Source organism: Watersipora subatra, chromosome 4 (assembly GCF_963576615.1).
Source record: "Watersipora subatra chromosome 4, tzWatSuba1.1, whole genome shotgun sequence".
NCBI classification, from domain to species: domain Eukaryota; kingdom Metazoa; phylum Bryozoa; class Gymnolaemata; order Cheilostomatida; family Watersiporidae; genus Watersipora; species Watersipora subatra.
Window position 1 is genome coordinate 995,124 of NC_088711.1, and position 114,916 is coordinate 1,110,039.

General features: G+C 38.2%; 6 protein-coding genes across 7 annotated transcripts in view; 3 read left to right on the forward strand and 3 right to left on the reverse strand.

The window, feature by feature from the left end:
- The window catches only part of LOC137392855 (uncharacterized), a 22,647-nt gene extending 13,450 nt beyond the window's left edge, over positions 1-9,197 (reverse strand). The window contains exons 1-4 of the mRNA XM_068079191.1: positions 8,984-9,197; positions 6,124-6,267; positions 1,054-1,191; positions 614-784 (exon numbers count right to left, since the gene is read on the reverse strand). Of these exons, the coding sequence (XP_067935292.1) occupies positions 614-784; positions 1,054-1,191; positions 6,124-6,267; positions 8,984-9,179 (649 nt within the window). The 5' untranslated portion in view covers positions 9,180-9,197. The remainder of the gene's footprint in view (positions 1-613; positions 785-1,053; positions 1,192-6,123; positions 6,268-8,983) is intronic.
- A 26,328-nt stretch (positions 9,198-35,525) lies between these two features.
- LOC137393144 (serine/threonine-protein phosphatase 6 regulatory ankyrin repeat subunit B-like) lies at positions 35,526-48,148 on the reverse strand. Its single transcript, XM_068079570.1, has 9 exons — positions 45,475-48,148; positions 42,436-42,741; positions 41,760-41,867; positions 41,429-41,575; positions 40,801-40,923; positions 40,128-40,241; positions 38,787-38,888; positions 37,797-37,916; positions 35,526-37,668 (listed from the first exon to the last, which is right to left on the reverse strand). Exons 1-9 carry the CDS (start codon positions 48,146-48,148, stop codon positions 37,643-37,645), a joined length of 3,720 nt encoding a protein of 1,239 aa, XP_067935671.1. The 3' UTR covers positions 35,526-37,642.
- Positions 48,149-48,718: 570 nt separating this feature from the next.
- LOC137392863 (uncharacterized) lies at positions 48,719-49,729 on the forward strand. The gene is made up of 3 exons (XM_068079205.1): positions 48,719-48,803; positions 48,987-49,178; positions 49,395-49,729. The coding sequence occupies exons 1-3, from the start codon at positions 48,752-48,754 to the stop codon at positions 49,673-49,675; spliced, it is 525 nt and encodes a 174-aa protein (XP_067935306.1). The 5' UTR covers positions 48,719-48,751; the 3' UTR covers positions 49,676-49,729.
- Positions 49,730-50,614: 885 nt separating this feature from the next.
- On the reverse strand, positions 50,615-67,717 carry LOC137393145 (uncharacterized). The gene is made up of 14 exons (XM_068079572.1): positions 67,704-67,717; positions 62,380-62,469; positions 62,056-62,241; positions 61,362-61,545; positions 60,736-61,229; positions 60,482-60,575; positions 58,457-58,579; positions 57,874-58,018; positions 56,195-56,636; positions 54,793-54,966; positions 54,133-54,369; positions 53,503-53,658; positions 52,751-52,846; positions 50,615-51,333 (listed from the first exon to the last, which is right to left on the reverse strand). Exons 2-14 carry the CDS (start codon positions 62,458-62,460, stop codon positions 51,205-51,207), a joined length of 2,541 nt encoding a protein of 846 aa, XP_067935673.1. The 5' UTR covers positions 62,461-62,469; positions 67,704-67,717; the 3' UTR covers positions 50,615-51,204.
- Positions 67,718-68,143: 426 nt separating this feature from the next.
- On the forward strand, positions 68,144-86,657 carry LOC137392852 (tetratricopeptide repeat protein 12-like). 2 transcript variants are annotated; one of them, XM_068079185.1, is made up of 14 exons: positions 68,144-68,277; positions 72,429-72,614; positions 74,286-74,434; positions 77,613-77,856; positions 79,499-79,687; positions 79,826-79,895; positions 80,248-80,345; positions 80,503-80,677; positions 82,122-82,275; positions 82,368-82,496; positions 82,738-82,991; positions 83,865-83,986; positions 84,670-84,889; positions 86,096-86,657. In XM_068079185.1, the coding sequence occupies exons 1-14, from the start codon at positions 68,220-68,222 to the stop codon at positions 86,166-86,168; spliced, it is 2,121 nt and encodes a 706-aa protein (XP_067935286.1). In that variant the 5' UTR covers positions 68,144-68,219; the 3' UTR covers positions 86,169-86,657. The 2 variants fall into 2 exon arrangements, with proteins under 2 accessions (XP_067935286.1, XP_067935287.1); XM_068079186.1 differs by having other exon boundaries at positions 82,368-82,472.
- Positions 86,658-88,285: 1,628 nt separating this feature from the next.
- Positions 88,286-112,984, forward strand: LOC137392850 (collagen alpha-2(IV) chain-like). The gene is made up of 32 exons (XM_068079183.1): positions 88,286-88,460; positions 90,788-90,972; positions 91,624-91,743; positions 92,328-92,462; positions 93,081-93,125; positions 93,432-93,557; positions 94,990-95,034; positions 95,398-95,460; positions 95,694-95,729; positions 95,951-95,996; positions 96,994-97,034; positions 99,657-99,788; positions 102,655-102,805; positions 105,384-105,506; positions 105,604-105,746; positions 106,366-106,495; positions 106,643-106,777; positions 106,886-106,990; positions 108,050-108,253; positions 108,356-108,505; positions 108,980-109,069; positions 109,493-109,641; positions 109,802-110,009; positions 110,128-110,274; positions 110,373-110,477; positions 110,575-110,679; positions 110,797-110,955; positions 111,044-111,262; positions 111,390-111,599; positions 111,706-111,857; positions 111,984-112,118; positions 112,205-112,984. The coding sequence occupies exons 1-32, from the start codon at positions 88,406-88,408 to the stop codon at positions 112,463-112,465; spliced, it is 4,110 nt and encodes a 1,369-aa protein (XP_067935284.1). The 5' UTR covers positions 88,286-88,405; the 3' UTR covers positions 112,466-112,984.
- Positions 112,985-114,916: the final 1,932 nt, after the last annotated feature.

Genomic DNA, 114,916 nt, shown 5'->3' on the forward strand with positions numbered 1-114,916 from the left:
CCTTAATTTCGCTATTACTTACTAATTATTTCACATTTACATTTAAACACTTTTATAGTTGTTTCATTTTGTTTCTCAATTTATTTGGCCTGCACGAAACATTTTCCTCATGATATGAAATTTGAAAGTTAGAATGGTAACAGTTACTGTTGTTACATATTAAACAAAAATAAATTTTCTGTGCAAAGACTTTTATTATCCAGGCAACGCCGGGCATTTACTTAGTATAATAGTAATATAGTGATATAATAAATAACTCTAATACAATAGTGTAATTATTACTTTAACAACTTTAATATAATAATATACTAAATACAAATCTCAATTGTTAATTTACGCTAAATATATTCTAGAGCAGCACAAATAAAGAACGCCTCTATTAACATAGACATAGATGTTAAGCAAAGAGCAATTAAAGTCTAATGCTGTTACTATTAAAGTTGTTTTTCTTGTTGACAGGGTCACTCAACTCAGAGTGCAGAATAACTATGTTTACAGCTCATTGCGAGCTTTTCATAATGCTATTTCATTCATCAATCCATCCACATGGTGGAGAATATAGTACAAGTATCAAATGAGACAATGTAGGAGAGGAGTGGCTGATGGAGGTTACCTCGGATTTTAAGAGAAAAGCGAGGTGAAGACGCTGGTTTATCAGTGATCTCCTCAGAGTTCTCATCAAGAGAAATTGGTCGGTAAATGGCTCCAGCTGGCACAGCAAGGAATACAAGCGCTGATGATATTATGAAACTGTTAGAGAATCCAACTTTTTTCATTATGAGACCTTCAAAGTAAATCAAAATTTACAGCAGGTTTCATCCTTGTGGTCTCTTCAAAGCATGGAAAGGATTCTTACAGGTCAGAGATGTGACATACACTAAATCTCACTACTTCCTCTCTCACTGACACAAGATATTAGGTAACGCATCAGTCTTGATGACATCATAGCTGCCTCTGTTGCTAACAATGTAATTCTCACTACAATGTTCAACAACAACATTTAGTTGGATGGTGAGACAGCCAATCACAATCAGTAAAAACATCTGCACTCACCGATAGCTAGTTTTGGAGCGAGCATGGTGCCTACAAGTACTATCCCTATCAGCCATGTTGTAGCAGACAGCTGTTTAGAGCCAGGAAAATAAAGAGAGATTGCAGAGAATGGGGCAGCGATCAGACCAGCAGTTCCACCTACAAAAGAGGCAGACAATTGCAAGCTCAGGAGGCAGCGAAAAACAGTCTTGGCATCTACTCCATGGTATTTTATTGGAGTCTAACTGATCTTTGAATTGGTTACCCTAAATATGTTTATTAGTTACCCATTGGAAATCTGTAAAACGTTTATGACTTGACACGTGTCAGAACAAATTCGCAGTGTCCCTGTGTCCTATATTGTACAACCTATGTCATACATTGTACAACCTATGTCATACATTGTACAACCTATGTCTCATATCATAAAACTTATGTCTCATGTTGTAAAACCTATGTCTCACATTGTAAAACCTATGTTTCATATTGTAAAACCTATGTCTCACATTGTAAAACCTATGTTTCATATTGTAAAACCTATGTCTCATATCATAAAACTTATGTCTCATATTGTAAAACCTATGTCTCATATTGTAAAACCTATGTTTCATATTGTAAGACCTATGTCTCATATTGTAAAACCTATGTTTCATATTGTAAGACCTATGTCTCATATTGTAAAACCTATGTTTCATATTGTAAAACCCATAGATATAGTAAACCCTAGATTGGCGAATAGCTATCACTATAATGGAGCAAAAGTGAGGCCTATAATTGGCTGTTGTTTTCACGACGTTACGTCGTAGTGATGTGCATCACAGCATCAAAGCCTTCAATTGAGCAATGAGTTTAGTAGTGGGAGCACGCTTGTCACGCTAGTTTTTAAGTCATAAACATTACAATAAGACCGAATTCTTAGTGAAATGTCATCAGAAGAGACCACAACACCCCAGGTATATCCTGAATTGCCCATAACAAAACAAAACTTCAACTCAAAACAAGAAGTTCTCAACAATATCATAAGCTATCTATGCCGATTAAGGACACCAAGCTGAAAGCTGCTAGTGGACAATAATAGGAAAATCATCATCATTTAGTCATTGGTTTTGAGTCAGCAGCCAAATCTGTACATGGCATTGCTCAATATCTTTTCAGCAACTACCCTTACATCAACTACTTCCTAACCTTTAAGATCAACCAGGATCACATTGAGATTCTGTTTTCCACAATACGATCTAAGGGTGGCTATAACAATAACCCGGATGTGCAGTGCTTTAGATCTGCAATTCGAGCACTGTTCATAAAAGCAGATATCACACCACATCCCAATGTTAACTGTATTGATCTGGATGGCTAGAAAGAAAAAGAAAGAAGCGACAAAAGCTGAGAAAGGTGAAGATGAGGAGTTCGGTGATGAGGATTGTTTTTTAACTCAAATGTGATGAGTGTATCAAGTTCTTGACCGATGTCGAAGTAGTGGGAAGTAGAAATAGTGATGACATAATCCTAATCTCAGTTAAAAACAGAGGAGGATTGGTGACCAGATTGATAGGCCGAATATGTATTGCTGCAGAAAAGTGCCTACGTTCACACATGGAGAGCTATTGTATCACACAGAGAGCTTTTAAACAAGTAACATCACAGACAATAACATATATGTCTTATTACATAACCTCAATCAAGGTTTTACATGTACAGTGCATGCCAACAGTCTACTCAAAACTATAGTAAATCGCTATACTAAAATCAGAATACACTATGCCGCTTCAAAGCAGGAATCTAGTTCAACCAACCTTAGACAAAAACTATCTTGTCTAGTTATTTTCAGTCATGTCTAATGGGTGTTTAATACAGTGGTCCAGCGTAACTGCTTCTAAATCTCATTTGACTCATTAGTTTGTTATTAGTTTAATTTCTATTTGGTCACTCTTTGTATTATCAATGATATAGAAGCTTCTAAATCATTGGTATTATTCATTACCACGTGTGTAAGATTCTTGCCTTTCTCATCCAAAGTCATTACAGTCATAATTCGACTTACGAGCTTAATGCGTTCAGAGAATGAGCTTGCATGTCAACTTACTCGCATGTTGGTGCAATTTATTTATATATAGAACAATTAAATATATATTGATTGGTTTCCATACTCTAAAAATGCAAATAAAACACTCAAAACAATATATTGTAACAGAAAGAACATGTTGGTTATTGTCCTAACTTACCACATGCTTTCAAAAAGCAACAAATAAAAAATAATGCAAGGAAATGTGATTAATTAAAATGTAAAATTAAATACATACAATAGCAGCTAACGCTAGCATTTGCCAGAGAGGGAGAGATAAATTATCTTTCATTACAACAGCTGACATTGACCAATTTGGATTTTATCCAAGTCTTAAAAGACAAACTTAAAAGCAAACCTAAAAGCAAACTTTAATCTTTAACTTAACGTAATTAAAATTTCTTCGGCGTTCATAGTTTTAAATTTCTCGCTGGTTAGCTAATTTTGTTTCGCTCTCACGACCAGCCGGCTGTTTTAAGAGAAACCTATCTAAGGACGTTTGCCTTTGTTGCCCTTTCAACGTGTTGCGATCAGGACGAACACAGGTGTCGTCACCAAGGATTAATGCACGACCACTAGCCAACTTGTCCGAATGTCTATTTTTTATAGTCTTGATAGATAGCACCGGCCTTTTTACGTAGCATCGTTTCAGTTACGCCGTCACCGGCCAATTGTTTGTCTTTTATCTAAAGCCTGAGCAGTCTCTCTATCAGCGGTCATGAAGATCGCTGCGTCGTTTAGAAACTATGGTTAGTCCTTTTGCAAACTAAATGCAATGAATATAATCCTTGTGTTTGATAATTGTGGATGTATTTCTGTCATATTGCTGAGCTAGCTCAATCACGCATACATATTTTGCATATTTTTCAATAATTTTTCGTTTAATATCAATTGTTATCATTCACTTTTTCTTTGCATTATCTATCCTTTTACTGGCAAACTTTCGGTCTACGCACGGTACTTTTAATTAACACAATTCAGCACTGAAAATCGCACACAAAAAACATGGTACAAAAGTATAATATGAGCAGTTGAAAAATACAGAGTGATGCTGTTCTCATAAAACACCTCCGACATACTTGGCAACTGACTCATGTGCTTGTATCTCAAACATGGCTCGTATGTTAGTGCTAAAACTTGCTTGAAAGCTGGCTCATATCTCAAGTTTCCCATACGTTAGGGCACACGTAAGTTGAAGTATTACTGTATAAAAGTTTTACATATTTTCAATAAAATATGCAGTCTCAGATGCACAAACTATGGAAAAATTGAGCAGTCTTTAGTGCTAAGTCAATAGGAGTTAATAGATCAGCTGATTCGCTTTGCACATCACCATGACGTTGCGTCATGCTAATTATAGGCCTCACTTGTTTTGATTATTCGCATATCTAGGGTTTACTATATCTATGGTAAAACCTATGTCTCGTATTGCAAAACCTATGTTTCATATTGTAAAACCTATGTCTCATATCATAAAACTTATGTCTCATGTTGTAAAACCTATGTTTCATATTGTAAAACCTATGTCTCATATTGTAGAACCTGTTTCATATTGTAAAACCTATGTCTCATATTGCAAAACCTATGTTTCATATTGTAAAACCTATGTCTCATATCATAAAACTTATGTCTCATGTTGTAAAACCTATGTCTCATATTGTAAAACCTATGTCTCATATTGTAAAACCTATGTTTCATATTGTAAAACCTATGTCTCATATTGTAAAACCTATGTTTCATATTGTAAAACCTATGTTTCATATTGTAAAACCTATATCTCATATTGCAAAACCTATGTCTCATATTGTAAAACCTATGTCTCATATTGTGAAACCTATGTCTCATATTGCAAAACCTATGTTTCATATTGTAAAACCTATGTCCCATATTGTAAAACTTATGTTTCATATTGTAAAACCTATGTCTCATATTGTAAAACCTATGTCTCGTATTGTAAAACCTATGTCTCATATTGTAAAACCTATGTCTCATATTGTAAAACCTATGTCTCATATTGTAAAACCTATACCTCATATTGTAAAACCTATGTTTCATATTGCAAAACCTATGTCTCATATTGTAAAACCTATGTCTCATATTGTAAAACCTATGTCTCGTATTGCAAAACCTATGTTTCATATTGCAAAACCTATGTCTCATATTGCAAAACCTATGTCTCATATTGCAAAACCTATGTCTCATATTGTAAAACCTATGATCTTTAATGTAAAACCTGTGACTTATATTACAAACCTATAACATATATTGCAAAACTTATGCCCAATGTTGAAACTTATGAGCTGTTTGGCAAACCTATGACCCAAATTACAAACTTATGACCTACATTACCAACTTACATTCTACACTATTTAAGTTTTGCTTTGTTATTTCACTATAGCAATATTTTCAGAAATATTTAATTTTATTTTGCAAGCGCAAAAATATCTGTTGGTTTTTTATGTGTAAAAGCCGAGTAAACTCAAATGAATAAAATAAACTTACTAAATTAATACGATTAACTTATATATACGGGTATATCTATATATATGTTAGTGGAGAAAGCTTCTTAAAAATAAAACAGAACTAAATAAGCTCTACGGGTGGCTAGAAATATTTTTCAGATGCTTAATATAAAATTAACTTATCTTTATCAAGTCAACTATTTACGCATAGACCAGTTGTCTTTAACCCGAGAGTTTGCCTGTGTTATTAATTACCATGTCATCTATACCTCACCATTCTGTCAGTTTCTCTGAGCACTCGCATATTAAATACCTTTACTAACAATGTGGCTATAAATCAATGAACAGATCAATTTCTTATGATGAAAAGAAACCAACAAACAAACAAACACGGCTACGGCTCATTAATAGCAATGGATGAAATAGCTAGCTTCCTCTCTCTCTGTACTTGTATGTCTGCTGTAGGAATTTATAATACTCAGGAGAGCAGGGAGCTAAAGATGAAGCAACGCATTAATGACCAACAAAAGTTAAAAAGCTTTGGTAGTTTTTATAGAATAAACATACTTCCTAAAATAAAGTTGGTTATTACGCCTTGCCAAGCTTCTTTGGTGAAGGCTGTTCCAAGAAGTCCGAGACAAGCCAGAGTTGCCCCCGTCATCTGCACAATTCTTGGGCCAAACTTGTGACACAGCAGCATAGCGGGAAACACTGTAAATTTTATAAAAATATAAAGAAGAACTAGTGGAGTCTTTAACAAGGATCTGATTGAACAAGAAGGGTTTAAGACAAAAGGTCAAGAAAGACTCAGCTGATAGGATATGATTCAGTTGTAAGCAGTTGGATAGGCAGGATGAAACGGAGGGTTTCAATTACGGTTTAGACTAGTACCATCAGCGGACTATTCCAAGCCTTTCGTGTTGTGCCTTTTTCTTATTATCAGCACCTTTGAGGATACATAAAAAATGATTACAATTTATACTTGATAATTACCTGGCATTCAGCCAACAACTTTTAATTGAATAGAATTGTTCAAAGAGTTTATTGTCCAATTTTAGAACTGCTCACACTGTTGAGAGCACAAATCCTACTGAATACATTTAAAATTGAAACATTCGTTCCTTTGGCAAGAAATATTTTGAGATTTTATTCTGCCTGACTATTAGAATAAGAAACTAATTTTCAAGTCTCTGTTGAAAAATCTAACTGTTGAACTGAAAAACTTCAGAACTTCAGTCATTGGAATTGGCCGAGCGTCTGTTAGCATACGAATTCAAGACTGAAGCTGACCCGCCTATTCAATTCTAAAAATTTTAAAACTACTTTTAACTTGAGGATATGTTTGCACTAAGATGTACTTGTTCTACTTAAGTTATGAATTGTAAGTCATGTCTGACTCAATGCACTTGACCTCAAATATTAATTTCACTTGGTTTAATAATTATACATATAAAGCTGTTGATATATTGAGACTATAGTATGCTGCTGCGGAGAGATCATTGTAACTGTGAATGTGACTATATTTTTTTGGGTGATAAAACGTTATCTACTAGTATGATAAGTTGTTGCTCCAAATTGTTGATGATCTAACTCGCAATCACCTTATGCAATTGTGTCTGTATGATAGACTAAATATACTGGTACTAGCCAAATTACCGGCATTGCCCGAGTATTAAAAACAGCGTATAAACAGTGACCAGTAACGTAGTTGCCTGCCACTTGCCATTAGCCTGACACATTGGCAATGACTAATTTGAATACGCTACTATCTGTATTATTAAACTTATTAATAAGAGCCGTGAGAGCAAGCTTTATTGATGCTGCATAGCTCAGAGTGCTATGCGTATTTTAACCACATAATGACTCATATCCCTTAATAAATTCATTGCATCCTGTGTAGCCCAATTGGTAAGATTATCGCCTGGTGAACGGGATACCCGAGATAAAATCGAGTATGAAGCGGATATTTCATTCCTAAATTTTAATAACTATAGCGGGACAGATTGAACAACGGACTTTGAAATTTATATATATATATATATACAGATGTATTAATAGTAAACTACACGCTGTATGTATAGTAGACTACGTACTGTATGTATAGTAGACTACATGCTGTATGTATAGTAGACTACATACTGTATGTATAGTAGACTACGTACTGTATGTATAGTAGACTACATACTGTATGTATAGTAGACTACATACTGTATGTATAGTAGACTACGTACTGTATGTATAGTAGACTACATACTGTATGTATAGTAGACTACGTACTGTATGTATAGTAGACTACATACTGTATGTATAGCAGACTACGTACTGTATGTATAGTAGACTACGTACTGTATGTATAGTAGACTACGTACTGTATGTATAGTAGACTACGTACTGTATGTATAGTATTAATATTACGCTATATTATATTGCTGTACATTAGACTACTCTATGTTATACCATATCATTTAATTAACATTTATTGCTTTCGTTTATAGGCTTAAAAATAAGGCTATATAATAGAGCTATAATATTAAGTAGGCTTTATATTATAGGCTCAAAAATAGGACAGTAGTAACTCCGCCTGTCGGATTGCATACGCTATAATTATGCGAGTTAATGCTATAACCATATTCAAACATCCTTGACCCATAAAGTTAACATTCAACTCACATTTCTCCCTCCAATTCATTTCCCTTTCTGCCGCGTCAGGAGTGAAATTAACTTAAACCACTGTAACTACTACATACACAAAGCGCAGGTAAACACTGTAACTACTACTATATACACACAAGCGCAGGTAAACACTGTAGCTACTATATACACACAAGCGCAAGCAAACACTGTAGTTACTATATACACAAAGCGCAGGTAAACACTGTTACTACTATATACACACAAGCGCAGGTAAACACTGTGCTACTATATACACACAAGCGCAGGTAAACACTGTAGCTACTATATACACACAGGTGCAGGTAAACACTGTAGGTACTATATACACACAAGTGTAGGTAAACACTGTAGCTACTATATAAACACAAGTGCAGGTAAACACTGTAGCTACTATATACACAAAGCGCAGGTAAACACTGTAGCTACTATATAGACACAAGTGCAGGTAAACACTGTAGCTACTATATACACACAAGTGCAGGTAAACACTGTAGGTACTATATACACACAAGCGTAGGTAAACACTGTAGCTACTATATAAACACAAGTGCAGGTAAACACTGTAGCTACTATACACACACAAGGGCAAGTAAAAAATGCTGATATCACTTCATATTAGCTAGACTGCTGTAACCAAACAACTATCTTAGCCTTCCTACTCTAGATAAGACCCAGATAACCTTTGCCACTATTATTTGCCTTATCTATACATAATCTGAACGATTATGCGCTTTAATCAAATTTTGGAACTTACCTAGTATATATGACACCGCCATTTGCACAGGGCTTATAGTAGCGGAGACAACATTTTCCTCATATCTCTCACTGAAATAGAGAGGGTAGACTTGAACCGTCCCTGATATAAGAGCTCCTCGTAGAAACTGAGTTAGACACGCGGCAATAAGAACGAGAAACTTATAGTGGAAGTATTGTGATATGCTGTTAGACATGCTGGAAGGAGAAGGGGCAGTAAGATGTGTGCGATGTGAGAAGCCAAGTGGCCGCAGGTTATTCCATATGACTGGAGAAGTCATGAGGTGGAACACTGGCCCTTACTTCAGCAACATTAACCACAAATGTCTTCAATTTAAATTTAAAGCATTTAGATGTTACAGTCAGTTACTCAACAACGTTAGTGCCTGACCGACTGATCTATGCTGACCTATGTTGATCTGCTGACGTACATTGACCTACTGACCTATGCTGACCAATCAGCTTATGTAGATGCACTGGCCTAGGTTGCAAATCTACTATTGGAAATATCCATAGATATATAAACCTAGATTGGCCAATAATAGCTATTCCCAACAGTTGCCTTGTCAGACTTAAATAGCATGACGTAACGTCGTTGTATTGTACCTCACGCTTGACTGCACTGTTGTTAACAATGGAGCTAATGAGGAGAGGGTGACAAAATCACATTTATTTTCACATAGAAACCTTTTTGAATACATAATCCAGTAAACTAAAGCAATTCTGTGATAATATCTGATAACCATCATAGATTAAAACTATAAAAGCTATGAATTGTTGCACACAAATCATGAGCCATCAGGGCTTTATTTGCCACCATCTCCTATCCCCATTCTCTCTTTTCCCCTCCTCCAAAAAAGAATTGAGAAGGAGAAAAGAGAGAAGGGGGAAAGGAGAGGAGGGGGGCAAATAGCCCACCCACTCAATGAGCCGGACCCTGGCTAGGTAAATAGACTAATATCATGCTGAACTAAACATGACTAAATATGATGAGTATGCAAGTATGTCTTAAGTCAAAAATGAGACAGAATGATTATTTTACAGCTGGCTATGTAGCTGGCTAGGTCACTAAAGCTGAAGTGTAATGATTGTATCACTAGCATCGTGGATGTTACCAGCTATGATGTCAACCAAGCAACGAATTCCCTAATCACAGTTAAGAATGGTGGTGGCTTGACTTTGTCTTCGCCTGTGGTGATTGAGGTTTGCAACCACAGTGAGAAAGCTATGAGAGTGTTGCTTAGTAGTGCTGGATTGGTGAAAAACTTTCCCAGGCTAGCACTAATTGCCACCATGGAGAAGTTGCTGAGGTTCAACATCATGCTATTGTTTAAGTGTAATAATCAAGCTAGTAGCCTAGCTCGTGAGATAGCAAAGCGATATATTTCGATTAGGGCACATTATGAAGCTAAGAATAGAGCTAGCACGAGTAGCTCGACTGGTCTTGACCCACTGGGTCAGAGGTGCCCGGGCCAGGCCACCCAACCCTCGGGTCTTCCTATACAAAGACACGGGTAGGTTTATGGCTAAACAACAGCGGTTGTATATCGCTTTTCAAGTGCGATTGAAATATAGTCCTAGCGCGGAAGGACCAAGCAAAATAAAACAAGGTGAGTCAAGACTATATTTTTACATCTGTGACAATAGTCTTTGGACTATAGGTTTCACAATGTTTTTCGGCAAGAAATAATCAACATGCCTGTGGTCTGAGAGTTCATGAAGAAGCCAGTCAAGAAAGGAAAATACCAAGTTATTTGTACAATATGCAAAAGCAAGTTAAAGGTTGACTTGCAACAAAATTCACATTACAGTTATTTGGTATCATAAGATTCACCATGTCTTACTCTGTTGTGCTGTAGGTGTGAAATATATGGGAATGTGATTGGAAGCTCTTAAAAGCTAAAAAACGAACAGTTAATCGCAGCCACACGAGACCACCGTAGTTTGGATTTGCTTTCCAAAACAGCTCAAATGGGACGTAGTTGTTACAGGATGGTTTCTGTTTACACTTTCATGCAACCTCATTCGCCGAAATATTTTTACAAGTATACTTCACGCATTCAATAAAACCATGTCTATCGTTTTTACGGGTCTGTTTTATCGTCGTTGTAATGCTGTCACTTTTAGCACTGATATCTTATAACTTACCGTAAAAAATCGTTAAGCATTTTAACCTTAGCTCGAAGGAGTACATATCATTGTCTGATAATCATGACGAGCTTGTTGGTCACCTGTGATAGTCGAAAAATGCTGCAAAATTTTTTTTCGAAGTATTGGGTCACGTGATCAGATTACGACTTGACGATTGAATAATGCCAAAACAAAACTGTAAAGTAGCGAGCATCTATATTTGATACGGGGTCTTTGGTAAAACCCGAAGTGTTTGTCATAAACTAGTGCTACGAGAAGTTTTATATTGAGCTTTTTATCGGCTTTTCAATTCACGTGAGAACATCACGTGACAAGACGATAACCAAACTGTGATGACTACGTCAGAGAAATAAACAGATTCCAATCTACGGCGGCTCTTCGTTTTTGAGCTTTTAAGAGCTTGTAACCACATTTCCACGTATTTGGCACCTACAACACAACAGAGTAAGACGTGCTGAATTTTTTGATACCAAATAACTGTAATGTGAATTTTGTTGCAAGTCAACCTTTAAGCTACAAAGAAGGGTCCACCTCAATACTATTGAGGCATTTACAACGAGGGCATCCTGGGGAACTTAAAAGCGCGTGTAAGAACCTTTAATCCAGCAAATTTATTTTATTTTTAGGTTCTTTCACTAATACCAGAAGTTTTAGGGAAGTGATAGATTTTTGCTTTCCACTATGCTGTGTTATCTATTTCTATATTTGTAAAGTGTTTCTTAACTAATCTCTTGTTGATTATAATAGCAGTTAAAAATAAAATCTGTAATAAAAACACTAGCCAAATCATGCCATTAATCTATCACCCATTGAATAGCATTGATCCACCAATGTCTAGCCATAAATTGTAGATTGCATCTATAAACCAAGCCAAAAATTATAATGATTGGTGTGATAATGGTTTCTTTTATTTTAGTTTATTGATGTCACAACATTAGGCTGTAATAGAACTATCTCTTAACCTTAAATGAATAAAAAATCGCGCGTGCTGACCCGGTCCGACCAGATCTTGGCCCTCATTGCTGACCCTGAGTCTGGTCCAACCCTGCATTCCTTGGTCTCGTTCCAGCTCTAGCTAAGAAAGCCATTGATTCCATTTCTCTGATCAGATCAAAACTTCACAGGCTCATCATATTTAGCCATGTTTAGTTCAACTTGATATTAGTTTTTTACCTAGCCAGGGTCTGGCTCTTCGGGTGGGTGGGCTATTTGCCCCCTCTCCTTTCCCCCTTTTCTCTTTTCCCCTTCTCACTTCTTCTTTGGAGAAGGGGAAAAGAGAGAATGGGGATAGGAGAGGGTGGCAAATAAAGCCCTGATGGCTCATGACTTGTGTGCAACAATTCATAGCTTTTATAGTTTTAATCTATGGTGGTTATCAGATGTTATCACAGAATTGCTTTAGTTTACTGGATTATGTATACAAGAAGGTTTTTATGTGAAAATAAATGTGATTTTGTCACCTTCTCCTCATTAGCTCCATTGTTAACAACAGTGCAGTCAAGCATGAGGTACAATACAACGACGTTACGTCATGCTATTTAAGTCCGACAGGCTTTTTCCCTATTGGCCAATCTAGGTTTATATATCTATGGAGATATCGTACACGAGATTTGTTTCGATAGAGAAGGGTCAGGGAGGAAGTAGAGGTGAGAGTTGGAAAAGAGCGAGGGGGAAGGGTTATTTAAGGCAATTTTTTACACACAGCTTGTCAATAGCAAATTACTCTTTATTGTGGTGTTGAAGCATTTTTCAATAATAATACAGGACTAAGTTCTATCAAATATTTCATCAACCATCTACTTCTAAAGTATACTAATATGGTGAACATAAAGTCTTTGTTGACATAATCCATTTTGAAATAAATGAAAACCGATAGATAAATGTCACATTAGAACTCGCTAGATTAATTAAAAACATTTATTTTGTGGGGTTTTCTGATTGCAAAAATCATTTCTCTAAATTGTCTAGGTGAAAGTACCTCTACTAAAGCAAGCCAATTAATGCCGTTGTACGCAAGCTAAACTCTCATTGTAATAAGGCTTAAACTGCCCTGCTTGGTTACACGCAATAGCACGATTTGTCAACGTTTTTATATTGTGTTTTGAAAAAACTTTCTATTTCTATCAATATTAATAAGAATCACTCATCAACTGTACAGTTATCTTTAAAAGACGTATTTAAAAGACATCTTTAAAAGACATCTTTAAAAGACAACTTTAAAAGACATCTTTAAAAGACAACTTTAAAAGACATCTTTAAAAGACATCTTTAAAAAACATCTTTAAAAGAACTGTAAAATCATCATGAACTTGTAGTGAGGTCATTAGCAGTGGTTCTTTCATGCTTTATTAGGGTTGAACTGACTAGAATAATCACATAATTAACATTTATGGTTTCTTTCTGAAAGATGAACATTTTGCTCATAAAAATGGAATTAATCAATGAGATGCAAGTGATTAACCAATGAGATGCAATTGATTAACCAATGAGATGCAATTGATTAACTTATGAGATGTAAGGGATTAACCAATGCGATGCGAATGATTAACCAATGAGATACAGTTGATTAATCAATAAGACGTGAATGATTAATCAATGAGACACAATGGATTAACCAATGAGACACAAGGGATTAACCAATGAGACACAAGGGATTAACCAATGAGACACAAGAGATTAACCAATGAGACACAAGAGATTAACCAATGAGATGCAAGTGATTAACTAAAGAGACGAAAGTGATTAATAAATGAGATGCAAGCGATTAACCAATGAGACACAAGGGATTAACCAATGAGACACAAGTGAATAACCAATGAGACGCAATTGATTAACCAATAAGATGCAAGTAATTAATAAATGAGATGCAAGTGATTAACCAAGTGATTAACCAATGCGATGCAAGTTATTAACCAATGAGACGCAAGTGATTACCAAATGAGACGAAAGTGATTAACCAATGAGACAAAAGTGATTAACCAATAAGATGCAAGTGATTAATAAATGGGATGCAAGTGATTAACCAATGAAACAATTGATTAACCAATGAGATGCAAGTGATTTGATAGCGTTGAATCATATATAACTCAACGCTATCGATATCAGTGCCAACCACTAGCCTCTGTATCCAGACCTACAGCAGGCGTATCTTGGTTTTTCATATCAGCCTGTATAGTATGGTAAAATTATCTCACTCTTCATAGAATTGAATCAAAGGAAAAGTACGTACTATGAATATCAACTGAGTACTATAACTAGCTGAGTACAATGACTAGCTAAGTACTATGACTAATATAAGGGACAGTCTAGACAACATGCGGTGAACAGCTGAAACAACACGATGTATTGTAGAACAGCTGGTGGCACATCCATCTCATTACCTTCTGCCTAGCCAGAACGAATAGAGTAACCAATCACTTACAGACAAGTTGCTGTCACGCTCACTTAGCCAAATTTATAAAATAATTTCTTGCCAAGGACTTTAGCTGCTCAGCAATCACCTTACGATTGGGGATGGAAGCACCATGTTTGTCAACAAAGTTTGTAGCAACTCGCATCCTTATGGTCTTTTCAAAGCATGGCAAGGATTCTTACAGGTCAGAGATGTGACATACCCTAAATCTCACTACTTCCTCTCTCACTGCCACAAGATATTAGATAACACATCAGACTTGATGACATCATAGCTGCCTCTGTTGCTAACAATGCTATTCTCAGTACAATGTTCAACAACATTTAGTTGAATGGTGAGACAGTCAATCACAATCAGTAGAAAGGTCTGCATTCACCGATAGCTAATTTTGAAGCAAACATGGTGCCTACGAGTACTGCCCCTATCAGCCATGTGGTGGCTGATAGGCCACCACATGGCTGATAGCTGTTTACTGAGCTTTTTAGAGTCAGAAAAATAGAAGGAGGGATTGCAAAACAAGATTTGTGAAAACTCTAGCCCAGGGCAATTACTCCGAGTAGAGTGTGACTAACCATGAAGGAAAACGTTTGAAGAGATAAATAAGACATAATTAGAAATACTCATAGGAGCTGTATGAGAAAGGATCAAAGGGGAAGAAAAATATAGAAAAAGATAGACATGGGTCAGCTACAAAAGACTCTAATCTATAACCAAGTCCTTGTTTATGAAAACAACTCTTGATCCCTTAGTTGTAGCGGACTGCCTGTCATAACAGTTTTTATCTAACATATCTTTGTAAAGAACCATGCAGCAAGCAGGTGACATGGTTCCAAGGCTATCAAGATAGTTTGTATCGTATCCCAATGAATCCTCAGTATTAGGGGGCCGGCAGTAAGTGACTGTGAGGCTGAGACAGTGGCACAATATATGCCGACTTTAATATGAGAACATCGAGTTTACAGAAGCAAGCGAAAAATGGATTGCCTCTCAAATGACCAGGTTTAACCTGATCTAGGGTAATTCTATGAAATAATATACACAATGGTCACTTTAGTAGGTACTATAAATAATGGACGCTCTATGAAGTAATATAAACAATGGTCATTCTATGAAAAGTACGATAAATAGTATTAACCTGTTGTTACAATGATTGCTAAAGTAAGTTAGCGGCCATGACAAGGAACTGATATGATACGGATATGGTCGTATAGAGTGTCCCACACGCCATACTGATGCATTAGACAATATAGTAATAGTAAACCGGGTTTAAATGGGATTGCTCCAGCTCGCCCATTTGAAGCTTGTGCTTTAAAGTCTCTGTTTTATAGCCTGTGTTCTATAGACTGTACTCAAAGTCCTGTCTCACATAACTGAGCATCCTGATTGTGAAGCTGCTGGTGAACTGTCTGAATCAGAGGTGAATTTGATGACATAATCAGCGTAAGCTGCAGCATCATGAAAAACGGCATACATGGTGGGAGAGTCAATATTATCAACTACTGAATCGTACTGCTCAAGAGGCGCGTGTGGCTTGTAAGGCGCACACTTCATGTGGCGTCGACCTTCACAATACTCTCCTGTTATAACCTTTGCAACTATCATATACTTCTCTCCAGTGGCTGACGGTGGTGAAAACATGTTGTTTGCGGAGTATGCAGACGTCGTCGAGAAGTAGGAAGCTGCACCAAGAATATTGCAACCTACAAAAAATTTATCTTTCCAAATGCAACAGCGTAAGATGAGACAACTCACGCGTGTTCAATAAAATGCAGATAATAGAGGAAGCATTTAACCAAAATATCAACAGCGGTCAAATATTGTTGGTAAGGCAGGGATATTGCCATTGATGGTTTGATGCCTTTGATAGCTTATTAATGGAGCATTAGTCAAGCTGTATTGTATACAGTGTACTCAAATAGTTCAAATGATTAATGCCATTTTGTCTTTTATAGAACCTCTTGTATGAAGAGAAGGCTCAGCTCCAGTAATACTAACAGTGGGGTCAAGCGGACTGGATATATGTTAAAACAGTAATTCGGTTCTCAAGTTGTTGGTTTAAATTGTTCCGAAGGCTGAAGAAGGCAAAGTTTGATCAAATCTGCCTGAAACAGATGAAGGGTTTAGCCGGTGATCACATGATTGGACTCCTAAGTAGAAAGTGATTGGGCTGCTGAAGTAGAGAGTGATCACATGACTGGACTGCTGAACTAGTGAGTGATCACATGACTAAACTGATGAAGTAAAGAGTGATCACATGACTAGAATGATGAAGTAGAGAGTGATCACATGACTGGACTGATGAAGTAGAGAACGATCACATGACTAGACTGATGAAGTAGAGAGTGATCACATGACTAGACTGTTGAAGTAGAGAGTGATCACATGACTAGGCTGATGAAGTAGAGAGTGATCACATGAATAGACTGTTGAAGTAGAGAGTGATCACATGACTAGACTGTTGAAGTAGAGAGTGATCACATGAATAGACTGTTGAAGTAGAGAGTGATCACATGACTAGACTGATGAAGTAGAGAGTTATCACATGACTAGATTGATGAAGTAGAGAGTGATCACATGACTAGACTGATGAAGTAGAGAGTGATCACATGACTAGACTGTTGAAGTAGAGAGTGATCACATGACTGGACTGTTGAAGTAGAGAGTGATCACATGACTGGACTGTTGAAGTGGAGAGTGATCACATGACTAGACTGTTGAAGTAGAGAGTGATATACATGTATTTGCTATATAAATATTGCTATAAATATTCGCTCTGACAGCAGTGCAGTGAGCAGACTTACCTACGGCGCCCGACAAGCCTCGATCAAAGATTCCTTTAGTTATCTTTGCTACATTTTCATATTTTGTTCCATGAAAAAGTACTTTTTCCACTTTAGGTTCAGGCTTTCCCAACTTGATAGCCACCTCAGAGCGAAAGGAGGAGTAACGTTTGTAACTGAATGGGTTCTGAATCCGAGTAACCTGTAGTTAATCAGGTAGACCCTGATAACCTATTGTAGTTAATCAGGTAGACCCTGATAACCTATTGTAGTTAATCAGGTAGACCCTGATAACCTATTGTAGTTAATCAGGTAGACCCTGATAACCTATTGTAGTTAATCAGGTAGACCCTGGTAACCTATTGTAGTTAATCAGGTAGACCCTGATAACCTATTGTAGTTAATCAGGTAGACCCTGATAACTTATTGTAGTTAATCAGGTAGACCCTGATAACCTATTGTAGTTAATCAGGTAGACCCTGATAACCTATTGTAGTTAATCAGGTAGACCCTGATAACCTATTGTAGTTAATCAGGTAGACCCTGATAACCTATTGTAGTTAATCAGGTAGACCCTGATAACCTATTGTAGTTAATCAGGTAGACCCTGATAACCTATTGTAGTTAATCAGGTAGACCCTGATAACTTATTGTAGTTAATCAGGTAGACCCTGATAACCTATTGTAGTTAATCAGGTAGACCCTGATAACCTATTGTTAAAGATTGACTTGCAACAAAATTCACATTACACTTATTTAGTATCAAAATATTCACCATGTCTTACCCTGTTGTGTTGTAGGTGCAAAATATGTGGAAGTGTGATTACAAGCTCTTAAAAGCTCAAAAACGAACAGTTAATCACTGCCATCTCAAAGCCGCCGTAGATTGGAATCAATTTATTTCTCTGATATAATCGAACGATTTGGTTATTGTTTTGACTCGTGATGTTCTTACATAAATTGAAAGGCCAATAAAAAGCTCAATATAAAACTTCTCGTAGCACTAGTTTATGACAAACACTTAGAGTTTTACCGAAGAGCCCTAACGAAATGTAGATGCTCGCTAGTTTAGTTTTATTTCGGCTTGGTCTAATCCTCTAGTCGTAATCTGATCATGTGACCCATACTTCCTGCCAAACAGCGCAAAGAGTTTCTGCAGCATTTTTGGACTATCACAGGAGACCAATGGGCTCGTCATAATTATTAGAGGATGATATGCACTCCTTTGAGCTAAAGTTAACAAATTAAACGATATTTTACAGCGGGTTTTGAGATATCAAAGTTCAAAATGACAGCATTACAATGATGATGAAACAGACGCGTAAAGACAATAGACATGGTTTTATTGAATACGTGAAGTATATTTGTGACAATATTCCGATGAATGAGGTTGCATGAAAGTGTAAACAGAAACAATTTTGTTCAGCTACGCCCCATTTGAGCCGTTTTGGAAAGGGATTCTAATTTACAGCAGTTTTGTGATGGCGTCGATTAACTGTTCGTTTTTGAGCTTTTAAGAGCTTGTAATCACCTTTCCACATATTTTGCACCTACAACACAACAGAGTAATACCAAATAACCAATTGATAATACCAATAACCTTTTGATACCAAATAACTGTTATGTGAATTTTGTTGCAAGCCAACCTTTTAAATGTCGCACTTCGTAATCATATCGCACAGTCCATCTCCGAAACCTGACTAAAAGGTCGATTTTGATAAAATATGAATTTGCTTATACAAATGTATGTATGCTTATTTATGAATTTCCTTATATGATGCATGTAAATAAAATATGAACATTTCACAAGTTGATCCTCTCTTAATCTAATCCATGATGTTTTATTTGGAAATTGATAAACATTGAAGCAATGCCTGTAGAAGTCAGGAAGAGTTATGCGTCAAGGTTGGTATCACAACGCATCATTCATCCTTACGTGTCTGAAAATTATATACTTGTATATGTTATATGTGTCACATTTATTGCTTTTAATGTTATGGCTACATTATGAAACAATCAAGGCATTTTCTTAGGGTTGATTTTCCTCAATGAGCAATTGTTTTGTCGCAAATGATGTTTTAAATTATATCAATCTAAATTTGTCAATCTAACTTTGGTCGATTTTTCTAGGCATGATATCAGATTCTGGCGATATTTATAACATAAGCAGTGGCTTATTGTCATCGGCTGCTCTACTGTGGCACCCACTTTGTATCATTTTAATATGGCTACGCTATTCCACTGTAACACACCCGCAGTGCAACATACCACACTATAACACACTCACACTGCGAACAAATACTATAACACATCCACATTGTAACACACCCAAACTGTAACACACCCACACTACTCCACTGTAACACAACCACACTGTAACGTACTAAGACTAGTCCACTGTAACACACCAATACTGTAATGCACCTAGACTGCTCCATTGTTACATACCTACACCACACTACAGTATCATACCTGCAATATTGTACAGTTTCCGTTTTTATTCTTTGTCCTATTAAAACATTTTGTGACTGTTGTCCACTCCACAGTGGATGAAAATACAGGATGCTCCGAGTAGACATCAACCTGGCCTTCCCAGTGAGGAGGAAGGTCTATAACAACGGCGCACATAAAACAAAACTGTACTCTGACTCAGATCTCTAGACTCTCTTAAACATTGAGTCATCTGATAAACTGAATGGTGTGAGAGATCTTATGACACATGTACTCAATACAGAGAAGATAACTTCTGTATCTCATGACACATTTTTCTCAAACTAATAGTTGTGTTCTTGCCATTTTGATGGTCGAACCGGTCTAACCTCTGGGAACTATTCATTGACCTTTTTTGGATTGTTTGAGTTTCCTGATCTTTTGGGTTGAGCATCACTTGAAGAGACGTCTCAAACCTCTGATGGACAGATGAAAAGATAAACTGACATAAGAATCCAGTTTCTACCGGAATCAGAAATCATCAAATATTGGCATCGTTGTTGACATGAAGCCAACAAATAATATGACTAACATTCTATTTTTAGCCAATAAAAAATAGCATAGCCAATCTCAAAACATACAATATAATCAACCAGACAAAATTAGTTCTATCCATTAGCTCTATCCCTACTAGTTCTATCCCTACTAGTTCTATCTCTACTAGTTCTATCCCTACTAGTTCTATCCTACTAGTTCTATCTCTACTAGTTCTATCTATGCTAGTTCTATCTCTACTAGTTCTATCCCTACTAGTTCTATCCCTACTAGTTCTATCCCTACTAGTTCTATTCCTACTAGTTCTACCTCTACTAGTTATATCTCTACTAGTTCTATTCCTACTAGTTCTATCCTACTAGTTCTATCCCTACTAGTTCTATCCTACTAGTTCTATCTCTACTAATTCTATCTCTACTAGTTCTATCCCTACTAACTCTATCCCTACTAGTTTTATCCCTACTAGTTTGTTTGTACCTGTCTTTTTATATGTATGTACCTGCTTGTTATACATTTACCAATCTTCAATATATCTCTCAGTGCTTTATACTTCAAACTGTCATTTATATATGTACCTGTTTTTAAAATGTGTATTAGTTTTTTATAATCACATAGTATCATTTCTGGGCAACCGCAATGGATGCGATGAAATAGAAAAGAAGACGCTCACTAATTTCAGAAATGGTCAGTTAACAACTTAAGTCCAACATACCAACAAATTTTGAACATCGCTGGAGAAGATGTCTAGTTGATGATTCCTTTGATAATTTGCTTTCTTTTCGTTGAGCAGCCACATGAACACTCCAAAGGCCTGCACGCAGATGTAAACTATTAGCAGATATGTCCTGCACAAACAGAAATTAATTAACTCTAGTCAAAGTTTGTATATTATATAAACTTTTTCACTATATATGCCTGTTTTCCACATTTAGCTCATCATCCTTTGTAATCTACTTACACTTCTCTGAAGAAATGTAAGTTCTCCTTTATACAGAAATACACGGATGTTTCGTGATCCTGAACTGTTTGCTCTGGCATGACTGTCATTGGAGCTAGGTTGCGCTTCTATGGATAAACCTGATTTCATGGAAGCTTTTACTATAGATTTCAGTGTAACCATCATGCCATAGTCCAAAGATTCTATCGTATTGTCTAGCTGCAACATGTTTGTAATAATGGCTTAACTCTTAGCTTGACTTGCAAATACCACTATATTTATTTGAATCTAACTATCTCTCTCATCCTTAGTCTTTGCAGTGATCTCACCCCTCTTTTTAGCTATTCCTCTCTTGCACGCATGGACCTAACTTGTCACTTGTCCTCTATAACCCGCAATCACCTCACCGCTCTTTTCCTCTTCCTCTCTTTTAATCAACAATCTTCACCTCTCTATTCATCACAGATAGCTTTAATACCAATGTAACCATCAAATACAAAGTTTTCACCTTAAAAAAGTCAGCTTCCGTCCGATATTCACAAAAAAGAGTTGGTGAAGTGAACCTGCAGCTGATGAGTCTAAAGAGTGCTGTCAAAAAGGGAACTCCAATGAATATGACAACCAGCAGCTCAGCCACCACAAGAGGGTTGAAAAGACCCAGTAGTAAGATCTGTTGGATTCCTTGTCCAGCTGCGTCCATCCACCCATCCACTAAATCTATCGCTAATTTTATTAGACCGATGACTTTTCCTCCAACAACGGTAAACAAAGTCAAAATAGAAGATCCCATCAGTGCTAAAATACCATCTCTTAGATAGGCAGCGATTATTATACATACAACTATCATGAGACAACATAGTGGCTCAAATAGACTCATCATAGCAGAAAGGAATGGTGCCAATATCCTTAGCAATATAACTAATCCTATTGCTGCCCTAGCCTTGCGCATGATTGGGTGAGAGAGTATACTGTCTTTTTGTATTCTTCCAGTAGCCTTGCATATTACTATACCTAAGTGAATCTCTTTTTCTCTCACACCTTTCTCTGCATTCTACAACAAACATAAAATATTACATATAATTTTGGTGCCGAGTCCTATAAACTAGTCATTTGCTGACGTAAAAAAATATACATATCACAACAATAAAATCCACTGATAAGGCAGTTTACAGACCAGACTTGACTTCTCCGTAAACAATATATTTTTCAAGTGAGGCCCAGGCACCATGGTTGATAGAGATTTTCTACAAATATGCATGGTAAGAATAGATACAAGACAAAGAGCAAGCTATAATCAGTTGAACTGTTAATCCTACAGCATGTTAGCTTAAAGTTGTGGTTGCATCAAAAAATTTGCTTTAATGAAATTAAGACCCATAAAAGGCTAAAACATCAGCTACAATTTGATGCCATTTTTGTCTTTGTAGACCAACCCTGTCCAGAGATATATGCGTTTGAATGAGGCCCTCTTTTAACAAGCTCACGTTCCAGCGGATGCTTCTTTCGTGAAGTCACTAGCAATACATCTGAAAAGAAACCACGAGCGATAAATATGAGGTCACTTCGTTAGCCAATCATCAGCGCAAAATTTTTATATAGGTCGTAATAAATGTGATCGCTCGTAAAATACGTTGTCTGTGATCTTAAATTTAGGGATTTTACTCTATTATTAAATCGCATGGACATCGATGTTTACTAAATGAATTAACATCGTTACTCTAATGAATTACTCGATCGACACGTTTTATTGGTGAACAACATAATTGTATAAATTGCTGAGAAATTACTGCGAAGGTGACTCCGAGTTTTCTTGGCATCAAAGTTCTACGGAGAAAGATCGTAGAATGGAGGTAAATTTATCTTTTACTTTGAGTCTCCTATAGAGTTCCCTGTTGAGTTTACATTCAGATTGTATTTCCCTGTTTGAGGTAGAGATGCCCCGATTCTAAATTCACCAGCCGATTCAGATACCGATCCGATATACCGATCCTAATTGAAAAATAATCCGATTCAGACGCCGATTCAGATCTTTTGTGTTGCATAGATAGTAGCTCATTTTATTATGCAAATTCAAACATAATGCAAAGAAAACATGAATATTATTGTATTCATTTGTTTGCATTTATGGAAAAAAATATATACATATTCACATACTGACATACTGTGCATGTAGTAACAAAACAGTCCATGTTTCTTGTAATTTGTAAACAAAGGTAATTACTGTTAGTGGTACAGTTCTATCTGTGATAACGAAGTCCCTCTTCTATTGTTAGATGAACTGCTGTGCCTGTACAAGTTTATAGCAAATCAATGTTTCCTTTAAAAACCGTTAGTGATTCAATTATCTCAGCAAGACGTCTCTTTTCTTCCATCATTATCAATGTAGCCAAGCGTCCTGAAGTGGGATTCCCTTGCAACAGATGTTAGAGGACAGGCTACATACCGATACGCCACTGGGGTTACCGTTTTTTGTACAATACAAACGATCCATTGTATCGTCAGGATCAAGAGAGTGATAGATAACTTTATGCGTCGACTGTTTAAATTACTTTCGTAATGCTAGTAAATAGAAATATTACACTGTGTTCTTGTTTCCCATTTTTGTTATCTTGTTCGTGATTGCTTGCAATAAACCTATCGCTGTAATTGGGAAATACCACACTTTTTGTTTACGTTCTAGCTAAAAAGTTTCCTTCGCTGTGTTGATCAGGCTATAGACATGAAATAAATTGTGTGGCAGGCCTGAAATTCATTAAGTAAAAGTAAGAAGCTTACAGCTGATGAATTTTTATTAGTATAGCAGGCTAAAATACAGTTTTCTGCTAAATGGTTGATCTGTAAAAAGTATCGGCAGGTTCAGATTTTTTAAGAAAAGATCGGCCGATACCGATTCAGATACTTGACACTCATATCGGCACCGATACCGATACCAAAATCGGGGCAACTCTAGTTTGAGGCTAAAATGTAATTTCCTGCGCGTGCGAGATACATATGTACAGTGAGTTCTTGACGGCTTCTTTTCAATCTTTAGCATCTAGCAATACAATGGCTTAGATTGATGAATATACTAAAGGTAGTATTTTAGTACTCATTAATACATGTACTAATTAATAAAATTATAACTTAATGCTATCACTAATCATCGTTTTATATTTTTTGATCGGTTCACCTAGCTACATTTGCTTCAAATTTTCTGTGGCAGTTTTATCTAGTAAATTAGATTTATGATTTGACTTTAGATGTTCACTTTTCACTTGTAGAAAGTGAAGAAAATCGATTGATCAATGCAAATCTTTAACTTTCAGAACCAAAGCTTTGAACCGTTGGCTTGGCGTACTTGTGCCTTTGTTAAATATTTATTCGTTTTTAAAATTACACTCGCAATCTATCAAACTCCCAATTTGAAAGCTTTCAGTAGATACGCTTTAGAATGACATATCTATGAATGACATATATTTATTGCATTTGTTTTACTGATTACAGGATGTTTATGTCGTCCTACCAGCTGAAGCAGCTTTGTCAGTGTGGAAACTGCCATACAGGGAAAAGAGAGACTTGAATGTGTGCTGCATAAACCATGATGTTTTGTTTGAGTTTGCTGCAGTAGATGAATTTGTCTTATTGTATCAGCTAAAACTATGTGAGTGGCCACGACTTGATGAATATTTTTAATAAAAGCTTTATGCCAAGATGAAAATTTTCGCTTGTAAAAATTATATAATAAAATAATATTGTTGAAGATAATGCAAAACATGATTTGCAGAATATTGTAATGAATTGGATACGGTAGATGAATGTCCGCAGAACTGGAGAATGTAAGTTCAAATCCAGTTTGCAGCAAACTTCTCATCCTTAAAACTCCATCCCTATGTATATTCTTTTCAAAGACGCAGCTTGCTTATTTTACTTACGGTAGTAAGAAACTAGTTATCGGTGTGGGCAATGATATAAAGCTCCACCCCCCGGATAGGCGACGGACATAATGTGGGCGGGGCTTTGGGAGGCTGTATATCGTTAGTGTGGGTAGCGGCGGAACTGTGCTGATACAAAGACCTTATTCTACAGTTTGCTTGACAGAATTACCGTAGACCGGTAAAATTGGTAGTCGGTACTCAAATGTTTACACATTATTTGGAGAAAGTGAGTAAGACAAATTTTCATTTTTCGTTATTTGAGGCCTTTGAAACATTCATAATAATGTATCTGTAGCGGGGTTTAAAATTTTATTCTAACCAACATGAGCAAATACAAAATAAAATATATGCCAATAGAGCCGTGTAGGACTAGACTTTTATCGCAAATAGCCGCTGTGAATACGAGATATATTAACAGATAAAGCACACGTGACATCATTTTGGACAAGTCTGGGCATGTTTTTTTGGCCTGAGTGTTTTCCCGCGATCAGATTTTTTCGATTTTAACCTTCAAATATCTTGGCAATGAGATCACCTAACACAACAAACAACATATCAACTGATAGAGAAAACAAAGCTTTCTTTTAAGATCAACTCAAATTTGACGCAACCACATCTTTAATGGGAGACTAACAGCGCAATATATAAAGCGGCTCAGCATGTGTGTAGTTGCATGATCAATCAAAAGCAATGACAGCAGCATTAAGCCTTATTCCCAAATCAATTGCGAGAACCCGGTGGTAATCTTGCGCAGCAAAGCGCTTGCGACGCTAGGCGGCTTCTGTTCAGATAAGCTGCATCACTAATAACCTCATAGAAAATGTTCGCTCGCTGTGGTTTTTGCTAATGCTGACCTTGCCTGTACAGTGCATTTCGGGAAGGTTTTGCCTGCAGCTCTTCGCAAAATTTGAACAGCGCTAAACTCTTGCGTTGACCGCCGGCATCTACCGGTGGTACCCGGCGTGTAGTTTCACATTTCACCGCTGATAGCCTACGGTGCTGTCGCCGGTGCTTTGCGGTGTATATCGGAACCAGGCTTTAAGTGATCGCTATCATGACAGTGATATCACGGCAGCGATATCACGGCAGCGCTTTCACGGCAGCGATACCACGGCAGCAATATCACGGACAGCAATATCACGGCAGCAATATCACGACAGTGATATCACGACAGCAATACCGAATCTTATGAAATGCAGTCACAGAACTCAATACAATCAATATAAAAACTATTAACTCAAAACATGGGAGGTTCAGGTTTATTGTTTATACATGTCAGGGCTGTATTGTTCATTTTTAGGATGCCTCGGACAATATCTAGAGTAGCCCCTTAAGCAACTTGTGACGGCTGTAGGGCCGAGCGGCCGGCGGGGTGGGTTCGGGAGGAGTGCAACGCCCTCCCGAATATCGAAATTTTTTTATAGAACACACACAAGCTACAATTGTATTATTGCAACTTATACAAGCAAGTATAATACTAGAAAAATTTCTCAAAAACTCATGAAGATTGCGGTGTATCACCTTCCGTATGAATTATTGAATACATGTCATGTGGTATGTAAACTTGTGCCAGGGGTAAGAAACAAAAATATTATGATTACTGATTAAGGTTTGATAATAAACTCTAAACAGCAAATCTATAAACAAAAGACTAAAGATTATTTAAAATTGAATATTAGAAGGTTTTTGATTCTGCTGAGAATAATGGTAAAACAATGAAACTAATTTAAGCTATCTAGATCTATAAGAGCACCAGTCACTGAATGACTCAAAGTTCAATAATATGATATCAGAGTTTTTTCTTGAAGATTATTTAAATTTGAAGCTTGTAGATTTTGAATTTAACAAAGTTAGAGATTCTTCTCACGCCCTTGGGTGATTCGGTTAGGTGCTAATGGTACTACCCTTACCCATGGATAAACAGGTTCAACGAGTGAGCATAGTATAAAATAAAAGCTATACAAAAAATATTTCCCTGCAAATATAGATAATAACATAGCTCACTAAACAAACAAATTATAGACATATAATACATGACTAGAGCTTGTCAAGCAGATATTAAAAAGAGAACAACACAGAATTACGAAAAGTTTAAATCTGTAAGGTAATACGAACAGGAATTACGATCTGTATTTACGACATCACGGGCGGAGGAGATCAAGGACAAAAGAAGGAAGGGGATGGAACAAAAGGGAGGACCGGAGGCTACGACGAGAGCGGGATTATTCTGGGCGCGGCTCACGAAGGAGGAGCAACTGACGTACGGATAATCAAGTAAGATCATACAGCTTCATATGGTGTCAGAATATATCGAACCTACAGGCGTAATCGTGTAAAACGTTGCTGTTTGTGTAACGGTATTTTACAACGACAAGCTCGACAAGGCACAGATTCTCTGGAAGCTGTTGCGTTGAGGCAAAGGATCGGATATTTGCTGAGATATCGTAGGAGTAGGCGTACTTTGTGTGGAGCAAAATTTTGCTACCCTGACTCTTAACGACAATATAGTGAATTATACTGTCACTCTCATATATTTTGGTGTTATCTAACTTGTTTCCTGTTAATCACGATCCATAGTATTTTCTTGATTGTGGTGTGCTGCCAGTAAAACAATATAGAGTATGTCTGCTAGTGGTGAAACCAAGCCTGAAAAGTTCGTAAAGCCCTTGGATTTTTCCTCGGGCAACCTGGCTACCACTTGGAAAGTTTATAAAGACCAGTTTAATATATAAATGATTGTGAAAAAACTAAGAGAACTCACTGTAGACGAACAGATCGGTCACATGCTTATGGCCATGGGTAGTGACTCGGTACCAGTTTACAATCAGTTCACCTTCGTGCCATCTGGCGAAGACAAAAAGAAAACACTGGCCAACTGCATCAAATTTTTTGATGCGTATTTTGAGCCTGTTAAAAATGTTATTTTTGATCGCTGTGTTTAATAGCATGACTCAGCAACCTGGCCAATCTCTTCACCAGTTTATAGTTAAACTCCAAGTCCAGAGTGAGAATTGTGACTACAGCGATATGCGAGATGACTTGGTAAGGGATAGAATAGTGGTGGGAGTGCGTGACATCGAGCTTCACAAGTACCTGATTGATGTGCCTGATCTCACACTCAGGTTATGCATTCAAAAGGCGAAGCAATATGTATCAAATCAGGAGCATGTAGCTGCAATGGCGTCTATGTCTGGTGCTCTGGGTCCCGGTAAAGAAGAGTATGCTGGGAATGTAGACTCGGTACAGCGATATAAACCAAAATCGTCTAAACAAATGACTGACACTGAGGAAAACAAGAGCAGTAGCGCAAAGGACCAGCAATGCTCAAAATGTGGAAGGTGAAAGCATTTTGGTGGTCATTGCCCGGCAGAAAGGTCAAGCTGCAACAAATGCAAGAGAAAAGGTCACTGGGCAAAAATGTGCAAAGGAGCCCAGCAAGTATCTGCACTGGAAGAGAATGACGATGGAGTAGATAGTTTGTTTTTAGGAAGTTACCAATGACTAAGCCGCATAAACTACATTGACACCATCTCGGAAACAGAAAATGCCTGGTATGTAGAGTTACAGATGAACTCAAAAATTGTGAGATTTAAAGTAGACTCGGGTGCTGCAGTTTCGGCTATACCAATTAGTGTCTGCGATGCTCTTGGGTTGAAACTGACACCTACTACTCGAGAATTGTTCGGCTCGGGAAACACTAAGCTTACAGTACCTGGAGTGGCTATCGTTGAACTATTTCATGAAGGAAGACGCCACAAAGAGAGGGTTTACGTTGTTGAAGGGCTTGCTAGTCCTCTGTTAGGCAAACCGGCCATCAAACAGCTGGGCATTCTCAAAGTGTCTGAAATCGCAGAAGGTTCTTCAACAGGTTGGAAAGAGATGTTTCCGTCATTGTTCTCAGGCTTAGGTACCATGAGATCCAGAGTTCATATTCAGCTGAAAGATGAAATAACTCCTTTTGCTCAATCTACTCCCAGAAGAATAGCTGCAGCTCGGCGCCGGCCTTTACAAGAAGAGCTCCACCGGATGGAGAGGATCGGAGTTATCCAGAGGATAGAGGAGCCCACAGACTGGTGCACTCCTTGTATAGTTGTGCCCAAGAAAGATGGGAAGATCAGAGTATGCATAGATTTTACCCGCCTGAATAAAGCAGTAAAAAGGGCTTACCACCCATTTCCAGCCACTGATGAGACAATAGCCAGTCTGGGTAAATCACGAGTGTTCTCGAAATTAGATGCAAACAGCGGGTATTGGCAGCTTCGGTTGGATGAAAGTTCGCAAAAACTGACTACTTTTATCACACCGTTTGGTAGGTTTTTCTGCAAGCGTTTACCATTTGGCATTTCATCAGCTCCCGAAATATTTCAAAGGGAGATGCAGAAGGCTCTGGAGGGCATTGAAGGTGTGTTATGTCAAATGGATGACATCTTAATTCATACGGAAACTGAAGATGAACACGTCAGTAAAGTGAAAAAAGTCTTATCACGTCTGGCTTCCAGTACAACGTCTGGCTTCTGCAGGCATTACTCTAAATGAAGAAAAGTGTGAGTTCTCTCAGACTCGTATCACCTTTTTGGGTCATGTAATAGACGAATCAGGGATACATGCCGATCCAGGAAAAGTATCAGCCATACAAGATTTCCTTATCCCAAAAAACAGGAAAGGCTTAAAGAGATTCCTTGGTATGGTCAATTATCTTGGTAAGTTTATGACTACCCTAGCAGATGACACCATCAAGATGAGATCTCTCCTTAAGCTGAAAGATAACGATTGGTATTGGACAGCTGAAATGACCGAAGAGTTTGAGGTGCTGAAGCAAAAGATCTCCTCATTCCCGGTGCTAGTCCCATTTGATATGGAAGCCGAGACTTGGCTTTCCACCGATGCTTCCTCCTATGGTTTAGGAGCGGCGATTTTCCAGAAAACTGTTGATGGCTTCAAGCCTATAGCATTGGCGTCGCGGGCCCTTACGGACACAGAAAAGCGGTATGCCCAAATAGAAAAGGAGGCTCTGGCCATGTGTTGGGCAGCAGAAAAGTTCTACTACTATCTAGCTGGCCGCGACTTCAAAATCGAAACTGACCACAAACCTCTGGTATCGATTATGGCGGAGAAAGAACTGTTCAAACTCCCCATTCATGTTCAGAGATTTCGTTTGCGCATGATGCGGTTTTCGTATGTCACATACATCCCTGGAGAGAAGTTGATAGTTGCCGATGCTTTGAGCAGAGCCCCAGCAGGAACAGAAAAAGTGTCTGAACCGGAGCCTTCACTCATTCAGGAAATGATGGAAGAGCTCCCGATATCTCGAGTCAGAAGAGAGCTACTCGAAATTGCCCTCTCAACAGACCCCACAGCTAATCAATTAATGAGGTATATTCAAGAGGGTTGGCCAAACTACCGTGATCTGCCTCAATATCTGAAAAAGTACAATTCGTTCAAAGAGGAGTTGACTGTTGTGGGAGGATTGCTGTTTAATCACAACAGATTGTATATTCCCTTGAGTGAACGATAGAGGGTCTTGCAAGACATTCATAGGGGGCATCTGGGGGAGAACCGCTGCCTCAGAAGAGCCCAGAGTGCGATTTGGTGGCCAGGGATGTCTCAGGACATCAGAGAAATGGTTAAGTGTTGCAACACATGCATTCGCTTTAGGAAAGTACCCACTGAGCCATTGATTCCTACTCCTCTCCCAGAGAGACCCTGGTGGCAGCTTGCAATGGATTTCTGCACCGTTGATGAGAGAGGTGATGAGTATTTGGTTATTAGTGACTATTATAGCCGGTTCATGATTGCTGAAAAGTTTCCCCGAGCCACTGCTGCAGAGATGTGCAGAACTGTCAACAAGGTCATATGTACATTAAGGGTACCTCACATCATTGTAACAGACAACGGTCCACAGTTCATTTCTGAAAACTTCGCTCAACTAATGAAGAAATGGGACATTATTCATCAAACCAGTTCCCCTAGAAACCCCCAAGCAAATGATCATGCAGAGAGAGTGGTGCAAACATTCAAGAAGCTTGTGGCAAAAAACGTTGAGATTGAATCTGCTATTATGTGCTATAATGACAGTCCTTTGCAGAATGGCTATACCCCTGCCCAGCTGCTCATGGGAAGAGCGTTGAATTCAATGGGCTATCTCGTCAACAGTCCAGTAGATGTAAAGAAATTTCGCGCTTATGAAGCTGACTACAGAGGTAGGCAAGCTCATACTTTCAATCAACAGCACAGGGCGGTTGAATGGGACCAAGTGCCTGTCGGAACTCGGGTGGTTCTCAATGACCCCTCAGCCAAACCGGTGAGAGCTGTTGTGATGGCGTCCTCTGGCAGAGAAGTTGCGTTGAAGACTGACGATGGAGCCATGCTGCGCAGGAACAGAAAACTAGTGCAAGTTGATAAACCCATTGAGTCGTCCCCATCTGATGAAAGATGTATATCAAGAGAAGACAGCGCTCATCCTACACTGAACACTAGAAGTGAAGCGAGCACCAGTCAGGTGACCATGTTACCTAGGAGAGAGAACTCGGCAGATACCGGACCTCGGCAGTCGCCGGTACCAAATGCACCTGCTTCCGCACCTCTGCAGTTACAGACTCCTCAAGTGAATAGGACCGTTGAGCGGTCACCTCCCTAGAAAAGTGGTTGTTCTCCGCAGGCACCGACTGCGGCTCCCACTAGAAAGCGCAAAGAGAGTAAGGGATCAACCAGTTTCAGTCTTCAGTCTCAGCCAGCACTCATCCCCTCTAATACTCATCGTCAGAGTGTACAGACCCATCAGACGCGAGCCGGGAGAGTTGTAAAACCTCCAGATAAACTCAACCTGTAATGGGTTATTCTTTGTTTTGTAAATATTGTCTGTCTCTATACTCACTGACTTTCATGTGGCTAACATTGTTATTCTACTAATTTCGAGTTTTGTTTTCCCCCATGATGCGGCGACGTCTTAAAAGATTTGCATAAATCTTGAGGGGAAGGTGTAAGGTAATACGAACAGGAATTACGATCTGTATTTACGACATCATGAGCGGAGGAGATCAAGGACAAAAGAAGGAAGGAGATGTTTCCGGTGGAGGGAGATAGGCTGGAAAAAAGGGAGGACCGGAGGCTACGACGAGAGCGGGATTATTCTGGGCGCGGTTCACGGAGGAGGAGCAACTGATCATATAGCTAGTAAGATAATATAGCTTCATAAAATCGGCTGTTACAAGTATGCAGCCTCAGAAAATCCTGAATTGATTTTCATGCAATGAATTAGATGTTTTCACGTAAAGATAGTGTGGAAAAATTAGCACGCATACTCGATATATGAGCAATAAGAAAGCTCGCGGCAAATTTCTTTTTTTTTTCTTGAATGTTTCAAGATAGTTCAAAACACGTCTGCTTCGCGCAGCGTCGATATAACAAAGAAAACATTTCAACTATCATTTGCAAATTGTAATCAGTCAAATGACTATCATCAAAATATATCGTAAAACTGCAATAAGGCTAGTAAAGCCAACCAAGAATTATTCTACACGATCCCGTAAGTAATTGGCTTCCCATAATTATCAAAATATTCATCTCAAGTAGAAGTAAATGTTTTGAAAGTCCAGAATTTATGGTATTCGTCAAAATAAAAACTCTTCGTCAGTTCAACAGCGTCTAGCACATTTAAACTTAATCGTTATCATTAAATATGTGAATCCAGAACAGACAAAACCGAAATGACTGTTTTGCATTCTTCTAACCTCCTTGCTCAGCAGTAAAAGATTGCGTCGAAATGGATTCGCTAGATTTGCAACCACTAGAAATATTCTCAGAACGGGCTCTGCACGATACTTTCGCACCTCTCGTCCGAACATCGGAGCCATCGAGTGTTACACTCGATGGCTCGTCCGAACATCGGAGCCATCGGGTGTTACACTCGATGGCTCGTCCGAACATCGGAGCCATCGAGTGTTACACTCGATGGCTCTGCTGAACATCGGAGCCATCGAGTGTTACACTTAAGTGTAACATCGGAGCCGAACATCGGAGCCTTAAGTGTTACACTCGATGGCTCTGCCGAACATCGGAGCCATCGAGTGTTACACTCGATGGCTCTGCCGACACTAAACAACAAGGGAATCACCGTTTAGCCGTTGTAAGTGCTGAAATTTTTGCATCATAGAACAATACGGCCCTGATACGTGTACGTATGTTATATCTTTATTATTATTGTTACATCATATAATTGATTGTAAGAAGGCTTGGAAGCTCACATGTTATACCAAAGCTAGGAAGCGGTCAATAGGAATAAATTTAGTGCAAATATTGTTAATACTCTAGTATTAGTGCTCTATGCTAATACATGTATGACTGTACATCGTGTTTTTGACTAGCCAATCCTTACTTGGTATCTCAGTAAATATAGCTGATCCCTTCTCTGTAACCGTCAACTAATGCACTGTATCAGGTCAGATGTTGTTGGTAGACAGCAGGTTCCTGTTATTCAGTTCAGTCTCACACATGTCTAAAAATCAGCTTACCAAAGATTTCAAGTTGCTAACACCCTTATATATTAACCTTTACAGTAGCATTAACACCCTTATATATTAACCCTTACAGTAGCATCAACACCCTTATATATTAACCCTTATAGGAGCATTAACACCCTTATATAGTAACCCTTACAGTAGCATCAACACCCTTATATATTAACCCTTACAGTAGCATCAACACCCTTATATATTAACCCTTATAGGAGCATTAACACCCTTATATATTAACCCTTACAGTAGCATCAACACCCTTATATATTAACCCTTACAGTAGCATTAACACCCTTATATATTAACCCTTATAGGAGCATCAACACCCTTATATATTAACCCTTATAGGAGCATTAACACCCTTATATATTAACCCTTACAGTAGCATTAACACCCTTATATATTTACCCTTACAGTAGCATCAACACCCTTATATATTAACCCTTACAGTAGCATCAACACCCTTATATATTAACCCTTACAGTAGCATCAACACCCTTATATATTAACCCTTACAGTAGCATCAACACCCTTATATATTAACCCTTACAGTAGCATCAACACCCTTATATATTAACCCTTACAGTAGCATCAACACCCTTATATATTAACCCTTACAGTAGCATCAACACCCTTATATATTAACACACTCGTAGATATCTGATTGTGCAGAGTCCTCATTGATTGTTAAGTATATGTGGCAGCAAACTAGCTGATTGAATATAGAGAGACTGACCAATGAGCACGCTAAAGAATTCAGAACTATCGGAGACAAGGATTGAACTACCTACCTTAGATGTGCTTCAGTAGTGTGGAAAAGCTGACACACACAAATGTGTTTGCCTGCTTATGATTAAACTAGTGTTGCCAGGCTGTCTAGCTATTCCTTTGACCTCCAAATAAGTTAATCTACACACTATAATACAAACAAATTATACACAAAGCTCTGCTTCAACTATAGTTCTACTGTAGACAACCATGAACCGCTCTTAGCAGGCGAGTTCTACGCACTGCACTGTATTGCGCTACACTTCAGTACAATATACTGAAACACTACAGAGAACCATCTTATCTATACTGTTATATTTTAGTGTAGACTTTCAATTATCTATTTAGAATGACAACCTACGATATATAAATCTCAACGTTTGTCTATCTGTTTGTCTATCTGTTTGTCTTCTGTTTGTCTATCTGTTTGTTTATCTGTTTGTCTATCTGTTTGTCTGTAAAATCTACAGCACTGGGTTTGAACTCATAATCTCCAGTTTGCAGACAGGCATTTAACCAATACACTACGCTATTAAACTGGCTGTTCTATAGATTAAATTGGGCACATACTTATTACACATGCCAACCTTTTATGGCTTCAAGCATAACGCTAGTTGCAGTGTTGCGTAAAGCCATAGAGAAATGCTTTAAGAGAAAGGCTTAAACTCACACGACCAACAAGACTTTACAATCGGTATAGATCTTTAGTAGGCGCAGCAGAAGGTGCAATATGAATTACACAGAATTAAACACAGTACGTAAAAATAAACAAACCACCTTCATTTAAAAGTTAGAATGATAAATGGTGGATATGTTGGTTAACAACAAATGTTTTGTGCAGAAACCTTTATATTACCCGTGCAACGCTGGGCATTCACTAGTATGCATATATAACACAGTACTACACTAACTCTTGATATTGCTTGAACTTTCACACAAATTTCTCATTTAATTAATCAATAGTAATTGTGTAAATAATATTAGCTTTGTATTATAATTTGTTTATTGTCTAGCAGACAACCAATTTCTGTTATTATATTGTTATATAAATGAATGCAAGTAGGAGCTATGTTTAGTTTTATTATTATAATAACAATAATGAAGACATAACATGAGTCTTTGCCAAGCTATGCATAGCTACAGTGATTAATATAATCGATTATAATAATACAATTACCATTGAGCGATCAATAAATAATATTGACATCCTATCCTGTACAAGCTGAAGAATGTAGATAAAAGTAGCATAAGAGAGAGAAAATGATCGAGTTGCAGATCTGTATACTTTATATCAGAATGAATACCTATTTATATTATGCGTATATACATGTGAATCTCAGAGCAATGTAGACATTTTACTATGGAAATGTTGATTATATATAACTCAAGATACTCCTGTATATATAAAATACATCGTTGTACGGAGATATCAGCGAAACCAGATACCAAAAGTGATGACTGCCTGAGCCACAAGAAGTGTACAAAGTTTGTTTGATTAGCAAGACATCTGCTATATCAAAGGATTTCAGGAAAAGCAATCATAGAAGGTACATTAGCCGGCAGATCAGAAAACTGCCAAAAGTCATAAGAGGCGAGTACAAGACACAACTAAAATAACAAGAACTATTCATTGCCTCTAACAAATACTTTTCCATGATGTACTCAGAATGATTTTACTCATATGTATATCAATATGATGAGTAGAACCTGAGCACCTAAATCGCTTCTCACAGGCTAACAGAGTCATCTAGAAAAGAGAACAGCTCCAATCACTCAGCCTTTTTTTCACTATTATGTCTCTCTTTGGATTGTCAGGTACGTATGGGAGTGAGCAAATAACCTGGACTGCTGTTTTATATAGTATATATATATATATATGTATATATATTTACATGTATATATATATCTATATATATATATATATATACATGTAAATATATACATGTATATATACATATATACATGTATATATACATGTATTTATACATGAAAAATAACAATTTAGAATGTCTACAAGTAGATACCGGTATTAGTTCACTTCGTCTGTTTAAAGTTGTCTTCTCGTGTCTGTAAATGATGAAATATTTTTCCAGAGTACATAACTTGCAATTTCCACTGTTCTTGTAGTAAAGCTTGGCATGTGATAAAATGTTCCAGGTGATATGGTAGTCAGTGCTGCTTTCTTTGAGGTCTCATATGTATCTCCATAGTTCGGTGGAGTGACGTTTAGATATGTACTTGAATGTAGATTTGTGATGATTATATCTAGTTTTGAAGCTGTTTTTGGTGAGTCCTATCCCATTTGTTCAAAGAAACATCTTTTACAAAATAGCGCTACATAATTATAGACTCCATCCACCTAGCTTTTAATACTCGAGCTTATATTTCAGTTTACCATCTAAGGTAGAATTTCATGTATAGTCCTCACTAAGCATTTTATTTGATGAGTGTTACACACCTTTTGTGTAATATGAAACTTTTAGTAACTTTTATGCTTAGTCAAATTTTAATAAATTTCTTACCAAATTTACATATATATATATATATATAGAGAGAGAGATTTTAAAGCAAGTCACCTGACGAGTGCAGATATATATTATTATATCTGCACTATTATATAAATTTTAGTTTGCGTACTTTTGCTTTGGTTACGTGACCTAGTTTGAATATTACTGGAGACACTAGTGAAGGTGCTAAACTATAAGTAATACTGATACAATGTATTTACTACTAAAGGATCCATGGTTATTTTTACAAGTCCAACACTTTTAATAGACAACTAAAAAAATTATAAAACAATAAAAATAGTGACCAAAGATTAAAAATAGCTACTAAAAATTCTCTTCTTAATCAAACAGTAGTCCAGGTGATTTGTTTAGTTTCGTACATACCTGCAAATCTATATATATTATACTATATATATATATATAGTATAATATATTCCCATATATACATGTTACATATACATGCTGCAATACAAATTGCTTGAAATCATGGCCAAGGTTTGTGCCCCTTACCACTTTATACTGAATCATAGCTTTTCTCCTTCAAGTAAAAAAGTTGATACTCTAAAGGAAGTTTTGCAAAAATTACAAATTATAACTACGTAATTGCAACAAAATTCAACATGTTAAAATATCTTGAGTGATTAGGACTTTTTAGGAATCCTGCATCTTCCAGTCTCTATGTAATCTTGCCTATTACGCATCAGGGGCAGTTTTAGTTCCTGTGAAATCAACAAAAAGAATGTTCTAGATCTTTTGCAGCATCTGCAATAGAAGCAATAGACAATATAAATCAGAAAACACGATAAAAACAACAAAAGCTTATCATTATGTTTTGGAGTTGTCTGACCTTCTCCTGTAGTTATGTTTGCTAGCTTTTTTTCCTGTTCTTTGGTGAGCTCATTGCATATTAGCTGCTTTTCGGCACCATTGACATCTTCTGCCAGGTTGAGACAGCAGATATCTTCTTCTATGAAGTCAGGTTCATCAAAATAAATAAATTTTATAAGTAAAAATATGATCGTAAGATTTTGCTGACCAAAGAAATCGGTGGTCTGATAGCAGCTGACTGACATGAATGGCAATAGTTTATTTTGTCAGAGAATAAGATTCTAAGGTAAGAGTTTGGAATTGTAGAGATCTACATTCAAGGACTGTAAAGTTTCTGATACCTCAAGGCACGCCTTTTCCAGCAGACGATGTAAAGTTTTAGCAAGTAGTTAGTTTAACACCTGATGTCATTTCCAACATACGATGCTGATTGTTCTGAGGTTCATAATTTTGCAAAACATTGGAATGTTATAAGCAAAAATGAAAAAGCTGGTAAACATTAAAAATCATACATAAAAATATAAAAAGAGCAATAACTATATAGGTTAACTTGATCTTGTTTAAACTTGCTATAAACTTGACCTAGTTTATGGTTGAAGTTAGAGTTGGATCAAATGCATTTCTCTTCCACCAACTCTACATCCCGACCTTCACGTCTTCAAGCCTACCCATATACTCACATGCCTCCAATATGATTTAATAATAAACACTGTTTTTATTGATTATTGCTTTGTTAATTTAGTTTGTCTACAAATATACATCATAAGCAATCTATTGACTTTATTACAGAAAAAAACTTGAGTGCTTGAGATTCAGTGATAAGCTACTCTCCCTACAATAGCCTGTGCTCTATCCATATTTCTCTGCATTACTCAAAAAGGGTTTATGCAATAGCTTCTCTATTATTGTTATAGTAATACTCAAACAACCAACATGTTATCGTAGATCAGCCTTTCATATGTCAGGTGCATTAGAAATGGCAAGTAACCAGACACCCTGTAAAACTCACCTGTTTCCAAAGAAAATTCAAGTTGAGTTTTCTCATGTAATAGGGCAGCAAACTCAGCTTTAAGGCAGCGGTTTCTATCAAGCAGCTTGGCCAAAACACCATCTGTAATAGTTGTATTACATCAATCCGCAGATGCAGAGGCATTCTGGGACTGGGATACGTTAAGTCTATTACGTGTATCATTGCTAGCGGTAAAATCAGATGTGGAGATATAAACAAGATACTTTGTAAAGAATGTCTACCCACAATAATAATCAATTGAAAATCACAGCAAAGCTATTAGAAAGAGAGAGAGTGTGTGAGAGAGAGAGAGAGTGTGTGAGAGAGAGAGTGTGTGAGAGAGAGTGTGTGAGAGAGAGAGAGAGTGTGTGAGAGAGAGTGTGTGTGAGAGAGAGAGAGAGTGTGTGAGAGAGAAAGAGAGTGTGTGAGAGAGAGAGTGTGTGAGAGAGAGAGAGTGTGTGAGAGAGAGAGTGTGTGAGAGAGAGTGTGTGTGTGAGAGAGAGAGAGAGTGTGTGAGAGAGAGAGTGTGTGTGTGAGAGAGAGAGTGTGTGAGAGAAAGAGAGTGTGTGAGAGAGAGAGAGTGTGTGAGTGAGAGAGAGAGTGAGTGAAAGAGAGTGAGAGAGCGAGAGAGTGTGAGAGAGAGAGAGTGAGAGAGAGTGTGTGAGAGAGAGAGAGAGTGTGTGAGAGAGAGAGTGTGTGAGAGAGAGAGAGAGTGTGTGAGAGAGAGAGAGTGTGTGAGAGAGAGAGTGTGTGAGAGAGAGTGTGTGAGAGAGAGAGAGTGTGTGAGAGAGAGAGTGTGTGAGAGAGAGAGTGTGTGAGAGAGAGAGAGTGTGTGAGAGAGAGAGTGTGTGAGAGAGAGAGTGTGTGTGAGAGAGAGAGAGTGTGTGAGAGAGAGAGAGTGTGTGAGTGAGAGAGAGAGTGAGAGAGTATGAGAGAGTGAGAGAGAGAGTGAGAGAGAGAGTGTGAGAGTGAGAGAGTGAGAGAGAGAGAGAGTGAGAGAGTGTGTGAGAGAGAGAGTGTGTGAGAGAGAGAGTGTGTGAGAGAGAGAGTGTGTGAGAGAGAGAGAGTGTGTGAGAGAGAGAGTGAGAGAGAGAGAGTGAAAGAGTGAGAGAGTGAGAGAATGAAAGAGTGAAAGAGTGAGAGAGTGAGAGAGTGAGAGAGTGAGAGAGTGAGAGAGAGAGAGCGAGATGCCTCATAGATGAACTGTTTATTACACTGGGTGGAGCTCAGTCTTTGTTTGTGCATGAAAGATGAATAGCGCTCCACGCCTCTTTACTCTTGCGCTGTAGTCAGGAATTCTCACTAAATGGCACAAGATAAGAGTGAATAATTTGCACATACCTTTGAGATTGAGCCTAGCTTTCAAACTGTAAGTTGTCGCTCTGAGATCAGCCAATCGATGCTCAAGTTCTTGATTTTCACCAATTAGTTCTTCCAGATTCTCACCCCCTACAACTGTCATAGTCAGTTCTATAGCCAATACTCCTTTGACTACTCTATTCAGTTCTATACCGTGTACCCTGGCAATGCTGTATCCTGACTTTCAAAACCTTTTTTAATTAAAAATGTTTGGGTTTCCTTTTGGTACAATGATTAGTTTTTTTTATTTAAGTTTATCTCTCTTCAGTAATAAAGTAAGTGCTATTGGCAGGAGATTGATTGATGTTAGTGGACAGGGTGATGCTCTATAAATTTCACTTGGCTGTACAGTTTGAAAAAGTTAAAAAGTAGTAGCGATTGTGGCTCCACTCTTGACAGCTGTCATTTCTATGATGCCATTGCTGTAAATACAGCAAAATTACCAGCGAGTAGTTTTGGAGGATATACCACAAGTGTTATTTTATTAATTTGGATTTATCTGCTCAATACTTTAATAGACTAGTAGTCTCTCCAGGTATGCCAACACAACTTCAAAACAAAATATGGAATTCTAAAAATATAAATTTTAAGTTTAATACAGAGTTCAACAGAAAAGTAATAGGTTAGTAACAAAAATAGATAGCTACTGACTCACCTCGACAAGGTTCATTCCAAAATGTCAGGTCACTTTGATTTATTGATTTAAGTTCCTCCATTCGGTGCAAACTTTGGACAGCTTCTGAACTGCGTTTGTCTTTATTAGGAACAGAAAGTAGCTCTAAAATTCATATCACTTGTAATCTAGATACCTAAATAAAAGTTGTGAGATTGCCATAACTAGAGAGAATTGGCTACACAGGAAGTCTTTCAGGGAAGCAATCATAACTACCAGTAAGAAAGTTTATCATAGAACTGCAGTCTTGCAGAGCTGAGTAAATGGTCTGTTAGTGAGGTTTAATTAATCTTACAGGTCTGAATGGGCTTACCTTCTAAGGTCTGAGGTGTTGTCTTACCTTCTAAGGTCTGAGGTGTTGTCTTACCTTCTAAGGTCTGAGGTGTTGTCTTGCCTTCTAAGGTCTGAGGTGTTGACTTACTTTCTAAGGTCTGATGTGTTGTCTTACCTTCCAAGGTCTGAAGTGTTGACTTACCTTCTAAGGTCTGATGTGTTGTCTTACCTTCTAAGGTCTGATGTGTTGTCTTACCTTCTAAGGTCCGAGGTGTTGACTTACCTTCCAAGGTCTATGGTGTTGTCTTACCTTCCAAGGTCTGAGATGTTGACTTACCTTCCAAGATCTGAGGTGTTGACTTACTTTCCAAAGTCTGATGTGATAACTTGCCATCCAATATCTGAGGTGTGACTTTTCCCCTGAAAGTTTGAAGTGTGGTTACTGTTGGATCATCTTTCAAAGTCTGTCTCTCAGGTTTTTTTTCTAAAAAGATTAATCATTGTCCTTCAGTACAATCAGCTTGCACCACCTTCATTATCTTTGTATTTGAAGCGCATGTTTGTGAAATCTTTTGGATATTTTAATAATCTGTTTCGTCAGTCAAATATACAGAAGTTTATGAGCCTTTCTACAGTTTAGAATGTTGCCATAATGACATTATTCTTACCTGTCTTTCTTTCATCTAAAGGTATTTTAAACTCTTCCAATCCTTTCACCACGCCACTAGGTAAACTCTTTCTATCTTCATTTTCCAAGCCTTTCTTTTTGCTGTCAACTGTTGAAACAAAAAACTTGTACTAACTAGTTTAGCGGCAGCTTTATAAGACCTTGACCTGTAAAACCTCACACTGTGTAACCCGTTTTACTATAACAGTTGCTGTAATAATCTGCCCTATAACAGTTGCTGTAATAATCTGCCCTATAACAGTTGCTGTAATAACCTGCCCTATAACAGTCGCTGTAATAACCTGCACTATAACAGTCGCTGTAATAACCTGCACTATAACAGTCGCTGTAATAACCTGCACTATAACAGTCGCTGGAATAACCTGCCCTATAACAGTCGCTGTAATAACCTGCACTATAACAGTCGCTGTAATAACCTGCCCTATAACAGTCGCTGTAATAACCTGTCCTATAACAGTTGCTGTAATAACCTGCCCTATAACCAATGATCATATGAAAGTTTAAGCAAGTACAGAAAGCATGAGTAACACCCATCATGATTAATACCTGTACATTACTAATACTTTTAGATGCGTAATACTTGTACATGATTAATACCTGTACATTACTAACACTTTTAGATGCGTAATACCTGTACATGACCAATACCAGCTCACCGTAAGAGTGGCCAAGTTGGTTTCTGTCCATCTGTGGGCTACTAAACCGAGCCATTGAGTCAAGTTGATCTTCAGGTGTAGAAGGTGGAACTAGATTATGACTGTCAGGTGGTGGCAGACTAAGCAAGGGGCGCTCATTGTTAAAGGCAGGTGTTATTTGAAGGTCTGAGGAGATATTTGTTGAGAGACTCTCAGAACCCTCATTTTCATTTTCCAAGGACAAGTTGTTCTTTTGTTGACTGATGAGGTGTGTGGAACATTTCATGTCAGCCATTATCTCAGGTACTTCTTCATGCAGACAGCTATCTGACAATATATAATATATATAATAATATACACAATGAAAATATATAAGCAAAATGTATATAATTATAGTATGTTACATTGAGATATACTCCAGTTATATGTGTATGTATGTAGATGTATTGTATGTGAGTATTTACATGCATTGCACGCAGTTGGAAAGGCTTTATAAAAGTAAAGTGAAAATTGGGAGTTGTTCTTCCACAGCCTACTGAGTTTGGCTTGGTAAAAAAATTGTATCTTTTGATGATGCATAAAAATATTCTTGTGCTTAAACAACAGCTACGCGTACCTTTTTAACTTCCATCTAAAAAATGAAAGCATTTTTTATTAGATGATGTATTTAATTAGCCACTTGTATGTACTTACTGGTGAGTCTATGTACTTACTGGTGAGTATATGTACTTACTGGTGAGTCTATGTACTTTCTGGTGAGTCTATGTACTTACTGGTGAGTCTATGTACTTACTGGTGAGTATATGTACTTACTGGTGAGTATATGTACTTACTGGTGAGTCTATGTACTTACTGGTGAGTCTATGTACTTACTAGTGAGTCTATGTACTTACTGGTGAGTCTATGTAGTTACTAGTGAGTATATGTACTTACTGTTGAGTCTATGTACTTACTAGTGAGTCTATGTACTTACTAGTGAGTCTATGTACTTACTGGTGAGTCTATGTACTTACTAGTGAGTCTATGTACTTACTGATGAGTCTATGTACTTATTAGTGAGTCTATGCACTTACTGATGAGTTTATGTACTTACTAGTGAGTCTATGTACTTACTGGTGAGTCTATGTACTTACTAATGAGTCTATGTACTTACTAGTGAGTCTATGTACTTACTGGTGAGTCTATGCACTTTCTGGTGAGTCTATGTACTTACTGGTGAGTCTATGTACTTACTGATGAGTCTATGTACTTACTAGTGAGTCTATGCACTTACTGATGAGTCTATGTACTTACTGGTGAGTCTATGCACTTACTAGTGAGTCTATGTACTTACTGATGAGTCTATGTACTTACTAGTGAGTCTATGCACTTACTGATGAGTTTATGTACTTACTGGTGAGTCCATGTACTTACTAGTGAGTCTATGTACTTACTAGTGAGTCTATGTACTTACCGGTGAGTCTATGTACTTACTGATGAGTCTATGTACTTACTAGTGAGTATATGTAATTACTGGTGAGTCTATGTACTTACTAGTGAGTCTATGTACTTACTGGTGAGTCTATGTACTTACTTGTGAGTCTATGTACTTACTAATGAGTCTATGTACTTACTAGTGAGTATATGTAATCACTGGTGAGTCTATGTACTTACTAGTGAGTCTATGTACTTACTAGTGAGTATATGTACTTACTAGTGAGTCTATGTACTTACTGGTGAGTCTATGTACTTACTAGTGAGTCTATGTACTTACTAGTGAGTCTATGTACTTACTGGTGAGTCTATGTACTTACTGATGAGTCTATGTACTTACTGGTGAGTCTATGTACTTACTAGTGAGTCTATGTACTTACTAGTAAGTCTATGTACTTACTAGTGAGTCTATGTACTTACTAATGAGTCTATGTACTTACTAGTGAGTATATGTAATTACTGGTGAGTCTATGTACTTACTAGTGAGTCTATGTACTTACTGGTGAGTCGAAGTACTTACTAGTGAGTCTATATACTTACTGGTGAGTCTATGTACTTACTAGTGAGTCGATGTACTTACTGATGAGTCTATGTACTTACTGGTGAGTCTATGTACTTACTAGTGAGTATATGTACTTACTAGTGAGTCTATGTACTTACTGGTGAGTCTATGTACTTACTAGTGAGTCTATGTACTTACTAGTGAGTCTATGTACTTACTGGTGAGTCTATGTACTTACTGATGAGTCTATGTACTTACTGGTGAGTCTATGTACTTACTAGTGAGTCTATGTACTTACTAGTGAGTCTATGTACTTACTGGTGAGTCTATGTACTTACTAATGAGTCTATGTACTTACTGATGAGTCTATGTACTTACTGGTGAGTCTATGTACTTACTGATGAGTCTATGTACTTACTGGTGAGTCTATGTATTTACTGATGAGTATACATGTATGTACTTACTGGTGAGTATATGTATTTACTGGTGAGTATGTACTTACTAGTGAGTCTATGTACTTACTAATGAGTCTATGTACTTACTAGTGAGTATATGTAACCACTGGTGAGTCTATGTACTTACTAGTGAGTCTATGTACTTACTAGTGAGTATATGTACTTACTAGTGAGTCTATGTACTTACTGGTGAGTCTATGTACTTACTAGTGAGTCTATGTACTTACTGGTGAGTCTATGTACTTACTAGTGAGTCTATGTACTTACTAGTGAGTCTATGTACTTACTAGTGAGTCTATGTACTTACTAGTAAGTCTATGTACTTACTAGTGAGTCTATGTACTTACTAATGAGTCTATGTACTTACTAGTGAGTATATGTAATTACTGGTGAGTCTATGTACTTACTGGTGAGTCTATGTACTTACTAGTGAGTCTATGTACTTACTGGTGAGTATACATGTATGTACTTACTGGTGAGTATATGTACTTACTGGTGAGTCTATGTACTTACTGGTGAGTTTTTATAAGTATGTTTGAAGCTACTAGTTATAAATTACCATAATTACACACAGAGACACGCTACTAGAATGGTGAGTAGGGAAACTATGAGTATGCAGTCATAACTAACCTTCCTTTTTCCCATTCTTTATCAGCTGACTAGCAGTGCTTCTGTGAGCACTCTGCAGTTTCTCTGCTGTTATGCTATTTTTGCCAGAGACATGCGAGATGGCTGAGTCAGCAATTGGTTCCTTCAGAAAATCCATGTCAGCATTGTGGGCCTCACACATAGAAACATGAAGTGGTGTTTGGCCTTGCATGTTTTGGATAGAGAAAATTACTTGTCTCTGTTCAGCTGTTTGGTTAGAGAGTAAACATCTGACAGTTGTCATATGCCCACACTGAGCTGCCACTGCTACCGGCGTGTCTCCATTTTGATCCTGAATGCAAAGTAACGTGAAAGCTTGTGCAGTTTCTAATAAAGCCTTAAGAGCTGTTAAGGTCGAGTCATGAGCTAAGGCTGCAGCAACATGTATAGAAAGCTGACCTTCATTGTTGGGTTTTGCCAAGATGTCTACACGCTCGCTAGCATCAACATAATTAAGCATCACTTCCATCGCTGCCGTCTTCCCCCTTGCAACTGCTTCAAAAATGGGAGTTTCATCATCATTATCTTTAGCAATCATTAACTGTGTTCGCTGTTGCGAACTTGCCGTATCTAATAGCAGTTGGAGCATCACAGGGTCACCCACGTAGGCAGCGAAATGGAGAGGAGATCTGCCAAAGTCATTAGAGAGCAAGAGGATGCTGTCACATTGTTCTAGCTCTACAGAGCCTAGCATGTATTTGACAATTTCAGTATAGTTCTTGCTAACAGCCACTGAGAGGGCAGTGTCTCCCTTAGCATCCTCTTGCGAAAGCAGCTCCTGCCACTGCCGGGAGGAAGTCAGGGCACAGACATACCTCAGAATCTTTAAGAAGTTGTGGTGAGAGGCGACATGCACGACTGTTTGTCCGTGTTCATCGGCAACCGTTAGCAACTTGTATTTGCTTAGGTAGTCTCCAAAAGATAGCAATGCCTGCACTGCTGATATCTGTCCATTTTGCGTAGCAAGCATAAGCGATGTGGCTTCATTCTTGTCTCTCATTTGCAACAGTTTAACCGTTTGCTCCATAGAAAGCATTCCTAGCAAGGTCTGAATTGCTTGTAGATGTCCAGCAGCAGCGGCCATGTGCAATGCTGTCTCACCAAGATTGCTTTGCTGTTCTAGCAAAATATATCTATGCACTGGTTCTACAGCTGTCAGTATAAACTGTATAACATCTGAATGGCCTTTAGCAGCAGCTTTTGACAAGACTGATACACCCTCATCATTACACATTGACAACAGTTCAACTTTTCTTCCTTCTTCGCAACAGTTCAATATTTTTTGAATAACGCGACTTTGGCCACAGCCTGCTGCCCTATGTAAAGTTGTTTCACACCAGTTGTCTTGTATTGTCAGCAGTAAATGTCTTTTATCAATGTCTATCGTGTCAAAGGCATATAAAATAATGGCAGCATAGCCTCTCTCAGCTGCGTGGTCTATAGGGTGAGCACCCTCCTTATCCTTCAACATAAGCAGCCTGTATGAGAGGCTTCTGGGAAGGGAGCACAACATAGCTTTTACCGTTTCTAAATGACCAGCATAAGCTGCCCTATGCATTGCTGACCGTCCTCGTAGATTTTGCATGCTTAGAAGGTTATACCGTTCTTCCGAATTCAACATCTCCAAAATGTATTCAACAGTCTTTTGATGACCCCTTGCAGCTGCATCAGACAACCCTATTACCCCAGTATTGTCCCCAATAGACAAGAGAGATACTTTTTGTCCGTGTGTGAAGGTACTGAGAACCAATCTAATCACTTCGGTATTTCCGGCAGCCATGGCTTTATGCAACATTGTCCTACTTTTTAACTTTTGTGATTTTACCAACTGGTATTTTTCTTCAGAGCTCAATGTACTCAGCATATACCGAACAGATGATGTATGTCCATTACCGGCGGCGTCCGACAGGGCAGTATCTCCATGCTTGTCATGCATTGCGAGCACACTGTACCTTTGCTCTGGAGCAACAGCATTAAGCATTGCCTCTAGTACCTTTATGTGACCGCCATAAGCTCCTGAATGAACAGCTGTCCTCATATTTCTATTTGTCTTAGTTATGAGACCATAACTCCCATCCTTACCAGCCACAGACAGCATGTATTCTACCATGTCAGTGTGGCCTTGCCGAGCTGCATCAGAAATTGCTGTTCCACTAAAGCCATCACCTAGTATGAGTAGCGACTTCCTGTCCTCCTTTGGCACAGCTTGCAGCATAACTCTCAGCATCTCTACATTTCCTGAGTATGCTATTCGATGGAGAATAGTTCGGCCAGCTCTATCTGTTGATGTCAAGCCTTTGTGTCTGCTCTCAGGACACATGGCACCAATCAGATTTTCAACCATCAATAAATCCTTGTTGAAAGCGGCGCGATATATTGCTGTCTCACATGATACATTCTGTAGTAACAACAACCTCTCCGTTTGTTCAGGCGTAAAAGACTTGAGGAAAGAGGAAATACGTTCATGACCAACTGATAATAAACATTTTATAAGAGTATCATTTTCTTCTAAGTCTCTTTCTTCTTCGCTGCCAGTTCTTAGATGTTTGAGTGCTGCCTTCCTCAGCTTCGCCTCTAGACGTGAAGACTCATTTTCTGCACCATCTTCTTCAGTGTCATCCTCCTCTCCTTTACCAATCAGGCTCACGTCTGCCATGTCCTGCAGTTGCTTAGATACTTATTAAACGAATCCTCAACGATCTGCTTTGAAACTAGTTTACTCACTCACTAGGTGTGATCCGGCCTGACGGACAGACATGCTTGAACGATTCTCAAGCACATTTTTGTTGCTGCAAAACTTTGATATGGCGAGGGCTAGATATCCCATAGTATGGGGGATATACATGTTACGGTAGTCTTGTCATAGACAGAACAAACTACAGGCACTGAGTATAACATACACGCAGGTGGCAGAGAGGGCTGGAGCACTCAATAATGATTAGTCAAGTATAGTTTGCAAGTAGGGGGCAGTCATGGCAACTATACAATTAGACTACGTACTTCTGTTAGAGACAAAGTTATTTATGGAATGGCTACTCTGTAAATATCCACCTTCCCCTTAGCCTTGGTATTTGTAAATCAAATGAACTTTCTGAGGCAAAATGTTGGAATAGGCGCCTTTCTCAAGGTGTGAGAGGCAATAATTGGCTCACTCCAACTAAACATTGACCATATGGACTGTCACACGATGTGTCAATCGCTTACCATTTATTTTATTTCTTTGCCTCAACTTCCTGAGCCACCATAAGAAGGTCATACAATGGCTACTTACATTTTCCTAGCGCTGGCCACGCTGGCCTTACAGAGCTTTGGTAAGAAAACTGTTTAGTCATTCACCTAAACCAGATAAAAACTTTGTCTCCGACAATAAATGGTTGACCGTGGTTGATATGGCGGACATTATACTTACATTGCTGTAGAGAGTTTGCTAGCCTATGGTAAGTTACACCTCACACTCCATTCATGATATATTAATAGCCCATCACTTGTTGCAGCAGTCATTGCGGCTTCACCGTGTGGAATAGAGAATTGGATAGAGACACCGTGGGGAACCTGTGTGAAAGTCTTTAAGAATGCTCCGATATCATGGAGTGAAGCGCAGACTGAGTGCAGAGGTCGTGGTGGGGATTTGTTCATGCCCGAAGATCAGAGTCAATCTGCTTGGTTCAGAGGCTTGGCTCTACAATGTAGGTTCCTTCTGTATAGAGAATAAGGACTTATGATGTAGATTCTTTCTGTAAAGCTCTAACATATAGGTTCTTTCTGTGAGGAGTACAAGGTGTAGAAATGTAAATTTCTTCTGTAAGGAGAGTAAGGCATAGTAAAGCAGGTTGTTAAGTAAGGAACCTTAACAGAGAGCTCTTGTGGACCTTTAAGGACACTTCCTTCGCTGTCTTCTATAGATTACCCGTTGAGAGCATTCTGGCTTGGAGCCAGGTATGAATTGCATGGAGACGAAGGAAAGGGATGGTATTGGCAAAAGCTATCGGGCTCAGAAAAACTGCAGTACGGTGAGTTCAGTGCTGGAGAGCCTAACATGAAGTTACAGTCGCTTGCTGATTCTTGCCTCATATTCGGATCAAACCTTGAGTGGTGGGATGATGACTGCTCCTTGAAAGGCCCATACATTGATACAGCTTGCGAGCGACCACAGACAGGAGGAGCAGATTCTGTAGTTGGCTAGATCATTTCCTGTATACGTTAACCACAGTAAATTACAAAATAAAAAAAATTGATACACAGCTTATACACTATGTGTATATACTGCAGCAAAATATACATTTGTATATACGACAGCAAGATATACACGTGTATATATGTACAACAGTAAGATATACACATTTATATATATATATATGACAGTAAGATGTATACCTATAAATACAGCGTTAAGATATACACCTATAAATACAATGGTAAGATATACCCGTTTATATACAACAGTAAGATATACACTTACATGTATAAATGCAACGGTAAGATATACACATGTATATACGGCAGTAAGATGTATACTTACAAATACAGCAGTAAGATAATACACCTATAAATACAGCTGTAAGATATACACATGTATATACAACAGTAGGATATACCTTTTGCAAAAGCTATAAAATCTACGTAATAGGAGTTTACTTTCTAAAAAATAGCAGCTTTTCCAATTCATTTTATAATGAAATTAAGAGTTTGCTCACCCTGGCCTGCCATTTGTGTGACGAGTTATTTGTACAATGCAATCTAGGAAGTTGGTTGATTGCCGTTTTGTTCAAAGCAAAAATTGAAATGCAGGCCTTTTTATACTCCTACTAGCTAGATGCGATAACATCCACATTTTGTGTGAGTTAAATTTATATTCATTCTATTCAGATGTGATTAAAAATTGCCCAACTTCTGCAATGATGATGCAACATGGATAGGAACGGTAGCAATAAATCAGAATGCTTTAATGACTTTAGGGTCAGAAACAACACATTCTAAACACGCTAATCAGCAATTATAGACAAGACTCAATGGGAGCATCCAAAAGACCTGTTCATATATAAACAGGCTGAATACAAATGGAGTTGTCTGTCCGCATCCTTACCTGCCATCACAATGTTAATGATCAACAAAAGATGGCTAATGATAGCTGTAGCAAACTTTAATATCTAAATAAAAATTTGTATAAAATGTGAGTACGAATGTATGAAAGCTGGGAAAGGGGGCTATGCTCAATTGAGCAAAAAGCCGGCATAAAAGCGACACAAACATGCAAGTGCTTGCTATGAACACAAACCTGCCTTTAATTTTCAATGAAATATAAATTGCCGTAAATATGCAATAAAACAAAAGCAACTATAAAAACTGGAAAGTAGTAATAGATAAAAGTCAATAAATAGAGAGGTCAATAGGTGAAGACCGATAGAGAGGTCAATAAGTCAATACAAAGAGGTCAGTAGACCAGCAATAATATTGTTAGTCAATAACCTGCTAAAACCAGTGCCTTCTCCTACAGTACTCTCCAAATACTAATTTATAACCATGACCTGCATGCATATTGTCTATAAGATGCCATCATCATGACTGCAAATATGCCAATCATATCATATTATTAGAATGTGCTACAGAGGTTTATTACTACCTCAGCAAAAACCATTTATTCCATTACAGTTTTCAATAAGAGCACATTTAATCAAGTAGAGAAACTTGAAACCAATTTGAGAGTTGTCCCCTCTATAAACCAAGACCAGGAAACTCTTCGGGCTGAAATCCCGCAGGCGCCTTGAAGAGATCAGGAAGTGACGCTGGCTCCCTGCAAACTGGGCAACTCGGTCTTCCCTCATTCACCCATTGGCTAATGCACTGTAAAATTGTGTCATCACATCACTGTACATTCACTAATATGCTCAATCAATGACTAGTGAGCATTAAATGACATGACTAAATTGTCACACACTGGCTATATACAGTAAAGTTTGTACAGCTGTAGTGGGAGTAGTAGGGGAGCAACAGTAACAAAAAAGGAATAGCAGTTGTATGTCTATCTGTTGAGTAGTGGTAGTGGTGATCAGATGTGATGAGGCAGTGGTGTAGCTATCGGATGTGATGAGACAGTTGTGTAGCTATCAAATTAGGAATAGTTGGGGTGTGGCTATCAGATGTGATGAGGCAGTGGTGTAGCTATCAGATGTGATGAGACAGTGGTGTAGCTATCAGATGTAATGAGACAGTTGTGTAGCTATCAAATTAGGAATAGTTGGGGTGTGGCTATCAGATGTGATGAGGCAGTGGTGTAGCTATCAGATGTGATGAGGCAGTGGTGTAGCTATCAGATGTGATAACACAGTTGTGTAGCTATCAGATGTGATGAGGCAGTGGTGTAGCTATCAGATGTGATGAGGTAGTTGTGTAGCTATTAAATTAGGAATAGTTGTGGTATAACTATCAGATGTGATGAGGCAGTGGTGTAGCTATCAGATGTGATGAGACAGTGGTGTAGCTGTCAAATGTGATGAGACAGTTGTGTAGCTATCAAATAAGGAATAGTTGTGGTGTAACTATCAGATGTGATGAGGCAGTGGTGTAGCTATCAGATGTGATGAGGCAGTGGTGTAGCTATCAAATGTGATGAGACAGTTGTGTAGCTATCAAATTAGGAATAGTGTGGTGTGGCTATCAGATGTGATGAGGCAGTGGAGTAGCTATCAGATGTGATGATGCAGTGGTGTAACTATCAGAAGTGATTATGCAGTGGTGTAGCTATCAAATACGAAATAGTTGTGGTGTAACTATCGTATGTGGTGAGGTAGTAGTGTAGCTATTAAATATAATCCATTTTATAGTTACATAAAACCAAATAGTGCTACAATTTCTTGTAAAACCTAGTAATGCAGATATCACAAAAATTACAAAGTGAAAAAGCTTGGTATCGACCCGAAAAATCAATCGACTTCTACAAAGTGAAAGGGCTTGGTATCGACCCGAAAAATCAGTCGACTTCTAGGGTATCGAGTCACCCTACAGCTATGACAAAGAGTTACTATGCTTCAGAGGTGCTGATGCAGTTAACTACTGTTCAATAAAAAGCACCCGATCCATAGATCTAGAATTAGTAAAAATTCATAACTGTAATGCTGCTGACACTCTAGGCCACACGAAAATGCTTTGCGAGCCATACTACGCAGCTTATGATAGCGACAGAGTTAGCCAGGAATAAATTTATACCTTTTTCGAAAAAGATCTAATTATTTGAGAGCGGTTGAAGCGGGTTGGTACTCACCCTCTCATGAAATGTGTTATGACCACATTTTAGCAGATTCTTTTTCTCTGATGCCATTAGGGGACCCATGCATATCAAACATTCCTCTCCGTCCTTCTGCAATGGTAAAGACATGGGTGAGCAGATAAAATACGAGCACATACAATATAAGCACAGGACACATTAGGACAGCACATTAGGACACAGTATATAAGTACACAGTATGTCAGTACACGGTATATCATAAGGCAGTATATCAGGACACAGTATATCAGTACACAGTATATCAGTACACAGTATATCAGCACACAGTATATCAGTACACAGTATATCAGTACACAGTATGTCAGTACACAGTATGTCAGCACACAGTATATCAGTACACAGTATGACAGTACACAGTATGACAGTACACAGTATGTCAGCACACAGTATATCAGCACACAGTATATCAGCACACAGTATATCAGTACACAGTATATCAGTACACAGTATATCAGTACACAGTATATCAGTACACAGTATGTCAGTACACAGTATATCAGTACACAGTATATCAGTACACAGTATGTCAGTACTCAGTATATCCATACACAGTATATCAGTACACAGTATTTCAGTACACAGTATATCAGTACATAGTGTGTGAGTACACGGCGTGTCAGTAAACATCATGTCAAAATGTGCAACATAATGCCAGTCATGATAATGTCAACATAATGACATCATGTACTAAAAAGCAGAACTCAGCCATGGAGACAGGTAGAACCTACAGTTGTATTTGGATGCTTGTCCTGTCCAGCCCATGGAACATATCGGGAACCTGGTGGTATCGGTCTGCCACCAGTGACTGTACCTTGTGCTTTTTTGTTCACCTTCATCTCAGCTGGTTTACTTCTCAACTCTTCCTTTGAGTGGGCATATACACACTACAAGAGATTAGAGTTGTCATATAAACACTACGAGAGATTAAAGCTGTCATATACACACTAGAAGAGATTAGAGCTGTCATATATACACTACAAGAGATTAGAGCTGTCATATACACACTACAAGAGATTAGAGCTGTCATATACACACTACAAGAGATTACAGCTGTCATATACACACTACAAGAGATTAGAGTTGTCATATAAACACTACGAGAGATTAAAGCTGTCATATACACACTAGAAGAGATTAGAGCTGTCATATATACACACTACAAGAGATTATAGCTGTCATATACACACTACAAGAGATTAGCGCTGTCATATACACACTAGAAAAGATTAAAGCTGTCATATACACACTAGAAAAGATCAGAGCTGTCATATACACACTACAAGAGAGTAGATCTTGTCGGTGTCCCATCCTTTCCAATGGCAGTATGCCGGTAGAGGGCATAATAAAGGTGAACTCACCCTCTCTGGGTTCTGCATGTGCATACATTTCTTGACGAGGTAGCGCTGGCACATCTCCCACTTCGGCATCGGTTTAAGTTCCTTTCGACTGTGAGCAAACTTGCAGTCCTTATCGAACTTACACAGCCCTTCCTTGTGCCTCGGACACATGCGAGTCTTCTTCAGGAGAAACTCCAGCTTGTGAGGGCACTGTTGGCCTTCACACGGCTCAGCATGCGGCTCATTTGGATCGACGGTCTAAAAATAGAAAAGCCAATCAGATTAATAATCTAGACAATACAGACTTATTACCAGATTTAATACATATTTATAGTCGACAGAGAATAGTATAGACAAAGTTTGGTAATTTCACTCATCAGCCAATGAGGGAAAATTAGCTAGTATATACACAGCCTCAAACCACTCTTGTATAGGTAGTCAGTGCTAGTATATATACAGCCTCAAACCACTCTTGTATAGGTAGTCAGTGCTAGCATATACACAGCCTCAAACCACTCTTGTATAGGTAGTCAGTGCTAGCATATACACAGCCTCAAACCACTCTTGTATAGGTAGTCAGTGCTAGCATATACACAGCCTCAAACCACTCTTGTATAGGTAGTCAGTGCTAGCATATACACAGCCTCAAAGCACTCTCGTATAGGTAGTCAGTGCGGTTACCTGTGCCGTTGAGTCAGAGAGCTCGTCATTGGCTGATGGATCGCGGAGCTCTTCCTTCCCATGAGCAAATATACACTGATCTCCCCAATTACATCGCTGTGTCTCCTTGTAGTGTTTACATTCAATCACCTTGTAGAAGGAATGTCGTGGGGCGGCTGGGGTGGTCAGCTGAGGCTGTGGATAGAACAGTCGCGCGTTACATGTTGTATTACAGTTATGTTCATAAATATACCATGTGAATTCTACATAGAAAAGTGACAAATGGGGTTGAGAGTTTTACAGTTTTGAAGAAAAAAGGAGTTACATGAAAATATGTAGTTTCATAAAGTAGTGGTTGACCTAGTTGACATGCACATGTATGAGTCACGTTACGGTGTGATATTGCTCACATTAGAGTGTGATATTGCCCTCATTAAAGTGTGGTATTGCTCACATTAAGGTGTGATATTGTTCACATTGAAGTGGGATATTGTTAACATTAAGGTGTGATATTGTTCACATTAGGATGTGGTATTGCTCACATTAAGGTGTGATATTGCTCAAATTAAGGTGTGATATTGCTCACATTAAAATGTGATATATCTCACATTAAGGTGTGATATGACTCTCATTAAAGTGTGATAGTGCTCATATTAACCTGTGATATTGTTCACATGAAAGTGTGATATTGTTCGCATTAGGATGTGGTATTGCTCATATTAAGGTGTGATATATCTCACATTAAGGTGTGATATTGCTCACATTAAAGCGTGATATTGTTCACATTAAAGTGTGATAATGTTCACATCAAGGTGAGATATTGCTCACATTAAAGTGTGATATTGTTCACATTAAAGTGTGATATTGTTCACATTAAAGTGTGATAATGTTCACATCAAGGTGAGATATTGCTCACATTAAAGTGTGATATTGTTCACATTAAAGTGTGATATTGTTCACATTAAGGTGTGATAATGTTCACATCAAGGTGAGATATTGCTCACATTAAAGTGTGATATTGTTCACATTAAAGTGTGATAATGTTCACATCAAGGTGAGATATTGCTCACATTAAAGTGTGATATTGTTCACATTAAAGTGTGATATTGTTCACATTAAGGTGTGATATTGTTCACATTAGGATGTGGTATTGCTCACATTAAGGACTATGACTAGGAAAAGAGCAAGTGACCGATCTGAGTGTTGAGAAACTAGCTGATTTCAGATACAGGATTACTGACAAACATAAGTATGCGAAGAAACCCAAGCTCAATGCGCATAGCTAATACACGGAGAAATTGGCGAGCTTCAGCCAATCCCTCCGTGTTCAGAATGAATGATCTAGTAGCTTTGACAACGATATGTTTTCACATAATGGTATGTTTTGGCATAATGTACAAAATACTGACAAATACTGACAAACCTGTAGATATGTCTTGAGGTCCCCTTTACCATGGGCAAATGTGCAATATTCCTTCCTTGGGCATTTTTTATTCTGAAGCCAGTCTTTGCACATGACAGTCTTATAGTTGCTATATCCTCTGTTGGAGCTTCCAACTGCTGGTTTGCTGGTAGCACTCGTTGGAGCTTTGATAGCTGAGACGGTACCAGCAGGTGCTTTAACAATAGTAGCAGTACTGGCAGGTGCTGTGCTGGAAAGGGCGCTACTAAGAGGGCCACTAGAAATGGGCTCATTGCTGCTTGTTGGTTTAGAAGTTGAAACAGATACTTCCTGCTTCGATGCTAATGGTGCCGGCTTGAGAGCTTTAGATATGCTTCTTTCTGCCTCAGCCCAAACTGCGTCGAGCTGTGAAATATCTCCAACTTTATTCAGGGCTGCCTGCAAAAAATGCGTGGCTGCCTTCCTGTCAAAATAACATGAATCATGTTATAATGCGATTTACACAGACTCAATAAGAATCCTTCTTTATGTATACAGCACTTCCTGGATATAAAACAGTACTCCCTAGATATACACACAGCACATTTACTGTAGGTATAGCACATCACCGGTATAGCTATCATATAGTATGGGTAGAGCCCAGCACTGGTATAGCCATCATATAGTGTAGGCATAGCCCATCACTGTTATAGCCATCGTATAGTGTAGGTATAGCACATCACCGGTATAGCCATCTTATAGCGTAGGTACAGTGCACCCTCAGGATACAATCACCCTGATATACGATTTTTCACCTTCCGAAGTGGAACATGATGATTTTTTCACTTCACTATACGAATCTTATTTCACCATATGAATTCAACAACATTTTCGCCGGAGTTAAAATTTGGCAGTCCGTGTGCATAAATTACGTACGTCAAAATAACAAAGAAGCCGAAATGATATTCGCCGAAAACATTTGCACAATGCCTAAAAGAGACAGGATAACCGATTTCTGTCAATTAAGCAGTTCTCGTGTGTAAAACGGTAATTTTTTTAAAACCAGTAGCAAAGTTAAAGTTGCAATCCCTTCAAACAGAAAGTCAATGTGTCAGCCAGCTTCTCTTAACCCGCTAACAAAAATCCACTTCATACCAAAAACAGTATCATTCGGGCTTTCTTGCTGAATTAGGTTGAAAAAGGTTTAATGAGGTCAGCTAGGTCAGCTATTAAAAATGAAGCGAGAAACTAATACAATGTAGGTGATAAAATTTTAGTGATAATAAGTTGAAATTCAGTAAAATAGTTAAAAATACAAACTAAAATTTAGCTTGTGTTTGGTAAACTAAACTTATTTAAAGTGAATTCAAAGTTTATGTTATATGTACGTCTGTCTTAAAGGTAAGAACTTTCTACGGTACGTAGTACTGCTCATAGCACATTGCAGTTACTTAATGCTGATCATAACCAATAAATATACTAAAGTTACTGTAGATAACTATAGTTACTAAGGTTAACATACTATTTTGTTACTAATTTTTAATATGTACAGTACTTGTATAAAATTTTGATGATTTTTACCAAGGTAAGTTTGCATTATATAATTAGTATGATCTCTATACTCCTACATACGATTTCCTCCATACGATGCTAACCCTAAAACGGGTTAAAAGCATATCCTGAGGGTGCACTGTATCGCCATCATGACAAATTATACTTACTTGTTGATTTTGAATTTAACACTTGATTGCTGCACTATATTAAGCCATGGCTCAGCATTCCAGTCTACAGAGTCCAGAGGGTCTTTTTTAATTAATGCTGTCTCTTTTGCTATTTCCTTCGGTTTATTGGCAATGCTCGAAGAACCTGCAACCACACGTCACAGCAGACATATATATGCAGTTGTACAGGCTGCCATGTCTATTGCATACCTTGAAGGCTGAGAAATAAGTTGACGCTATTACGTACCCTGACTATACAAAAATTAGCTAAAAACTAGTTAAACGAGTAGCTAACTCCTATAACTTGACGAGTAATTAGTGAACGAGTAGCTAACTCCCATACCTTGACGAGTAACTAGTCAATGAGTAGCTAACTCCCATACCTTGACGCGTAAGTAGTGAACAAGTAGCTAACTCCCATGCCTTGACGAGTAACTAGTGAACGAGTAGCTAACTCCCATACCTTGACGAGTAACTAGTGAACGAGTAGCTAACACTCATACCTTGACGAGTAACTAGTGAACGAGTAGCTGACTCCCATACCTTGACGAGTAGCTAGTGAACGAGTAGCTAACTCCCATACCTTGACTAATGGCTAGCGAACGAGTAGCAAACTCCTCATCATCACTAATGGAATGCTCTGTCTCATCTGAACCAGCATCTGACATTGTCTCCTCTATACTCTCTACACTGTCCATTCTGACATCTAAAATGAAATACCATTGACATCACAATTGTAAGCTACTGTCCCCTCAAGAGAAGGTAAAACCTTGAATGAATGTCTTGCTAAGTCTGGCTGACAAGCTGAAGGTTATAGAACATTTGTGTTAGATTACTAGATAAAGGGCATATATGAGCTTAATAGACTCAATAATGCTAGGATAAGATTGATGTTGATAAAGCAGCCAGTGCAAAGAGTACTACTTGCTAACAGATCATAAAACTGGTGAGATATAGAGACATAAAAAATACTTCAGACAGGTTATGTTGGCTGTCTAGTTGGAATACCAGCTGCAACATTGGATGAAGCCTAGACTATCAGTAACAAGGAGTACTAAATACAGGTAAACCTGAAGAACCTTATACTAATAGTAACAAGGAGTATTAAATACAGGTAAACCTGAAGAACCATAGACTAACAGTAACAAGGAGTATTAAATACAGGTAAACCTGAAGAACCATAGACTAGCAGTAACAAGGAGTATTAAATACAGGTAAACCTGAAGAACCCTAGATTATCAGTAACAAGGAGAATTAAATACAGGTAAACCTGAAGAACCATAGACTATCAGTAACAAGGAGGATTAAATACAGGTAAACCTGAAGAACCCTATACTATCAGTAACAAGGAGGATTAAATACAGGTAAACCTGAAGAACCATAGACTATCAGTAACAAGGAGGATTAAATACAGGTAAACCTGAAGAACCCTAGACTATCAGTAACAAGGAGGATTAAATACAGGTAAACCTGAAAAACCATAGACTAGCAGTAACAAGGAGTATTAAATACAGGTAAACCTGAAGAAGCCTAAACTATCAGTAACAAGAAGTATTAAATACAGGTAAACCTGAAGAACCCTAGACTATCGGTAACATGGAGTATTAAATACAGGTAAACCTGAAGAATCCTATACTATCAGTAGCAAGGAGTATTAAATACAGGGAAACCTGAAGAACCCTATACTATCCGTAAAAAGGAGTATTAAATACAGGTAAACCTGAAGAATCCTAGACTATCAGTAACAAGGAGTATTAAATACAGGTAAACCTGAAGAACCCTAAACTATCAGTAACAATGAGTATTAAATACAGGTAAACCTGAAGAATCCTATACTATCAGTAACAAGGTGTATTAAATACAGGTAAACCTGAAGAATCCTATACTATCAGTAACAAGGAGTATTAAATACAGGTAAACCAGAAGAAGCTTAGACTATCAGTAACAAGGAGTATTAAATACAGGTAAACCTGAAGAAGCCTAGACTAACAGTAACAAGGAGTATTAAATACAGGTAAACCTGAAAAACCATAGACTATCAGTAACAAGGAGTATTAAATACAGGTAAACCTGAAGAACCCTATACTATCAGTAACAAGGAGTATTAAATACAGGTAAACCTGAAGAAGCCTAAACTGTCAATAATAAAGTGTGGAAAAACATTACGCTGAAACATTACGAGTAAAAATCAGCACTGCTGCAATCTTTTCTGCATCAAGAAAAAGACTATTTGTCTATAGCAGCCTAATGCATCAAAACTAACTATAATAATACATCTCATGCTACTACATCCCATGCTAACACAACTCCTAATAACACAACTCCTGATAGTACAACTCCTGATAGTACAACTCCTGATAGTACAACTCCTGATAATACAACTCATGATAGTACAACTCCTGATAGTACAATTGATAGTACAACTCCTGATAGTACAACTGATAGTACAACTCATGATAGTACAACTCCTGATAGTACAACTCATGATAGTACAACTCATGATAGTATAAATGATAGCACAACTCATGATAGAACTCATGCAACTCCTTTATAGAACAACCACACCATAATAAAACTAAGGTAGCATAATTCCTGACAGTACAAGTACCTGAAGAGGCAGATGGTAAATTTTCAATAAGCTTAGTTGTTTTCTCTAGAGGCTTTGCAGTGGCTCCATTATGAATATTAGCATCGTTGAACATCTAAAACATGCACTCAAAGTCTATACTAACACCAGAAAATGTCTAAATTATTAATCATGGATCTAATAGCAAAACATAACTAAGACGCTACCATCATGCACTTTCATCCAAGTCAAAAGTTGAAACTTGAAAGGCATAACCTAAGAAGAAACAATCTTACTTGAGTTGATGGCGTCGCTGAAAACATTTCATCATCAATAACAAAGTTGTCAAGGTCATTTACGGACGACGTAGTCTTTGTAGGCTGGGATCCAGACAGAGCCCTCATAGCGAGTAGGTGCTGATTATTGCCAACTGCTTGACCATTGGTCAGGCTTTTAGCTGAGAAAACACCGAGGGCATTTGAGCCGTTCATCATGATGCCTCGTGGGTTGGACTGATGAGAAAGCTGCTGAGGTAAATATACTTGATTTGCCAACAACCTCTGAGACTGCCCTGTCCGCCGCTGTTGTTCAGACCCATAATATTGGGAGAGGGCTGAATCGGGTTGGGGGCTGTATAATGGCTGGCCGGAAGCAAAGGCAGTGGAGGTGGCCAACTGGCTTGAAGGTGTTGACAAGTTTCCTCCATTATTCAATAATGGCCTCTGCGTTCTGTTAGGAGACATACTAGTTGTTCCTTGCGCATACGCCATATAACCATTTTGCATGCCACCTGCAGATGAACAAGTGAATGAAGCGTTGAAAATGTGTTTAAAGGAGGTGAAGCCAGCAATAAACACACTAACTTATTTCAGCAACGTAATTGTCAAATAGCCAAGACAAAGGATAGTGAAATATGACTTACCTGGATCAGTTGCTATCTTACTGCCATATGAATCATGCTTATCTCCGACATTCTCCCTGCGTTCTTTACTTCTGAGCAGGTTGTTTATAATCGTACGCACTTCATTGCTATCGGTTGAATTAAGAGGGAGCTCATCCATACAGAAACCTTTATCAAGGGCTCCTAAACACATGGCATGTATCTCCTGCAAAATAGGTTACTATTAGCAGAACTCTTCTAGTTACACAGTTATTTGTTACTACGCTCTTCTAGTCTAGTTATTCAGAAATCCATTCTTCACCAAACATGACTATCCATGCAATGCTTTGTTAAATATTAAAAGAACAATTTAATTGTACTATCTCCGGAGTGAACATAGGATTAAACAGTTTCGGCGAATGTGACAAACTAATTAAATGTGAGAAATGCTATCAAAAACATTCCAATAATTTTCACATTTTACAAAACAGAATCAAAGTTATCTTAATCACGTCATTTGTTCATTGTTTGTAAAACTTCTGTTATTTCCGTAGTCCAATTATTTTTGGGTCGTCAGTAAATCTGGCTTAAAAGTTCCTAAAAGGTCCCATAACGATTGCCTAAAAAGAGAAATCATATTGGACTCGAAAAACTATGGCATGTAGCTGATCGATAATGAGGGGTGATGGGCTAGGGACAATATAAGACTATCAGTTTATGATCTACTCGGACTCACCTTAGCTGAGTCTATCCTCATATTTATATCACTAGTCCTTTTTTGGAACTCATCCTTGAGGCGCCGCTCCTGGTCTGGCAGATTGCTGTATAAATTCTTTTTTGCTATATACTCTTGTTCGGCCACATTAGTGGCATTCTGCATCTTTTCAATATAACTCTCTAATTTGAGATTTAAATATGCTTTCTGCAACAAATGTTAACTAGTAGTTAGTTGTTTCATAAAAGACACTAGCATCAGTAGCAAGTAAAATTCTAAAAAGCATACGCTGAAAAACACGTACAGAAGTAGTCGAATACGGAAGCTTAAGCTACGTGTTCTCACCTCTGCTTTTATTGCCCGTTCTATGGCAGCTTCCAGGGCTGACTGGCGCATTTTCTGTGAACTAAGGCTATCATCTGACATTGTAAAAAGCTGCAAGAGAAGCAAGAGCTGAATCATATACATGTAGTAACAGACCTAATGTGTGAGCTTCATTAGCTCTGAAGTAATTCGAGATATTAATAATGGGGATATCAGTTATTAGAAAAAAATATCCAGCTGTTTTATGATTTTGCAATAAAAAATGTCTACAAGAAAAAGCCGCCTGACAAGTGAATATTGCTTGTCAGGTTTGTCCTTTTGCTCAACGTTATAACTCATCATTTTCTACTAGAAACACTAGAACTATGAGTAAGCATACAGGGGGCAGTGATAAGACATGCATACTACACAGAATCACAAAATGTGTTCAAGTTATTGCAAGCGAATGGCGTATATGAAAAACCAGAAAAGAATTGGAAAAACTTTTCGAAGAACTTTACTTTAGTGTTTGAAGAATGTTTCATCACCATATCCATATTTCATGGATGGAAAACAGCTTTGCTAACAGGTTAACAACTTTGACTAAGAAAATGGTGCACCAATTGAAAGTAGCCTTAGGGTAAGGGTTGACAGCCTACCATATTTAGTAACTACAGTCAAACATGGATAACTCGAACTTCACGGGACCGAGCAAAAGTGTTCGAATTATCAGAGCATTCAAGTTATCAGAGCACTGTCACAAGTCCATGTATTTACTTATTTATTAGTAGATACATGTACATATGCAAACTATAATATAAATCAAAAGCACAAATGGCTTGTTTCAAATTAAATGCTTCTAATGTAAAGTTTAAAACGTTTTTATCAAAAAGTATAGAGATTATTCTATCACTTGAGATTGGTTTGTTGTTTGAGGTGATGTTATTGCCAGGACGTTTTTTTAGATTGACATTGGCAAAAATTGATCGTTGTTGAAATGCTCAAAAGAAAAGACATCTTTTTCTTTTGAGCGTTTTCCCCACGATCAATTTTGCCGAGTTTTTTTGAAGTTTATGCAACTTCAAGAAAAAGTTACCAAAGAAAAATCCCTTACTTTACCTGGGATTCGTTAAGAGCAACACTCCGAGGCAGTTCAATTAAAAGTTTTACGAGGTTTAACGGTACATTGTATATCACTCACGCTTTTTGAATGGATACTTATTGAATGTACACACGTATTCTGTGTTTAGGTCAAACGATGAATAGTTTTTTTTAGCTATGACAACGTATACGTTTAATAAAAACAATTTTAAGACGTTTTAAACATTCAACATTCCGACGTTGATTCAACACGGAATCAACGTCGGAAAACTATTCGTCACGGGCTAGCCGGGTCACGCACTCAATAATCTTCGCCACGCACATACAAAACAACATGCTGTTTTTGTTTTGTATGTGCGTGGCGAAAATCCTTGCGCGCGTGACCCGGCAAGCCCGTGCTATTAATCGTATAGCAGTATAAATCAAATTTGACCAAACCTTTAGAAAAGTCGTTGACAAAATTATTTTGCCGATGGTGGTAATAACAACGCTTATGAATTACGAAAAGATGAGGTTTACCTCTATGGCTTTGAATAAAGTGATTTTCTAAAGCGATAACAACCGTTTCGGTAGCCGTTGGGCAAAAAAACAGTTCGAATTAACAGTGTTGAGTTCGAGTTATCTATAGCAATTTATCATTACGTGGGAACGGACCAAAGAAACCGTTCGAATTAACCATGTTTTCGAGCTATCCGTGGCCGAGTAATCCATGTTTGACTGTATATAGATACAGGTATATTTCATGCATTCAATGCAACGACATGGTCTCACAATAACAGCCTCTTTAGTAATATACGCGTAGATGGTAGCCAATTATTTTTATAAACATTATGCCACAAATTAGGCCATGTCTTTGTATGGCTTTTACGCTACCATAAATTGGTTTACAATTTCCTATTCTCTTTGTTCTCCTCATGGTTCTCAAAATAATGAATACCCTACAGGATGAAAATATTCGCGGAGTTAAGTTTCGCGCAAATTGCCTTCTTCATGCATATTCGCGGACTAATTTATTCACGGATGAACACAATCACTCTCTATTAAGGGTTAACTCTATTGCAGCTACCAATACAGTTAACCCACGTGTTTAGGTTTCTATTTAGCTGACAACTACAAGTCGATCATGCTAAGTATCAATAGCTGAAGTATTGAATGAAAGCGATCAGTTTTTAAACAAGAGAATGAACTAACGCAGTTAATTATGGAAAAACGTATCTGCATTGCAAATCAAAACATACCATAATGTCCAGATCGGAATCATTATCGTCATCAACTTCGGTATTAGAGGCTGATGGAGTCGATTTTAATGTAAAAAAAGTTTTTGCGATGACGACGCCATGCCGAATAACTTGTGACAACCTTGAATAATTTTGTAAAGTGTGATGCATTGGTAATGGGATTAACTCAAAGCCTCGGCGATGATTTTTTTAAAATTTGAACCTCAGCTATGTTTACTATTTCTGCCTAGCGGCTTTTTTTAATTTGAGGCAGTAGTTATGTTCCCTTGTGTTTAAAAATAGAACTAAATATTCGCGGAAATTAATAATTCCCAGAATAGACTGTTCGCGAAATCACAAATTAAACCCATCGAATACTTTCATCCTGTAGGGTATATGCTAATAATAAAATGATGCTACTTCTCAAACAAGCAACATTAATTCTAGCAAGTGTATAAACCAGAAATCTTGTTGAGATCGTCATCACTTCTTTTGATGAAGTTTGATACATTTACATTCATCCTCTTGTGAAAAAACACGTGTTACATAAAACCTTGTATGCTATTAGCCATGTATCCCAGGCATATAAATATACCGCTACATGACTTCTCTGTGCTACCTACAGCATATATATATATTTTGTTGACTTTGTGAAACGCCCTGGAGAGCAAAGCTTAAAGCTTATCCTCCAGTTTTTTTTATGTATCCTCTCTTTTAAAAACCATATTTTTACAACTTTAATATACTTGTTTATTTTTAGGAGTTTGTAAATTTCTGCACAGCTCTGAAAGTGATTAAGTTTTAACACTTCATGCTTAGTTTGACAGTAAAAAGAATGGTCGAGCGCTGATTCTGTATTCTAAAAAAGAATTTTCGAATTTGTTGTTTAATGAGAGACAGGCCTTTCAATGTGTTTTATTTAAACTTTATGGCTACCAAAAAGTTTCTACAAAAGACTTTATATAATTGACTAAAACTTTTTATGTTGTACATTAAATTTCCCTTGAAAAACTTTTGTCGAGTGTTGAGTATAATAAAAAACTGTATTTTAAAGTTATATGGATAAGTTCGCATTGAGTAACTCAGTTTTTTATGCCAGGTACTTTATTGTGCTCTGATGATTTTTTTAATTTCTCAAATTGATGATATTTGTGATGAGTTATTCAACTGTTCACTCCGATATGTCACTATAATAATCGTAGAGACTGTTAAAAAAAGGAGTTGTTATGGACGTTACATGTGTGGGATTATCAATTATAGTAAACATTTGCTGCAAGCATAGCTCAATAGAAAAGTTCATGAGAGGTAGTTTCCAACTGACAATTTACAGAAAATAAGAAGCTAACAATATTTCTGCCCTTTCAACAGCATAAGACGAGCAACAAACATGTTTTTTCAGTAAAAAAAACTCGCCGGTACCAAGAATTGGAAAGCGGTGTGCTGTACTGAACTGAATGTGATTAGTAAACTAATTGTATCCAGAAGTATATATATATATATATATATTCGAATCTGTCCAATACGCCCGAGGGCATTATATGAACATAAAATTTGAGATAAAATGATTGATAAGAACGCTAAAACCTAATTTGTTGCAACACTAAGATCGTATTAAAAACTGAGGGAGTCATCAACGCCCTGACCCACAACATTCGGTGCCATTCTATTATAAAAAGAGTGCCTATATTGGTCTATCCTAAAATGTGGGTGGACTACTCCATGACGGGTTTGGTGGGATGGGTTAAAAGAGATATAGTTATTGAGGTCTAGTTCATATAGACCAAACTCAATTCTTTTTAAAAATTTCAAATCCAAATCTTCTCTTCTATCTTTTAGTTCTTGGATGTTATTTACACGCATGCACTCTGTGACACTATCCATAGGCCCGAGTCTGAAAATCCATCGAACCCCCCGTCTTTGAATTGTTTCTAATTTGTCAGTTAAGCCTTTTGCGTGCGGTGACCATACCTGACAGGCATATTCGAGTAATGGTCGAACAATTGTGTTATAGGCGACAATTTTTGTTGATATGCTTGCATTAAAAAGGCAGCGTCGGATAAGTCCGAGTGCCTTATTACTTTTCTTAGTAATGTTTAAAATATGCTCGTGCCACTTGATGTCGCTTTGTATGAAAACCCCCAAATATTTCAGACCATTCGCCTGTGGTATAAAAATTCCGTTCATAAAAAGTTTAAAATCTGGTGTCGACCTGCCCACCTGCATGTGGATACACTTTTCTGGATTAAATGTCATGCCCCACTGTGTGGCCCAATGCTGTAATGCTGTAACGTTAGTCTGCAAAGCCAAAACAAAAACAAAAACCAAAAGTACCAAAACAAAAACAAGTTTACTTATTTGAAAATTAATACAACGATTAAAGACAAATTAAGTGCGCTAGATAAAGCTTTCTAAAGATTAATACAAAAAACAATTATAGTCCTTTCACATTAGACTTCCTAAATTGCTTCGATATTGCTAAAACTTGAGACACAGGTCAGGATGTTGCAAAGGTAATACAGTTAACATCGTATTAATATAATTTATTGTCATTTGACCGTATTGTACAGCGTTTGGTTTATTTCAACATTTGAAATAGACAACTTGTATACCAGTTATTTACGGTTAGGTATTTTCATAACTAAGCATATCATGAGATTCGATAGGCCACGAGCAAGTATTTAGCGAGCATCTTTAAAGTGCATGTACATAGATAGGATGAGAGCTGAAACATTTTCCTTACGAGTTGTATATGACAGTGCAGTCTTAAACCCATCCATAATTTTTTTCCATTATCTAAGCATTGTTTAATATTTTGTATTTTAAACGTTAGAAACTTTTCGATTACGGTATATATTGGCCTTAACCAATTTTAGATCGATAAAGATCCTCGGTTCCTACTTATTCCTAGTCAGAAAGATAAAAGATTATAATCAACTCTGCAACTTACGAAACCCCAACATCATACAGTTAACACGTTTATTCGAAGCAGAAGAGTATACTTTTAATTAGATCGTATAATAACCAACATAAATTTAAACGTTATCCAACCTGTGGGGAAATCAAAAATTTCCAACAGCCACGCAATATAAGTGAGTTTTACACCTAGACCGGGTAATGCAAGAAACTGAATTAGCGATGCGTCTCGACAATAAAAATTGACGCTGTCGTTAGGTCTATTTGTAAATCAGAACATAGAGCAGATATTCGGACTACCTTATGCAGTAACCAACCAATTTTTCTATATGTAGCGCATTATTTCTAAGCAGTTATCTCCCCTTTAAAACGCCATAGAGTTAGGAGTGATGTGCTGGTTCAAACTAAATAAACTAAAGCCTTTTATTTCTATACATGTATCTTGATTTAAAAACGGTCAATCATAGCGGAGTGGATCAGACCGCCGAACTTTTTCATTTGTTGCTAAGGACATCACATCGCGTCTCAAACAAAACCTCATGTGGGTTATTCTGGAAAATTCCCGAAAAGTTTGACTTTTTTTCATTCATCGAGCTCTGATAATTACGTATAGATTCGATTAGGGATATCAGCTTGTTATATAAAACTGCAATGGATTTTGACAACAAAGAAAAACTTGAAGGCTTTCTTGGCAACGTTGATAAAATTAGTAAGTGCTCAATTGGAATATTTTGTTTCTTGTCGTTGCGATTTCATTTATAGCTCTTTTGAATCGACATACGTATATCTATAGCTTTCATATGCCTTTTTGTAGCTAGTTGTTACGAAGTTTTAAAATAATGACTAAAGGTACTGGGTTTTTGATTAAAGCTAGCTATATTAGTCTGATAAGCCAGCAATCCTTTAGCCAATTACCATATAGCGCTGAGGGCATTAACCCTATGGGTAAAAAATTTAAATATTTAGCAGATAGATAACAGATAAAAATACATGTGAAATGTTTGTTTGTGGAATGTTTATATATTTATATTGAAGTTATCTCAAGAATCAATTTATCACTTTGATTCCCCTAGTTATAAAACTCCATTACCCGTCAAAAGTACTCGCAGTGTTAAACAGAGTTGAATTTTTGTCATACACTTGACAGCACCATGTAATTTACTGTAAATATATGAACACTGGAGCTGCAGGTACTTGAATGGATATAAATTTAGCGAAAAACTAAGATTGCCAGGATGAGCACTTTCTGAGATTTTAGTCAAGTCTGATGGAGGAGAGGCTGGCCATTAAGTTATTTGAGAGGTAGAGGCCGATAACACAGAATCAGATATGAAGCAATACATTATCTTAAGAGTGGGCCATCACACATACTCTTGGGTGGATTGATACACAGCACAGACTTGGGGGCAAGCCTGTATAGGAATTAGATGATCAGTTAATGCAGAGTCGACAGATGAACCCTTGAAGGGTTTGATACGCAGATTCTAAGATGTGCTGACACATCAGTTTGAGGTTGAGCAGATACACTAATGAGAATGTGAGTTGCTAAACATCTCGCAGTTAAGCTGTAAACTTGGATGCACTCATGGTGTAATGATCTGCCCTAGGAATAATTTATAGCAGATATAAAAAAATAATATTAGAAAATATTCGTGAATACTTTACCAAGCAGTTATCTTGGTAATACTTAGCCGGTTTCAAATAAACCAAAATAGTTTCACACTATGTGGCTTTCATAAAATGGACATTTAAGTCATGGAGTCAGAAATCCAAAGTGAGCAAATTATAGGTTGACTGGACAGATGCATTACTCAGGCCTTGCACAAAGTGGTTGTAAAAGATAAAGTCACCATCTCATACTTGATGCATTGACACAGCAAGTATGGAGAATGGTGACACTTCTTTCTCTGAAGAATACGACCCCTACTGACTCAATACACACTGCTGTAAACTCGCAGTCTATGATGTGTGCTGTATTATGTCGTGATTGCAATGTTTTGAACGTCAGCAAAATTTATTGTTGTTAAATTCTTTTTCTAAAAATACTCAGATATTTTGTAAGCAAGTCATGACACATCTTCAATTTATAATTGCATTAAAATATAAAAACTGTTTATTTTTTTATTATTGTTAAATACACTTATGTGATTTATTGTTTAGGTAGCAGCGTAAATGTAGTCAAACAGCATTTAATGTACCATTGCGCAGTACACGGACAAAGGGAGACAAATTCAAATATTGTTGTCATAAATCCCAATATGAAAAAAATCACACCTATACAACAGTTTGTTTGACCTGTTTGAAAAGTCAAAACTTTATCTTATTCTAGTCTGCTGCTGATAGGTTAGTATAAGAGAGCAATATTGAGAACTGCTGTTGATAGGTTAGTATGAAAGAGCAAGAAGGTAGTAGAGTGACTGGTTCTTATTATAATTTGGGCATATTTCGCTCAGCATCCAATGTCTCACCTACCGACTGAATTTGAGCACGCTCGTTAGTCTCACAAAATGTTGTTAACAACTGCATCAGTTTGATGCTAGAGTGCTAGGTTTGATGCTTAGCAATAACGGAGTTGTTCTGCTATATAGAATTCCAATATGTTGTTAAAACATGTAAGGTTAAATTTATTTCCCTAAGAAACTCTTTATTTAGATTCTGAGTAGAAATTGCCTATGAAACAAGCAAGCGAACTAGACATTAGATTTTCATAGTGAGAAATTCCACCCAGTTCAAGAATCTCATATTTTGGTCTGTATTAGTAGGTTGTGACATTTAGTAACCATACAACAAACGACTAACAGATAAAATGTCAGTACAACTATTAATTTGTACCCCAAATATTTGAAATTTTATTCTGAAAGTACATTATCTAAATCAAAACAGCTGGTACATAATCACATATGAATAGAGTGTCAGAGCTTCCTTAAAACTGTGAAATGTTTTCTGCGGACTTCGCATGCTTAATATGCATGTAATTCTAACAAGAAAATGGCACACCTTTGTGGTAGCAGTAGAAAGTTTTTTCTTAACATTTATGTCGTAGAGGTGAGATATATATAAGGTGTATTCTACACTATATAAGGTGAGATTCCCATGCGAGGAAACAAGCACAAACCCCAAGTTTTCAATCTTTTTTGAATCTCAATATTTGTCTCTCCGCTTATGGCAATAAAGTTTAAGGAATTAAAAATCCACTGCGCACTGGTTTTGAACTCATAACCTCCAGTTCCACAGACAGGCATTTATCCAATACACTACAACGTACAACACGCTTATTCCGCATGCCAATCTTTAATGACTTCATCTAAACTCTGCCGGTAGCGTTCTTCTGCACACCAGAAGAGAAATGCGTGCCCATACGAAAAAGAAAACGTATCTAGCAAGCATATTGCAATCAGTATAGATCTGTAGTAGGCACTGCAGCGGTACAGTATGAATTACACAGAAATAGACAAAAACCCTTTCATTTAAAAGTTAGCATGGTAAATGTTGTATATGTTGATTAAAAATGAATCTTTTGAGCAAAAGCTTTTTTATTATTCGTGCAGCGCTGAGCATTCAGCTGGTCTTTTTATTTATATATATACATATATATATCTCATTGTTTATCTGTCACCTGTTGTTTGTCTGTCTAGTTATAGCGATAAAGTTTTAGGAACGGAAAATCCGCTTTGCAGAGGATTTGATCTCGGAACCTCCAGTTCTGGAGGCTGAGCTTACCTATTAGACAATGTGTTCAATCGAACGCGGTGATTAATAATAGTGAAGATATTCATGACATCAGTTGAAATACATATAACGACGTTGCATTACACATAACGAAAACCAGCTGGCCTCACGACTGAATTTCCAGTGTTGCCACCGGTGCAGTAAAAACTGCTTATAAACAATTGCAAGCAATGGAGTCTAAAAGTAATGTTGTAGGTAATGTAATATTTACAAGCTGTTTGTATTACCTGTGCAACTCTGAGCTTTTAGCTAGTCATTATGTATAAATCGCAGTGTTGGTTATCTATCGTTCGTCTGTCCAGCTGCATTGATGAAGCTTTAGGAACAAAAATGTGCTTCTTAGCGGATTTGAACTTGACACCTTCAGTTCTGAAGGCGACGAGCATACCCATTAGACTACGTGTCCAATTGAGCGTAGAGATTAACAATAGTGAAGATATATGTATATTACATCACTTAAAATACGTGTAATGACGTTTGACGCTGTGTCACATGTAACAGTTACCAGCTGACCTCACAGCCTTACTATATAAATGCCCTGCATTGTACGGGCGATAAAAGCAGCATATAAACAGTTGCAGGTAATGTAGTGTAAAGGTAATGTAGTAGGTAAGGTAATGTAATGTTTATAAGCTGTTTTTATTACCCATGCAACGCAGGGCATTCTGCTAGTTGTCCATAAATTTTAAAGATACCCTGCACCATTTATCCTATATGTATGGCTGCTGTTTTCTCCTTTTCAAGTTGTGCTATTTACTCTGTTAACTAAAGGGTTAAGAATAGCATAACTGCTCATATGAACTTCGAATTTCATATGAACTTTGTCACCATCAGGAAGCATTACTTAGTAATTTCTCACCGTACTTGAATTCTTTACAAATAATATTACAATTCATGCATCATTTGATTAAATGGTTACTCATTGAGATTAGGCTATCGATTAAACCAAAAGGTCAAAATCTTGTCTTTTTTTCCATAAGAATAGTGATACAGTGCCAACTCCTAAATTTTCACTTCTGCGCATCATAGAAGAATCTTTATCATCGTGATATATTAACGTTAGGCACTTAATCTGTTGCCGCTGCCGTCGTGTCTGAACTGAAGGCTCAAGTTTGTTTCAATTACGTACAGGTGAGCTGATCAAAAACCTCAACTCAGAGAATGAAAGTGAACGAGATAAAGCCATGGCTGATGCTGATGGTTTCTTACAGAGCTCCTCCGTGAAAGCTCTAAAAAAACCAGCTCCTGACCGAACTGGTGTGAATAGAACAGTCATCAATCGTGCGTCCCCAAATGATACTGTAACTACAGATCAAGGTAAAACTAGTTTAACATCGGCCAATGGCACGCATCTTTTCAAACTAGCTTCCGTTTAATAGCTGTTCATCGTCTTTCCAACTGTCAGATTTTCGTCTGCAAAACCTTGTAAAACCTGTGCACTTTGTATACTTGCTTTCTTCACCTTTGCCCCTTCACCTTTGCCCCTTCACCTTTGCCCCTGTCATTTTACTAATTCTTGTCATCTCGACCCACTTTCACATTTGTTTTTATTGCTATATTAATGCATTGTTATGCCTAAAGCTTGGATTTGTCAAAGCCTCCAAGCGTACAGTTACTTTGAAAGAACTGCTTTCAGCTTTTTGCTTGTCTTGAAAGACAGGTCAAAGGTTGCTTTTCAGTTTATTTTTGTTTGCCTTTGATAGCAACATTTCAATAACTCAATGAATAAGTGATTTTGTGAAACTTCTTGTAATTGCTGCATTAGTTAGGCATATGCTATGGAGACAGATTAACTTGTCTCAGTCGACTTCTGTTGGAATGGTTTGTTTAAACTTCTGCAAATATGATGAAGATGGTTGTTCCAACCCTTATGGTTATGCTCTAAGCAACTACCTCATGATAATATGTATGGCGGCAGGCTGTTGTCTTCTTAAATGAACAGCCCGTAACAAGAAATATTGTATTAAGGAGCTATTAAACCAAGTATTGCTATTTAGTTGTAGTTACGTTAAAGCCTATATGGCATGGATAAATCAATAATCAATAAATCGATAATGTTGTGTCAGCTGCAAAATGAATGAAGTTTCACTAAATTCAGATATCAAATCCAACCAGCTGCACTCATCAATCATACCAGCTGCACCCTCCGATTATACTAGCTGCATCCATCGATTATTATAGCTTCACCCATCGATTATACTAGCTGCACCATTCGATTATACTAGCTGCACCCATCGATTATACTAGCTGCATCATTCGATTATACCAGCTGCACCCATCGATTATACTAGCTGCACCCATCGATTATACTAGCTGCATCCATCGATTATACCAGCTGCATCCATCGATTATTATAGCTGCACCCACCGATTATACTAGCTGCACCATTCGATTATACCAGCTGCACCCATCGATTATACTAGCTGCACCCATCGATTATACTAGCTGCACCAATCGATTATACTAGCTGCACCAATCGATTATACTAGCTGCATCCATCGATTATACTAGCTGCACCCATCGATTATACCACCTGCATCCATTGATTATACCAGCTGCACTCATTGATTATATTAGCTGCACCCATCGATTATACTAGCTGTACCCATCGATTATATTAGCTGCACCCACCGATTATACTAGCTGCACCTATCGATTATACTAGCTGCACCCATCGATTATACTAGCTGCACCCTTTGATTCAAACCAACTCCACTCAATCAAGTCAAACCAACTCCACTTGATCAAGTCAAACCAACTCCACTCAATCAAGTCAAATCAACTCCACTCAATCAAGTCAAACCAACTCCACTCAATCAAGTCAAACCAACTCCACTCAATCAAGTCAAACCAACTCGACTCATCAAGTAGTACGAGCTCAACCCAATGATTGGCACTGCCTATCCCATTTCACTAACCTTGATATAAAGTCTCATTAAAGAAGCCAGTTGACTATAATAGATAACATTCTAATTATTTACTTGGTAGAGGCTTTCATGAAGGCTATGGAGAAGGATGTAGAGGAGAGGACAGAAAGGAAGAGGAAAGCGAAAGGTGAGGCCTCAGTGTATAAGAATAAAGGAAATGAGGCTTTTAAGGCTGAGGACTATGAAAAGGCAGTTCAACTGTATTCCAAGGTCAGCAATCAGAACTAAACATACCACTCTAGATTTGTTCACTTACACTCTTCCAAACTTATCCCAGTGCCTGTCATAATGCTGCATACCATATGACTCTTAAATTCTATGATGTTTTTATTTAATAGATAGTGTAGTTGTTTGCAGCTAGTAGACTTTCTCCTAAAACTCACACCTAACTTAGGGCCTATATATATACCGAAATATATACAGTGAAACTCGAATAACTCAAACTTCAAGGGACCGAGCAAAAGTGTTCGAATTATCAGAGCGTTCAAGTTATCAGAGCACTGTCACAATTCCATGTATTTACTTATTTATTAGTAGATACATGTACATATACAATCTATAATATAAATCAAAAGCACAAATGGCTTGTTTCAAATTAAATGCTTCTAATGTAAAGTTTAAAACGTTTTTATCAAAAAGTATAGAGATTTTTCTATCACTTGAGATTGGTTTGTTGTTTGAGGTGATGTTATTGCCAGGACGTTTTTTAGATTGACATTGGCAAAACTTGATCGTTGTTGAAATGCTCAAAAGAAAAGACATCTTTTTCTTTTGAGCGTTTTACCCACGATCAATTTTGCTGATTTTTCTTGAAGTTTATGCAAAGATTACCTCACTTTACCTCGCTTCCGAAGGGCGTTCGCTACGCGGATGTTTGGTATAAATCAAATTTCACCAAACCTTTAGAAAAGTCGTTGACAAAAATATTTTGCCGATGGTGGTAATAACGACGCTTATGAATTACAAAAAGTTGAGGTTTACCTCTATGGCTTGGAATAAAGTGATTTTCTAAAGCAATAGCAACCGTTCCGGTAGCCGTTGGGCAAAAAACAGTTCGAATTAACAGTGTTGAGTTCGAGTTATATAGAGCCATTTATCATTGCGTGGGAACGGACCAAGCAAATCCATTCGAGTTAACCATGTGTTCGATATATCCGAGGGCGAGTTATCCATGTTTCACTGTACCAATACTAGCTGTACTACCCGTCGTTGCCCGGGTAACGAAAAAGTCTTTGGACAAAAAATTGATTTGTATTTAACATATATAACAACATTTCCTATTCTCACTTTCAAACTACATATCACGAGAGAAGTGTTTTGTGTAGTTGAAATAAATTAAGATAAAAAATAAAAACAACTATAAAGGTTTTCAAACTTTGTCAAACAACTGTAACTTTCAAACTTCATATCATGAGGAGAATGTTCTGTGCATGGCAACTAAATCGAGTCGTGCTTATATATAAATCAAAAGCATAGATTGTTTGTTGCAAGTTAAAGGGCCTCTCATGTAAAGTTTAAAAATTTTTTATCAGAAAGTATAGTTATTTTTCTGTCACTTGAGATTTGTTTGTTGTTTTAGGTTATGTGACTGCCAGGACGTTTTCAGGTTAAAATTGGCAAAACTTGATCGCGGTTAAAACGCTCAGAAAAAGACATCTTTTTCGTCTGAGCGTTTTAACAAAGATCAATTTTGCCGATTTTACTTTAAGTTTGTCCGAAGGTTACTACGCTTTTCCTTGCTTTCGAAAGGCTATCGTAAAGCGGATGTTTGGTAGAATTTGATTTTTTGCAAACCTTTAGAAAAGCTGTTAACGAAAATATTTAGCTGATGATGGTAATAACAACGCTTAAGAACTACCAAAAGTTGATGTTTATCTCTATGGCTTGGAATAAAGTGATATTTTAAAGTGGTAACAACCGTCTTGGTAGCCGTTGGGCAAAAAACTGTTCGAGTTAATGATGTTAAGTTCGAGTTGCCTAAAGCAATTTATCATTGCGTGGCAATGGACCAAAGAAACCGTTCGAGTTAACCATGTTTTCAAGCTATCCGAGGGGGAGTTATCCGAGTTTGACTGTATATAGTACCTATAATCCTATAATATACATGTAGAATAGATAAAGCATTTAGCTGTTAATTAATCGCTACAAACTTGTTTCAAGCAAGCATAGGTCTGTTTTCATCAGGTGATACATTCAGAAATTTATCACCTGATGTGTGTGCGTTCGTGCTTGTGTGTGACTGTGACACAATCACTATGTTTCCATGATGCGCAGTGCTTCGGAGTTGCGCTATCTTCGAATCATGGAAACGGCGTCTTCGCACTGAAATCACTGCGCACTGATCAGTGCGAAGCCAGTGCGAATTCGCAGCAAGGAAACAGCGACTGCGCAGTGGCTGCGCATAGCTCTCATGCCGTGGAGACGGATTCTTCGAGGGCCATAAACTAGTACAAAGGTTGTCCTGCTAATCTTGTTTTTTTCTATTCTACCGATCTTCTTTCACTTAAATTTAATTATGGTCTGCATTCATGAGGATGATGAGGTGATTACTTTCCTGGACTTTGTTATCGATGCCAACACTTTTCGAAAAATAGGTGGCAAGTCCTAAATAAACGTTTAAATAATATATTACTTAAAAATACTTATTAAAAATACATTACTATGTAAAAAGTGTGTTAAGGTTTGTAAAACCTTGTGAATGTGTATTGTAAATAAAAGTATAATGACGACAGAATCATAAAAAGACCGTTTATGACGTTCAGTATCCGTGATCGATTCTATTTCTCCATCAGGCGATTCGATTTATACAATTTCTCTTTTCTGGCTAATTTGCTGAAAACCACTGCGCAGCATAAAAACGTACAATCCCCTCGACTTCGGAGGGGGCTGCTTCGCAGTACTGCGCACCATGGAAACATAGTGAATATGTGGAACAGGTATGAGTCAATATGTGGAACAGGTAGGGCTCAATATGTGGAACAGGTATGACTCAATATGTGGAACAGGTAGGGCTCAATATGTGGAACAGGAATGACTTAATATGTGGAACAGGTATGACTCAATATGCGAAACAGGAATGACTCAATATGTGGAACAGGTAGGGCTCAATATATGGAACAGGTATGACTCAATATGTGGAACAGGTATGACTCAATATGCGAAACAGGAATGATTCAATATGTGGAACAGGTATGACTCAATATGCGAAACAGGAATGATTCAATATGTGGAACAGGTATGACTCAATATGTGGAACAGGAATGACTCAATATGTGGAACAGGTATGACTCAATATGTGGAACAGGTATGACTCAATATGTGGAACAGGTATGACTCATTGTGTGACTTGCCGGGAAGTATTACAGTATATAACAAACTCTACTTGCAGGGATTGGATATTCTAAAAGACTTCAAGGAATTGTGGACTAACAGGGCACAAGCATACATAAAACTGGCAAGATATGAGGAGGCACGGAGTGACTGTGATTGGGCTCAAAGATGTGACCCAAACTACATAAAGGCGTATGTGCTGGAAGCAAAAGCTCTTTTAGGACTCGGTGATTATGACAAGGCAATATCTGTTTATGAACAAGCCATGGAAATAGACAAGAACAAAGAGTCTATGCTCAGAGGTTAGTTATTTTCGCTAGTACCAGCCGCGGCTCACTTATTGCTTGTTTTTTCACATTTGTCTTTCTCCTAGATAATAGGTATGGTGTGCATAGCCTACATGGTGATAGGAATATAGGAATGGAGGTTTTCTTTATAGAGTTTATGTTTAACATAAGTATTGTGTCTATGTTAGGAGATATACTATTAGAATCGTGTCAATATGGCCTCTGGTGTCTATAGTATATTTGCTAAAAATAGGCATATGTGGGTTAAGAGACATCTGTGATGAAAGGATGTGGGTAGAAACATGTCTGTGGTAGAAGGCTACATGGTCAGAGATATGTCTGCGGTAGAAGGCTACATGGGCAGAGATATGTCTGTGATAGAAGACTACATGGGCAGAGATATGTCTGCGGTAGAAGGCTACATGGGCAGAGATATGTCTGTGGTAGATGGCTACATGGGCAAAGATATGTCTGTGGTAGAAGGCTACATGGTCAGAGATATGTCTGCGGTAGAAGGCTACATGGGTAGAGATATGTCTTTGGTAGAAGGCTACATGGTCAGAGATATGTTTGTGGTAGATGGCTACATGGGCAGAGATATGTCTGCGGTAGAAGGCTACATGGGCAGAGATATGTCTGCGGTAGAAGGCTACATGGGCAGAGATATGTCTGCGGTAGAAGGCTACATGGGCAGAGATATGTCTGCGGTAGAAGGCTACATGGGTAGAGATATGTCTTTGGTAGAAGGCTACATGGTCAGAGATATGTTTGTGGTAGATGGCTACATGGGCAGAGATATGTCTGCGGTAGAAGGCTACATGGGCAGAGATATGTCTGCTGTAGAAGGCTACATGGGTAGAGATATGTCTTTGGTAGAAGACTACATGGTCAGAGATATGTTTGTGGTAGATGGCTACATGGGCAGAGATATGTCTGCGGTAGAAGGCTACATGGGCAGAGATATGTCTGCGGTAGAAGGCTACATGGGCAGAGATATGTCTGCGGTAGAAGGCTACATGGGCAGAGATATGTCTGCGGTAGAAGGCTACATGGTCAGAGATATGTCTGCGGTAGAAGGCTACATGGTCAGAGATATGTCTGCGGTAGAAGGCTACATGGTCAGAGATATATTTGTGGTAAAAGGCTACATGGGCAGAGATACAGTATGTCTGCGGTAGAAGTCTACATGGGCAGAGATATGTCTGTAGTGGAAGGCTACATGGGCAGAGATATGTCTATGGTAGAAGGCTACATGGGCAGAGATACAGTATGTCTGCGGTAGAAGGCTACATGGGCAGAGATATGTCTGTGGTAGAAGGCTACATGGGCAGAGATATGTCTGTGATAGATAGAAGGGTATATAAGATGAGATACATTTATGGCTTAAGGGGTGTATAAGATGAGATACATCTATGGTTGAAGGGTATATAAGATGAGATACATCTATGGCTTAAGGGTGTATAAGATGAGATACATCTATGTTTGAAGGGTATATAAGATGAGATACATCTATGGTTGAAGGGTATATAAGATGAGATACATCTCTGGTTGAAGGGTATATAAGATGAGATACATCTATGGTTGAAGGATATAATGTAGAATATTGTTAGAAATAAATTAAGTCTTGTCTAATACAACAGTTTGTTTTCTGTTTCAGAGTTTATATCAGAGGTTGAACTGAAGAGGAATTCTGTGGAGCAGGAGAGGAGTGCGAAGGAGCTGTTTGACAGCGGTGCCCAACACCCAGCAACGCTAGTCGATGTTTTGAACAAGGTGAATGCTGTCGGAGAATTGCCTCTCTATTATGATGGTGGAGTTCGGGTTCTTGCTGACCTCTTGGCCGACGGTAAATATGTGTTCATACTTTGGTAATGTTTTTATGTTTTGCCCCCTTCATATGATTTTAATCATGTCTCCATTCGTTGCTCTCGCCTAGTATGTCATGCGTGTGTTTGTGAGAAGTTACAGTGTTGGTTTATTTCAGACAAGTGCCAAACACTGTTTCGCACTGAAGGGGGGCTGGAGATGTATCAAAAGCACCCATTCTTTTCCCGGTAAGTCACCTCAGCTTATACTTCTCTGTTACTTTATCAGTTATGGAGGAGACTTGAGTTACTTCTATGTTACTTTATCAGTTATGGAGGAGACTTGAGTTACTTCTCTGTTACTTTATCAGTTATGGAGGAGACTTGAGTTACTTCTCTGTTACTTTATCAGTTATGGAGGAGACTTGAGTTACTTCTCTGTTACTTTATCAGTTATGGAGGAGACTTGAGTTACTTCTCTGTTACTTTATCAGTTATGGAGGAGACTTGAGTTACTTCTCTGTTACTTTATCAGTTATGGAGGAGGCTTGAGTGATCAGTGATAAAACTTAACTAATGGTGCGCTTTTTATATCCTACAGTGTTATGTTAAACTCAACACTTCAGAGTCTCAGTAAGGAGGAGCTGGATGCCTGTTCCGGAATGTTCTTTCTTCTCACGTCTGCTGCAAACAATAACGGTATGTATTGAGTTACTGGTCCCCTAACAATGCTACTGAATTTGTCTATTAGTTGAGCTGTTTTTGAGGCAACTTTCTAACATAATTTGAATATTATTGTTGGAATATTATTCCAACGTCATCATTCTATGATTGTCTTCTTTTTATTTATCTTTAGTGGAGTCTCAGCGGCAGTTAGTATCCCATGAGCTTTTTCCCAAACTAGTCATGCGATTCTTGGACATTAATTCTCTCAGGAAGAAACGTGACTTAAGGTTATCTTGTCTTGCCCTCCTCCTCGCCCTCAGTGAGGCTGGACGCAAGTATATCTCTGCCCAGTTTGACATCAAAGAGTGAGTTTTCAGTTGCATTCAGACCCTTCAATCACAAATCAGAATCACCTCTGATCATATCCATATACACTAGAACCCCGAGATACAGTGGCCCTAGTTACCTATTGTAATACGATGTTTTTCTGGCTCCTAGTTACGGCATTTGCCCTGCCTTAGGGCGTGGCCAAAAATTTACTAAAATGCTAATGCGCGATTGGCCACAATCCTACTGAATTTGTAGCAACCGTATTTGTCTGCTAGCCAGCCATTCAGTTTACATGTGACTATCTCATGGCTCATTTTACTTTTGAACATTTGGACCGTCCAGCTATTTTCTTATTACTAAATGTGGAATTAAATGCTTGTAAAAATATAGCATTAAAAAATAATCGACAACTGTGCAGCTATAAGAGTTACTGAGAGCTCGTTCTGTTAGTGGAAGCGAAAATAGAGCTTCAACGTATCATTCGTAAAATTCAGTTGAAGTTCAAACACATGGCAGGTTGCCGGGCAACAGAATCGGGTTTCTAGAAATATGATTAACAATCTTTTGGTTAGGTTCTAGAAAGAAATTTCCCATGAAGCAGCACCGGTGTTAGTGCACATGGAAACATCTAATAAAAAACTGGTTTTTGTGTGTAAATTGTTCAAAATAACTCACAAAGTTATATGCTGACAACATCGATTTTGCGAATGCTTATAATCTGCCCCTTTCCATATCTTTTTCAAGGCCTCCTTACGCAATGTATATATTTATATTGTACATGTAGTATTCTGTATAAAGGTTTTCACTGTTATATATCTTGAGATGATCATATCAACACGCAAGGTAGCTGCTGCATGTTTTTTGATGACCAAGACTATGCTGAGCCAATCAACTTGTTTTACTAGTGTGTTGCACAGAGAGCAGTCCGACAGCACAACAGTTACTCTCAGGGTAACGGAGCCACTGTTGTGAACTAGGCATATCGTAATGAACCAGGGACAGATTGTTGTTCTATCAAATGTCCAGGACTCATTGTAGAGCTTTATACTTACCTGGTGTTTTATCACTTACCTGGTGTGTTGGCCCCTCAGGTTGGTTTGTTGCAACGATAGCAAAGAATTGCGTAGGAAAGAAAAAAAGGGGTACAGGCAGAATGAGTAGAGAGAAACTCAGATGATATTTTCATAGCTACAGGAAAATTACCCGCATTTGTTTTATTTATGCATTTTAGTTCTATGGTTCTGAAGAGAGGTTATTGTCCAAAAACTCTCACAAAACGAAACGCTGTCTAGTTTGTTCATTTTGCGATTGTTCATCCGTCACATAATTGGCCCACATTTGTGACGGTCAGTCTGGAAAATTCAACTGTATACATCAATGGGTAACCAAAAGTTATTACTTGCGTTTTTGTGGCCTAGTCGTACCTTGAGTGCTTTTCTAGGGCAATGCGGTTGGTTAAGAGATGAGTACTGTTGTTAGGTTGCTGAGATGCCTCTTCCAGCTGGTTTCATGTGGAGGCACGATAGCCATTCGGTCACTAAACATCGTCAGCAATTTGACCCTTGACCCCAAGTTTCGGAGGACTCTTTATGATTCACTAGACACCGTCCTGCCCTCGTTTGAAGCCTTTTTGGTATGAGCTCGCACTTCTTTCAGTCTTACAAATATTCGCTTTTGTACCAGTTCAGTGCACGGTAGGGCTGTAACCCGGAGTGTCTCTTGTAGGACAGTGACAAGCACGGGGAGGTGGTGCCAGCTTGCCTTACTATAATGACCAATCTATGTACAGACAGTACCTTGCGGCGGGCTATGGCTGAAAGACCCTCGATGGTACAAGCGACCTTGAGCTTCCTTGTAAGCTTGAGCTTTTGCTTTCTAATATAAACATTGAGCTGATCAGCCAATAATCTGTGTTGTTAAAGAGACAAAACCTTAACTTGACCTTAACCTTTGGCGCTTTTTGGTTTCCTAGAGTTTACTCTTAGGGACCGGCTTTCAGCTCACTATCTCATTTCCTCTGTCTGCAGTCTGTCTTCCAGCTCGCTAGTTTTTCCTGTGTTCATATCAACTTTAGTATCTTGTTGTAACACTGCAGAGCAAGTACCCGGCGAGTTGTGTCGAGCAACGGCCAGCCTATCACTCAGCTGTCCACTCTGTGCTTGGCTTTCTCATGAACATTACCCTCGACAAGACGGAAGCAGTCATTGCTGCGTCATTTGACCTAGTTAGAGGAGTTCTACCTTACTTGAACAAACAGACTGACATACAAGAGCGTGTCGTTGGTTTACTGAGTCATATTTTACCGCTGTCCACCACAGCCGTTGACCATTTCCTCAGCAATGAACAATGGTAAGTTACTTGAGATGTCGGAATAATGTTGCCTATGGTCTGTAGTGCTACCAGGATCTGTAGTGTTCTATAGTCTATACAGTTGTTATATCCTTTATTCCTGCATTCCTACTGTGTTCATTCGGTATTATACTAGGGTATTAAAGTGAATGGACTGCTAGTTTGACTCCAATGGTTGAACGACTCTTACATAAAAAAACAAGTTTAGAAATTGGTTGCTAAGTCATACATACACCTTCTCGGATGAGTTGCTGTCGGTCAATTTCAACTATTATAGGACAAATTTCGGCTTGGCAGTTATTTAAGCATTTTGAGAAAAGGCGAATTGGGTCAAGTCATGATGTATAACTGTAATAAAATTCCCCGTTGGCGGTGAACTCAATTGGCTTTTGGTTGCTGATCTAAAGAGCCAAAATAGGTGGCGTCTTCGTTGTGGCAGGTTGTGGCACCTCTCGAGGTTAACGCTCCTCGAATAATGAGAACTAAAAATCATAACCAAAAACATTATGAGTAGAGAACGTGGCGCTGCGTGAGTCAGCAACAGAGAAACAAAGACAGGTGACCGCAGACAAAAAAATGTATAAGAGACAATAATATTTATAGTGTTGGTTGACACCGACGTATAGACATTGATAAGTTGAAAGTCGTACTCTGTTACAGTTGACCTTTTCTATTAGTAATATTTAATTTAGTTGATTGTATTACTGCAGACACTATATTATATTTTGTGAAGTTATTAGAATTCTCTGGTATACTTATAAGATAGAGTTTAATGCTCCGTAACTCAAATTAAGATCGCATACTGAACAACTCTCAAAAACTCCTGACTACTCTATGCATAGTCTTATTTTAGCATGTTACTTGTGTTTTAAGGTTGGACACATTGATAGGGCTGTTGGCCAGCTCCTCGTATCTCCAGCACACTGTCAAGTCTCTCACCGCTTGCACTAGACACTCTTTACAAGTTTGCAAGCGTCTGGCAGACAGCCCTGCAGGTGAGTATTCTATCAGAGGACAGACTCGAGTTCCATTTTTTGTTCAATTTTATTGAGCATTTCTCAATGTTTTGAGTTTCATTGTAAGCTTCGGCACACTCCTTAATTTCTCTCATTCATTATGGTGGGTGGCCGTTATGGTGGGTGGCCATTATGGTGGGTGGCCGTTATGGTAGGTGGCCATTACGGTGGGTGGCCGTTATGGTGGGTGGCCATTATGGTGGGTGGCCGTTATGGTGGGTGGCCATTACGGTGGGTGGCCGTTATGGTGGGTGGCCATTATGGTGGGTGGCCATTACGGTGGGTGGCCGTTATGGTGGGTTGTCATTGCGGTGGGTGGCCATTACGGTGGGTGGCTATTACAGTGGGTGGCCATTACGGTGGGTGGCCAGAGGGAACCGAGTTGTGGTTTGTGCTGGTATCATTTTCATTATGTTCGAATGTGTAGAATCTGTTAAATTGCCCGAGATTTGCCTTAAACTTTGAATAGATAGTTCTTTAAGGGGCCTTTTGTCACTCAGATGGTCCATACACAGTTTTCTATATGGATTACCGTATGTCAGTTGGAATGGCAGACTATACATTTGCATTATTAGCTCAAAACCTCAGGCTGTAAACCCGTATGATAGCTTGAGAGCACAGGCTATAACTATACATCGTTTCCTTATCTTTATTTTTGCCAGCTGTACAGAGTCTCATACAATCTTTGGAGAGTGACAATGAGGCTCTACTTGGTAACGCCTGTTTATGCCTCGGCCACTGTGCGCTGGAAAAATCTGTAAACGAAGGGCTCGGGGAAGAAAACATGAAAAGGTTGTTGGTCATCATACGAGAAGCCAAAGGCAGCGCTGTGAAACAGAACGCTGCCATACTTGTCGGCAGACTTGTCAAAGCAAATTCAAGGTATGGTGAGCGCATATTGCTAGACTAGCAGCTGTACTAACAGTTAGTTATACTAACAGTTATAGTAGTAGTTACATATTCACTAGTGGTTATACTAACAGTTATAGTAATAGTTATGTATTTACTAGTAGTTATACTAACAGTTATAGTAGTAGTTATGTATTTACTAGTAGTTATACTAACAGTTATAGTAGTGGTTATGTATTAACTAAGAGTTATACTAACAGTTATAGTGATAGTTATGTATTTACTAGTAGTTATACTAACAGTTATAGTAGTAGTTATGTATTTACTAGTAGTTATACTAACAGTTATAGTAGTAGTTATGTATTTACTAGTAGTTATACTAACAGTTATAGTAGTAGTTATGTATTTACTAGTAGTTATACTAGCAGTTATAGTAGTAGTTACATTGACTCTTTAAAAACTTCAAAAAGTAGTGGCTGTTCCATCTTCAGATTTATACAAAAGCTAAACTGACACTCGTTTGTGGCCAACAACTTACAATTGAAAGGATATTGGAAGTACTTATATTGGAAGTACTTATATGAATAGATACTCTGTATCTATTCATATAAGTACAGTACAGCATACAGTATGCTTGTATACTACAATGTTGAGATTTCATGTGTTATGCAGCCCAAATAATAGGTTTAGCCTCTCTTAACATCTCTTAATGTTTTAATATTCATGTGAAGCTGCAAAACAACAAAATAAAAAATAGAATATAATAAATGTTGTTGTTCAAATGCGAATACTACAATAGTGACAGACAAAAGGTACTGGAGGCTTAGATTCCTCAGCGTTGCACCCTTAAGAAAATTATTGTTTAATAAGACAGCCCGCCCAGTTATATCTATAGTAGGATTTGCTTGCTTAGCTTATTAAAGGCTCTACAAAATATAGGAGATGAAAAAGTCAGCGATGTAATAAGACATGATGGGATATGCAAGGTTCTATCTAACCTAGTCGATAGTTAACTACATACATGTTACAATAATGATAACAATAAGGATAATGATCCATGTGTGTCCTTGACCTGTATCAAATAAGTGAAAATATTCCACAGGGAAATCATTTGATTTTTAAATAAAAAAGATTGTTTTATAGCTGTTTGTGCTAAAATCATAGACTACGCCGCTGTCATATTTCTCTTAACAGCGGCAAATCTTTTGCTTGCTTCATGATGGACAGCGTTTCTTGCAGGCACCTGGAGGCCCTGAGACGCCTGGATGGACTGGGAATATTGCATAACAGCACAAAGTACTATAAACTATAGATTTATTGCTCGTCCCTCACGTCTCTCCGTCCACTCTGAATTAACTTTTTATATATAGCATCTTAGCCTCATACTCTCTCACCCAGCTGCCTGTGGCTGTCAGGGGTGATAATTCCTGCCTGAGCAATGGGAGACGACAGCAAGCAAGTGATTTAGTGATCTAGGGCCAAAGGAAAGATGTCTAAAACACACTAAAGTTCCTTCTGCTATACCTATCAATGTATTAGATACTGCACTTTAGGCCAACAATATGGCAGCAATCTCTAGATGTCTTAACGGTATTAAAAAAGTAGAAGCTGGCAAATAGAATGGCGTGTGATGAGTTACTGATTTGGTAATCAGAGAAGATTCCACCGTTTTACTAACCAGTGATAGCCATCTGGTAGTTCTTGTTGTTATTGTACATGTAGGTTCCTGTGTGAAGAGTTGACAGCCCGTACAATACTATCTATTTATTTTCACTGTTTAATATATGTATAGTGCAGACAACCCTTATTTGTTCAGACTACGGTGCTGTACATTACACAACCTACCTATATTGTCTCTCACACATACTCCCAGGCTACAATATGGTACAATATACATACAGTATACATGAGAGAGTAAAGTATCGTTATACCCGCAATAGGGTACAGTTTTATATTAATAACAGCAATAATAACAAATAGCAATTACAGTACAAGACTTTGACGGAAAACTTGCTTGTTGTGAGAGCCACCTATTGGTCGAAGTGGTCATTCTCAGAACAGATATGGTCGCATCGGACATCGAAAGTCTGGGGAAGTGAAGTTCAAAGAAGCCGGGTCCGACTGTATCAGCTTTTATCCCTTTTCCCTGCCCATGTCATCGGCATGAAGATTATATAAAATAATATGACCTACTAAGTCACATGATTTCTCTTGCTAATTATTCAGTTCTTGGCCATGCTTTCATCAGCTTCAAAGATATGTGTTTGGCTAAAGCTGGACTTTTGTTACAAACGAGTCGCATTGTTTTAAAAAGTTCATAATATAAACTTGTTGCGATTGTTTGTCGTGCAAGAAGGAATGAAACACAAGCTCAAAGGCTGTCGTTCAGTGTATCGCTTGAGCTGGCAAGCTGATGTGACAAGTGGATACAACTTCAGATGAGACGTTGTGCTAAGAAGTAACGCAGATCCAACTAGCCATGGTAGTTGGTGAGGAAAGAACGTATTCTATGTAGAATCACTATCTCGTATACGGCTGCCTTTGGCCATGACATAGGAGTTAGACTGATGACGCGAGAACAGCCTTGCAGCCTTCTAACAAGCCCTTTGTGTCCTTGGATATAATTAGCCGCAGTGTATCATCATACACACTACCTCTATGGACTGATCTTTCATGCTATCCAGACCGGCCTGTGTACCCACTACCGTCCATTCACTGCCCTCCGTCACATACCATATGATATAATAGCACTGAATAAATCCTCTGTTAAACAACCGCCTCATTATGTGAAAGCCTCTTCCCTTCCTGTATTATAATGCAGGGATGTTTGTGATCTGCTGTCTATAGAGTTTCTCCCAGGGTATGATCAAGGCGAGGTAATTTGTCTGTCCTTTGTTGCCAATAAAGACAGGACTGCGTGTAAGCATATTTTACCTAAACCGGAAAATAGAATATGACAAAATTTAGTTTATATAAATTAACCTCGCAGATAAAACTGATTGAAGTAAAAATTTAAATATTGTGTTTTATTAAAATCACTGGCTATGCATTATATATTCACCCTATCATCTCAAAAACAGTTAGAGGTTTTTAACTAGCATCTAGCTTTAATGTACTTTGATCTACATTGATCTACTTTGATATTAAATGTACTTCAGAAAGCTGCACCCTGATGTTGGAGTTCGACCTTGACAAAGCATAATACTTACCCAAATTATAGTGCAAGATGCTTAACAAATTTATTTTAATAATTTTGATTCAAACAAATGTCTATTATATTATAGCACGCCTAATTGACAATTTCTTAGATTAGATTAGTCCATAAATACTCTAGGGGGAACCTCGCTGACTTTTTAGAACGTCTGCTAATTTTTTATGTTTAATTACTTTCACCTAGACAGCGAAAGGCTCTAGATCGTAGGTCGATTCTCGCATGATTCTACTCGTTATATGGATTAGTGAAGCTGCAAGGTGCGGATCGGTTGGTGTTCACTCAGGCCATCTCATAATCATTGTCCAGCGAGAACGTCAGACCCTTCTGAGACAGTCATGCATAGGAGCTACATCCTCATTTCTTTTTTGTTCAGTCTCTCTCTGGCTAGGGGTAAGTCTATGTACTACTTCCAGCAACCTTCATTTTATGTATTCATACTTGTTACCGTTGTAATCGTTGTTAAGTGGATGGTCTTAGGGTACGTCATGATTTTTTAAAAATAAAAATCAAAGCATATAATTTAAACCAATCTAATCTAAAAGAGAAATTGTTTTAAATTTCTATTTCCTTTGCTATAAATTTTTATAATTCAGCGGATTTTAGTTAAATAGTAGAAAATTATCTTCAATTCCTACAAATCAAATTTTAACTGAAATTTTGTTATCTTGTAAACAGAGCTAAATCATCATTATCTTTAAAATAACTTAACATAGAAAACTTGGGAGCCAGTCAGTATGAGCTCATGGAACCTTGACAAGGTTAAGAGGCCTCAACCTCTAGCTCAGAGGTCAGGAACCTTTTTGACTGAGAGGGCTATAAAACCCACATGTTTCAAAATTTAATTCTAGAAGGGCAGTATGTATATTTTAAATCTCGAAAACATAAAATGGAAAAGGAAGACCAATAAATTTAGTATGTCTGAGCAATTATAGACTATAAAATAACTGGATTTATTTTGAACAACAACATTTTAATAAAAGTATTATAAAAAGTACTTCTTACTATTAATGCGATTTCTGATGCTGCATGCATTTGCTGATAGCTTTGTACTCCGTTTGATACTTGGGGAGGTTCAGCTTTATGCAGACATTTAGGTCTCCATCTGTTAAACGTGACCGCAGGTTCATCTTAATATTCTTCATGTGTGCGGATGACTGCTCGCGTGCATATCTAGAGCCAAACATGGTCAAAGCGTACAGCGGTGTACAGAAAGCTCTCTGCTGCGTGCGCCACATCAAAAAGTTGCAAATGAAAACATATCTTTATTAAATGGACATTATCTTTTATTCTGTTTATTGTTACTGTAATTTTAGTATTATTTTTATTATTATGTTAATTAAATTAACAGCAAAATTATAGATTATTTTTTCCACTGATTTATCAAAGAGCCAGATGAAATCATCAGAAGAGCCACATATGGCTCGAGAGCCATAGGTTCCCTACTCCTGCTCTAGCTGGTTTATATGTATTTTATGTTAAACCATCAAGGCCCACGCCTAGATTTCAATAGATATCTATGTATGTCCTTTCAATACAAGCATATTCGGTGGTCCACTTGAAGTCGCCACACATTTGATCGTGTAATGTGATCATACAATGGCTTTATCTCTTCTTTTCTATGCGTTTATGTTTGTGAGTCGATGCTATGCAGCTGGTATTTCCGAAGTGATCATTAACTGAATCTATCCGGTGATGACTGTCAGCCATCCTCTGCAATATTATATTTCCTAACATGTGGCCCTTCTGCGTATCTGCTGCCGTCAACAGAGCAGCTCCTGTCTTATTCTCATTAGTTTTTGGGTTTTTGCAACCTTTAGCCGTTAATCTATAATCATTAGAGACTCTGGTCATAAGTATACAAGCGATTGCTGGGGCTGTGCCTTACCACCCTATTTTAAACCTGTTTTTACTTTTGCTGATTTCCGCTATTGTAACATTTTAAAACAACAGTGTGTAGTTTTTAATCTCACCACCAAATTCATTTGACGTGATAACAAAGATATATAACTTATGAAAAGCTTCAACTATTAGCTCATTACCTACATTATATTAAATCGTATTATATTATGCAATGCTGTATATTATATTTCATTATATTGGTATTTATGTAAGTGTAAGGCTAGTTACCCGCAGTCGGTAGAAATGGTTGATACCCTGCAGTAGATACGCCACATTCTAAGAAACAAAAACATAACCCTGTGTTTATGTGTCTGCCATCTTTAGAAAAAGATAATACACATCATTATAGGAATTATCTGTTTACAAGGGCGTTTCGCGATGCACGATTCTTTTTACTTTTAGCATAAGCAAATATAAATTCTACACGGAAGAGCGGACAGTACAAAGGAACTACAACTCAATGAATCCAATTGCTTCCAATGATTAATTATAAAAAACTTAAATAGCCTAGAAATGGTCAGTCAAGTTGCACAAGACCATATATGGAAAATGTTTAACCGCTGAAAAACAGTTGCACTCCACTATTTGTTGAAGATTGTGGCAAATGGCGGAGTACAATTATCGCTGATATCCAGCCCGACTATTGGTTCATTTCTGTCATACTTGGTCTTTATAGTAAGCACATTCAGGTTATCAAATTGCTTAGTACACGCATAACCGATATAGCTTTAAGATGAAAACTTGAAGAGATCATTGAATGGGGAGCCATTTCGGTGCTTGCTGACTTTGTAAGCACTGGGCCTATCGATATCTTGTAGGAGCATCAAGTTTTGCTTTCTGGTCTGGAGATGATGAGCCCAGTTTAAAGCTTCCTGCCGAAATAGAAACGGTCAAAACTTCACTCGATGAGCCCGAAGGGATCGTGCTTAAGGAAGCAAATGAAGACTACTTTCCGAGTAGAGGAGATTTACCTGACGGTGTGAGCTGGCCGACATCGTCTGAGGTGAGTACAGAAACTCAGTAAGAATTAATTAGGCCAATAATAGTAAAAAAGAAAAGAGAGAGTGGACAGCGATAGGTCCTTATGCGCGCCCCCGCACTGCCTGTATTTGCTTTCACTCCAAGGTACTACATTACGCAAACTTGGGTAATTTAGTCGTCTCGTTTGCGATGAGTTGCAAACACCTGAGGACACCTGTCACGTTCCATTCGTTAGCATCAAGATAATTGGCTCTAACCGCTTCATTGTTTAAGTCAAGATTTTAAATTGACACGGCTTTTCTTTCGCTGTCTGTTTTACTTCTGTCCATCAACAGTTTGGCACTTTTTTATTATCTTCTTCCTGTGATACAAATGTTAATTGTGCTGCCCGACTTCTCCGACTTCCCCGACTTATTTATCGTACAGACAGTGAACTATATTTTTTGTTATTTAAGGTAATAAGCCAATGAGGCACGTGCCATTGCCGCTGTTGCGTATGACCTGTTGACCTATTAAATATGTCAGCAGTTTTTGTTTACATCGCTTACAAGAACTTAATTTATTTAAAAATCATTATATCAGAATAGAAAAGAAACAATAAACTCTTAACTATTCACGACATAAGAGCAAACGACTCCCGTAAAATTTGTAATGAATGTTTTGCCTTCTTTAGAATGTGACCTATGGTTTAGATACTACTACCACCAATGCTCCTTTTGGAAATGTGACCGAGGGAAAACAGACCACGCAGTGCCTTGGTGGCTGCAGATGTGTGGGCATGAAAGGGGACAGGGTGAGTATCGGGGCAGATGGCTGGCTCTAGGCACCAAAGGAAGACACCTTACTGCTTTCTGAGTATCTCTCTAAAGCCAAGTGTGATTATCCAATTAACACTGGCTAAGAGGCTCTTATGTCAGATCGCATATAGCCTTTGGCCCTCTGCCTTTGTCTAAGGTGTTACGAATACAGTACAAAATATTATTGCGTTTCCTGGAGCATAGCTTCGCTTCTGAACAAGCCATATTAAAGAGGTTCCAGATCATCTACAATAATTTTTTTTTCAAGAGATCTTTTTAACACACAGAAAATTGTTGTTTAGTGTAGGAATATTTCATTGATGAGCTCAGATGGTTTGTGTCATTTATTTAAACGATGCATTTTAGATTTTCATAGCAAATTCTTTTTGTAAGTAAGCATAGAGGTAATGGTTTGACATGATTTCAGTTGTGTCTGTATATAAAATGCTTTCTGGAGAAATGCATACACACACAACAGTTGGTTGAGGTGCGATAAGACGAGCACACCTCGTCAGGCCATTTGAGCCATAACACAATGACTAGATATCTAGGAGCTGCATAAGCCTTTCTTCTTATGTAGGGGGTGCAGGGTATACCCGGCAATCAAGGTGAGAGAGGGTACACTGGCAGGCCAGGAGAAGAAGGAATGCGTGGCCTCAAGGGGGAAATGGGCGAGAAAGGAGATGTTGGGCCTCCTGGTTTTGATGGACCACAAGTAGGTTTTGCTCGTATACACCTACACTTAGGCGAAGGCCATGGATCAAAAAGATACATTTTATGCTGAATTTGCTTGAATTGAATTAAAGTTGTGACATCTCACGGTATGTGACGGTAGGTAGGAGTCTTAGCTTGTAGAGACAAAATTGGTTAATACTTATAGACAATGTTTAGGAGGCTGCGTAAGAGACACTCTAACTCTGTGATATTGTGTGTTCTCAAAGGATAGGTTTCCACTCCGAGTCTCTCGTGAGGTATCAGGTCAAACTACTCTGACATTCTTAGAGTAAACTATCAGACAGCCCACGTGTCAACATATAAACATATCAGGCACTTTAGCCTCTCAATCTGCACGGTGTTAATCAGCGCTAAGTGCAATTCTCCGTTGCTGCTTGCTGACTCCCTTTACTCTTTTCCTCTCTCGTTCTCACCGCTCACCCTATTTTGACTAGCAAACTGTCGGATGCATTTGACGAGCACTTGTCTTGCGAGCCTTATTTACTGTTAGGAGTACGCTGTATGTATCACATCACCGCTACGTCACGTCATGTGTCGCATCACCGCTGGTCATGAAAGATAATTTGAAATAAGGAATGACTCATATCAAATATTTCAGGGACTTCAAGGACCTGCCGGAGTATCTGGGCCAAGAGGGATTCCTGTAAGTAATTCAAACAAACTTATAAATGAGCATGAAACACTTGTAATGCTCATGTCAGAACCTGCAATGCTTGTCATTTACATATAAGTGTCTCCATGTGCTTTCTCTGCTTATTAAAGTACCATTCCTACTTTCTTAACTCATAGAATAGAAGCACTTGCACTGCTTGTTATGCAGACAGAACTGGTTGAGACTCTTGTCAAATTAATGACTCACCAGTTGCTGTTTGAAATTTTGTGTTCCTGTCCGGGTATCAGGTGTCTGCGTTGTCTGCCTAATAAAACAGCAGTATGATTGATGTCATAGGGTGTTGCTGGACCGGAGGGAGCTCAAGGTATTCCTGGGCCCATAGGTTTTCCTGGAGAAGTGGGCAGGCGAGGTGAGAAAGGGGACTTTGGACAGAAAGGAGAGCGTGGTTCACAAGGATACAGGGTTAGTAGTACATGACACAAGCCTTGCGTTTCCTTTTGCATTCATGTTGCACCGCACTTGCATTCCTTAGAACATTCATGTTTTAAAGGCTGTTTTGGCATCAAAGCTCTAAGTAGACAGTGCAATAGCAACTGTTTACTACATTTTATAACTCATCAGATAATTATTCGGAGTTGCCTTATCCTCGATTTGGTTTGATATAATTAGGCATCATTGATTGAGGGTTCTTCCGGGTTTTCAGTGACACCCGGTAAAGCTGCCATTGTATAACAATTCATATTGGAGGCAGTTAGACACGCTATGGTTCAAATCGGCCAATAATTAGCGTAGAAATGTAGGAAGACAAAACAGTTGCCCCTTCTCCCTCATTAACCTTATCAAAATTGCTTAAAATGAGGCAAGATTGATGTTTAACCAAGGAGTTGAAGAGCCGTCTGGTGAACCAAACAGCAGTTGTATAGGCATGATTTATGGCGGGCATTGTTTATTCATTTCTCGTAACTATAACATAACTCACTGCAGTCATCTGCACTGCTCAACCATAACATAACTCACTCCAGCCATTTGCACTGCTCAAACAGAATTTTGTACATTTTAGCACTATGTTTATCAACAGCTTGTCTAGGCTGTTGCAGTCCGCTGCAGATTGTCACCTCTGATATCTAACAACTGCCACCCTTCCCTTTCACTCGACACATTTGTATGTGATTCTTTAGTGTATATTTACTATAAGACTAGAAGACACCAAACAGAACACCAGTTGAGTTTATTCTAGCCACTACAAGTCTTAAAAAGACCGGGCTAAATATAGCAGTATTTATGATCCGAGGCTAGACTCTACCAAACGTCTTACATACTGCTCAGCCGAAAAGAGAGAAATCCTGATATAGAGTTGAGGGGTAAAACCTAGCAAGTTTGTGTGTGATGTGGCTGTGTTGTGAATATTCTGAGATGAACTAAAGAAGTTGACGCACTTGACAGAGTTGTTTGACATGAGCTGAGGCTGAGGAGGAAGTGGCATGAGTTGCCTGCCTCCGATAACAGAAGTAGAGCGCTGCAAGGGTCTTGCATTCTAAGTAGAGAGTAGGTCATTCAGTGATACTACACAATGACCTCTAGTCATCTACCTGATATGTAGATGATAAAATACAACAGTTGTCCTCTGTGGTCGAAAAGGGAATGATAAAACTAATGACCTTAATTAGCCGTGCCCTTCCCTCTCGGTATTTCAGGTCGGCGTGTTACGATGTGTCACCTCTTGTTGTCAGCTATATTGGAAGGGAAAGACATTGCTAAAAACAGCTTGGAGTCATTTTGTCTAAATGTAAATTGTTTCAACACTTGTAGCAAAGTCCATCCAGCTCAATCTGTTTGCTGTCCCAAATCCCCTGTTATGTATGTCACACACATAGTTTCTCTTGCGCGCTTACAGGGCACCAGAGGGCTAGCCGGGATTCCTGGAAAAGATGGGACAGCAGTGAGTTCATACCATCCATTTACTTGGCTGATAGTTGATCTATTTAACGAACCACATATAATTTTGTTGTCTCCTCCATTCAGTAAAACCATTAGAAAACATGTATACAATATTTTGCCTCTGCTTCACTCAGTGAAGAGATGAAGTGAGATAGATTAGAGTGAGATATATAGGAACGATGTTGGTTTACATTGATGTCTTATTAGATGCTCAATGGTCATTATATGTGCCAGTTTATTGGACATCACTCAGATATTAGAGAAGGTTATATCTCTGCGAAGGCAGAACACTCAGATCTTACATGTAGTATAGCATAGCAGGACTATTATATACCTGGTATAGCGTATACTTTACATTATCTAGGGTCGTGATGGACAGCAGGGCCCTCCTGGAGTCAATGGCAACCCTGGCTGCGATGGAATTCCGGTGAGATCTTAAACTAGTTGCGTAAGCTATTATGTCTGTTTGTCTGTTTGTCATTGTTGCGCTTTACTACAAGGCTGTCTGCAGGAAACCTGGTAAGACTGGTGCGAAACAGCCTGAAAAGGCAGCATGTCTGCTCAAATTTATTGCCTCTATTCTCATTGTGCATCATTCTCTTGGATTGTAAACTGGGCCTTGAGTGATTGACAGATACGTAATTACTACGTTTATTGTAGGGGATCCCAGGAGGCAAAGGGGAATCTGGAGAGAAGGTGAGACTGGTATTTGGTTAGAGTATATGACCGTCTGCGATGCATGTCTGCATGCTCAAGTGCAAATAGGGTGCTGGTGTTCACACCTGAGTTCTATAATTAGCTGTATAAGCAGAAGTAACGCTTGATTTTTGCTGTTAAAAAGAGTGGGACAACTCCAACTATATAGAGTATAAACTTATCAGAGCTAAACTCAAACTAAGCGAGTAACTCTATTACAGGGAGATGCGTGCAGTTGTCAAGGCCTTGTCATTGGGAACAAAGGGGGTAAGTGATATGAATATGCCTAAGAAATGGAGGTTCAAGATGTTAGTTATTGCTGTATAATGTCAAGGACATATTATGTCCTTGACAAGTATCAAGAGCATCAAGGTCAAATAAAAGTCAAATATATTGCTGAAAATGATATATATATAGTTATTGCTGACAGCCAATTCCAGTTAGATTCGATTATTCGAGATTCGATAACAAGCCATTATTCATAGATTAGTTAATACTAACAAAAATACATAATTTTTTATGAGCACATTGAAAATAAACCAGTTTATCCAAGACTTGTTCTTACCGAATCAAGTCATCCCATGTCATAGTGGAAAACACGGCCTTGGCTGTTGTCTAAATGTCTAAATGTCTTTGTTTTGTGTGTTCTATTTCATCAATCAATACAAATATAACATTAAGCAAAAACTGAGATATAGTTACAATATTGACTAGATGAAAAAAAAATGAACGAAAGCTTAATTCCTACATACTAAAGCATGATGAAGCCTACATGGGCAGTAGGCTGCAGCTAGCCGTGGCGCTGGGCCCACAGAAGTTGGCAATTTCTGGCTAGTAAGTTGACATATTTGGCATATTTCATTGAAATTTGAGTAGTAAGCTGGCTTTGATTAATCTAGGCTTAACAAGTGGCTCCTAAAATTTCTTTTAAAGCTATTAAATGCTGAAATTTTGCATAAGTTTATTAGAAGACCTAGCATTAGAGTGAGAATCTTTTTTACCTTATAATCACTTGAATAAAATTTTGAATGCGCCATCATGAAAATTTTATACTGGTAAAGTTTATCAACAGGCAACACAAAAAGCTTAACAAACAGGCACTGAAATGAAGTCAGTTGTTTATCCAAGCTTATGCGTATTATACGATTTTGTGATATGAATATTTGGGCTATAGAAGCTTGGCTATACGCCTTAGCTCTATGTTATGAATGCTCTATGAGATATGCTCTAAATGGGTAGTTTAACTCTCTTGCTTTGTGTGCAGTTTTAGATGTAACACAGATAAAAGGAGAACCTGGAGAAATGGTGAGTATATTAATCTACTTTCTATCCAGCAGTTTGTCATGTCTGCACTGCCTCGATGGTACATTTCATCAGCTCTCCTTACCATTTACGTTTTGGTCTCTGTCAATATTTTTAGTGAGTCCCTACTTACCCTAGTGGGCGAGTTGGCTCGAGCCCATCCTCCATCAATCTAACTAAGGCTACAATCGCTTTAGGTAGAAAAATTTTACGATGATTGGTAGGATGTGTGAGGCAGCGTTAGAGTGTGTGAGGCAGCGTTAGAGTGTGTGAGGCAGCGTTAGAGTGTGTGAGGCAGCGTTAGGGTGTGTGAGGCAGCGTTAGAATGTGTGAGGCAGCGTTAGAGTGTGTGAGGCAGCGTTAGAGTGTGTGAGGCAGCGTTAGAGTGTGTGAGGCAGCGTTAGAGTGTGTGAGGCAGCGTTAGAGTGTGTGAGGCAGCGTTAGAGTGTGTGAGGCAGCGTTAGAGTGTGTGAGGCAGCGTTAGAGTGTGTGAGGCAGCGTTAGAGTGTGTGAGGCAGCGTTAGAGTGTGTGAGGCAGCGTTAGAGTGTGTGAGGCAGCGTTAGAGTGTGTGAGGCAGCGTTAGAGTGTGTGAGGCAGCGTTAGAGTGTGTGAGGCAGCGTTAGAGTGTGTGAGGCAGCGTTAGAGTGTGTGAGGCAGCGTTAGAGTTTGTGAGGCAGCGTTAGAGTGTGTGAGGCAGCGTTAGAGTGTGTGAGGCAGCGTTAGAGTGTGTGAGGCAGCGTTAGAGTGTGTGAGACAGCGTTAGAGTGTGTGAGGCAGCGTTAGAGTGTGTGAGGCAGTTTTAGAGTGTGTGAGGCAACGTTAGAGTGTGTGAGGCAGCGTTAGAGTGTGTGAGGCAGCGTTAGAGTGTGTGAGGCAGCGTTAGAGTGTGTGAGGCAGCGTTAGAGTGTGTGAGGCAGCGTTAGAGTTTGTGAGGCAGCGTTAGAGTGTGTGAGGCAGCGTTAGAGTGTGTGAGGCAGCGTTAGAGTGTACTGTACTAGCAGCTACAAGTGGTCTAGAAGTAATTACTGGGAATAGAGAGCCTCACTCAGGCTCTGTTAAGTTGATTTGGAAATTAGAAAGCTAAAACTATGGCTTTCTTGAGATATGTGCATATTTTTAACCCATACACTTGTCTTGGTTGGTAGTGGTGAGGGTAGACTTTTCATAGTTCTCATATTTACGGTATGTGAACCGCTGTATTGCATCCGATGGGAGACATAAAATTACACCTCTAAGTTTGTTATAACCATCAACCCCTGATACAGTATAACATTGTACCATCTATTAATTCTATCTGTATTTATTAGCCTCTGCACGTAAAAAGTCAAGCAGAGACTTTTTACTTTTAAAAATTTTCAAAGATTATTAAAACCTAATACAACCTTCATAGCTCAACACTTGTATAGTTACGCTATAAAGCTAAATTGGCAGAGATATTAGAACGACATTAGTCAACATGAGGAGAGGCAGCATCAGCAAGAGTTAGTGAAGAACATTAACAAAATTTAGAACTAGCTCGAGCAAGAGTTTGCTTAACTTTTCTCAAAGTGTTTATCGGAAAACAAGGTAGCTTGTAATAGGAGTGTTAATGTTTACAAAATGTAACATATTGTTTTTGCGAGCAAGGATTCCTATGAATAAGACTATTGGATAGCACTAGTTCTGTTTATATGTTTGACCTCTCTACAAATCCATTTAAATACAAATGCGCTTAGCTTTAATTATGACTTAATATTATATGCTTTAATTAATAATTAAACAGTAATGTTAGTAGTTTACTAACAAAATGACCTGAACTAGCGTGTAATAACTTGATTGGTAGACGGCACAACGATCTAACGATAACTAGTGAAAAATAAATTTACATATGAGAAGTGAGCTTACAAAAATTGCTCAATCACCAACATATGCCATTTTTGTTATTTTTGATTGGGTGTTGACGAAAGCTACCCGGTTTTTTTTGGAAGCAATAAATTACACATTAATCCGCATGGCGATTAAAACACAAATAGAAATAATTTTGAAAAGCTGCAAATGTTTAAATGTTAGAAATTGAATTTTCCCAAAATCGGCAATTACCAGCAAATGTGGTGGTGAACAGTTGTATTCCATGCGTACATGTATACTGTATATCTACGCATTACTGGAATATTAATAATATAACTTAGGAGTTGTGTTATTTTAACAAGTTGTTTGCTCACATTCTTGCTTGCGCCAACACATTGCAATAAGGAGTTTTTTGATGTATTCACCGAATGCTTGGTTAATGCTTTTTACTAAATCTAGTAAATACTAATTAAGCTCAGTATTATACAACATTGGGAGTTGTCTCCTCATCTAATGTAACAAATTTGTTTGGACAATCGCACCCTGTGCGTTTGAGGCACATAGTCTTTGAGCTGGGCTATAGTAGCGTTATGGCAAGAGCGGACAACTCTTTGTATCACTGACATATATGTTACCATAGTTCATCCTACTAAAATGAAGGCTTCTTCAATGCTGTATCCTACAAGCTGTTTAGTTTAAATGTTTCATGAAGAGATCATGTATTTCCTTGGTGAGCATAGCCAACACACATGGGAAGGTCTCGTTTGGAGTTTAGCTCTTCTGATAATTTGATTCAGGGCCCCAAAGGAATGGTCGGAGAAAAAGGTGATAAGGGTGAGATTGGTGTCCCTGGAGGAAAAGGCGATTCTGGTGATTCTGTTAGGGGAGACCGAGGAGAGCCTGGAGAATCTGGTCCTAAAGGAGAGCCTGTAAGTTTACACAACTCTTGTAGTCCAACACAACAGCGCATTGACTGAAAAGTAAGAAGCAGCTTTGCTGAGGTGTTGTAGATTTAACATGACAATATCGCTTGGTAACGGTATTTAACATGACAATATTGCTTGGTAACGGTATGATATGAGAATCCTTGCACTGCATGAATTCACAAACAGCAATCGTAATGTGCAATTGTCTCTGCCATACTAGGCAATGTAAACCGTAAGTAAACAACCTATGGTAATCTCTCTTACAACTACATCTGTCAGCAACCTATGGTAATCTCTCTTACAACTACATCTGTCAACAACCTATGGTAATCTCTCTCACAACTGCATCTGTAAACAACCTATGGTAATCTCTCTTACAACTGCATCTGTAAACAACCTATGGTAATCTCTCTTACAACTGCATCTGTAAACAACCTATGGTAATCTCTCTTACAACTGCATCTGTAAACAACCTATGGTAATCTCTCTTACAACTGCATCTGTAAACAACCTATGGTAATCTCTCTTACAACTGCATCTGTAAACAACCTATAGTAATCTCTCTTACAACTGCATCTGTTAACAACCTATGGTAATCTCTCTTACAACTGCATCTGTAAACAACCTATGGTAATCTCTCTTACAACTGCATCTGTCAACAACCTATGGTAATCTCTCTTACAACTGCATCTGTAAACAACCTATGGTAATCTCTCTTACAACTGCATCTGTAAACAACCTATAGTAATCTCTCTTACAACTGCATCTGTTAACAACCTATGGTAATCTCTCTTACAACTGCATCTGTGAACAACCTATGGTAATCTCTCTTACAACTGCATCTGTAAACAACCTATGGTAATCTCTCTTACAACTGCATCTGTAAACAACCTATGGTAATCTCTCTTACAACTGCATCTGTAAACAACCTATGGTAATCTCTCTTACAACTGCATCTGTAAACAACCTATAGTAATCTCTCTTACAACTGCATCTGTTAACAACCTATGGTAATCTCTCTTACAACTGCATCTGTAAACAACCTATGGTAATCTCTCTTACAACTGCATCTGTCAACAACCTATGGTAATCTCTCTTACAACTGCATCTGTAAACAACCTATGGTAATCTCTCTTACAACTGCATCTGTAAACAACCTATAGTAATCTCTCTTACAACTGCATCTGTTAACAACCTATGGTAATCTCTCTTACAACTGCATCTGTGAACAACCTATGGTAATCTCTCTTACAACTGCATCTGTTAACAACCTATGGTAATCTCTCTTACAACTGCATCTGTAAACAACCTATGGTAATCTCTCTTACAACTGCATCTGTAAACAACCTATAGTAATCTCTCTTACAACTGCATCTGTAAACAACCTATGGTAATCTCTCTTACAACTGCATCTGTAAACAACCTATAGTAATCTCTCTTACAACTGCATCTGTTAACAACCTATAGTAATCTCTCTTACAACTGCATCTGTTAACAACCTATGGTAATCTCTCTTACAACTGCATCTGTAAACAATTACTAATATTTCTGCTTCCAGAATTAAACCATAAAAATGAGTGGAACTGCTCAGAATTTTCTATAAGTTATGACTAAAGTCAATCAGACTGTATTTCAAAGGCTATCAGCATCTACTTGTAATATGATCTCTGTATCAATTAGTTTGAATGCTAATGAAGAGAGTTTTACTTTCGAGTTGCAACTTTGGCTACATGATATGGAATAGTGGCAACTTTGGCTACATGATATGGAATAGTGGCAACTTTGGCTACATGATATGGAATAGTGGCAACTTTGGCTACATGATATGGAATAGTGGCAACTTTGGCTACATGATATGGAATAGTGGCAACTTTGGCTACAGGATATGGAATAGTGGCAACTTTGGCTACATGATATGGAATAGTGGCAACTTTGGCTACATGATATGGAATAGTGGCAACTTTGGCTACATGATATGGAATAGTGGCAACTTTGGATACATGATATGGAATAGTGGCAACTTTGGCTACATGATATGGAATAGTGGCAACTTTGGCTACATGATATGGAATAGTGGCAACTTTGGCTACATGATATGGAATAGTGGCAACTTTGGCTACATGATATGGAATAGTGGCAACCTTGGCTACATGATATGGAATAGTGGCAACTTTGGCTACATGATATGGAATAGTGGCAACTTTGGCTACATGATATGGAATAGTGGCAACTTTGGCTACATGATATGGAATAGTGGCAACTTTGGCTACATGATATGGAAAAGTGGCAACTTTGGCTACATGATATGGAATAGTGGCAACAGCCTGCTTTGCTATTCAACTATATGAAAGAGGAAAACTGTTTGCAAAATCCAATCTTCTACATTCAGCATGTTTGGATGTATATGAGTTATTGATGGTAATTGTCTCAGACTGTAGTAAGTGATTGTAAAATACATCTGATCTGCAGAAGAAAATAGATAAGACATGTTAAAAACAGTACTTAAATGTTCAAATATAATAATAACAACATGATAATTGTATAATAATACAATATGTTTTTACAGGCAGGCGTAACCCCTGTATGTACAGGCAGGCGTAACCCCTGTATGTACAGGCAGGCGTAACCCCTGTATGTACAGGCAGGTGTAATTCCTGTATGTACAAGCAGGTGTAACAACTGTTTGTACAAGCAGGTGTAATCCCTGTATGTACAGGCAGATTGAATCCCTGTATGTACAGGCAGGTGTAACTACGTTTCTACAAGCAAGTGTGACCGTTGTTTGTACAGGCAAGTATAACCGCAGTAAGCAAAGGTAGGTGCAACCCCTGCATGTACAGGCAAGTGCACATATGTTTATATTAACTAGGGAGAATCTGTCAAGGGAGAAAAAGGTGCTCTGGGGCCAATTGGTGTAGGAGAGCCAGGCATGAAAGGAGACAGAGGCGAAGACGGTCTACCTGGTGCAGCTGGAAAAGATGGTGCTGTAGGAGAGAAAGGAATGACTGGACTTGATGGTGGTAAGTATAAAGAAAACATACAAAAAAAATTTGTATTTGTCATTGCCAGAACTTCGTTACCACATTTAGTGGGCGGTAACATGACTAGTAGAGGCTAGGATTACAACATACTGTAGTTAAATACCCATAGTCCTAAGGGGTGATCACACGAGAGCCGAAACAAACTAAATGACGCAAAATGACGTCAATGTCAGTTGTAAACTGTTCGGCCAAAGACATTTCTGGCCAAAACGAACCATTTCGGTCCTGCTCGAAATTTCGTGGCCGAACCCTTGCTCTTTTTGGCTGATTAAAATTCTAGCAAGCCCGCGTCACATTTCTCCTTATGTGCATATGAGCAAAGTTAAAAAAGAAATGGGACGATACTTTTATTTCATTAAGTAAACAACATGAAGCAATTTACGACAAGGCTCACCCGGACTTGTTATTGTGTTGCATAAATGTAAGATGTTGCACTTAAGTTGTGCATAAATGTAAGAGAATGGTTGTGATTATTTTTTGTGTAGAATATAAGTAATGTGTCATACTCATCCTGATGAAGAATCGTTGACTGATTTATTTATATGTAAAACCACAATACTATGATAAAGACTGTATTTGTTTGTTATGTACTCAGCATAGAAAAACATTCATATGTTAATAAAAATATAATTATGTTGATGGGAAGGGTTGGCAAAATCTTTGTCTCGAGTGATTTATTTTGAGCAGCTGACTGATCTTCTGATAAATCTGCTGCGTAATTATAATTAATAATTGTTCCTCAAAGTTTTTTGTTTACAATAAAAATATTTAGCTCAAATACATAAAAACTACCAATGAAACAGTGTCCTGTCTCCATACATATGGTATCTAAGAAGCGAAGTGACTTCGGATGCCGTTTGACTTAGCCGAACCAAAGTAAAACAACTTCCGAAACAAACCAAACCTAAATCGGTTCGGCACTCGTGTGACACGACTCTAGACACAAAGCATGAATGAAAATGGAAGCTATACCGCTTTGCCTCTATTTTCGCGTGCTGCCTACAACTTGGAATGAAGGTGCGATTCGTCGTACCACCAGCCCTCGACTTATGGTCACCTCTTCATGCGAATTTTCACATTTACAATGTAAATTTGAACAAATATTTGTTTTCACGTATGAAGTAATTTTTAGCGTATGTCATCTAGAATTTTTTTAAACATTACAACCAAGTAACAGAAGGAAAATGGTTACTACGAATATAAAATTAAAAATAACAAGATAATAAGAATATATATAAATCGAGTTAATTTAAGCTATAAGCATACTATGCCTAGGGTATGATACCTAGTGTACAATACCTAGTGTACTATACCTAGTGTACGATACCTAGTGTACAATACCTAGCGTACGATACCTAGTGTACTATACCTAGTGTACTATACCTAGTGTACAATACCTAGCGTACGATGCCTAGTGTATAATACCTAGTGTACGATACCTAGTGTACTATACCTGGTGTACAATACCTAGCGTACGATACCTAGTGTATAATACCTAGTGTACAATACCTAGCGTACAATACCTAGCGTACACTACCTAGTGTACTATACCTGGTGTAAAATACCTAGCGTACGATACCTAGTGTATAATACCTAGTGTACTATACCTAGCGTACTATACCTAGCGAACGATGCCTAGTGTATAATACCTAGCGTACGATACCTAGTGTACTATACCTGGTGTACAATACCTAGCGTATGATACCTAGTGTACGATATCTAGTGTATGATACCTAGTGTACAATACCTAGTGTACAATACCTTGTGTACAATACCTAGCGTACAATACCTAGCGTACACTACCTAGTGTACTATACCTAGTGTACAATACCTAGCGTACGATACCTAGTGTACAATACCTAGCGTACGATACCTAGTGTATGATACCTAGTGTACAATACCTAGTGTACAATACCTAGTGTATGATACCTAGTGTACAATACCTAGTGTACAAGTGTATGATGCCTAGTGTACAATACCTAGTGTACAAGTGTATGATAAAGTAGTGTAAGATAAAATAAGTTGTGCTGAGTATATCCACCACTCACTCTACCACCAAGTTTACTACACAATGTTTCACCTACATTTCTCTTCACATGTCTATAATAAGATAACAATAAAACCGTTATAAATTTAATTATTAACTAGTTTTATAGTTTGTTTTGGTGTAATATGTAAACACTTCATCTATTTATCACTAAGTTCTGGTTCTGCACTGAATTGACCAAAATACAAAAATACGATGAACATTTATTATGAATATTTTCTTCAACACGCAAAGGCTTTGATTGACAAAGCAAATCTCAGAACAGATCAGCTTCGTGTGTCAAGGTTTGACAGCTAATCATTAAGCTGTCCACCTGAGGTTTCTTAGGGGGTCCACCAGGGTCCGCTTGCTTTGGGGGTCCACCAGGGTCCGCTTGCTTTGGGGGTCCACCAGGGTCCGCTTGCTTTGGGGGTCCACCAGGGTCCGCTTGCTTTGTACACAATGAGTATCCGTTGATGTGAGTCACGTGGTGTCTTCAGTTGCATCTTAGCATCTTATTGGCTAATTCAGTGGATGGAAAAAATGGTAGCATTGGAGAGCCAGGGTCAAAAGGTGAACCAGGAGAGGATGGGATCCCTGGTGAACCAGGAAGTTCTGGAGTTCCTGGGCCAGCCGGTGACAAAGGAGAAGCAGGTAATTGATACAAGTTGCTACACATTAGTCCCGAGTGAACATTTCACTTGACTTCCTCATTTTCAGAGCTATATGTGCTGTTTTCTGTCATTTGAAGGTGAACGAGGACCACAAGGTGAGCCCGGTGTTGGATTTGAAGGACCAAGAGGAGAGCCTGGAGTAAATGGAACGAGTATAACTGGACCTAAAGGAGAAACTGGTGATGCTGGTGCCCAGGGACCTCCAGGTGAAAGCATTAAGGTAAGCCCATTACAAATAAGGGCTGGTATAACCTAATTATGAGATGAAATAGGTTTACTGAAGCTGCCCTAATCAGATGGTAATCTACTAGGAATACAACCGAACTTACTACCTCTTCTAGGGTATAATAATCTTATGTGTTTGTGCTTGGAAAGTACAAAAAGAACTTGAAGCATATATATAAATGTACATATATACATGTACTGTTGTAGCAAATAGTTATTTAAATTATAAAAGACAACACAAAATATTAAGATAATTCTATAAATAGTTTTAAGAATAGGGTGTACTTAGCTTTCAGCTGTCAGTTTGAAGGATATGGTCTTTCCTTTCATCAGGCTGTCCCCAATAAAAGAAATATTGACAGACTGCTAGAGCTTGTCACTCAGGTTGGACTCTCTACTGATGATAGCCTTCAGTTCATCTAACAGTAAAACAGTTAGCAAATAGACAAACAGCAAATCTTAAAATTTAAACTATGTAAGATTTTGTGGAAATAGAAGAGCGATAAAATGAAAAGGTCATATTAGATGAAGGGCCTGTAAGGACAACATAATATTGTCTTATCATTCTTAATGGCTAACTGGCTTTCTTACAGAAACTCATTTGTTGTTTTAAGGGAGACAAAGGAGAGCCAGGCTTGCCTGCAGAAAGTGCAGAAGGTATTAAAGGAGAGAAAGGTGATCCAGGAGTAGGAGAAGCCGGAATTCAAGGCGAACCAGGAGCTATGGGTGAAAAAGGTGGCTCCGGTAGGTACAGCAGCATGAGTCTGTAGGTGCTGCCTGTGCAGAATTCATGGCTCATTACTTAAAGGTTGACTGGTTGAAAGGTGTAATGCATGCAAAATTATTCATTTTCATTCTTTAATACTTGTAAACCCTCAACCACTGCTGCAGGAGAACAAGGTCCTCCGGGGGAAAATGGTGCAGATGGTATACCCGGAGAGCCGGGCAAAGATGGTGGTCCTGGAATGAAAGGTGAGCGAGGAGAAGATGGCTTGCCTGGCGTAGCTGGCATGGATGGCTTAAACGGTAAGGAATAATAAAGGGCAGGTCGTAGGCCCATATCTTTCACATTGCAAGCCTGAATGACTTGGAAACAAGTGATCATGCTAATTGTACTACACTCTCTATCTTTAGGCACTGATGGGGAGAAAGGCTCAAAAGGTGAACCTGGAACTGCCACTGATGGTATAAAGGGTGACAAAGGTGATGATGGTGTACCTGGAACTGTCGGTCCTAAGGGTAAGATACTACAAAATCATAATGCAATTGTTCGTTGGGTGTGAAACAACAAATTTCACATTCAACAAATCCCCATTAGAGTGATTTTTAAAAATATTCGAGTCAAAAAAGAGAAATTAAACTATGAGCCTTTATTTGGTCCAACAGATTTTACAGGTTGAGCAACTTAGAGCAGTTGAGACTTGTATAGATGCCATAAAAGGATGAACAACTTAGAGCAGTTTAGACTTGTATAGATGCCATAAAAGGATGAACAACTTAGAGCAGTTTAGACTTGTATAGATGCCATAAAAGGATGAGCAACTCAGAGCAGTTTAGACTTGTATAGATGCCATAAAAGGATGAACAACTTAGAGCAGTTTAGACTTGTATAGATGCCATAAAAGGATGAGCAACTTAGAGCAGTTTAGACTTATATAGATGCCATAAAAGGATGAGCAACTTAGAGCAGTTTAGACTTGTATAGATGCCACAAAAGGATGAACAACTTAGAGCAGTTTAGACTTGTATAGATGCCATAAAAGCGGGTTGAGTGTAACTTAACTATGGGCAGACTCTCTCTAGAATTTGGGTATTTGTTACCTCCGTGTGTAAAGAACAAGGGAACCTGGCTAAATGTTTCACAAACTGTAATCAGTACAAAACTAACAAATGAACTTTCTATCGAATATCAAAACTTATCGAATATATAGTTGGCATCTTATAACAAATGTGGAAAGTAGTTTGTTAGAGGAACCTGCTTCCTCTAACAAACTACTTTCCACATTTGTTATATGATGCCAACTATAGCAACAAATTTTACAAGACTAATAACAACAATTTACCCTGTTTTACAGGCAGCTCTGCATAGTTACAGTTGACTGTGATGTCATATGTAATATAGGGATGATACAAAAGGTTAAGAAAGACTGACTCTGTTAGAGTGTGTAACTAACTGTTAATCAATTCCAACTGAGTTGCTAGAGAAAAAACAAGCAAGAATATTCGGCAGGTTGTAGCCGAAGGGCTGATCAAGTAACTCTCTTAAACGTTCAATTTAGGCGCGTTGTTTGGTTTTAGGTGAACCCGGTGTTTCTGGTGAAGAAGGTCCTTCAGGAGAGAAAGGCGAGAGAGGCGAGCAAGGGCTGCCTGGTATCGGTGAGCCTGGCCCAGCAGGTGAGGATGGTCAGCCAGGACCTGAAGGAGCTGAAGGAGAAAAAGGGATGTCTGGGGAGCGAGGAGAGAAAGGTGATGCTGGTGCTATAGGTCGCCCCGGAGTTCAAGGTTAGTCTATGTACAATCTCGCACATTTATAGGGAAAATTTGGAAACAAAATTTCAAATTTCTGATGCATCAGGGTTGACACCAAAGTGTTGTGTACTTCAGGAGAGCGGGGTAGAGATGGAGTAGGAGAAAAGGGTGTGAAAGGTGATACCGGACTCATAGGAAGACCAGGAGAGGAAGGTAGGCCTGGAAGAGATGGGAGAGATGGAGAGCCAGGCATTGATGGAACTCCTGGACAGCCTGGATGGCAAGGTGAGCGCAATTTGCAGAATCTCTAAACCGAACCAGTCTTCAGGTCTTTCTAGCTTATGGTATCTCTCTGCATACTGGCCATTGACTCTTTATTGATTCTCTATCGATTCTCCATCGATTCTCTATTGCCTCTTTATTGATTCTCTATTGATTCTCTATTGATTCTCTATTGATTCTCCATTGATTCTCCATTGATTATCTATTGATTATCTATTGATTCTCTATTGACTCTTTATTGATTCTCTATTGATTCTCTATTGATTCTCTATTGACTCTCTATTGATTCTCTATTGATTCGATATTGATTCTCTATTGACTCTCTATTGATTCTCTACTGATTCTCTATTGATTCGATATTGATTCTCTATAGATCCTCTATTGATTTTCCATCGATTCTCCATTGATTCTCCATTGATTCTCTATTGACTCTCTATTGATTCTCTATTGATTTTCTATTGATTCTCTATTTCACAGGTTTACCCGGAGAAAGAGGGGAACCAGGGAAAAGTGGTAATGATGGCAAAACAGGAGGCAAAGGAGAACCTGGCAATCCTGGAACACCAGGTGGGTCCAACGACTATGTGGAGAAGTAAAGAGATGTAAGCTGTCAACGGTTCAGTTATCATAGGATTATGGGTTATTAGGATTGTTTTTGCTGGGTTTGTTAAGTCATCTATTTGCCGTGTCATAATGGTTTCAACTCTAAAAAGTCTAAATCAGAAATCACGTTACAACCAGTTTTGATAAGTTAATACTAGTTTTGCTTAGTTAATACTAGTTACTAGGAGAATCATTTCTGAACAGTCAGCTGAACAACCAGTTTTGATAAGTTAATACTAGTTTTGCTTAGTTAATACTAGTTACTAGGAGAATCATTTCTGAACAGTCAGCTATGCAGCTGCACTATTAACCATCACCGCTTTTGAGAAGATAACTTCTGAAATGGTAGTTGTAACAAGTTGTTGACAAGCTGTATGCGTGTCTCAGGAGAAAGTGGAAAAGATGGAAGAGACGGTGTAGATGGAGTCGGTGTTCCTGGTGTCAAAGGAGAACCTGGTGAAAAAGGAATGACTGGAGCAGTGGGTGAGATAGGATTTCCTGGCATAGATGGAAAGGATGGGATAAATGGAGAAAGGGTAAGCTATGGCAGATAATTTAGATAATCTCTGGTGAAACTCAAATTATTGCACATTTAGTGGTTCAATTTAGTCGTTCAATTTAGTCGTTCAATTTAGTCGTTCAATTTAGTCGTTGAATAAACTTTTTACAAAACAAACATTTTGCATGACGGTTTAGGGCCCTGAAGGCTCTAAGGGGATAAAAGGTGAGCCTGGTACGACTGGACCACAAGGAGAAACTGGAGAGCCTGGTCGAGTTGGTGTTCAAGGAGAACCAGGTAAACCTGGTGTCAATGGAGAAGTGGGTCGCCCAGGATCACCCGGTGAAACAGGAAATGATGGGACAAAAGGAGAGCCCGGTACTCCAGGGTCAGCGGGAGTGAAAGGTAGTATCCGCTAAATAAATTCCAAGAACTACCCTATTTCATAACATTAGATCACATGTTATCATGTGTTATCACATGGTATCACATGTTATCACATGTTATGACATGTTATCACTAGGTGAGAAGGGAGAACAAGGTGAAATAGGCATTCCTGGCATTGGCATTGATGGACAGAAAGGAGATCGTGGAGAAAAGGGAATGATGGGGACACCTGGTGCTAACGGTATACCTGGACTGCCTGGCATTATTGGGCAAAATGGCAAAAGTAGGTGGATACAATGAGTGCCATAAACCTTTTACTCTTTAGCATTCATAAGAGTGAGATAATAACATATAATGATGTACGTATTCTCAACTTTGCAGGCATCAAGGGAGAAAAGGGTGATGATGGAGAAAAAGGGGCTAGCGGGGAAACAGTAGCTGGAGAAAAAGGCGAGACGGGCGATAAAGGAGACCCTGGTATAACAGGTAATGGTGCTTTACTGCTTCCAATTTGAGAGCCCCTTCAGTTGAGAAACTATGAAAAAGTAAACAGAAAGTTTGTTACCATTTTCCTGTTTTGCAGGAGAACCTGGAGTTATTGGCTTACCAGGAATAACAGGTGTAAAGGGAGAGCCAGGCATGAAAGGTGCACCTGGGGAAGCAACGCTTGGCGTTAAGGGAGAGCTAGGTAATAAATAAACCTCTCACGATAAACTTTCTGAGAACGAGCTGAAAGCTTCTGTGATATTTGTCTCAGTCTTACTAGCCAAACTATTTATTGGGATACAAAATTGCTTGTTCGCAGGTGAAAAGGGAGCCAAGGGAGACCACGGTGTTCCCGGAACGCCTGCCAAAGAAGGCAGAAAAGGTGAACCGGGTGTCGGTTTACCTGGTCCAAGCGGTGAACAAGGACAACCAGGTTTTCCAGGAGACAAAGGGGAGAAAGGTGCACTAGGACCACCAGGTAAGCCTTGAGAACCGCGTGTCAAGGATGAACTAAGGATCTTTAGTGCTTTGGTGGGGGTTTAGTGTTCTTGTTTGGCTGTTCATAGGATTCGACGGATATCCAGGAAAAGATGGACCACCTGGTGTGGTTGGTCCTAAAGGAGACAAAGGTGATAATGGATTTCCTGGTCTCATCGGACTACCAGGAATGGATGGAGCTCAAGGCGAAAAAGGCATGATAGGCATTCCAGGTTTTCCAGGAGGTCCTGGACGTCCAGGAGAGCCAGGTGTTGGAGAACGTGGAGAGAAAGGCGAGCCGGGAGAATGTAAGCCACCAGACTTCAATGCGATTTTGCACACATACATATGAGTTGACATAGGGCTATTATTCATCCCTTAGCCTGATGTTTGGCTTTTAAATGGCTCTACACAGCTTGCTTCCTTCGATTGCAGCTCTTAGAGGACCACCTGGTGCAGATGGTATACCTGGTGACAAAGGAATGATCGGTATGGCTGGATTACCAGGTCCCTCTGCATATATAATAGCTCGTCATAGTCAATCCGACCGCATTCCTCAGTGTCCAGAAGGTTCCATTAAACTCTGGGATGGCTACAGTCTGTTGCACACAGAAGAACGAGGGAGGGCAATTTCCCAAGACCTCGGTCAGTTCCTTATTGCCCGGATGTGTGTGCAGTCTATGGACTTTATAGCTAGTATAGCTGTGCTATCCTTACTTTACCTTACAAATGTGTATCTTTTCTAATTTAGGTACAGCCAGCAGTTGTCTGCGAACATTTAATCCAATGCCGTTTTTGTTCTGCAATATTGATGGAAAATGCACATATGCCAGTCGAACAGGAAACAGCTACTGGCTCTCAACAAGTCTCGATATAACTATGATGCCAGTAGAAGGACTCGATGTAAGAGTTTCAGCTCTTTATACTAATTAAATTTCTTGTTTAACTCTCTGCTAATGTCTCTCAATGCCTCTATGCTCTGAGTAGAATGCTATGCATAGCTGTGTAACCTGCTCCGTGGTGTTACAGGTCTATCCCTACATCTCAAGATGCGCAGTTTGTCAAGTGCAGTCAATGGTAATGGCTACTCACAGCCAGACAGTTGAAACTCCTGCCTGTCCAGTTGGTTGGAAGGCCATTTGGAGTGGTTACTCATTTTTCATGGTAAGTATAGACATTCTCCTGTCAGGAAACAACATTGTATATCAGTTAACAGAGAAATAATTCAAACTGGCTTCTTTCTGTTACAGCACACAGCAGGAAGTGGAGGCGGTGGACAGCAGCTGATGAGTGCCGGCTCATGTTTGGAGCGGTTCCAGGCCCACCCATATATTGAGTGCGGTAGCCATGGCACCTGCCACTACTACTCCAATAAATTTAGCTTTTGGCTTGTTGCCTCCAAAGAGCTAGACTGGGTACCACACAGCCAGAGCCAGACATTTAAGGGTGTATCTTCTCTACAAAAGATCAGCAGGTGTAACGTGTGTCAACAAGAAGTGTTGGATTTGTGAGCTTCCAGAATCTTGGATCTAAAAATACTCTACCACATTTAAAAGGACATAAAATTTGAAATATACCACACAGCATGCCTCACTATGTATATTAATATTAAAGTTTCTTAGCTAAGGACATACAGGTAGTTGCCTAACCTCAAACGAAGGCTGACAACTTCTATCAAATTTTCAATTTCTCATTTATTGTATCCTAGATATCTTTTTCACTGTGATATTAATTCTGTCTCACCACATTTGAGGAACCTTTTGATAGTTTTAGAGATCAGCTGCTGCTCATTCTCAACTATAGGCTGCACTATCATATAATTCATGCTCCTTTGACTGAATCGCTATAGAATTTCTACTTTTCTGATTGGCCAACCTAGATTTTTATTCCTTCGATTGGTCAGTTATTTTAAATTGCAGTCACATTGAATTTAGTATAGCTAATTTTGCTTTTTCCATAATTGCTCTAGTAGTGCCCATGGACATATATTTTTATTTGAACAGTTTCAATCAATAATATATTATGGAATGTCTAGCTTAAATACATAATGTGCATCAGCGTCATTTTGCAAATTTTCGTCATTTGAGCACATTTGTCATAAATGCAAAAGAAGTTGGCTGCAATTCTCTCATGTTTTTCATAGAAGACCTTCAATCTGCTATATATGCAAAGTTGTCTTCTCTATCCTCCTAATGATTGGGAAACAGTATTCACTATTTAAATTAGTTTTGTTATGCAGTATAGCGTCCATACATGTAATACCTTTCCAGGATGCTGAGTATTATTACGAGTATAAACACATTTCCTTCACAAACTTGTGAGGTTCTTTAGATTAAGTTGTATTTAAAACTCATCAGTCTAAATTCCTTTAGCGAATTAACTAGCCTTTTAGCATTGATAAAGACTCTCTTTCACTTGCACAAAGAGAAACAACCATAAAATTCGATAACAAAGTTCATCAAAAATCCACCATAGCAAGATTACGCATGGCTTGTTCATATGATATTGTATGAAGCAACCTATAAAAATAGTGCGTTGCCAATTCTGAGTTGGCAATGGTACTGTGGAGTTGTCCTCACACCAACCTAGGAATGAGAGTTGAAAGTGGAACCATTTTTTCAGTTCTTTGGTGAGATTTGCAAGACCAGCTGTAAAAAAAATTTCTAAAAAACCAGAAAAGGACTCTTCTCGCGAAGAGAGCTGAGGATACTATTATATTAGGCTGATCACGTCAGACGTACTGTAGAAGTCACATACGAATGATGATTGGTTGAAACATGAGAATGAATAGGAGTGTCATTGTTTGACATGACTGTGACTTCCTGTAAAAAAACAGTAAATTAGCAGCTGATTTTTACTCCATGATGCAGTCAATCACTAAAAACAAAGTTTACAAACTTAACACACCTTCATGCTACCATGGAAACCAATAAACATTAGCTTCAGAACTACCAAGGAAACCAATAAACATTAGCTTCATGCTACCAAGGAAACCAATAAACATTAGCTTCATGCTACCAAGGAAACCAATAAACATTAGCTTCAGAACTACCAAGGAAACCAATAAACATTAGCTTCATGCTACCAAGGAAACCAATAAACATTAGCTTCATGCTACCAAGGAAACCAATAAACATTAGCTTCAGAACTACCAAGGAAACCAATAAACATTAGCTTCAGAACTACCAAGGAAACCAATAAACATTAGCTTCAGAACTACCAAGGAAACCAATAAACATTAGCTTCAGAACTACCAAGGAAACCAATAAACATTAGCTTCAGAACTACCAAGGAAACCAATAAACATTAGCTTCAGAACTACCAAGGAAACCAATAAACATTAGCTTCAGAACTACCAAGGAAACCAATAAACATTAGCTTCAGAACTACCAAGGAAACCAATAAACATTAGCTTCATGCTACCAAGGAAACCAATAAACATTAGCTTCAGAACTACCAAGGAAACCAATAAACATTAGCTTCATGCTACCAAGGAAACCAATAAACATTAGCTTCATGCTACCAAGGAAACCAATAAACATTAGCTTCAGAACTACCAAGGAAACCAATAAACATTAGCTTCAGAACTACACAAGAATGTTCACATCTAAAACAGAATGTGTTCAACACATCATAGACAAATTATCTAGTGTTGCGCGCAACTCAGCTTCCCACAGTAGCCACAGTAAAAGCTTCGATGATAATATCTAACAGCTTTCTGATATAAATGCTACCATTGATATAAGTATAACTAGAGCCTCTTGATATTGATGAGATTGTTAGCTCATCAGATGCAGAGCAAGGAGCCACATTCACTTGATGGAGTGGGATAACAGCTGAGGCTTGAAAATACAATAACTGCGCCAGATTATTCTAAATATATTAAGTGTACCAGATTATCCTAAATATATCACAAGTGTACCAGATTATTCTAAATATATTAAGTGTACCAGATTATTCTA

Bases quoted from the DNA above. Each gene is read 5' to 3' on its own strand.
- LOC137392850 (XM_068079183.1), top strand. From the start codon at position 88,406: ATGCATAGGAGCTACATCCTCATTTCTTTTTTGTTCAGTCTCTCTCTG. The intron at 92,463-93,080 runs GTAGGTTTTGCT...CAAATATTTCAG, and splicing joins CTGGTTTTGATGGACCACAA to GGACTTCAAGGACCTGCCGG. The intron at 108,254-108,355 runs GTTAGTCTATGT...TGTGTACTTCAG, and splicing joins AGGTCGCCCCGGAGTTCAAG to GAGAGCGGGGTAGAGATGGA.
- LOC137393145 (XM_068079572.1), bottom strand. From the start codon at position 62,460: ATGTCAGATGATAGCCTTAGTTCACAGAAAATGCGCCAGTCAGCCCTG. The intron at 53,659-54,132 runs GTGAGTTCACCT...AATCTCTTGTAG, and splicing joins ACATGCAGAACCCAGAGAGG to TGTGTATATGCCCACTCAAA. The intron at 52,847-53,502 runs GTAGGTTCTACC...TTACCATTGCAG, and splicing joins ACAAGCATCCAAATACAACT to AAGGACGGAGAGGAATGTTT.
- LOC137393144 (XM_068079570.1), bottom strand. From the start codon at position 48,148: ATGGCAGACGTGAGCCTGATTGGTAAAGGAGAGGAGGATGACACTGAA. The intron at 41,576-41,759 runs GTAAGAATAATG...TAATCTTTTTAG, and splicing joins TTTAGATGAAAGAAAGACAG to AAAAAAAACCTGAGAGACAG. The intron at 37,669-37,796 runs GTCAGACAACTC...TTGATTTCACAG, and splicing joins AAACATAACTACAGGAGAAG to GAACTAAAACTGCCCCTGAT.
- LOC137392852 (XM_068079185.1), top strand. From the start codon at position 68,220: ATGGATTTTGACAACAAAGAAAAACTTGAAGGCTTTCTTGGCAACGTT. The intron at 79,896-80,247 runs GTAAGTCACCTC...TATATCCTACAG, and splicing joins AAGCACCCATTCTTTTCCCG to TGTTATGTTAAACTCAACAC. The intron at 80,346-80,502 runs GTATGTATTGAG...ATTTATCTTTAG, and splicing joins GTCTGCTGCAAACAATAACG to TGGAGTCTCAGCGGCAGTTA.
- LOC137392863 (XM_068079205.1), top strand. From the start codon at position 48,752: ATGGCTACTTACATTTTCCTAGCGCTGGCCACGCTGGCCTTACAGAGC. The intron at 48,804-48,986 runs GTAAGAAAACTG...CACTTGTTGCAG, and splicing joins GCTGGCCTTACAGAGCTTTG to CAGTCATTGCGGCTTCACCG. The intron at 49,179-49,394 runs GTAGGTTCCTTC...TGTCTTCTATAG, and splicing joins CAGAGGCTTGGCTCTACAAT to ATTACCCGTTGAGAGCATTC.